This window comes from Ptychodera flava, chromosome 5 (assembly GCF_041260155.1).
Source record: "Ptychodera flava strain L36383 chromosome 5, AS_Pfla_20210202, whole genome shotgun sequence".
Classification (NCBI taxonomy): Eukaryota; Metazoa; Hemichordata; class Enteropneusta; family Ptychoderidae; genus Ptychodera; species Ptychodera flava.
Window position 1 is genome coordinate 17479526 of NC_091932.1, and position 130810 is coordinate 17610335.

The following is a 130810-nucleotide window of genomic DNA, read 5'->3' on the forward strand; positions in this document are numbered from 1 at the left end:
AAAGCTATGTACCTCTTGTATATTACTAACATTGGATTTACTTATGAGTTATGTAACCTACGTACTGCACTAAACAATAATGTTACATTAACTTTATATCATAGCGCTCATTAGAGAATAATGTTCAGAAACTATCGTTAATTCCCGTCAGATCAAAAATATTCTTTTGTGTTCTGCTTAGCATCGTTCAGTCATCTCCACATCTCTCCCCCACTATGTATAAACATGTTAGGATTTCCATGCACTGAACTATGTATTTTGCAGTTTCTGTATTTCTGAAACATGAACTGTAAGGAGTAGTAGCAAAACGTAGCAAAATACGAAATCGGATTACTGATGAGATTACTTTTAAAGATACAATATCTTCCTCATCTTTGTGGAGAAATAATTTGCCGTCTTTCTCGTAACAGCATTCTTCCCTCATGAGTGCCATGAAGTCACTAAGTACTCTCTCAGAAACGCTTTTCGAAAATCAAGAGTTTGCGTCAGAAAATCCAGCAACATATTTCCTTCTTGAGATTCTTCTTTGAAACATTCGTCGGCTAATAAGGCGATCTTTTTATAGGTGGTGTTAATTTCGATGTCAGGAAGTCTGCGTTGTATCATTCTTCGAAGCCAGGCTGATCCTACACACTGGCGTGATTCTGGATGTCTCTCTTTTATCTTGGCATACAGCTTTTCAAGGGGACCTTAATTGACAAGAAACATGACTTTTGATAATTTTTACGTTCCTAATTACAAATGTAAGCTTGATTTTCTAAGCCGTCCATAGGTAACTGTTATAATCGGATTATATTACCATGCCCTGTCCATCGCGTTTTGATTGGTCGAGCTGAACCACGTGACTGCCCACAAATACACAGTAATGGTTTGTTTTCATGCCCGTGAATATGAATAATATCGTAAACACGGTAACTTTACAGCCAAAACGAAAATTGTGATTTGTACAAAATTCATAATCAACCACAAAATAAAATGGAGCATTTGTGGACCAAGTTTAGACGCTTTTTTCAAAAAAATCTCCGGCTTTACAAAATATTTATAGCACTACTCTCTGTCAGGTTGTGGGGCTCCGCTGTCGTTCGCACGGGAAATTTTCGTAAATTTTGACGGTTTTTCGGTGTTCGTTGATAATATAATGGAAATAACAGACTCCGCGCTGACCATTAACGTTTATTTGTGGGCGCGGGCGAGAGGAAAGCCAAATTAACGGGCTCGGCAAGCCTCGCCCATTAATTTTTGACTTTCCTCTCGCCGGCCTTGCCCACAAATAAACGTTAATGGTCAGCGCGTCGCCCGTTATTTCTATAGTATAATGATAGTCAATGAGCAATGCCCACGGCTATCTCGTGATGTCGTTTGTAAAATTGATACTGCATCTGTACGAAAGATCACACAGTCTACAGATCGATCGATTTAATGTGATTTCAATCACGACCTAATAAAATATGCCCTGTGCCATCCGCGAGGCTTTTATCTTACAACCTATAGGCATGCGTATTTCAGCAACTATTTAGCCAGGGTAGATTTGGCTCAACATTAAACCGAAAACATTTCGTTCAGTAGTCTACAAAATGTATGGCTACTTGATCATTTTTCCAAAGACAGTAATTGTGAATCGGCCGTAGAAAGACCACATTCAGCATTTTAAACAGTTACATACCAGCAGTGATGGTGTTAAGCAGCAGCCCTCCTTTTTGAAGGCGCTCATAAAGACCAGCGAAAACACCTTCTGGGTCTGACATGTTGTACGCAGAGTGTATAGCCAGTATGATGTCGAAGTTGTCCTCAGCTACCCTCGTCTGTGATTCTTCGAGATAACTTTCGATGGTAGTTTGATGGAACTCAAACCTGACTCTTGCCCATTGCCCTTGCTCCTGTTTCGATGCAACCAACGATTTGAATTTCTCCACTTCGGCCATGATAGGTTCTACTACGATGTAGTTGATATGGCATTGCTTACTGTGCAAAATGTCAATAATTGGTACATCAGAGCTGCCTGAGTGTATGGATATAAACATAAGAGAAACTGAATAAGTAAAGTTTTCACAGTATGATCATTATGACCAGTAAACAAGAAACAAACGCCACGTCCTCGTGCATTGTAGTACGCATGCATGGAAATATGTAAATGTAGGAAGGTGGGTGGGTAGGTCGCTCTGTCTGTCGGGCTATATATCTGTTTGTTGGCTTGTCTGTTTATGTATGTATATATGTATGTATGTATGTATGTATGTATGTATGTATGTATGTATGTATGTATGTATGAATGCGTGTGAGTACGTATGTACGTATATATGTGTGTGTATGCATGAAAGCATGCATGCATGCAGGCAGGCAGGCAAGCAGATAGGTAGGTATGTACGTATGCGCTTTTTGCCTATTACTTTTGGTTTTCATCTGTAACCACTCTAATCTGTTGGTATATGTACATTGAATGAGTCATTGCGTCTTTGTGTTGTTAATTTGTGGCTAGTAATACAGAATAAATTACCAATACACATGCAGAATACAGTTGAAACAGACGAAAATACCGCGTTTAAGTATAAAATAAACGCCACGGTAGTAGTATTCCAGGGCTTATTATTTACTTACGATATCGGTTAACAAAATATTCATTCGGATGTAGGTTTATTTCTTTTTGTCCTTCTTTATACTTCTGGTTCATTTGTGTGTCTAAGTTTATGGTTGGGTGTTGTTACATTTTTGGTTGACTGTTTTATTACGTTTGTGGTTGATGTTATTACAATTACAGTTTTATTACATTCATAGAGATTATTATATTTATGAAACTTACAAGTGTCAACATATGATGCAATACTGCGGACACACACTAAAAAATGCAGTTCACTGTACATACCATCGCCTGCTCCGACAGCCAGTACCCTGAGCGAATCTCTTTTTAACTTTAAATTTTCAAACGTTTCGTACACGCTTGTCTGCTGGTCTTCCTTTGGACAATAGCTCATGTACTTCTTGAAGATACGTAATCTATTGAAATATTCTTCCGTATTGTGGTACAAGTTTTTCATCTCTTTCGACATTTTACACATATACATGCAGTGTTGACTGAACCAATTTTGGAGCATATCCTCATGCGCCCAGAAGGAAACAAACAGCTCCTCAAAATGTAACCAACAAAAATGCTCTGAAAGCACAGAAATAAATTGCAGTGCAGAAGTATATATTTGGTGTAATTAAAAGAAAAACCAACAGCTAAAGTAGAAGAAGCGATTCCGAGAAATAATTTAATTATTCTTACTGGTCTCATCATCAATTTGCTGACGATTTATGATAGACTCGGAACTGTATTACTCCTCCCACGATCGCAAATGCATCGGAACCGAGTAAACCTTTCGCAATTTCAAAACTGCAGTTTGAGTGAAAACGGATTAGTCTTGTCAACACTTTTAGTCCTTCAGGAATAAGCTGTCCAAACGTTCAATTAAGGTAGAAGCGCCTCGGTTACCGGTATTCGGGCTTTCAAATTTTATCATTTCTATTCCGATCAGTCAGAAGAAAACTTTTCAAAGTCTTTTCGAAAATGGAAAATTTTATTTTTCTCCATAAAAGTTAACGCAGGGACGGCGGCCATTTTGAATTTCAAATATTGGTAAACTGTTGGTAATTTGTTACTCTAGTCATCGTACCATGCAATAACTCAGCTTTGTTCAATTAGGTAAATAAAGTCGACACTTTAACTGTATGGTCTTCAGAAAAGCGACGAAGAAAGCACAAAACGTGACGTCATTGGACGAAGGACACTACATTAAAACCTGAACGCTGTGAACTATGTTGACAATGGAAAACATCTCTCTTTTTCCGTCAAGAGACTGAAGTTTGCAGACAACATGTTGGGGTATGTGGCACAGCAAAATGTGAATAATATTCCAGGTTTTCAAGATGCAAACATTGACGAGTTGGCACTGGTGAACATAAACAGCGATTGCGGAAGCCGTATTCCTGACAAACAATGAGCTCGGCTGCGTGCAATCGAATGGGCCTCTTCTGGTTCCCCAATTAAGATAGAAAGTTCGGGATCATTTTGAAAGCCATGATACCTCTAGTATAACAACAAACACTCGGCCTTAATTTTGTGTTTGCATCTTCTTGGCGAATGTTTTCTAAAGTGTTCTTTATACATTAGATACATGCAATAACTAGTACGATCCTCTGCATGTCGTGCTTTCCGATGCCCTACTTGCTTTGGCGTCGGGACAGCGTGAGAAAATGATTAAGAAGTTCACGTTTCTGAATCTGTAGGTCTGATTGGTAAAGGTGGCAAACGGTGTATCAAAATTTTTGAACTTGATCGGACTTCAGAATGAAGTTCTCTGTTTTACTTTATTTGCATATCTCCTGAGTTTTGCTCAATAAATAAAGTAATCCCTGTAAACAAAAACACAGATCGCGACATGTTTTGCAATATGAACACGATTTGAACTAATTTGGGATAATTGGATAATGAATTAATGCCGGTTTAATCTGTAGATGTAAGCTCATCTACTTTTCTTTTTAAGTCACGCACTTGCTTTTTTTATGAGTATATTGTAATATTGCAACATTATCTATGACGCACCAAACAATTTTGAGAAATTTGAACAATGTGAAGATCAAATTCTCTAAAATCAGTTCCAATCGTGTTTATGCTTAAGTGTTTTATGTCACCACGCCAAACAACAAGTATAAAGGTTATTCATGTTATAATTGCACAATCTAAATGTATTCTTCTTTGTTTGACGTCACCATACACTGGTAATTTTCGAGGAATCGTATAACTTTGAACCAATGCCATCCAGACGTTATACACGAAAACACTCGTATAAAATGATATCGGATAATAAAAGCAACGGTTTTTATAAGATGAAAAGTTTTAATGAATGTTCGGTAAAAATATCATATGAAGTCAAAAATCTCAAAATCTAAAATTTTGTCAAAACTGAATTTGTCATCAAACCAGGGACATCCCTAAGTAGCTTCCACAACTTTTAGGGTTTAATGTTACAGTATTACCATGATCTCAGTAATATTTGTAATATATTAATATTTCTTATTGACCTCATCGCTGAGCTATCCGAGGCAATTATTGCCAGTATTTGGCCCCGTTATTTTCAAAAAGATTATTCTAGCACCTGATTGAGAACGGCAAGATGACAGACTCCTGCGTATACTTATTATTTGACAAGCGTCAGTAAGTTGAAAATGAAGCCGACAGGTTTGATGCAGTTCGAAGTACTTGACATAAAACTTTAAGGTACTTTGCACCTCGATAGTGAAAGACTTAAACTTTCGCCCTATTTTTTTGTCTCTCAACGAAACTCTTAACCATTCTCTCATCAGATCATGCATAAAAATCAGGGGTCACCGTGCAAAGTTTTGTACAAGAGAAACAATTACCTAACATACAACGATATTTGTAATTCAAAATTGCAGTCAGCCCAACGTTAACTCTATATTGGGAGAAAGTAACTTTTGGATTTCGAAAACACTAAGACGGTGAAAGTTTTCTTACTGTGAAAACAGCGAAAGAGGCTCCACAAGTTGCTGATCAGAAAGATCCAGAATTGTAAAAAATTGAGATTCCGAATATTTTTCTTTGCTCGAGGCGCATGCATTCTACCTTAATAAATTCCTGGAAGACATCGAATAAAACATTTCTACTTTTGCACCTTTCTTCTATGTCTCCAAAATATCAAACATTTCTCCTTTTTTAACATAATGTGTAACATTGGTATGCACTGATGATTGCTTATAATCGAGCCAATTTTTGCCGTAGGTCGATGAAATATTAAGTTATAGGCGCCTCGAAAGCGAAAGACTTCAACTTTTGTTCAAACTTTTCTCCAGGCATGTTTCAACCATTCTCTTTTAAAATGAAGAATGAAAAGCGAGGGTCACCATGCAAATTTTGATCTAAGACCTTAGGGAGACTTCAGTAATTACAGTAGGAGGTGGGCCGGGGGAATTCCACGCGCTCCTATACTGTGAAATGTGACCCTATGTGACCCTTTCCCATGTCTGACATTCTAAAACTTGACAATCCCTCAACCACTGCAGTATTCTCTCCAGGAATAACTGAAACGGTATTAATTAATTTACATAACAATTTGTTTGATTACAGGGAGCAGGGCGGCTGGCTTTTGGGAGGGAAGGTCGCAATTCATCAAGCAAGCATTTTTGAAGGGACATGATATTTCATACATCTGCAGGATGGTCATTTTATGTTGTTCAATTATAAGAAGGCAAGACGTGGCTGATATAATGCTTCATTCAACAATATATCACTATATACACGGAGTCTATCAGGCAAACTATCGATAATTTTCTCCCACAAAACGATCTATATCTGTATAATATGTCTCATAATATAAAATTATTTAAATGTACTTTGCTTGAAGTGGGAAGAAAAAGGTGCGTTTGTGTAGAAGTAATTGGATTTTTGTATTTCATCGAAAATGTTAACTCACTGCACATAGTAGTCTATGACAGAACTATGAACAATTTTTTTTAAATACGAAACTAGGTAAACTATGTATTTAAGCTTATGTATGCTTGATGTTTCTTGATTAGACTAGGGTGGTTACAAGTCCATGTGTGTGCAAAAAATTGATTTTGGAATTTCACCGAAATGTGATTCACTATACATAGTAGTCTATGAGAGAGAACTATGAACACTTTTTTAAAATATAAAAACAACAGTTCTGTGCATTTATAGACATTTGATTCTTGGTTATTGATATACACTTTGCTATCCGTCCCATCAGTTTTAACTCTTCAAGGTGTTTGATGTAGGATACCTCTGCACCTTGTGAAACTTGTTGACTGAATGTTTTTAAAAGAGTTTCGTCGGCGGTTTCCTATTCAGGAAATACCACATGGACAATAGAAGGTTTGGTCGTAAAATTAGCTTCTGTTGAAGGTGACTCTCCCACCAAGATAGGTTTGTAAAACGTCACCCTCCCCCTTGGACAGTTTTTAAAAAGTGACGCTTCCCCAGTTACCCCGGCCCACCCCCTGTAATTACTACAGGCTCCCTTACTCAACTCAGCGGTCACGGAACCCATCTACATTGTGAATCGTCGAGGCTAATGTTATTCAGCGACATTGCGAAATGGTGAAATGGCGAAATAGCGAAATGAAGAAATAAAGAACCTGAAAAATAGATAAATTAATTACCACCTAATATATGTTTGATACATTGTCAATAACAAATATCGTCACTGAGAATAATAGTAGATCGATTTGAACGCCATCTTAAATATAAAGCACCTTGACATCCTCCGCTAAACCTTAGCTGTCACATTGCTATCTGTTACCCAAAGATAGCTGTTTCACAGTTTCGCCGTTGGTGGTGTGAAGGCTTATAAACCGTGATAACATGTCGATATAAAGCTAAAGTGAATCATGAACGTTCATGAAGTTTTGTTTCCAGTTGTTGCCAAGTCAAAAGTCCAATTTAACCTTGACCCGACCTTCAGCCCGTGAATTTGACCTTCGAGTAACAAAATGGCATCAGAAATGATTTCTATAGCTTTGAATACCCCAATACTATGGAAATCCGGTCACGACATGCGACATGCGACCTGCGACTTCAAAACTGCGACCTGCGTCCTGCGTGTTTGTCAAACTGCAACCTGCGACTTCAGGGTGCTCTGGCCTAGCTGCCACCTGCAAAGTTTGAAACTGCGACCTGCTAGATCACGACCTGATCCATGATTTTAGGCCTATTTGGTATTTATTGAGAGTATGAAAAGCACTCACAAGTAATATCAGTGAAAGTGGTGGCATTTAGGAGAGAGATGAGCTTCGATGACACAGCTGTGTTGGCCTACGTGTTGTTCGGTTGCTTTCAAAGTCCGGTTTCAAAGGGACAATGCTCAACTGATCACCGATTTTCATGAATAAAATTTGTTTGATAGGCCTAGGCCTACTTCAACAAGCATGTTGTTATATATGTTGTTTCCTAAAGTGGTGGCTATTTCACAGATCGAAATGACTTAGTTTAGGCCTAAAGAAGTATTCTGTAGTTGTTTTACTTCAATTCGGTGACCATGCACCCCACCCAGCCTTAATGCAAGATTAATCGAACGTGGCTAAACAACAGGAAATTTCCAGTCACATCGCAAGCACAGTTCGCCGCACGAATTACGCAACTAGAAAACAAGCGAACAAACGAAGAAACAACAAACACTAGTGTTCACCACGAAAAGTATAGCAACAATATATATAAGAACACAAGCTATAAAATAGTCAGGTGGCTTAGCAACAAAAAACAGCAAGATCGTTACAAGAATGACAAAAGTGCCAAATTTGCTACAGAGGTTCACATATGTGTGTAGATCAAAATTAGCTATTGCTCCAAAAATTTGGGCCAGCGGACAGGCCCGATGACGTCATAAATTCAAAATGGCCGCCATTATATTGCTTAAAAAGGTAAAATACGGTTTATTCCGCCAGTTTTCAATATTCTATTGAATAAACTCACACAAACATTCTCAATCATAAATAAAACATTGAATTGATGCAAATTAATTATTATGATGACGTCATTAAGCCAAAATGGCCGACCAAATTTCAAATGTCCGCCGTAACATTGCCCATAAAATGTTAAAACACTGTTAATTAAGTCTGTTTCAGCATGTTATCACCTGAACTGAAATTAACACCCCAAATTACAGCAAAACATATAATTGATGCAAAATAATTATTAAGATGACGTCATAAAACCAAAATGGCAACCGAAAGTTACAAAATGGACGATTATGAAGTTCACTGTGCTTGGTAAAATAGCCCATTTACGTGACAAAATGATAGTTTAAAGGTAATGTACAATTTGTATTAATTTTCCATAACTCAAAAAGATAAATGTATCAAAACTCAGCCAATAAGTTCAACATAGATAAAAAACTTTTATGAAATTATTGATTAACAAACAATGGTCTGTGTTTGAAAAATCGATTCGATATAAAGGAAATGAAGGCAACTTCACACAGTGGTTCTACCTTTGCTTGTGATACGGTATAGTGAGTAGATCAATGTGGTTTCGTGATAAGCGAAACATTGTGAGAAACCAGCGAATCGATAGTGCTTTGACCCTCGTAATGTGACCTTGGTCCCAGAAAAAAGGTTTTATGTTGGTGATTCCTCCTAGCGGCGTTTCGGGCCAAAGTGAGTCCCTTCTTCATTCACTTCAATGGTTTTGCATTCCCACATGCTCAGTTTAATGGTAGCCATTGTTCATCAAAGAGAGATGCTAAGATCATTATGTTGTGGTCTAATTGTTGCGTGAAGTTTTGTTCAGACCGTTCATTTGTACTCTCCTTGTGTTTGAATTTTGCTTATAGGAGGATATCTTGTATGATTTTCTTCCTTTTATACGTTATTATAGGTTTTCTGGAAAAACAATGGCCAGCTTTTACACTAACTTCTTTTTGATACAAGCGATGTCTTTCTTTTTGTTATCTCGTTGAAGGTTTTGCGCTGAGAAATTGACATTTTTTATGAAGTCCATATTGTTGTTGCATGTACGAACATATCTGTCAGGAGTAATTCACCTTCAATGAAGCATTTGAAGGTTGGTGGCAGATAAATATCGTCAGATGTTTTGTGTGGGTTTTAAAATCGAGCCATCTTTCTCGATTGCGTCTCTGACATTCGAAGACCACAAGGTCAAGGTATTAGATGTTGTCGATAGAATGTTATGAATTCCCAAGTTGCATGTTAGAAGTTGATGTTCTATTCCTTTGTAAATCATGAAAATGTCACCTTTTAAATTTCCATATAAATATTTGACTGGATTGGGATTCAATATAACTTCCCCGTTTCATGGTATGTGATATCAGCTATTTATGTTGAGCCCATGCTGCATCCGTAGATTTATTTGTATTTTTCTCAGTTGAATTAAAATATGGTGCGTTTCAGAATAATCGACAGTAAGGCTTTCATGTACGTTGTTGGTGGGTGTTTGTGTCATATCAGTTGGCTGGTATTGTTTCAGAATCCAACACTATGATCGCTGCATTTATGGCTTCATTTTTGGCATGTATTTCTACATTGATACCACGTCTAATGTTACCAGAATAGAGTTTGCTTGTTTTTTTATTGATTTTAAGTAGTTAATGAAGTTATTTGTGTCCCTGACATATGTAAGTCGTCTTTGGACGGTTGGTTTTATGACAGAGTCTAGAAATTCCGGCATTTGGTTTATTAGGCTCGAGCAGCCATTTCTATTGAGACGTTGGGTGATGATTGTCCCTTCTGCTTTGGTTTTGTGTATTTTTGGCAGGAGATACAATCATGGTGTACAAATTATTCTACATATGGGAATAGGGAAACTGTAAATCACCTCGTCAATGATCTTCTTGTCGCAGATAAATGATTTCATATACAACATCCACTGTATAGTCAATGTCGCCAAGTGAAATAGAGTACATTTCGCAGCTGTCTATAACTTTCTTCAATGTCATTTGTCTTATTCACAATTGATATGCGTCTTCCTTTATCGATGAGTTTTATTGAGATGTGCTTGTTTTTAGACAGATTGTTCGGGGCAGTCTTTTCTGCTAGAGTCATGTTCTTTCTGATGTGGGTTGCGAATGGAATTTCCTCTATCGATCCTTGCTCAATGCTTTGATTGCAACATTTGTTAAGGTTTGATTTGTAAGATTGTTGATGAATCTGAGAATCTTTCTCAGGCCTTGTCCTTGTTTAACCTTCCATTTCTGTTTATGTTCTTCCTGACGTTCTTTTTTATGTTTTTGGTTCCCAAACAGCAAACGAGACTAAAAACGAAAGGCAAAGGAAGACACTTTTCGTAAAATTCACGAAAGCTGCAAAACAGTAAGCTAAGCTAGCTTCAAAAGCAAAAAGTCTTCTCTTTGTTCATAAAACCCTGACCAAACGGTCTTTTTTAGGCCAGCACATCCTCCAAAAAGGGAACTACTGTAGCACAAAACTATGTGTCTGTCATCACACATTAAGACAAAAAACCCCCAGAAAATTCAACAAACGAAAAAGGCTTCTGAAACAAAGGAAGCAAAAGACCAAAATCACAAACATAGAACCTTTTTTTTCAGGGACCAAGGTCAACATATGACGTCATCATAATAATTGCTTTGCATCAATTGTATGTTGTATTTGTAATGTGGATGTTTGTGTCAGTTTATTCAAGAAAACCTTGAAAACTGCCTGAATTAGACGTATTTTACCATTTTTAAGGGTTGTAATGGCGGCCATTTTGAATTTATGACGTCATCGAGCCTTTCCAGTAGCCCAAATTTTTGGAGCAATAGCTAATTTTGATCCACATATATATGCGAACGTCTGTAGCAAATTTGGCACTTTTGTCATCCGTGTAACGATATTTTTGTTAAGCCACCTGACAAAAAGCAGCAATGTGCGAAAACTGGGAACACATACACAAGGTCACAACACTATACCCTGAATGAAATATTTCCACAACAACCGATCATCGCATTGTCAAAAAATCCAAACATTAGCGATATACTGATACTGGCGAAAGTCCACGGCATTTGGAACAGGGCAAGAAACAAATATACACAAAACGATCCAAACATAATATTCTATTTACCCTGCTAGAAAAAAAATATCAACATCATAGACACAATATATAAAAATGAGAAAGAGATATACATAGGCGACTGAGGAAGAGACCGTACTGGTTTCGAAACGTGGGGTCAAAGGGTCACGGTTGTCTAAGACACACTCGACTACGCCCACAGGTCGATTAGGCATTATATTTGTGATGATTTTTCCTATTATTATCATAAAAAATAATTATGAATATTAATAAATTATTAATATGAATGTTACAGAATATTAAAACTTTTTTTACAAACCATGTCGTCTACTTTGTGTAAATGCTGTCTGGAAACTCCATTGTTGTGATAATTATGATTATTAATAAATTATGATTATGATTAATAAATCATATTTTACACATTGTAATGTGCTTATGTGAACAACCCTCTGGAAACCCTTATATAGTTTCACAATGTATGCCAAATTATACAAGTGACACAATTGCCCAGGTTCAGTCTACGGCGAGAGTTACCATTGCCCAGGTTCAGTCTACGGCGAGAGTTACTATACACAGTGTATATAAAGAGAAGGTAGCCAGCTCCACTCGACAGTAACTGACATACCCATGAATTACAGCAGTGGAATTTGATCGAGTGTCGGTTTGCCTTGCAGAGCTCGACGAGTCTACTAGTCTCGGTTACCCAGACTCCTCTGCGCTACCGGCGAGAAGCTCGCCGGTAGCGCAGAGGAGTCTGGGTAACCGAGACTACGAGTCTACATGTTGCTTCTCATTAGAAAAGTACATATTTGCAACAAATTGAGTCTTTGTCTTTGGTTGGTGTTAGATTACAGCGTGCGGCTAACGTTTCCCATACACTGTCTCGTCACAATCACTGCAGTCGTTTCAGCATATATCACACTCCACTACATACACATCACCAAGGTTTTCTTTTAGGTGTTTACTTTAAATTGGGAACTTTACGAAGAAAAAAGTAAATTCTTTTCAAAAAAAAACTTTTCTTCTCCTCTCGATGTGAGCAATCACAATTACAGTCCCTTCAGCATACAGTATAGTCCAGTACAGTCTACTGTATCAACAAGTTTGACACAACAAAATGATGAATATTGTCAACCAGAAAATTCTTAACACTCCAGCATGAAAGTTATTCTTGCTTTCTCATTTGTCTCAGTTAAATGAAACTTTCTTCATCGACACTTCTCTGAGCTTCACGTGAAGTGCAATCCTCAATCAACACAGGACATTTTGTGCCATTAAATAACACACCCAGTGTTTCTGAAATAATTCACTGCATTTTTGCATATAATTTCCCGGACGGCATCATACACGGCAACGGGTAAGTTAGCATGGAGGAGACGGCGATATCTCTTTGCCTTCAAAATTTTCTTCACCTTGCTGAAGCAAGAGTCAGTCCGCGGTGTTGATGTTGAGGACTTTCCTCGAGATATAGATCCGACACTCGAAATATGCCAGTGTGTTTCGTCGGAATTGTATTTCCCAAATCAAAGTAGACAAATAGCTGAAAGAAAACTTTGATGATGTGCTATAGCTATAGTGCAGTGTCAAGCTTGTTGTGCATGAGTGGCATGTTGAAACGACTGCCGTGATTGTAGTCTAGACAGTGTATGGGAAACGCGCTGTAATCTAACACCAAAGACTCAATTTGTTGCAAATGTTTACTTTTCTTATGATAAGCAACATGTAGACTCGTCGAGCTCTGCAAGGCAAACCGGACACTCAATCAAATTCCACTGTAAAACTATTGATAATATTATTAAAATGTAACTTTTTCTCAGTATTTTTTGCAAGACATGGATATATTTGTCTAACATATTCCTTAAAAAAGTAACAGGTCCTCGTAACGCCAGCACGCGTACGCCTTTTCAATAAAAAAGATATCGATTTCAAGGTACATTGTCTGTGCTTTTGTCTATAAAACACGTCCGTGACTGCGTTTTTAATATTTTGTTGGGCAGCAAAATAGACGACAGTCAACGCTGTCTGTATTTTCATTGTAAATCTCTGAAAATCACACTTCAATTGGAAGGTGACTGCGTGTTTGTACGTACGTACGCTGTTTTGAGGTCTCCTCGCCAAGTCTCTGAACTTGACATATTTTCACAAGGTCAACCGGGTATCTATCATAAACGAACGCATCTGCAACCCGTCATCCGTTTGTAATCACACATACATAGCTTGGACCGTTGAGGCACCTCCATCCTTGGACAGACTATGAAGTAATCGTACAGTGTAAGTGTAATTTTCATGTGTTAAAAAGGTCACGAGCGTTCATTGGCCGAAGCATATCTAATAACGTTAAATCATGGCTCCGCCCTCGGCCCCGCTTGGCGGCTACATTCAAATTTCGCAAACGGCCCTAAAAGATCCCGGATGCTGTCGATTCTGCTAAGACAGCATCATTTCGTTGGCGATATACACCTTCTCGCAGCCTTAAACTTCACAAATTTTCCGTCTAAGTGGTCAAAACTGGGTAGATTTGATGGCTGATTTATGGACTTGCCAACACCGGGAGAAATTTTGAGAATCAACATGCAGAAGTGAAGAAAACGGAGGTAATTCATGGGTATGTCAGTTTACTGTCGAGTGGAGCTGGCTACCTTCTCTTTATATACACTGTGTAGTAACTCTCGCCGTAGACTGAACCTGGGCAATGGTAACTCTCGCCGTAGACTGAACCTGGGCAATTGTGTCACTTGTATAATTTGGCATACATTGTGAAACTATATAAGGGTTTCCAGAGGGTTGTTCACATAAGCACATTACAATGTGTAAAATATGATTTTATTAATCATAATCATAATTTATTAATAATCATAATTATCACAACAATGGAGTTTCCAGACAGCATTTACACAAAGTAGACGACATGGTTTGTAAAAAAAGTTTTAATATTCTGTAACATTCATATTAATAATTTATTAATATTCATAATTATTTTTTATGATAATAATAGGAAAAATCATCACAAATATAATGCCTAATCGACCTGTGCTACGCCTGGCGACGTCGCGTCTCGCCATGGCTTATTTTAAAATTAACGACTCGTTTGTTAATTTTCACACTAACAGCCAAAACACAACTCAGACACTAAACACACCAAAGCACATACAAGACGAGATGGCTGATGTGTGAAGCCACTTTCCCTTTATCATGTTTATTACATCGCAGTTGTGAAGTCGCAGGTCGCAGTTTGACAAACACGCAGGACGCAGGTCGCTGTTGTGAAGTCACAGGTTACATCTAGGTCTAAATGCCGAAGTCGCAGGTCGCATGTTTCAAACTCGCAGGACGCAGGTCGCAGTTTTGAAGTCGCAGGTCGCATGTCGTGACCGGATTTCCATACAATAGAGAGGTATTACACGTCATACAAAGACATATGGGTCAAAAGTTCGGCGGCCATCTGGGATTATGCAAATTACGATAGTTACCAAGCATTCATTTTGGCAACCAAGCTAAAATCGTTTCAGGTATCCATATGAATGCAAATAGACTAAAATTTTCATAAGAAAGAACATTTAAATTTAAGAGATTATTTGGTGGCCATCTGGGATTACGCAAATTGCGTTGGCCAACATTATTTTCTTGGCAACCAAGCTAAAATTGTTTCAGGTACTCATATTATCACAAACCAATCATCACAAACCTTACTTTAATAGGAAAGAAAATTTCTAGCTTCATGAAATTTGAAATAGACTATGATGATGTTTCGGGACTAAAGTGGAGTTCTTTAATTAGTCACCCTACTCTTATGTACCCCCTTCCCCCTTTGATAATTGTCATCTTCCCTCTAAGAGGAGAAGGAAGCCAGATTCATTATTGAGAGAGTCAGTTATTGTTGAGAAACTCTGAATGTGTGAGATCGATGTATGGTGTCATAACTGACCCATCATCGACAGAGTTCCCGACGCTTTGTGTTTTCGTACAGGGGCATATTTCAGGCTCCATCTTCCGAAATCGGAGGTACCACCAGACATGAGTAAAGCCATGGAGGGCAAATTAGCCACAGGGGGGGGGGGGCGCAGTAACAAGATTATCAGGGGACAATGGTGAGAACGAGTGGTGTGAGTTATTTACTTCTTTTAATAGTGGCAATACAATTTGCTGCTAGTCTGATTTATTTCTCTTTTTATTTTTCAGTTTCTTTATTTTTTTCATCTTCATTTCGCTATTTCATCATTTCGCCAAAAAACCCCATCAGGATAAGGTCGGCCGGGCCTGGGAACCCCTATAGCTTTTGCAACTCGAAATTTTGTTTGACATGCCTTCATTTATTTAAATTTATCGCAGCATATGTTGTGACAATTACTGAGCTTCCAAGGCCATGAGGTGCCACGGGGATTGACTACAACGCCGGTGCCCATTCTTGCTATATGCACACAAAGGATCGAAGTTTCTAATGCACACTGCCTACACATTACGTTTTCAAGGCACTCAAAATTCACCTGAATTGTATGCCAAGCTTGACAGTAACGTAACTTATCAACTTTGGGTTTGATTTTACCTACCTTCGAGCAAATGTACGGAGAAGCGGAAACCTTGACTACGTACTACGGTAACTTCAATCCAATATCAAGTTGAATCTTACAGTCAAGAAAGTCGGCCAGCGTCACCCTTACGATGTAAAGGCCTATGGATCAATCACACGGTCTGTAAAGATTTCTTTGACCAGCTACGGCATATGGGCGTTACATGCCCGGCACTCTACGATAGGTTATCAGGCAAGTTATCAAAACAATATTTTATTTTTTCTTTATCTCACTAATATCAGAGCTTTTGTGGATAAAGCTGCCTTGCCCTTTGGTATTTCAATGGCATGTGTTTCCCAAGTGAACGAACTTTGAAGTGCATCATTGTTCACAGGCTGAGTACCTTGTTTTCATACAATTGTGTTATATACTGAAAGGAGCCACCGGCCATGCAAAAGAATTGCTGATGAGTGATTCTCTTCCAACTTGAAGGGATGAAAATTGTTACAGTTTACCGTCTCCCTTCGGCTAACACCACTATCTAGTTCCCTGTCCCTTGTGAACAACGAATGTTATTTAATTCGTGATTGTTTGCCACTCTCTGTAGCACTATACACGATGATACCAGTTAGAGTGGGTCAAAGGTATCGCCATTTTGCAAACAGTGAAAAGTACAGGTCTATTTGCACTATGTTCACTCGCAAAGAAGTCTTTCAAAACTGTCCCCCGGAATCGCCGCTCCTACCTTTCAGATTTAGAAGTTTTTTGGGGGGCGGGGAGGGGGAATCTTTCAAATGGCTGCAAATACCCCTTGCTTCCTGGTTTTTCGATGAAATGTATTCCTTGTCGATGAAACAATCATGGCATCAATGAAAGTGTTGTCGTGAAATTAGCTGTGACGAGTCGAATGGAGACAACTTCCTACGCAACAACAATTGTATCATTTTAAGCAGGCGGTTTCTATTTTAGTGTACCTTTAGTCTCTTTCGTCATTACCATAATTATTATGTAATTATTCAAATCAGACCACAGCATTGACAGAGATAGAGTAACAATATGTGCTATTGATAAAGAGGTCAAACTACGGAGTCAGCTTTATGAAGCTAAATAAAAAAGTATTGGACCCGACTTTCAGGGAGGCTGAGGAAAAACAGCCCCATTCTTATACTTTCCGTTAATTTTATTATCTATATTTGTTCCATATTAACTTACTATGCATTCTGTTTGTCAACACTACTGCTAGAGTATGAATCTTTATAATACGTGCTGTGTCTGCAATGCCATTTTTCTGTAGTTAAGTGAGTGCAGATATGAACCCATACTTTATGATTATAGTTTCACTGTAACCGGAGTTACCTGTAACACGGCGTTGGGATGCTGCCTAATGACATAAACAGAAAATTTTCAAAACGTGGAGTTGAGACATAACTGTTGTTTATTTTCAGTTTTCGCGATAGCATTTCAGTACAAACGACGTGTTACCACAGATAGACAAATGTCGAACATTTTCGAGTATGTATTACGAACTGTGCCTATTGTGACAGAGTGTTTTGCATGTTGTGGGTTTGTATAATGTGTCAAGCTTAATTACGCATCGTGTGTGAAGATCTAAAAGATGTCCCTGACTCCAAGAGTGTTCCCATGTTTTAAGTTGAACTTGCTAGACACATTGTCAGAATGGGTCAAATCTGCGAGGAAAATAGTCCGTGGCCGTATTGGCCGACTTAAATCACATATTTGCAGAAGACACTATTTTGTATTTAAAGATCCGGATGCTATTAAGTGTTTGAATGATATCCATGACAAATATATTGTAGTCCCTGCTGATAAAGCTGCCAATAACATTGTATTTGTCTGTAAGAAGTATTATTTTCAATGTCTTATATCCGAACTTGGTGTAATTAAGACCTCTACCAACTCCACTTGCAGGCAATCAATGTTCAACAAAACTGAAATTTTGGCAAACCATAATTCGTTCTATGTAATTTTAGTATTACAACGAATTAAGGATGACCACATAAGTTGCCTAGCTTATAATGGATACCAAAACTCAACAAAACACCATAGAAAGCTAAGTTCATCGCAGGGTCTTCAAAATGTTAAACAACAGAGTTATCGAAGATACTGACTTCTGTTCTTTGTACCGTTAAACGGGGACTTGAAGCATACTCTGATGTTGTCTTTTCTCCCAGAGGTATAAATCAAATGTGGATAGTAACAAATTCGAAGGAATTCTTGGATAATTTGAAATCAAGATCTATTTCAAAAATAAGATCAATTAAATAAAGCTTTCGGTTTTTCCACATTGTATACCACAATAGGCCTACCACATGATAAATTGAAAGAACGCTTTAAAAACATTATCAACCAAGCATTTTTCTACACAAACGGTTCACGCCGTTACAAATATGTAGCTGTGTTAGGATATAATTATAGATATTTTGTTAAAATACAACTAATGCTTAAGTGTTTTATACCGAGCAAGACATTATCGGTATGCTTGATTTCATCATCGACAACACATTTGTGGAATTTGGAGGACACATTTTCCAACAGTGTATAGGAATTCCTATGGGTACTAACTTTGCTCCCATGCTTTCCGATTTATTTCTGTTCTCATACGAGACAGAATTTATCCAGAACCTAATCAAGCAGAAAAAGGTCTCTGTGGCTAGAACTTTCAACCTAACATTTAGACACATATATTCGATGTTATTTCAATGAATAACTTCAAATTCAGTGATCATCTCGCTATGATTTATCCTTTAGAATTAGAGATTAAAGAAACTACAGAAACGGCCTCTTCTGCTTTATATCTGCTTTCCTTGAAGTTGACTGCAATGGTCACCTTTCTACTAGGCTATATGAGAAGAGAGATGGTTTCAACTTTAGTATCATCAATTTGCCACACCTCATCAGTAATATTCCACTCTCACCAGCTCATGGGTTATACATTTCCCAGCTTATTTGATATGCAAGAGCATGCAGTTCATATGGTGATTTGTAGAGCGACATAGCCATCTCTCTTATAACTGTTAAATCAAGGTTACGCCAGAGAAACACTTGTCTCTACATTCAAACACTTTTTGGCAGGTATCACATGCTGGTAGATAAATACAATATCTCTCTTCGAAAAATGACCGCTGGAGGCGTCAGTTACATTGGGCCTTAGTTGGTGATCACTACATATTTGACTTACAAACTGATATAAGGCAGGTGCCACATGTTGGGCAGGATGCACTTACTATTTTCGAAACACCTAACATCACTTCTTGGTCTTTTGGCCAGAGGTCCATATATCTTTCTTTCATGAATTCTTTTCCACTGATGCTATATATAAATTAAGCTCGGGTTCGGCTGCTTCAGCATGGAATGGTATAAAATATATGGTTGCTTTACAAAACAATGGAAACGGGGCTATTAAGATGTGCAATTGTCATTATACTGATCATGAATTCGCCGATAAACTAAATTCATTTGATGTACGGTTGATGTCCATGATTTTTCGGTGATGCAGAGTAATATCAAAGAAAGTGTAATCACCGATGAACGGGTGCTGATTGACAAAGATAGCGTATTCAAGTCACTTAGAAGCAATAAAACCTGAAAAACCTCAGGTCAAGATAATATCAGCGGTCATGCGTGAAAGTTTTGTGCCGAGCAGCTACGAGACATATTTCATTTCATTTTCCAGCTATCGCTTGACCTTCAAAACGTTCCGAATGTGTGGAAGCGAGCTACTGTTGTACCCGTTGCAAAGAAAAACAATTCCATGGTTTTCAACAATTTTAGGCCAGTTGCGCTCACCTCTCTTGCACTGAAATCAAACGGAAAATCAAACGGAAAATTTTAGATAAAGTTCAGCTCTTGTTAGACCCTTTACAGTTTGCTTATAGGACGGGACGGCGTGTGGAGGACGACGCAGCGTTAACTCTACTGAATCTGGTGTGTAAACATCTTGAAGGTAACAAACACATGCACGTGTTTTATTTGTTGACTTTTCCTTGGCATTTAACACCATATAACCGAACCTGTTTGCCGAAAAACTGTTATCTCGCTCCAATTTTGATCTCATACTGGCAACGATAACTCTACTGAATCTGATGTATAAACATCTTGAAGGTAACAAACACATGCACGTGTTTTATTTGTTGACTTTTCCTCGCATTTAAGACATACAACCGCACCTGCTTGCCGAAAAACTGTTATCTTGGATTTTATATTTTTTTAACAAACAGGTCAATGTGTGGGGGTTAACAGCTGCGTATCAAACAAATGCTTTACATCAGTAGGCTCGCCTCAGGGTTGCGTTCTCTCCCCTCCTGTATGTACTATATACTGACGACAGTAGAAGTCAATACCAGGACAGACACATTGTGAAGTTTGCTGATGACTACGCCATAGTAAGCTTGCTTAGAGATGGGGCAAAGATCAAGGTTCTATTGTAGATCATTTACTAAGTGTTGTGACAGTTAGTTTCTATCGTTGAATGTCAGTAAAACCAAAGAGATGTCTATCGACTTCAGAAAGGGTCAATCTCCCCTGAGGCCAACAACGACAGAGGGTGCAGAAATTGAAATCGTCAGAAAATACAATTATCTTGGTTCTACTTTGGTTGATAAATTAAAGTGGGAAGAAGATACAGATGTAATATGTGGTAAAGGGCAACTACGTATATTTGTCCTGAGGAAACTGAACCAATTCAATGTACATACATCTCTAGTAGCATTGTTTTACAGATCATTCATTTTTCTATGGTTTGCTGGTATGGTAACTTAAATGAGAAGGACAAAAAACTAATAGGTAAGATAGTTAATATTTGCAGCTAACTTTAATACTGGAAAACAACAGACAAGCCTTTCCGAATTGTTTGAGAAACATATTACACGTAAAGCTAACTCTAGCTTGCAATTGAATGCTAAATTTCAACGCCCATCATGAGTTAGATCCGCTTCCATTTGGTCGTCGTTTTTAGAGTTCCGATTTTAAAAACCAACAGATGAAAACACTTTTATATAAACAGAGCAGTTGGATCTTTGAATAGAGTTAATAGTTCTGTTTTTATTCATGCATCGCTGTTTTCAGTACATGCACTTTTTAACAATATTTTGGGAAATTTATTCTTGCGCCTATTTTTTATTTGCTTTGTCTCAAATTTTTAAAGTGTTTTGAATATGTCACATTCCTTAGGTCGTATCTTGTTCTGTAGTCTCATTTATTGTTTTTTGTCACAGTCGCAATTCTAGTTGCCCAAATTGGTACAATAAAGATTGTATTGTATTGTATTGTATTGTATTGTATTGTATTGTATTGTATTGTATTGTATTGTATTGTATTGTATTGTATTGTATTGTATTGTATTGTATTGTATTGTATTGTATTGTATTGTATTGTATTGTATTGTATTGTATTGTATTGTATCTATGCACCGGTAGTGGTTAGTGTTACCATTCAAAATTGGATCAATACTAATTCAAGCAATTGGGGCCATGGAATATTTGTTACGAGGAGGTCATCAATTTTTTGGGGAATGAATTAGGGAGTATTTTTAGTGATGCGCAGGAAGCATTTGTAAGCCAGCCCCCGGCCATAAAAAGTAAATGTTTCCTAAATATGGAACGAATATTAGGATGAAACTGATAAAAGTATAAGAATAAAGCTTTTTTCCCTTGACAATTGCTGAAGGTTTGGTTAAATGCTTTTTTATTCATGGCAGATTTTCACTACACAGATTAAGAGATGGAGGGTATGGCCTATTTGGGCCAAATATAGGCCATACCCACCACGTCTATTAAAATTCATGAATTCACTTTTCTTGTTTACGCACAAATTTATATCGATTGGAAATCAGAGAATGGCTGTTACATCAGGCTGACAACCCCCTCATGTAGGCAGTGAATTGAAATTACTCTTTGTCACCCTCGACTCTTTGTTAGACAGTTACGATGCCGAAAAAAGCAAAAAAATTGTTGCTTTTACAAATGCCCTACAAATACGACACTGACGTTCATCTAACAGGGAAAACTATGCAGACCTACCAAAGCCGTTTGTAACGACATTCGAAACACAGTGAGCATGTAACGACCAATATATTCCCAAATGCTTGTCTTATAGCATGGTGGTACTAGCTCCGCTCCAGCAGGCACCATGAACGTAGTAGCGCGCGACTAACCATGGTGGCAGAAGAGACGTTTTTAACTGCATGGACTAACGTACGCGTGACCGAAAAATAAATGCACGAAGGTTACTACTAGTATTTACTTAAATAATTCTTGTCACGGTACCAACCGATGTGCGATGGTTAGCTATTAGCCCTACAGCTAGTGTGAGTCAAGAGTGCTCAGCTATGACAAGCATTGACTACGCAGTAGCCGTACATAGCCCTGCCACGCAGAGTGGACTATAGTGCGTGTAGACGCCGGAGTAGTAGCCGAGCCCTTAGTTTATCGTAAATGTAGTCTTTGATCCTAGCAAAATAAAGTTGCAGACACCTAGGTTTCTGTAAGGCATTTTGATTCCCTCCATTGTGGTGAAGGGCAAAGTAGTCAGGGGAACATGTACACAGAGGTCCACACAGCAGCTACGTTGACAGTAGCCACAGCAGCCTAACCTGAACTTTCCTACGTATACGTATACGTCTTTCTGAAGTACATGACAATGTTGCTTTCCAGGTCATGACACATCTAAGTGATTCAACTATAAGGGTGCTCGAGATGGTCAGAACAGCCCAGTTTGACCATCCAGGTTCTAGAACCTGGGAAAAGATGCCAAAAGCGTGCGATAGAATTATTGTTGAGATAAACATTGAAAACGGTAGGATTAGAGACGTGTGACTGGTCCAACCTGTTCAGTTTCTGTGTGCGGAAAAGTTGGAAAGTATTTAACTTTTACTCCGTAGTTAAACCTCTTTACCAATGTCACATTTGGAGACTACACTAAAATAGAATTCGCCTGCTTTAAATAATACCGTTGATGTTGCGTAGGAAGTTGTCTCTCTTCGACTCGTCACAATTAATATCATAACACCACTTTTATTAAACCTAAAGTAATACATTTCTTCGGAAAAAAAAACCAAAAAACAAATAAAAAAACTAGGAAACAATCACGCAGTATTTGCAGCTATTTCAAAGACTTGCATCCGCCTCCCCAAAAAGACACCTTAAAATCTGCACAAGGGTTTGGGATCTTGGTGGGTACATAAGCCTTGATTTATTAGGGAAATCACGTACTTTCCACAAAAGATATTGTATTAAACCCAACTATCAAAAAACTGAATGATGGATATTAAACGTCTGGAAAAGGTAACTACAACAAATAGCACTTGTCGATCTGAATCTGAATCTGAATCTGAAAGAATACGTTGAAGGACCAGATAACTGGTATGCATGACAGCGGTTGATTAACCTGAAAAGATATATGTATTAAATGCCTGTGAAAAATCGGGTTAACATTCCTTGTATCATATCTTGATCAGTTTCTACTTTTGGTACACGAAGGATGTGATTGCGTCGTGGACCGTGTTTAAATGTTGTACACGCGATAAAGGTCCGGACTTAAGTAGATACAATTTATCAAGTAGCCCGGCGACCGATGTTTTGACTATTTCTTGCAATAAGGAGAAGTAAAATCTTTATAAAATTTAATACGGTTTTAAACATTTCTTTCTGAATATGCTGATTAACCTCGAATCTAAAAGCACTGTAAATTTGTCAGCAGTGCCTTCCAAAACTAAATATTCAACAAAAGTTGCCTTGCTTTAAAAAACTCTCGACGCAATCAAAATTATTTATAGCTCATTTCTCCTGTTACTTGCTTATCATTTGTTTCGTCATTAATGTTCTGTAAGTTTAAATTTTCAGTAAAAGTTATGTACTTCTTGTGTATTTTTTACAATGGATTTACTTGTGAATGGTAATCTTATCTATACTGCGCAAAGGGTACTGCGCCTTAAAATTACTGTTACATTAACATTATACCATGGTGCTCATTGAAAAAGAAAGTGAAGAAACTCGTACGTAAACTTTCGTCCGATCAGCAAGATGCATTAGCGTACTGTAGTGATAGTTTGCATCGTTCAGTCATCTCCGCATCCTCCCACCATGTATAAACACGTGGTGATGTTCCATGCACTGAACTAATTTTGCTCTTTGTATATTTCTGAGACATGTTCGAAAAGAGTACCAAAATAAGATACCTGATTACTGATGAGACTACTTTTTAAAGATAACAATATCTTCCTCATCTTTGTGGAGAAATAATTTTCCATCTTTCTCGTAACAACATTCTTCCCGCATGAGTGCCATGAAGTCACTAAGTACTCTCTTAGAAACGCTTTTTCGAAAATCAAGAGTTTGCGTCAGAAAATCCAGCAGCATATTTCCTTCTCGAGATTCTTCTTTGAAAATTTCATCGGCTAATAAGGCGTTCTTTTTATAGATGGTGGTTATTTCGACGTCAGGAAGTCTGCGTTGTATCATTCTTCGAAGCGAGGCTGATCCTACACACTGGCGTGATTCTGGGTTTATCATCTTTATCTTGGCAAGCAGCTTTTCCAGGGGACCTTAATTAACAAGACACATGACTTTGATAATTGTTACGTTCCTAATTACAGATGTAAGCTTGATTTTCTAAGCCGTCCATAGGTAGCTGTTATAATCGGAGTATAATGATAGTCAATGAGCAATGCCCACGGCTATCTCGTGATGTCGTTTGTAAAATTGACACTGCATCTGTAGTAAAAGATCACACAGTCTACAGATCGACCGATTTAATGTGATTTCAATCACCACTAAATATGCCCTGTGCCACCCGCGAGGCCTATAGGCATGCGTATTTCAACAACTATTTAGCCAGGGTAGATTTGGCTCAACATTAAACCGAAAAAATTTCGTTCAGTAGTCCACAAAAATGTATGGCTATACTTGGTCATTTTTCCAAAGACAGTAATTGTTAATCGGCCGTAGAAAGACTACATTCAGCATTTTAAACAGTTACATACCAGCAGTGATAGTGTTAAGCAGCAGCCCTCCTTTTTGAAGGCGCTCATAAAGACCAGCTAAAACACCTTGTGGGTCTGACATGTTGTACGCACAGTGTATAGTGTGTATGATGTCGAAGTCGTCCTCAGCTACCCTCGTCTGTGATTCTTCGAGATAATTTTCGATGGTACTTTGATGGAATCAAACCTGACTCTTGACCACTGTCCTTGCTCCTGTTTCGATGCAGCCAGTGATTTGAATTTCTCCACTTCGGCCACGATAGGTTCTACTACACTGTAGTTGATATGGCATTGCTTACTTTGCAAAATGTCAATGATTGGTATATCAGCGTTGCCTGAGTGTATGGATATAAACATAAGATAAACTGAATAAGTAAAATTTTAACAGTATGATCATTATGACCAGTATGTTCGTTAAATAATGTCACAGTGCTAAACAAGAAACAAACGCCACGTCCTCGTGCATTGTAGTACGCATGCATGGAAGTATGTAAATGTAGGAACGTGGGTGGGTAGGTCGTTCTGTCTGTCGGGCTGTCTGTCTGTCGGCCTGTCTGTTTTTGTGTGTATGTATGTATGTATGTATGTATGTATGTATGTGTATATGTGTGTGTGTGTGTATGCATACATGCATGCAAGCGTGCAGGCGGGTAGGCAGATAGGTAGGTAGGTAGGTATATACGTATGCGCTTTTTGCCTATTACTTTTGGTTTTTATTTGTAATTACTTTAATCTGTTGGTGTATGTACGTTGAATTATTGGGTCTTTGTGTTTGTTAATTTGCTAGTAATACAGAATGAATTACCGATACACAGCAGAATACAGTCGAAACAGACAAAAATACAGTACGCATAAAACAAACGCAACTGTAGTATAGTATTCCAGGGTTTATTATTTACTTAGGGTATCGGCCAACAAATTATTCATTCGGATGTAAGTTTATTTCTTTTTGTCTTTCTTTACATTTGGGTTCATTTGTGTGTCTACCTTTATGGTTGGGTGCTGTTACATTTATAGATGACTGCACATGTTTATTACGTGTGTGGTTGATGTTATTACAATTACAGTTTTACTAGCTCACATTTGGTTATACCAATGTGAGTTTATCGCATAAGCTGAAGTCGATGGCGTCTGTATGTATGTATGTATGTATGTATGTATGTATGTATGTATGTATGTATGTATGTATGTATGTATGTATGTATGTATGTATGTATGTATGTATGTATGTACGTACAGTATGTCCGTCAACATCAAAAACATGCAAACCGCTGCACGTTTCAGCTTGGTATTTGGTGTGTTGATGCATCCTGGGCTATAGATGGGATTTTGTTCAAATGAAGTCTGCATTGCCAAAATTATGCAAATGAGCTTACAAAATGTGAAAATGGTCAAGAATTAATAACTCGAGAACCGCTGTTTTGATTGCTTTGAAAATTTGTGTGCAAGTACCTTAGGTAAACCTTATACAGTTTTATAAATATTGTGAAGATATCCTTAATTTTGTATTTTTGCTGAATTTTTTGGTGATGTTTCTCATTTTCAATTAAAATTCTTCTTCTCTGAAAGCGCCGGCCCAATCGCTCTCAAATTTGGGTTGGATCTTTGCGAGGGTGTTACTCTTCTTATTTGTTAAAATTTGACAAAATTGGGAAAATTACTATTTTGGAGCAATTTTGTCATTTTTGGTCAAAAAATCTTAAACAGTATTTTCTTTTTAAAAACCCTGGACAGACAGTTTTTATATTTGGTACACAGACGTACAGAGATGGCAATAGTTAGATATGTGGAAATTGTCCTGAAATATGCAAATTTGTATTTTTAAGACAATTTTGTCATTTTTGGTCAAGAAAACTTGTTCTCAAAATTACTTGTCTGATAGCTTTGTAATTTGGTATAAAAGTCCCGAGGGATGTTATTAGATAAATTTTCTGCTCAAAGTGTTGGGAAACTGCCAAATTTGTATATTTTAGGTAATTTTCTCAGTTTGTGACCTTAAATGACCTACACCAACCCAGGATATGTTGTGAGACAGTTTCAAAGGCTGTGAACATAATTTTGTCATATTTAATATCAATTTGTAGGAAAATTTGATCCAGAAAACAAAGCTGAGGTGAATTTTTTCATTGCGGACCAATTTTTGCAACTTTTCTATGTAAGACACACAAGAACTGATGAGAAATTTGGATCCAGAATAATTCCAGATATTGTAATCACCGCCCACAGTGGAAGGCATTTCACTATCTGTAACTAACTTAAGTGCTGTTTACATTAGAATGATAACACTCATCGCATTAATTAAAAAATCCCCAAAGTTGTAAATTTATTTCCTGTCATCTGGTCTTATGTAATACTGGGTGGAACATTTGATATTTAAGAGGGGGTAGGGTCTAGAAGATTGATGAGGTAGCATTACTTTTTTACCAGATCCCTTGTACATTTTTTTACCCACTCCCACCTTTTCTTCTTATCAAGCCTTCTCTGTCTATTTTTTGTTGTTGACATTTGCGTATGTATCTAGGATCTGCTTGTCCCATTGCTATAGAAGTTGATATGCATGTTCCTAAAGATGACCTCCAGTACCTAAGTTGGAGACCTTATTTGCTTTTGTCATTCTTGTTTTTCCTGGTTTAAATATTTCTCGAATGGACCAATTCAAACCGAATGTGAGCACACTGTCCTTGACGGTATTTTTACATTTATAGAGATTATTATATTTATGAAACTTACAAGTGTCAACATATGATGCAAAACAGCGGACACACACTAAAAAAATGCAGTTTACTGTACATACCATCGCCTGCTCCGACAGCTAATACCCTGAGCGAATCTCTTTTTAACTTGAAATTTTCAAACGTTTCGTACACGCTTGTCTGCTGGTCTTCCTTTGGACAATAGCTCATGTACTTCTTGAAGATACGTAATCTATTGAAATATTCTTCCGTATTGTGGTACAAGTTTTTCATCTCTTTCGACATTTTACACTGAAAAAAAAGAAATTTTCTTTAATCGAGAAAAAATTGTGGCCTAACACCAGAGGAAAAATTCGTCTTCGATTTTCTTTGGCAAAGACGCAGACGCGGTGAGGGATGGTTTATAAGGAAGCAATATATACCATAAGTGACATTGTTACTGATGTAGTGTAGAAACTTTCGCCTTAATAGACGCAAAACATATAAATGCAGTGATGACAGAACCAATTTTGGAGCATATCCTCATGCGCGCAGAAGGAAACAAACAGCTCCTAAAAACGTGAACAACAAAAATGCTCTGAAAGCACAGAAATAAATTGCAGTGCAGAAGTATATATTGTCGTAATTAAAAGAAAAACCAACATTGGCTGAAGTAGTAGCGGCAATTCCGAGAAATAATTTAATTATTCTTCCAGGTCTCATGGAAATTCTGCAGTTTCAGTAAGATCATCAATTTGCTGGCGATTTATGATAGACTCGGAACTGTATTACTCCTCCCACGATCGCAAATGCATCGGAACCGAGTAAACATTTCGCAATTTCAAATTGCAGTTTCAGTGAAAACAGATTAGTCGTGTCAACACTTTAGTCCATCAGGAACAAGCTATCCAAACGTTCAATTAAGGTAGAAGCGCCTCGGTTACCGGTATTCGGGCTTTCAAATTTTATCATTTCTATTCCGATCAGTCAGAAGAAAACTTTTCAAAGTCTTTTCGAAAATGGAAAATTTTATTTTTCTCCATAAAAGTTAACGCAGGGACGGCGGCCATTTTGAATTTCAAATATTGGTAAACTGTTGGTAATTTGTTACTCTAGTCATCGTACCATGCAATAATTCAGCTTTGTTCAATTAGGTAAATAAAGTCGACACTTTAACTGTATGGTCTTCAGAAAAGCGACGAAGAAAGCACAAAACGTGACGTCATTGGACGAAGGACACTACATTACCCTTTTCATATACGCAGCTACTTCCGAGTCGGTGTTGCAGTGAAACCTGAACGCTGTGAACTGTGTTGACAATGGAAAACACCTCTCTTTTTCCGTCAAGAGACTGAAGTTTGCAAACATGTTTGGGTATGTGGCACTGCAATATGTGGATGATCTTCCAGGTTTTCAAGATGCAAACATTGACGAGTTGGCACTGGTGACGTAAACAGTACGGGAAAGGAAGGAGCGATTGCGGAAGCCGTATTCCTGACAAACAATGAGCTCGCCCGCGTGCAATCGAATGGCCTCTTCGGGTTCCCCCAATTGAGATAGAAAGTTCGGGATCATTTTGAAAGCCATGATACCCCTAGTATAACAAACACTCGGCCTCAATTTTGTCTTTGCATTTTCTTAGCGAATGTTTTCTAAAGTGTTCTAAATACATTAGATAACATGCAATAACTTTGATTACAGTACGATCCTCTGCATGTCGTGCCTTTCGATGCCCTACTTGCTTTGGCGTCGGGACAGCGTGAGAAAATGATTAAGAAGTTCACGTTTCTGAATCTGTAGGTCTGATTGGTAAAGATGGCAAACGGTGTATCAAAATTTTTCAACTTGATCGGACTTCAGAATGAAGTACTCTGTTTTTACTTTATTTGCATATTTCCTTAGTTTTGCTCAATAAATAAAGTAATCCCGGTAAACAAAAACACAGATCGCGACATGTTTTGCAATATGAACACGATTGGAACTAATTTTGGATAATTGGATAATGAATTAATGCCGGTTTAATCTGTAGATGTAAGATCATCTACTTTTCTTTTTAAGTCACGCACTTGCTTTTTTATGAGTATATTGTAATATTGCAACCTTATCTTTAACGCACCAAACAATTTTGAGAAATTTGAACAATATGAAGATCAAATTCTCTAAAATTAGTTCCAATCGTGTTTATGCTTAAGTGTTTTATGTCACCATGCCAAACAACAAGTATAAAGGTTATTCATGCTATATGTTATATTGTTATGTTATATTTATTTATTAAAGTGTCATGTGTGGTCTTAAACAGCTTGGTTGCCACACCAAGCCCCAAGGGCTTACAAGACACTGAAACAGTAAATAAAGTACATAGATATGAATAGCTCGAAATGTAATTTAAGTATAAGAAGCTTCTTGTCTCATTGAAAATGCATGATAGACATAGGATGCCAATTGGGATGGCATGTCGCTCATTAGAAATTTGAGTTTCTGTTGTACATCAAATGAATCAAATACAGAGCACAAGTTTCTGGCTTTAGAGAACAATTGTTTCCTAATAACATTGTAAAGTGTGCAATCAAAAATAAAATGGAGCTCATCTTCTACTACATTTGGACAAAAATCACATAGTCTTTCCTCTTTAGGCACATTCGTGTAACGCCCAGTTTCAATTTTCAGAGGTAAGATACCAACTCTCAATTGTGCCAAAAGTGATCTTTCTGATCTAGAAATGGGAAATTGTAAATATTTCTCCATTCCATATTCCGTCTTAAACATCAAATATGTACGCAATTTGGGCTTTTCACTCAGTTGGGATGTCCAGTTACTAATATACAACGTTTTAATGCATCTTTAATGACAGGAATACTACAAACCTCTAAATTACCAAATTTTTCCTGCAAACCAATTTCTGAAAATAAATCAAACATATCTTTAGCCCAGTTTTTATATTTTAAACTGATATCCCAAGTAAAAACTTGCTTAATCATTCTGTTATCAGGCATAACTACTAATCTATTCCAGAGTCTTACCATGTTCAATTTATTCCTCAATAGACAAGGGTCCCAACCCATATCTCCATTTATAGCAAGTATAGGGGCAAATTTGTGGACGCCAAGAAAATATCTAATCGCTCTGTTTTGAATTGACTCACATTTTGAAGAGAAACGGTAGCCCCAAATTGCAGAACAGTAGTCTAAAATTGGAGTAATACAAGAATGAAATAGAGTTGTAAAAGTGTTATATCTAAAATCCTTAACATGTGTATCTTAGAAATAACTGATCCCAAAGTTCTACCTGCAGCACTTGCTAGGGTTTCAGCAGTCACTTCAAATTTAAGAACTGATCCAAAACTAAACCCAAATATTTATACTGAGAAACTACGTCAAGATTTGTACCACCAAATTGAAATATAAAGTCTGTTTTCATTTGTCCCATATTTCGAAAATGAACAATTTGTGTTTTGGACTTGTTCATCATCATACGCCACCTTTTGCACCAATCTTGTAGATGGTCAATCATCTTTTGTAAATTTGTCTCATTTTAAGCAAGCAAACAAAATCATCGGCATACAACATAATATTAATTAATGAGTTACCAACTGGGATACCTAAAGCTAAATCATTATCTCAATTGCTAAATCATTGATAAAAATAGAAAAAAGTGTTGGGGAAAGTACATCACCTTGTCTGACTCCATAAGTTGTTGCAAACCAAGACGTAAGGTTTCCGTTTACATTAATACATGATAAAGAGTTACAATACATACTTTTAATAGACTCATAGAACCTCCCATTAATATAATTGCACAATCTAAATGTATTCTTCTTTGTTTGACGTCACCATACACTGGTATTTTTCGAGGAACCGTATAACTTTGAACCAATGCAAGACGTTATACACGAAAACACTCGTATAACATGATATCGGATAATTAAAGCAACGGTTTTTATAAGATGAAAAGTTTTAATGAATGTTCGGTAAAAATACCATATGAAATCAAAAATCTCAAAATTTAAAATTTTGTCAAAACTCATGAATTTGTCATCAAACGAGGGACATCCCTAAGCAGCTTCCACAACTGTATTACCATGATATGATCTCAGTAATATTTGTACTCTCACTTTCTTATTGACCTCATCGATGAGCTATCCGAGGCAATTATTGTCAGTATTTGGCCCCGTTATTTTCAAAATGATTATTCTATCACCTGATTGAGAACGGGAAGAAGACAGACTCCTGCGTATACTTATTATTTGACAAGCGCCAGTACGTCGAAAGTGTAGCCGACAGGTTTGATGCAGTTCGAAGTACTTGACATAAATCTTTAAGGTATTATGCACCTCAATAGTGAAAGACTTAAACTTTCGCCCTATTTTTTTTTCTCAACGAAACTCTTAACCATTCTCTCATCAGATCATGCATAAAAATCAGGGGTCACCGTGCAAAGTTTTGTACAAGAGAAACAATTACCTAACATACAACGATATTTGTAATTCAAAATTGCAGTCAGCCCAACGTTAACTCTATATTGGGAAAAAGTAACTTTTGGATTTCGAAAACACTAAGACGGTGAAAGTTTTCTTACTGTGAGAACAGCGAAAGAGCCTCCACGAGTTGCTGATCAGAAAAGAATTGTAAAAAATTGAGATTCCGAATATTTTTCTTTGCTCGAGGCGCATGCATTCTACCTTAATAAATTCCTGGAAGACATCGAATAAAACATTTCTACTTTTGCACCTTTCTTCTATGTCTCCAAAATATCAAACATTTCTCCTTTTTTAACATAATGTGTAACATTGGTATGCACTGATGATTGCTTATAATCGAGCCAATTTTTGCCGTATGTCGATGAAATATTAAGTTATAGGCGCCTCGAAAGCGAAAGACTTCAACTTTTGTTCAAACTTTTCTCCAGGCATGTTTCAACCACTCTCTTTTAAAATGAAGAATGAAAAGCGAGGGTCACCATGCAAATTTTGATGTAAGACCTTGGGGAGACTTCAATAATTACAGTAGGAGGTGGGCCGGGGGGAATTCCACGCGCTCCTATACTGTAAAATGTGACCCTCCCCTATCCTCCTGTCTAAAATGTGAACCTTCCCCATGCCTCACATTCTAAAACTTGACCCTTTCCAAACCACTACAGTATTCTCTCCAGGAATAACTGAAACGGTATTAGTTAATTTACATAACAATTTGTTTGATTACAGGGAGCAGGACGGCTGGCTTTTTGGAGGGAAGGTCGCAATTCATCAAGCAAGCATTTTTGAAGGGACATGATATTTCATACATCTGCAGGAGGGTCATTTTATGTTGTTCAATTATAAGGCGGCAAGACGTGGCTGATATAGAGCTTCATTCAGCAATATATCACAATATACATGGAGTCCATCAGGCAAACTATTGACAATTTTCCCCCACAAAACGAGCTATATCTGTATAATATGTCTAATAATATAAAATTATTTAAATGTACTTTGCTTGAAGTGGGAAGAAAAAGGTGCGTTTGTGTAGAAGTAATTGGATTTTTGTATTTCATCGAAAATGTTAACTCACTGCACATAGTAGTCTATGACAGAACTATGAACATTTTTTTTTAAATACAAAACTAGGTAAACTATGTATTTAAGCTTATGTATGCTTGATTATTGATATTAATGTTCTTGATTAGACTAGGGTGGTTACAAGTCCATGTGCGTGCAAAAAATTGATTGTGGAATGTCACCGAAATGTTGATTCACTATACATAGTAGTCTATGAGAGAGAAATATGAACATTTATTTAAAATATAAAACTAACAGTTCTGTGCATATATAGACATTTGATTATTGATTATTGATATACACTTTGCTGTCCTTCCCATATGTTTTTGTTCCGTGTCTTTAATCAGTTTTAACTCTTCGAGGTGTTTAATGTAGGATACCACTGCACCTTGTGAAAACTGTTGACTTTATGTTTTTAAAAGAGTTTCTACGGCGGTTCCCTATTCAGGAAATACCACATGGACAATAGAAGGTTTGGTCGTAAAATTAGCTTCTGTTGAAGGTGACTCTCCCACCAAGATAGGTTTGTAAAACGTCACCCTCCCCCTTGGACAGTTTTTAAAAAGTGACGCTCCCCAGTTACCCCGGCCCACCCCTGTAATTACTACAGGCTCCCTTACTCAACTCAGCGGTCACGGAACCCATCTACATTGTGAATCGTCGAGGCTAATGTTATTCAGCGACATTGCGAAATGGTGAAATGGCGAAATAGCGAAATGAAGAAATAAAGAACCTGAAAAATAGATAAATTAATTACCACCTAATATATGTTTGATACATTGTCAATAACAAATATCGTCACTGAGAATAATAGTAGATCGATTTGAACGCCATCTTAAATATAAAGCACCTTGACATCCTCCGCTAAACCTTAGCTGTCACAGTGCTATCTGTTACCCAAAGATAGCTGTTTCACAGTTTCGCCGTTGGTGGTGTGAAGGCTTATAAACCGTGATAACATGTCGATATAAAGCTAAAGTGAATCATGAACGTTCATGAAGTTTTGTTTCCAGTTGTTGCCAAGTCAAAAGTCAAATTTAACCTTGACCCGACCTTCAGCCCGTGAATTTGACTCTTCGACTAACAAAATAGCATCAGAAATGATTTCTACAGCTTTGAATACCCCAATAGTATGGAAATCTATGGAAGACCGGTCACGACATGCGACATGCGAGTTTTTTAAACTGCGATCTGCGGTTAGGGTTAGTGTTAGGGTTAGGGTTAGGGGTAGGGTTACCTGCGTCTTTAAACTGTGATCTGCGACCTAACCCTAACCCTAACCGTACCCCTAACGCACATGCGCTCCTTAGCCGGTTAGTCTGCTAAGGAGATCAATTTTCGGATCGATCTATTGATCCCGTAGTCGATATGCCCGCCACTGCAACCTAAATACGAACTTCATATTTAGGTTGCAGTATTTAGGTTTGTATTAGGTTGCAGTGGCGGGCATATCGACTACGGGATCAATAGATCGATCCGAAAATTGATCTCCTTAGCAGACTACCCAGCTAAGGAGCGCCTGTGCCCTAACACTAACCCTAACACTAACCCTAACTGCAGATCGCAGTTTAAAAAACTCGCATGTCGCATGTCGTGACCGGTCTTCCATAGAAATCCGGTCACGACATGCGGCATGCGACCTGCGACTTCAAAACTGCGACCTGCGTTCGCCAAAACACAACTCAGACACTAAAACACCAAAGCACATACAAGACGAGATGGCTGATGTGTGAAGCCACTTTCCCTTTATCATGTTTATTACATCGCAGTTGTGAAGTCGCAGGTCGCAGTTTGACAAACACGCAGGACGCAGGTCGCTGTTGTGAAGTCGCAGGTTACACCTAGGTCTAAATGCCGAAGTCGCAGGTCGCATGTTTCAAACTCGCAGGACGCAGGTCGCAGTTTTGAAGTCGCAGGTCGCATGTCGCATGTCGTGACCGGATTTCCATACAATAGAAAGGTATTACACGTCATACAAAGACATATGGGTCAAAGGTTCCGTCGGCGGCCATCTTGGATTATGCAAATTACGATAGTTACCAAGCATTCATTTTTGGCAACCAAGCTAAAATTGTTTCAGGTACCCATATGAATGCAAATAGGCTAAAATCTTCATAAGAAAGAACTTTGTTGGTCAAAAGTTAAATTTAAGAGATTATTTGGCGGCCATCTGGATTACGCAAATTGCGAGAGTTGACCAACATTATTTTCTGGGCAACCAAGCTAAAATTGTTTTAGGTACCTATATTATCACAAACCAATTATCACAAACCCTTCTTTAATAGGAAAGAAAATTTCTAGCTTCATGAAATTTGACATAGACTATGATGATGTTTCGGGACCAAAGTGGAGTTCTTTAATTAGTCACCCTACTATTATGTACCCCCTTCCCCCTTGATAATTGTCATCTGCCCTATAAGAGGAGAAGGACGTCAGAATCATTATTGAGAGAGTCAGTCATTGTTGAGAGACTCTGAATGTGTGAGATCGATGTATGGTGTCATAACTGACCCATCATCGATAGAGGTCCCGACGCTTTGTGTTTTCGTACAGGGGCATATTTCAGGCTCCATCTTCCGAGATCGGAGGTACCACAAGACATGAGTAAAGCCATATGAGGGCAAATTAGCCAAGGGGGGGGGGGGGCGCAGTGACAAAATTATCAGGGGAGAATGGTGACATCGAGTGGTGTGAGTCATTTACTTCTTTTAATAGTGGCAATACAATTTGCTGCTAGTCTGATTTATTTCTCTTTCTATTTTTCAGTTATTTTATTTTTTTCATCTTCATTACGCTATTTCATCATTTCGCCAAAAAAACATCAGGATAAGGTCGGCCGGGCCTGGGAACCCCTATAGCTTTTGTAACAATTACAGAGCTTCCAAGGCCATGAGGTGCCAAGGGGATTGACTACAACGCCGGTGCCCATTCTTGCTATATGCACACAAAGGATCGAAGTTTCTAATGCACACTGCCTACACATTACGTTTTCAAGGCACTCAAAATGCATCTGATTTGCAAGCGATCAATTTCAAAAGTGTATGCCGAGACTTGACAGTAACGTAACTGATCAACTTTGGGTTTGATTTTACCTACCTTCGAGCAATGAGGGGAGGATCGGAAACCTTTACGATGTACTACGGTAACTTCAATCCAATATCATGTTGAATCTTACTGTCACGAAAGTCGGCCAACGTCACCCTTACGATGTGAAGGCCTCTGGATCAATCACACGGTCTGTAAAGATTTCTTTGACCAGCTACGGCATATGGGCGTTACATGCCCAGTACTCTACGATAGGTTATCAGGCAAGTTATCAAAACAATATTTTATTCTTTATTTATTTCACTGATAGCAGAGCTTTTGTAGGTCAAGCTGCCTTGCCCTCTGATATCGATATTTCAATGGCACGTGTTTCACTGAAGGTTCCAAGACAAGAAAGCAACCTTTTTATGCCAACAATTTTCTAGTGGTTAATATGCTCAGAACCCCAGTAAATTATATATTTTCATAAAGCCTAGATATAGGGAAACATTTTAGTTACCATAGGGTCACCATACCGTTTACATAACTATCACGTGACAAGTAATTTGCATAACCTTTCAAAAATCGGTTTTCCCCATGTTTTGTTTCAATTCTTTTAGATATGTGGCTGAAATTTGTGTGATTGCAAGCTGTTCTTAGGATCTTCAAAAGCATGCTCTTAGAATTTTTTAAAACCTTCTTAAACAGTTTTTATGCCAGAAAAACTTCCAGAGCGGTGAATTTAATCCTTGTTGATTTCTTTAAAATTGTGCTCAAAAAAACTAGGCAAGATATAAAAAATCTGAGAGCTACTTTTGAAGAGCGTTGTGACAGCTTGCATTCCAGCAAGTTTGAGTCAGATATTTTGAAGTATTGAGACAACACATAGGGAAAATCGATTTTTGAAAGGTTATGCAAATTACCTGTCACGTGACAGTTATATAGACAATGGTGACACTGTCATTACCAAAATCTTCCCCTATATCTAGGCTTTTAGAAAATTTATAATGTACGAGAGTTCTGAGCTTATTAAACATGAGAGAATTGTCAGATTAAAGAGGTCAATTTTTTGTCTTGGAACCTTAACGCACCCGAGTGAACGAACTCTGAAGTGCATCATTGTTCACAGGCTGAGTACCTTGTTTTCATACAATCGTGTTATAATTGTATATACTGAAAGGAGCCATCGGCCGTGCAAAAGAATTGCTGGTGAGCTGATTCTCTTCCAACTTGAAGGAATGAAAGTTGTTACAGTTCACCGTCTCCCTTCGGCTAACACCACTATCTAGTTCCCTGTCTCTTGTGAACAACGAATGTTATTTATTTCGTGATTGTTTGCCACTCTCTGTAGCACTGTATACGATATTACCAGTTAGAGTGGGTCAAAGTATCGCCATTTTGCAAACAGTGAAAAGTACAGGTCTTTTTGCACTATGTTCACTCGCAAAGAAGTCTTCCAAAACTGTCCCCGGAATCGCCGCTCCTACCTTTCAGATTTAGAAGGTTTTTTTTGGAGGGGGAGGGGGAATCTTTCAAATGGCTGCAAATACTCCTTGCTTCCTGGTTTTTTTTCGATGAAATGTATTCCTTTGTCGCTGAAACAATGGGATCAATGAAAGTGTTGTTGTGAAATTAGCTGTGACGAGTCGAATGGAGACAACTTCCTACGCAACAACAACGGTATCATTTTAAGCAGGCGGTTTCTATTTTAGTGTACCTTTAGTCTCTTTCGTCATTACCATAATTATTATATAATCATTCAAATCAGACCACAGCATTGACAGAGATAGAGTAACAATATGTGCTATTGGTAAAGAGGTCAAACTACGGAGTCAGCTTTATGAAGCTAAATAAAAAAGTATTGGACCCCACTTTCAGGGAGGTTAAGGAAAAACAGCTCCATTCTTATACTTTCCGTTAATTTTATTCTTTATGTTTGTTCCATATTAACTTACTATGCATTCTGTTTGTTAACACTACTGCTAGAGTATGAATCTTTATAATACGTGCTGTGTCTGCAATGCCATTTTCCTGTAGTTAAGTGAGTACAGATATGAACCCATACTTTATGATTATAGTTTCACTGTAACCGGAGTTACCTGTAACACGGCGTTGGGATGCAGCCTAAGGACATAAACAGAAAATTTTCAAAACGTGGAGTTAAGACATAACTGTTGTTTATTTTCAGTTTTCGCCATAGCATTTCAGTACAAACGACGTCTTACCACAGATAGACAAATGTCGAACTGTGCCTATCGTGACAGAGTGTCTTGCATGTTGTGGGTTTGTATAATGTGTAAAGCTTAAGTATGCATCGTGTGTGAAGATCTAAAAGATGTCCCTGACTCCAAAAGTGCCCCCATGTTTTAAGTTGAACTTGCCAGACACATTGTAAGAATGGGTCAAATATGTGAGGAAAATAGTCCGTGGCCGTATTGGCCGACTTAAATCACATATTTGCAGAAGACACTATTATGTACTTAAAGATCCGGATGCTATTAAGTGTTTGAATGATATCCATGACAAATATATTGTAGTTCCTGCTGATAAAGCTGCCAATAACATTGTATTTGTCTGTAAGAAATAATTTTTTTTACTATAACCCAAACGGGATTCGAACCCCCACACTATTATTATTTTGAATGTCTTATAGCCGAACTTGGTGTAATTAAGACCTCTACCAACTCCACTTGCAGGCAATCAATGTTAAACAAAACTGAAATTTTGGAAAACCATAATTGGTTAATATATAATTTTAGTATTACAACGAATTAAGGATGACCACATAAGTTGCCTAGGTTATAATGGATACCAAAACTCAACAAAACACCATAGAAAGCTAAGTTCATCGCAGGGTCTTCAAAATGTTAAACAACAGAGTTATCGAAGATACTGACTTCTGTTCTTTGTACCGTTAAACGGGGACTTGAAGCATACTCTGATGTTGTCTTTTCTCCCAGAGGTATAAATCAAATGTGGATAGTAACAAATTCGAAGGAATTCTTGGATAATTTGAAATCAAGATCTATTTCAAAAATAAGATCAATTAAATAAAGCTTTCGGTTTTTCCACATTGTATACACAATAGGCCTACCACATGATAAATTGAAAGAACGCTTTAAAAACATTATCAACCAAGCATTTTTCTACACAAACGGTTCACGCCGTTACAAATATGTAGCTGTGTTAGGATATAATTATAGATATTTTGTTAAAATACAACTAATGCTTAAGTGTTTTATACCGAGAAAGACATTATCGGTATGCTTGATTTCCCCATCGACAACACGTTGAATTTGGAGGACACATTTTGCAACAGTGTATAGGAATTCCTATGGGTACTAACTTTGCTCTCATGCTTTCCGATTTATTTCTGTTCTCATACGAGGCAGAATTTATCCAGAACCTAATCAAGCAGAAAAAGGTCCCTGTGGCTAGAACTTTCAACCTAACATTTAGACACATATATTCGATGTTATTTCAATGAATAACTTCAAATTCAGTGATCATCTCGCTATGATTTATCCTCGAGAATTAGAGATTAAAGAAACTACAGAAACGACCTCTTCTAATTTACATCTGCTTTCCTTGAAGTTGACTGCAATGGCCACCTTTCTACTAGGCTATATGACAAGAAAGATGGTTTCAACTTTAGTATCACCGATTTGCCACACCACATCAGTAATATTCCACTCTCACCAGCTCATGGGGTATACATTTCCCAGCTTATTCGATATGCAAGAGCATGCAATTCATATGGTGATTTTGTAGAGCGACATGGTCATCTCTCTTATAACTGCTAAATCAAGGTTACACCAGAGAAAGACTTGTCTCTACATTCAAACACTTTTTGGCAGGTATCACAAGCTGGTAGATAAATACAATATCTCTGTTCGAAAAACATTACATTGGGCCTTAGTTGGTGATCACTACCTATTTGACTTACAAACTGATATAAGGCAGGTGCCACATGTTGGGCAGGATGCACTTACTATTTTCGAAACATCTGACATCACTTCTTGGTCTTTTGGCTAGAGGTCCATATATCTTTCTTTCATGAATTCTTTTCCACTGATGTTATATATAAATTAAGCTCGGGTTCGGCTGCTTCAGCATGGAATGGTATAAAATATATGGTTGCTTTACAAAACAAATGGAAACGGGGCTATTAAGATGGGCAATTGTCATTATACTGATCATGAATTCGCCGATAAACTAAATTCATTTGATGTACGGTTTGATGTCCATGATTTTTCGGTGATGCAGAGTAATATCAAAGAAAGTGTAATCACCGATGAACGGGTGCTGATTGACAAAGATAGCGTATTCAAGTCACTTAGAAGCAATAAAACCTGAAAAACCTCAGGTCAAGATAATATCAGCGGTCATGCGTGAAAGTTTTGTGCCGAGCAGCTACGAGACATATTTCATTTCATTTTCCAGCTATCGCTTGACCTTCAAAACGTTCCGAATGTGTGGAAGCGAGCTACTGTTGTACCCGTTGCAAAGAAAAACAATTCCATGGTTTTCAACAATTTTAGGCCAGTTGCGCTCACCTCTCTTGCACTGAAATCAAACGGAAAATCAAACGGAAAATTTTAGATAAAGTTCAGCTCTTGTTAGACCCTTTACAGTTTGCTTATAGGACGGGACGGCGTGTGGAGGACGACGCAGCGTTAACTCTACTGAATCTGGTGTATAAACATCTTGAAGGTAACAAAACACATGCACGTGTTTTATTTGTTGACTTTTCCTGGCATTTAACACTATTTAACCGAACCTGTTTGCCGAAAAACTGTTATCTCGCTCCAATTTGGATCTCACACTGGCAACGTTAACTCTACTGAATCTGGTGTATAAATATCTTGAAGGTAACAAGCACATGCACGTGTTTTATTTGTTGACTTTTCCTCGGCATTTAAGACCATAGAACCGCACCTGCTTGCCGAAAAACTGTTATCTTGGATTTTAGATTTTTTTAACAAACAGGTCAATGTGTGGTGGTTAACAGCTGCTTATCAAACGAATGCTTTACATCAGTAGGCTCGCCTCAGGGTTGCGTTCTCTCCCCTCCTGTATGTACTATATACTGACGACAGTAGAAGTCAATACCAGGACAGACACATTGTGAAGTTTGCTGATGACTACGCCATAGTAAGCTTGCTTAGAGATGGGGCAAAGATCAAGGTTCTATTGTAGATCATTTACTAAGTGTTGTGACAGTTAGTTTCTATCGTTGAATGTCAGTAAAACCAAAGAGATGTCTATCGACTTCAGAAAGGGTCAATCTCCCCTGAGGCCAACAACGACAGAGGGTGCAGAAATTGAAATCGTCAGAAAATACAATTATCTTGGTTCTACTTTGGTTGATAAATTAAAGTGGGAAGAAGATACAGATGTAATATGTGGTAAAGGGCAACTACGTATATTTGTCCTGAGGAAACTGAACCAATTCAATGTACATACATCTCTAGTAGCATTGTTTTACAGATCATTCATTTTTCTATGGTTTGCTGGTACGGCAACTTAAATGAGAAGGGCAAAAAAACTAATAGGTAAGATAGTTAATATTTGCAGCTAACTTTAATACTGGAAAACAACAGACAAGCCTTTCCGAATTGTTTGAGAAACATATTACACGTAAAGCTAACTCTAGCTTGCAATTGAATGCTAAATTTCACACCCATCATGAGTTAGATCCGCTTCCATTTGGTCGTCGTTTCTAGAGTTCCGATTTTAAAAACCAACAGATGAAAACACTTTTTTAAAACAGACCAGTTGGATCTTTGAATAGAGTTAAAAGTTCTGTTTTTATTCATGCATCGCTGTTTTCAGTACATGCACTTTTTAACAATATTTTGGGAAATTTATTCTTGCGCCTATTTGTTATTTGCTTTGGCTCAAATTTTTAAAGTGTTTTGAATATGTCACATTCCTTAGGTCGTATCTTGTTCTGTAGTCTCTTTTATTGTTTTTTGTCACAGTCGCAATTCTAGTTGCCCAAATTGGTACAATAAAGATTGTATTGTATTGTATTGTATTGTATTGTATTGCATTGCATTGCATTGCATTGCATTGCATTGCATTGCATTGCATTGCATTGCATTGCATTGCATTGTATTGTATTGTATTGTATTGTATTGTATTGTATTGTATTGTATTGTATTGTATTGTATTGTATCTATGCACGGTAGTGGTAATAGTGTTACCATTCAAAATTGGATCAATACTTATTCAAGCAATTGGGACCATGGAATATTTGTCATCTTACAAGGAGGTCATCAATTTTTTTGGAATGAATTAGTGAGTATTTTTAGTGATGTGCAGGAAGCATTTGCAAGCCAACCCCCGGCCATAAAAACTAAATGTTTCCTAAATATGGAACGAATATTAGGATGAAACTGATAAAAGTATAAGAATAAAGCTTTTTTCCCTTGAAAATTGCTGAAAGTTTGGTTAAATGCTTTTTTATTCATGGCAGCTTTTCACTACACAGATTAAGAGATGGAGGGTATGGCCTATTTGGGCCAAATATAGGCCATAACCCACCACGTCTATTAAAATTCATGAATTCACTTTTCTTGTTTACGCACAAATTTATATCGATTGGAAATCAGAGAATGGCTGTTACATCAGGCTGACAACCCCCTCATGTAGGCAGTGAATTGAAATTACTCTTTGTCACCCTCGACTCTTTGTTAGACAGTTACGATGCCGAAAAAAGCAAAAAAATTGTTGCTTTTACAAATGCCCTACAAATACGACACTGACGTTCATCTAACAGGGAAAACTATGCAGACCTACCAAAGCCGTTTGTAACGACATTCGAAACACAGTGAGCATGTAACGACCAATATATTCCCAAATGCTTGTCTTATAGCATGGTGGTACTAGCTCCGCTCCAGCAGGCACCATGAACGTAGTAGCGCGCGACTAACCATGGTGGCAGAAGAGACGTTTTTAACTGCATGGACTAACGTACGCGTGACCGAAAATAAATGCACGAAGGTTACTACTAGTATTTACTTAAATTAATTCTTGTCACGGTACCAACCGATGTGCGATGGTTAGCTATTAGCCCTACAGCTAGTGTGAGTCAAGAGTGCTCAGCTATGACAAGCATTGACTACGCAGTAGCCGTACATAGCCCTGCCACGCAGAGTGGACTATAGTGCGTGTAGACGCCGGAGTAGTAGCCGAGCCCTTAGTTTATTGTAAATGTAGTCTTTGATCCTAGCAAAATAAAGTTGCAGACACCTAGGTTTCTGTAAGGCAATTTGATTCCCTCCATTGTGGTGAAGGGCAAAGTAGTCAGGGGAACATGTACACAGAGGTCCACACAGCAGCTACGTTGACAGTAGCCACAGCAGCCTAACCTGAACTTTCCTACGTATACGTATACGTCTTTCTGAAGTACATGACAATGTTGCTTTCCAGGTCACCTAAGTGACTCAACCATAAGGGTGATCAAGATGGCCAGGACAGCCCAGTTTGACCATCCAGGTTCAAGAACCTGGGAAAAGATGCCAAAAGCGTGCGATAGAATTATTGTCGAGATAAACATTGAAAACAGTAGGATTAAGAGACGTGTGACTGGTCCAACCTGTTCAGTTTCTGTGTGCGGAAAAGTTGGAAAGTATTTAACTTTGACTCCGTAGTTTAAGCTCTTTACCAATGTCACATTTTGGAGACTGTACACTAAAATAGAATTCGCCTGCTTTAAATAATACTGTTGTTGTTGCGTAGGAAGTTTTCTCTCTTCGACTCGTCACAAGTAATATCATAACAACACTTTTATTGATCCTAAAGTAATACATTTCTCCGGAAAAAAAAACCAAAAAACAAATAAAAAAACTAGGAAACAATCACGCAGTATTTGCAGCTATTTCAAAGACTTGCATCCGCCTCCCCAAAAAGACACCTTAAAATCTGCACAGGGTTTGGGATCTTGGTGGGTACATAAGCCTTGATTTATTAGGGAAATCACGTACTTTCCACAAAAGATATTGTATTAAACCCAACTATCAAAAAACTGAATGATGGATATTAAACGTCTGGAAAAGGTAACTACAACAAATAGCACTTGTCGATCTGAATCTGAATCTGAATCTGAAAGAATACGTTGAAGGACCAGATAACTGGTATGCATGACAGCGGTTGATTAACCTGAAAAGATATATGTATTAAATGCCTGTGAAAAATGGGGTTAACATTCCTTGTATCATATCTTGACCAGTTTCTACTATTGGTACACGAAGGATGTGATGCGTTGTGGACCGTGTTTAAATGTTGTACACGCGATAAAGGGTCCGGACTTAAGTAGATAAAATTTATCAAGTAGCCCGGGCCCGGGAACCGATGTTTTGACTATTCTTGCAATAAGGAGAAGTAAACCTATATAAAATTTAATACGGTTTTAAACATTTCTTTCTGAATATGCTGATTAACCTCGAATCTAAAAGCACTGTAAATTTGTCAGCAGTGCCTTCCAAAACTAAATATTCAACAAAAGTTGCCTTGCTTTAAAAAACTCTCGACGCAATCAAAATTATTTAATAGCTCATTTCTCCTGTTACTTGCTTATCATTTGTTTCGTCATTAATGTTCTGTAAGTTTAAATTTTCAGTAAAAGTTATGTACTTCTTGTGTATTTTTTACAATGGATTTACTTGTGAATGGTAATCTTATCTATACTGCGCAAAGGGTACTGCGCCTTAAAATTACTGTTACATTAACATTATACCATGGTGCTCATTGAAAAAAGAAAGTGAAGAAACTCGTACGTAAACTTTCGTCCGATCACCAAGATGCATTAGCGTACTGAAGTGATAGTTTGCATTGTTCGGTCATCTCTGCATCATCCCACCATGTATAAACACGTGGTGATGTTCCATGCACTGAACTAATTTTGCTCTTTGTATATTTCTGAGACATGTTCGAAAAGAGTACCAAAATAAGATACCTGATTACTGATGAGACTACTTTTTAAAGATAACAATATCTTCCTCATCTTTGTGGAGAAATAATTTTCCATCTTTCTCGTAACAACATTCTTCCCGCATGAGTGCCATGAAGTCACTAAGTACTCTCTTAGAAACGCTTTTTCGAAAATCAAGAGTTTGCGTCAGAAAATCCAGCAGCATATTTCCTTCTCGAGATTCTTCTTTGAAAATTTCATCGGCTAATAAGGCGTTCTTTTTATAGATGGTGGTTATTTCGACGTCAGGAAGTCTGCGTTGTATCATTCTTCGAAGCGAGGCTGATCCTACACACTGGCGTGATTCTGGGTTTATCATCTTTATCTTGGCAAGCAGCTTTTCCAGGGGACCTTAATTAACAAGACACATGACTTTTGATAATTGTTACGTTCCTAATTACAGATGTAAGCTTGATTTTCTAAGCCGTCCATAGGTAGCTGTTATAATCGGAGTATAATGATAGTCAATGAGCAATGCCCACGGCTATCTCGTGATGTCGTTTGTAAAATTGACACTGCATCTGTAGTAAAAGATCACACAGTCTACAGATCGACCGATTTAATGTGATTTCAATCACCACTAAATATGCCCTGTGCCACCCGCGAGGCCTATAGGCATGCGTATTTCAACAACTATTTAGCCAGGGTAGATTGGCTCAACATTAAACCGAAAAAATTTCGTTCAGTAGTCCACAAAAATGTATGGCTATACTTGGTCATTTTTCCAAAGACAGTAATTGTTAATCGGCCGTAGAAAGACTACATTCAGCATTTTAAACAGTTACATACCAGCAGTGATAGTGTTAAGCAGCAGCCCTCCTTTTTGAAGGCGCTCATAAAGACCAGCTAAAACACCTTGTGGGTCTGACATGTTGTACGCACAGTGTATAGTGTGTATGATGTCGAAGTTGTCCTCAGCTACCCTCGTCTGTGATTCTTCGAGATAATTTTCGATGGTAGTTTGATGGAACTCAAACCTGACTCTTGACCACTGTCCTTGCTCCTGTTTCGATGCAGCCAGTGATTTGAATTTCTCCAGTTCGGCCATGATAGGTTCTACTACAATGTAGTTGATATGGCATTGCTTACTGTGCAAAATGTCAATGATTGGTACATCAGCGTTGCCTGAGTGTATGGATATAAACATAAGATAAACTGAATAAGTAAAATTTAACAGTATGATCATTATGACCAGTATGTTCGTTAAATAATGTCACAGTGCTAAACAAGAAACAAACGCCACGTCCTCGTGCATTGTAGTACGCATGCATGGAAGTATGTAAATGTAGGAACGTGGGTGGGTAGGTCGTTCTGTCTGTCGGGCTGTCTGTCTGTCGGCCTGTCTGTTTTTGTGTGTATGTATGTATGTATGTATGTATGTATGTATGTGTATATGTGTGTGTGTGTGTATGCATACATGCATGCAAGCGTGCAGGCGGGTAGGCAGATAGGTAGGTAGGTAGGTATATACGTATGCGCTTTTGCCTATTACTTTTGGTTTTTATTTGTAATTACTTTAATCTGTTGGTGTATGTACGTTGAATTATTGGGTCTTTGTGTTTGTTAATTTGCTAGTAATACAGAATGAATTACCGATACACATGCAGAATACAGTCGAAACAGACAAAAATACAGTACGCATAAAACAAACGCAACTGTAGTATAGTATTCCAGGGTTTATTATTTACTTAGGGTATCGGCCAACAAATTATTCATTCGGATGTAAGTTTATTTCTTTTTGTCTTTCTTTACATTTGGGTTCATTTGTGTGTCTACCTTTATGGTTGGGTGCTGTTACATTTATAGATGACTGCACATGTTTTATTACGTGTGTGGTTGATGTTATTACAATTACAGTTTTACTAGCTCACATTTGGTTATACCAATGTGAGTTTATCGCATAAGCTGAAGTTGATGGCGTCTGTATGTATGTATGTATGTATGTATGTATGTATGTATGTATGTATGTATGTATGTATGTATGTATGTATGTATGTATGTATGTATGTATGTACGTACAGTATGTCCGTCAACATCAAAAACATGCAAACCGCTGCACGTTTCAGCTTGGTATTTGGTGTGTGGATGCATCCTGGGCTATAGATGGGATTTTGTTCAAATGAAGTCTGCATTGCCAAAATTATGCAAATGAGCTTACAAAATGTGAAAATGGTCAAGAATTAATAACTCGAGAACCGCTGTTTTGATTGCTTTGAAAATTTGTGTGCAAGTACCTTAGGTAAACCTTATACAGTTTTATAAATATTGTGAAGATATCCTTAATTTTGTATTTTTGCTGAATTTTTTGGTGATTTTTCTCATTTTCAGTTAAAATTCTTCTTCTCTGAAACCGCCGGCCCAATCGCTCTCAAATTTGGGTTGGATCTTTGCGAGGGTGTTACTCTTCTTATTTGTTGAAATTATGACAAAATTGGGAAAATTACTATTTTGGAGCAATTTTGTCATTTTTGGTCAAAAAATCTTAAACAGTATTTTCTTTTTAAAAACCCTGGACAGACAGTTTTTATATTTGGTACACAGACGTACAGAGATGGCAATAGTTAGATATGTGGAAATTGTCCTGAAATGTGCAAATTTGTATTTTTAAGACAATATTGTCATTTTTGGTCAAGAAAACTTGTTCTCAAAATTACTTGTTTGATAGCTTTTTAATTTGGTATAAAGTCCCGAGGGATGTTATTAGATAAATTTTCTTCTCAAAGTGTTGGGAAACTGCCAAATTTGTATATTTAGGTAATTTTCTCAGTTTGGTGACCTTAAATGACCTACACCAACCCAGGATATGTTGTGAGACAGTTTCAAACGCTGTGAACATAATTTTGTCATATTTAATATCAATTTGTAGGAAAATTTGATCCAGAAAACAAAGCTGAGGTGATTTTTCATTGCGGACCAATTTTTTCAACTTTTCTATGTAAGACATACAGGAACTGATGAGAAATTTGGATCCAGAATAATTCCAGATATTGTAATCACCGCCCACAGTGGAAGGCATTTCACTATCTGTAACTAACTTAAGTTCTGTTTACATAAGAATGATAACACTCATCGCATTATTAAAAAATCCCCAAAGTTGTAAATTTATTTCCTGTCATCTGGTCTTATGTAATACTGGGTGGAACATTTGATATTTAAGAGGGGGTAGGGTCTAGAAGATTGATGAGGTAGCATTACTTTTTTACCAGATCCTTTGTACATTTTTTTGCCCACTCCCGCATTTTCTTTTTATCAAACCTTCTCTGTCTACTTTTTGTTGTTGACATTTGCTTATGTATTTAGGATCTGCTTGTCCCATTGCTATAGAAGTTGATATGCATGTTCCGAAAGATGACCTCCAGTACCTACCTAAGTTGGAGACCTTATTTGCTTCTGTCATTCTTGTTTTTCCTGGTTTAAATATTTCTCGAATGGACCAATTCAAATCGAATGTGAGCACACTGTCCTTGACGGTATTTTTACATTTATAGAGATTATTATATTTATGAAACTTACAAGTGTCAACATATGATGCAATACTGCGGACACACACTAAAAAATGCAGTTCACTGTACATACCATCGCCTGCTCCGACAGCCAGTACCCTGAGCGAATCTCTTTTTAACTTTAAATTTTCAAACGTTTCGTACACGCTTGTCTGCTGGTCTTCCTTTGGACAATAGCTCATGTACTTCTTGAAGATACGTAATCTATTGAAATATTCTTCCGTATTGTTGTACAAGTTTTTCATCTCTTTCGACATTTTACACTGAAAAAAAGAAATTTTCTTTAATCGAGAAAAAATTGTGGCCTAACACCAGAGGAAAAATTCGTCTTCGATTTTCTTTGGCAAAGACGCAGACGCGGTGAGGGATGCTTTACGAGGCAGCAATATAACCATAGGTGACATCGTTAGATGTAGTGTAGAAACTTTCGCCTTAATAGACGCATAACATATACATGCAGTGTTGACAGAACCAATTTTGGAGCATATCCTCATGCGCCCAGAAGGAAACAAACAGCTCCTAAAAACGTGAACAACAAAAATGCTCTGAAAGCACAGAAATAAATTGCAATGCAGAAGAAGTATATATTTGGCGTAATTAAAAGAAAAACCAACATTGGCTGAAGTAGTAGCGGCAATTCCGAGAAATAATTTAATTATTCTTCCAGGTCTCATGGAAATTCTGCAGTTTCAGTAAGATCATCAATTTGCTGGCGATTTATGATAGACTCGGAACTGTATTACTCCTCCCACGATCGCAAATGCATCGGAACCGAGTAAACCTTTCGCAATTTCAAAACTGCAGTTTGAGTGAAAACGGATTAGTCTTGTCAACACTTTTAGTCCTTCAGGAATAAGCTGTCCAAACGTTCAATTAAGGTAGAAGCGCCTCGGTTACCGGTATTCGGGCTTTCAAATTTTATCATTTCTATTCCGATCAGTCAGAAGAAAACTTTTCAAAGTCTTTTCGAAAATGGAAAATTTTATTTTTCTCCATAAAAGTTAACGCAGGGACGGCGGCCATTTTGAATTTCAAATAACGGTAAACTGTTGGTAATTTTTTACTCTAGTCATCGTATCATGCAATAACTCAGCTTTGTTCAATTAGGTAAATAAAGTCGACACTTTAACTGTATGGTCTTCAGAAAAGCGACGAAGAAAGCACAAAACGTGACGTCATTGGACGAAGGACACTACATTACCCTTTTCATATACGCAGCTACCTCCGAGTCGGTGTTGCAGTGAAACCTGAACGCTGTGAACTGTGTTGACAATGGAAAACACTTCTCTTTTTCCGTCAAGAGACTAAAGTTTGCAGACATTGACATGTTGGGGTATGTGGCACAGCAAAATGTGGATAATCTTCCAGGTTTTCAAGATGCAAACATTGACGAGTTGGCACTGGTGACGTAAACAGTACGGGAAAGGAAGGAGCGATTGCGGAAGCCGTATTCCTGACAAACAATGAGCAATCAAATGGGCGTGCAATCGAATGGGCCTCTTCGGGTTCCCCCAATTGAGATAGAAAGTTCGAGATCATTTTGAAAGCCATGATACCTCTAGTAAAACAAACACTCGGCCTTAATTTTGTGTTTGCATTTTCTTGGCGAATGTTTTCTAAAGTGTTCTAGATACATTAGATACATGCAATAACTTTGATTACAGTACGATCCTCTGCATGTCGTGCTTTCCGATGCCCTACTTGTTTTGGCGTCGGGACAGCGTGAGAAAATGATTAGGAAGTTAACGTTTCTGAATCTGTAGGTCTGATTGGTAAAGATGGCAAACGGTGTATCAAAATTTTTCAACTTGATCGGACTTCAGAATGAAGTACTCTTGTTTTTACTTTATTTGCATATTTCCTTAGTTTTGCTCAATAAATAAAGTAATCCCGGTAAACAAAAACACAGATCGCGACATGTTTTGCAATATGAACACGATTGGAACTAATTTTGGATAATTGGATAATGAATTAATGCCGGTTTAATCTGTAGATGTAAGATCATCTACTTTTCTTTTTAAGTCACGCACTTGCTTTTTTATGAGTATATTGTAATATTGCAACCTTATCTTTAACGCACCAAACAATTTTGAGAAATTTGAACAATATGAAGATCAAATTCTCTAAAATTAGTTCCAATCGTGTTTATGCTTAAGTGTTTTATGTCACCATGCCAAACAACAAGTATAAAGGTTATTCATGCTATATGTTATATTGTTATGTTATATTTATTTATTAAAGTGTCATGTGTGGTCTTAAACAGCTTGGTTGCCACACCCAGCCCCAAGGGCTTACAAGACACTGAACAATAAATAAAGTACATAGATATGAATAGCTCGAAATGTAATTTAAGTATAAGAAGCTTTTTGTCTCATTGAAAATGCATGATAGACATAGGATGCCAATTGGGATGGCATGTCGCTCATTAGAAATTTGAGTTTCTGTTGTACATCAAATGAATCAAATACAGAGCACAAGTTTCTGGCTTTAGAGAACAATTGTTTCCTAATAACATTGTAAAGTGTGCAATCAAAAATAAAATGGAGCTCATCTTCTACTACATTTGGACAAAAATCACATAGTCTTTCCTCTTTAGGCACATTCGTGTAACGCCCAGTTTCAATTTTCAGAGGTAAGATACCAACTCTCAATTGTGCCAAAAGTGATCTTTTTGATCTAGAAATGGGAAATTGTAAATATTTCTCCATTCCATATTCCGTCTTAAACATCAAATATGTACGCAATTTGGGCTTTTCACTCAGTTGGGATGTCCAGTTACTAATATACAACGTTTTTAATGCATCTTTCATGACAGGAATACTACAAACCTCTAAATTACCAAATTTCTCCTGCAAACCAATTTCTGAAAATAAATCAAACATATCTTTAGCCCAGTTTTTATATTTTAAACTGATATCCCAAGTAAAAACTTGCTTAATCATTCTGTTATCAGGCATAACTACTAATCTATTCCAGAGTCTTACCATGTTCAATTTATTCCTCAATAGACAAGGGTCCAAACCCATATCTCCATTTATAGCAAGTATAGGGGCAAATTTGTGGACGCCAAGAAAATATCTTATCGCTCTGTTTTGAATTGACTCACATTTTGAAGAGAAACGGTAGCCCCAAATTGCAGAACAGTAGTCTAAAATTGGAGTAATACAAGAATGAAATAGAGTTGTAAAAGTGTTATATCTAAAATCCTTAAACATGTGTATCTTAGAAATAACTGATCCCAAAGCTCTACCTGCAGCACTTGCTAGGGTTTCAGCAGTCACTTCAAAATTTAAGAACTGATCCAAAACTAAACCCAAATATTTATACTGAGAAACTACGTCAAGATTTGTACCACCAAATTGAAATATAAAGTCTGTTTTCATTTGTCCCATATTTCGAAAATGAACAATTTGTGTTTTGGACTTGTTCATCATCATACGCCACCTTTTGCACCAATCTTGTAGATGGTCAATCATCTTTTGTAAATTTGTCTCATTTTAAGCAAGCAAACAAAATCATCGGCATACAACATAATATTAATTAATGAGTTACCAACTGGGATACCTAAAGCTAAATCATTAATCTCAATTGCTAAATCATTGATAAAATAGAAAAAAGTGTTGGGGAAAGTACATCACCTTGTCTGACTCCATAAGTTGTTGCAAACCAAGACGTAAGGTTTCCGTTTACATTAATACATGATAAAGAGTTACAATACATACTTTTAATAGACTCATAGAACCTCCCATTAATATAATTGCACAATCTAAATGTATTCTTCTTTGTTTGACGTCACCATACACTGGTATTTTTCGAGGAACCGTATAACTTTGAACCAATGCAAGACGTTATACACGAAAACACTCGTATAACATGATATCGGATAATTAAAGCAACGGTTTTTATAAGATGAAAAGTTTTAATGAATGTTCGGTAAAAATACCATATGAAATCAAAAATCTCAAAATTTAAAATTTTGTCAAAACTCATGAATTTGTCATCAAACGAGGGACATCCCTAAGCAGCTTCCACAACTGTATTACCATGATATGATCTCAGTAATATTTGTACTCTCACTTTCTTATTGACCTCATCGATGAGCTATCCGAGGCAATTATTGTCAGTATTTGGCCCCGTTATTTTCAAAATGATTATTCTATCACCTGATTGAGAACGGGAAGAAGACAGACTCCTGCGTATACTTATTATTTGACAAGCGCCAGTACGTCGAAAGTGTAGCCGACAGTTTGATGCAGTTCGAAGTACTTGACATAAATCTTTAAGGTATTATGCACCTCAATAGTGAAAGACTTAAACTTTCGCCCTAGTTTTTTTCTCAACGAAACTCTTAACCATTCTCTCATCAGATCACGCATAAAAATCAGGGGTCACCGTGCAAAGTTTTGTACAAGAGAAACAATTACCAAACATTTACCGATATTTGTAATTCAAAATTGCAGTCAGCCCTATGTTAACTCTATATTGGGGAAAAAGTAACTTTTGGATTTCGAAAACACTAAGACGGTGAAAGTTTTCTCACTGTGAGAACAGCGAAAGAGCCTCCACGAGTTGCTGATCAGAAAAGAATTGTAAAAAATTGAGATTCCGAATATTTTTCTTTGCTCGAGGCGCATGCATTCTACCTTAATAAATTCCTGGAAGACATCGAATAAAACATTTCTACTTTTGCACCTTTCTTCTATGTCTCCAAATATCAAACATTTCTCCTTTTTTTTACAATAATGTGTAACATCGGTATGCAATGATGATTGCTTATAATCGCGCCAATTTTTGCCGTAGGTCGATGAAATATTAAGTTAGTAGGCGCCTCGAAAGCGAAAGACTTCAACTTTTGTTCAAACTTTTCTCCAGGCATGTTTCAACCACTCTCTTTTAAAATGAATAATGAAAAGCGAGGGTCACCATGCAAATTTTGATGTAAGACCTTAGGGAGACTTCAGTAATTACAGTAGGAGGTGGGCCGGGGAATTCCACGTGCTCCTATAATGTAAAATGTGACCCTCCCCTATCCTCCTGTCTAAAATATGACCCTTCCCCATGTCTGACATTCCAAAACTTGACAATCCTCAACCACTGCAGTATTCTCTCCAGGAATAACTGAAACGGTATTAGTTAATTTACATAACTATTTGTTTGATTACAGGGAGCAGGGCGGCTGGCTTTTTGGAGGGAAGGTCGCAATTCATCAAGCAAGCATTTTTGAAGGGACATGATATTTCATACATCTGCAGGAGGGTCATTTTATGTTGTTCAATTATAAGGCGGCAAGACGTGGCTGATATAGAGCTTCATTCAGCAATATATCACAATATACATGGAGTCCATCAGGCAAACTATTGACAATTTTCCACCACAAAACGAGTTATATCTGTATAATATGTCTCATAATATATTTAAATGTACTTTGCTTGAAGTGGGAAGAAAAGGGTACATTTGTGTACAAGTAATTAGATTTTTGTATTTCATCGAAAATGTTAACTCACTGTACATAGTAGTCTATGACAGAACTATGAACAATTTTTTTTCAAATACGAAACTAGGTAAACTATGTATTTAAACTTATGTATGCTTGATTATTGATATTAATGTTCTTGGTTAGACTAGGGTGGTTACAAGTCCATGTGTGTGCAAAAAATTGATTTTGGAATTTCACCGAAATGTGATTCACTATACATAGTAGTCTATGAGAGAGAACTATGAACACTTTTTTAAAATATAAAAACAACAGTTCTGTGCATTTATAGACATTTGATTATTGATTATTGATATACACTTTGCTGTCCGTCCCATATGTTTTTGTTCCGTGTCTTTCATCAGTTTTAAAACTCTTCGAGGTGTTTAATGTAGGATACCACTGCACCTTGTGAAAATTGTTGACTTTATGTTTCGTCGGTGGTTTCCTATTCAGGAAATACCACATGGACAATAGAAGGTTTGGTCGTAAAATAGCTTCTGTTGAAGGTAACTTTCCCACCAAGATAGGTTTGTAAAACGTAACCCTCCCCTTGGACAGTTTTTAAAAAGTGACGCTCCCCCAGTCACCCCGGCCGACCCCCTGTAATTACTACAGGCTCCCTTACTCAACTCAGCGGTTACGGAACCCATCTACATTGTGAATCGTCGAGGCTAATGTTATTGAGCGACATTGCGAAATGGTGAAATGGCGAAATAGCGAAATGAAGAAATAAAGAACCTGAAAAATAGATAAATTAATTACCACCTAATATATGTTTGATACATTGTCAATAACAAATATCGTCACTGAGAATAATAGTAGATCGATTTGAACGCCATCTTAAATATAAAGCACCTTGACATCCTCCGCTAAACCTTAGCTGTCACAGTGCTATCTGTTACCCAAAGATAGCTGTTTCACAGTTTCGCCGTTGGTGGTGTGAAGGCTTATAAACCGTGATAACATGTCGATATAAAGCTAAAGTGAATCATGAACGTTCATGAAGTATTGTTTCCAATTGTTGCCAAGTCAAAAGTCAAATTTAATCTTGACCCGACCTTCAGCCCGTGAATTTGACTCTTCGACTAACAAAATAGCATCAGAAATGATTTCTACAGCTTTGAATACCCCAATAGTATGGAAATCTATGGAAGACCGGTCACGACATGCGACATGCGAGTTTTTTAAACTGCGATCTGCGGTTAGGGTTAGTGTTAGGGTTAGGGTTAGGGGTAGGGTTACCTGCGTCTTTAAACTGTGATCTGCGACCTAACCCTAACCCTAACCCTAACCCTAACACACATGCGCTCCTTAGCCGGGTAGTCTGCTAAGGAGATCAATTTTCGGATCGATCTATCGATCCCGTAGTCGATATGCCCGCCACTGCAACTTTAATACGAACTTCGTATTTAGGTTGCAGTATTTAGGTTTGTATAAGGTTGCAGTCACTGTGGCGGGCATATCGACTACGGGATCAATGGATCGATCCGAAAATTGATCTCCTTAGCAGACTACCCAGCTAAGGAGCGCCTGTGCCCTAACACTAACCCTAACACTAACCCTAACTGCAGATCGCAGTTAAAAAACTCGCATGTAGCATGTCGTGACCGGTCTTCCATAGAAATCCGGTCACGACATGCGGCATGCGACCTGCGACTTCAAAACTGCGACCTGCGTTCGCCAAAACACAACTCAGACACTAAAACACCGAAGCACATACAAGACGAGATGGCTGATGTGTGAAGCCACTTTCCCTTTATCATGTTTATTACATCGCAGTTGTGAAGTCGCAGGTCGCAGTTTGACAAACACGCAGGACGCAGGTCGCTGTTGTGAAGTCGTAGGTTACACCTAGGTCTACATGCCGAAGTCGCAGGTCGCATGTTTCAAACTCGCAGGACGCAGGTTGCAGTTTTGAAGTCGCAGGTCGCATGTCGCATGTCGTGACCGGATTTCCATACAATAGAGAGGTATTACACGTCATACAAAGACATATGGGTCAAAAGTTCGGCGGCCATCTTGGATTATGCAAATTACGATAGTTACCAAGCATTCATTTTTGGCAACCAAGCTAAAATTGTTTCACTACAGGTACCCATATGAATGCAAATAGACTAAAATCTTCATAAGAAAGAACATTTGTTGGTCAAAAGTTAAATTTAAGAGATTATTTGGCGGCCATCTGGGATTACGCAAATTGCGAGAGTTGGCCAACATTATTTTCTAGGCAACCAAGCTAAAATTGTTTCAGGTACCCATATTATCACAAACCAATTATCACAAACCTTACTTTAATAGGAAAGAAAATTTCTAGCTTCATGAAATTTGAAATAGACTATGATGATGTTTCGGGACTAAAGTGGAGTTCTTTAATTAGTCATCTGCACCCTACTATTATGTACCCCTTCTCCCCTTTGATAATTGTCATCTGCCCTCTAAGAGGAGAAGGACGCCAGATCCATTATTGAGAGAGTCAGTCATTGTTGAGAGACTCTGAATGTGTGAGATCGATGTATGGTGTCATAACTGACCCATCATCGATAGAGGTCCCGACGCTTTGTGTTTTCGTACAGGGCATATTTCAGGCTCCATCTTCCGAGATCGGAGGTACCACAAGACATGAGTAAAGCCATATGAGGGCAAATTAGCCAAGGGGGGGGGGGGGGCGCAGTGACAAAATTATCCGGGGAGAATGGTGACATCGAGTGGTGTGAGTCATTTACTTCTTTTAATAGTGGCAATACAATTTGCTGCTAGTCTGATTTATTTCTCTTTCTATTTTTTCAGTTATTTTATTTTTTTCATCTTCATTACGCTATTTCATCATTTCGCCAAAAAAACATCAGGATAAGGTCGGCCGGGCCTGGGAACCCCTATAGCTTTTGTAACAATTACAGAGCTTCCAAGGCCATGAGGTGCCACGGGGATTGACTACAACGCCGGTGCCCATTCTTGCTATATGCACACAAAGGATCGAAGTTTCTAATGCACACTGCCTACACATTACGTTTTCAAGGCACTCAAAATGCACCTGATTTGCAAGCGATCAATTTCAAAATTGTATGCCAAGCTTGACAGTAACGTAACTTATCAACTTTGGGTTTGATTTTACCTACCTTCGAGCAAATGTGCGGAGGAGCGGAAACCTTGACGACGTACTACGGTAACTTCAATCCAATATCAAATTGAATCTTACAGTCACGAAAGTCGGCCAACGTCACCCTTACGATGTGAAGGCCTATGGATCAATCACACGGTCTGTAGAGATTTCTTTGACCAACTACGGCATCATGGGCGTTACATGCCCAGTACTCTACGATAGTTATCAGGCAAGTTATCAAAACAATATTTTATTCTTTATTTATTTCACTGATAGCAGAGCTTTTGTAGGTCAAGCTGCCTTGCCCTCTGATATCGATATTTCAATGGCACGTGTTTCACTGAAGGTTCCAAGACAAGAAAGCAACCTTTTTATGCCAACAATTTTCTAGTGGTTAATATGCTCAGAACCCCAGTAAATTATATATTTTCATAAAGCCTAGATATAGGGAAACATTTTAGTTACCATAGGGTCACCATACCGTTTACATAACTATCACGTGACAAGTAATTTGCATAACCTTTCAAAAATCGGTTTTCCCCATGTTTTGTTTCAATGCTTTTAGATATGTGGCTGAAATTTGTGTGATTGCAAGCTGTCCTTAGGATCTTCAAAAGCATGTCTCAGAATTTTTTAAAACCTTCTTAAACAGTTTTTTATGCCAGAAAAACTTCCAGAGCGGTGAATTTAACCCTTGTTGATTTCTTTAAAATTGTGCTCAAATAAAAACTAAGCAAGATATAAAAAATCTGAGACATACTTTTGAAGAGCGTTGTGACAGCTTGCATTCCAGCAAGTTTGAGTCAGATATTTTGAAGTATTGAGACAAAACATAGGGAAAACCGATTTTTGAAAGGTTATGCAAATTACCTGTCACGTGATAGTTATGTAAACAATGGTGACACTGTGATTACCAAAATCTTCCCCTATATCTAGGCTTTTAGAAAATTTATAATGTACGAGAGTTCTGAGCTTATTAAACATGAGAGAATTGTCAGATTAAAGAGGTCAATTTTTTGTCTTGGAACCTTAACGCACCCGAGTGAACGAACTCTGAAGTGCATCATTGTTCACAGGCTGAGTACCTTGTTTTCATACAATCGTGTTATAATTGTATATACTGAAAGGAGCCATCGGCCGTGCAAAAGAATTGCTGGTGAGCTGATTCTCTTCCAACTTGAAGGAATGAAAGTTGTTACAGTTCACCGTCTCCCTTCGGCTAACACCACTATCTAGTTCCCTGTCTCTTGTGAACAACGAATGTTATTTAATTCGTGATTGTTTGCCACTGTCTGTAGCACTATATACGATAATACCAGTTAGAGTGGGTCAAAGTATCGCCATTTTGCAAACAGTGAAAAGTACAGGTCTTTTTGCACTATGTTCACTCGCAAAGAAGTCTTCCAAAACTGTCCCCCGGAATCGCCGCTCCTACCTTTCAGATTTAGAAGGGTTTTTTTTTGGAGGGGGAGGGGGAATCTTTCAAATGGCTGCAAATACCCTTGCTTCCTGTTTTTTTTCGATGAAATGTATTCCTCTGTCGCTGAAACAATGGGATCAATGAAAGTGTTGTCGTGAAATTAGCTGTGACGAGTCGAATGGAGACAACTTCCTACGCAACAACAACGGTATCATTTAAGCAGGCGGTTTCTATTTCAGTGTACCTTTAGTCTCTTTCGTCATTACCATAATTATTATATAATCATTCAAATCAGACCACAGCATTGACAGAGATATAGTACAATATGTGCTATTGGTAAAGAGGTCAAACTACGGAGTCAGCTTTATGAAGCTAAATAAAAAAGTATTGGACCCCACTTTCAGGGAGGTTAAGGAAAAACAGCTCCATTCTTATACTTTCCATTAATTTATTCTTTATGTTTGTTCCATATTAATTACTATGCATTCTGTTTGTTAACACTACTGCTAGAGTATGAATCATTATAATACGTGCTGTGTCTGCAATGCCATTTTCTGTAGTTAAGTGAGTACAGATATGAACCCATACTTTATGATTATAGTTTCACTGAAACCGGAGTTACCTGTAACACGGCGTTGGGATGCAGCCTAATGACATAAACAGAAAATTTTCAAAACGTGGAGTTAAGACATAACTGTTGTTTATTTTCAGTTTTCGCCATAGCATTTCAGTACAAACGACGTGTTACCACAGATAGACAAATGTCGAACTGTGCCTACCGTGACAGAGTGTCTTGCATGTTGTGGGTTTGTATAATGTGTAAAGCTTAAGTATGCATCGTGTGTGAAGATCTAAAAGATGTCCTTGACTCCAAAAGTGCCCTAATATTTTAAGTTGAACTTGCCAGACACATTGTCAGAATGGGTCAAATCTGTGAGGAAAATAGTCTGTGGCCGTATTGGCCGACTTAAATCACATATTTGCAGAAGACACAATTCTGTATTTAAAAATCCGGATGCTATTAAGTGTTTGAATGATATCCATGACAAATATATTGTAGTCCCTGCTGATAAAGCTGCCAATTACATTGTATTTGTCTGTAAGAAATAATTTTTTTTACTATAACCCAACGGGATTCGAACCCCCACACTATTATTATTTTGAATGTCTTATAGCCGAACTTGGTGTAATTAAGACCTCTACCAACTCCACTTGCAGGCAATCAATGTTAAACAAAACTGAAATTTTGGCAAACCATAATTCGTTCTATGTAATTTTAGTATTACAACGAATTAAGGATGACCACATAAGTTGCCTAGCTTATAATGGATACCAAAACTCAACAAAACACCATACAAAGCTAAGTTCATCGCAAGGTCTTCAAAATGTTAAACAACAGAGTTATCGAAGATACTGACGTCTGTTCTTTGTACTGTTAAACGCGGACTTCAAGCATACTCTGATGTTGTCTTTTTACCGAGTGGTATAAATTAAATGTGGATAGTAACAAATTCGAAGGAACTCTTGGATAATTTGAAATCAAGATCTATTTCAGAAATAAGATCTATTAAATAAAACTTTCGGTTTTTCCACATTGTATACCACAATAGGCCTACCACATGATAAATAGAAAGAACGCTTTAAAAATATTATCAAGCAAGCTTTTTTCAACAAAAAGGGTTCACGCCGTTACAAATATGTAGCTGTATTAGGATATAATTATAGATATCTTGTTAAAATACAACTAATGCTAAAGTTTTTTATACCGAGAAAGACATTATCGGTATGCTTGATTTCCCCATCGACAACACGTTGAATTTGGAGGACACATTTTGCAACAGTGTATAGGAATTCCTATGGGTACTAACTTTGCTCTCATGCTTTCCGATTTATTTCTGTTCTCATACGAGGCAGAATTTATCCAGAACCTAATCAAGCAGAAAAAGGTCCCTGTGGCTAGAACTTTCAACCTAACATTTATACACATATATTCGATGTTATTTCAATGAATAACTTCAAATTCAGTGATCATCTCGCTATGATTTATCCTCGAGAATTAGAGATTAAAGAAACTACAGAAACAGCCTCTTCTGGTTTACATCTGCTTTCCTTGAAGTTGACTGAAATGGTCACTTAATACTAGGCTATATAAGAAGAGAGATGGTTTCAACTTTAGTATCATCAATTTGCCACACCTCATCAGTAATATTCCACTCTCACCAGCTCATGGGGTATACATTTCCCAGCTTATTCGATATGCAAGAGCATGCAGTTCATATGGTGATTTTGTAGAGCGACAGAGTCATCTCTCTTATAACTGTTAAATCAAGGTTACACCAGAGAAAGACTTGTCTCTACATTCAAACACTTTTTGGCAGGTATCACAAGCTGGTAGATAAATACAATATCTCTGTTCGAAAAACATTACATTGGGCCTTAGTTGGTGATCACTACCTATTTGACTTACAAACTGATATAGGGCGGGTGCCACATGTTGGGCAGGATGCGCTTACTATTTTCGAAACACCTGACATCACTTCTTGGTCTTTTGGCCAGAGATCCATATATTTTCTTTCATGAATTCTTTTCCACTGATGCTATATATAAATTAAGCTCGGGTTCGGCTGCTTCAGCATGGAATGGTATAAAATCTATGGTTGGTTTACAAAACAAAACAAATGGGAACGGGGCAATTAAGATGGGCAATTGTCATTATACTGATCATGAATTCGCCGATAAACTAAATTAATTTTATTTACGGTTTGATGTCCATGATTTTTCAGTGATGCAGGGTAATGTCAAAGAAAGTGTTATCACCGATGAACGGGTGCTGATTGACAAAGATAGCGTATTCAAGTCACTTAGAAGCAATAAAACCAGAAAAAGCCAAGGTCAAGATAATATCAGCGGTCATGCGTCAAAGTTTTGTGCCGAGCAGCTATGAGACATATTTCATTTCATTTTCCAGCTGTCGCTTGACCTTCAAAAAGTTCTGAATGTGTGGAAGCGAGCTACTGTTGTACCCGTTGCAAAGAAACACAATCCCATGGTTTTCAACAATTTTAGGCCAGTTGCGCTCACCTCTCTTGCACTGAAATCAAACGGAAAATCAAACGGAAAATTTTAGATAAAGTTCAGCTCTTGTAAGACCCTTTACAGTTTGCTTATAGGGCGGGACAGCGTGTGGAGGACGCAACGTTAACTCTACTGAATCTGGTAACAAAACACACGCACGTGTTTTTTTGTTGACTTTTCCTCGGCATTTAACACCATATAACCGAACCTGTTTGCCGAAAAGCTGTTATCTCGCTCCAATTTGGATCTCATACTGGCAACGTCAACTCTACTGAATCTGGTATATAAATATCTTGAAGGTAACATACACATGCACGTGTTTTATTTGTTGACTTTTCCTCGGCATTTAAGACCATACAACCGCACCTGCTTGCAGAAAACCTGTTATCTTGGATTTTAGATTTTTAAACAACAGGTGTCAGTGTGTGAGAGTTAACAGCTGCGTATCAAACGACTGTTTTACATCAGTAGGCTTGCCTCAGGGTTGCGTTCTCTCTCCCCTCCTGTATGTACTGTATACTGACGACTGCAAAAGTCAATATCAGGACAGACACATTGTGAAGTTTGCTGATGACTCCGCCATAGTAAGCTTGCTTAGAGATGGGGAAAAGATCACGGCTCTATTGCAGATCATTTACTAAGAGTTGGTGACAGTTCGTTTCTACCGTTGAATGTCTGTAAAGCCAAAGATATGTGTATCGACTTCAGAAAGGATAAATCTCCCCAAAGCCAACAACTATAGGGGTGCAGAAATTGAAATCGTCAGAAAATACAATTATCTGGTTCTACTTTGGTTGATAAATTAAAGTGGGAAGAAGATACAGATGTAAACTGTGGAAAAAAGGGCAACTACGTATATTTTTCCTGAGGAAACAGAACCAATTCAATGCACGTAAATCGTAAAAAACTAATACGTAAGATAGTCAATATTTGCAGCAAAATTACCGGAGAACAACAGACAAGACTTTCCGAATTGTTTGGGAAACATATTACACGTAAGGCTATCTCTATCTTGAATGCTAATTTTCAACACCAATCATGAGTTAGATCCGCTTCCGTCCGGTCGTCGTTTTAGAGTTCCAATTTTAAAAACCAACAGATCGAAACACTTTTTATAAACAGAGCAATTGGATCTTTGAATAGAGTTAATAGTTATGTTTTTTTTATTCATGCATCGCTGTTTTCAGTACATGTCCTTTTAACAATACTTTGGAAATTTATTCTTGTACCTATTTTTAAAGTGCTTTTAATATGTTACGTTCCTGTTGTATCTTGTTGTTTAGTCTTATTTATTGTTTTTTGTCACTGTCGCAATTCTAATTGCCTAAATTGGGACAATATAGATTGTATTGTATTGTCTTGTCTTGTCTTGTCTTGTATTGTATTGTATTGTATTGTCTTTAATTGTATTGTATTGTATTGTATTGTATTGTATTGTATTGTGTTGTATTGTATTGTATTGTATTGTATTGTATTGTATTGTATTGTATTGTATTGTATTGTATTGTATTGTATTGTATTGTATTGTATTGTATTGTATTGTATTGTATTGTATTGTATTGTATCTATGCACCGGTATTGGCTAGTGTTACCATTTCAAGTTGGATCAATACTTATTTAAGCATTTTGGGCCATGGAATATTTGTCATCTTACAAGGAGGTCATTAATTTTTTTGGGAATGGATTAGGGAGTAATTTTACTGATATACTGAAGGAAGCTTTTGCAAGCCAACCGGCCATAATAACTAAATGTTCCCTATATATGGAACGAATATTAGGATAAAACTGATAAAAGTATAAGAATAAAGCTGTTTTCCTTGAAAATTGCTGAAAGTTGGGTTCAGTGCTTTTTTATTTATGGCAGCTTTTCACGTCTATTAAAATTCATGAGTTTACTTTTCTTGTTTACGCACACATTTATATCGATTGGAAATCTGGGGAATGGCTGTTACATCAGGCTGACAACCCCAACGTGTGGGTAGTGAATTAAGATTACTCTTTGTCATGCATGACTCTTTGTAAGACAGTTACGATTCCGAATAAAGCAAAAGAAAGTTGTTGGTTTCACAAATGCCCTACAAATACAACACTAACGTTCATCTAACAGGGGAAACTATGCAGACCTAGCAAAGCCGTTTGTAACGACATTCGAAACACAGTGAGCATGTAATGACCAAGATATTCCCAAATGCTTGTTTTATAGCATGGTGGTACTAGCTCCGCTCCAGGCACCATAGTAACGAGCGACTAACCATGGCGGCAGAAGAGAGGTTTTAACTGCATGGACTAACGTACGCGTGACCGAAATAATAAATCCACGAAGGTTACTACTATATTTACTTAAAGTAATTCTTTTCACGATATCAATCGATGTGCGATGGCTAGCTATTAGCCCTACAGCCAGTATGAGTCAAGAGTGCTCGGCTATGATTAGCATTGACTACGCAGTAACCGTAATATTGCCCTGCCACGCAGAGTGGACTAAAGTACGTGTAGACACCGGAGTAGTAGCCGAGCCCTTAGTCTTTGATCCTAGCAAGATAAATTTGCAGACACCTAGGTTTCTGTAAGGCAATTTGTGTTCGTCCACCATGTTCACCTCCATAGTGGTGAAGGGCAAAGTAGTGAAGGGAACATGTAAACAGAGGTCCACACAGCAGCTACGTTGACAGTAGCGCAGCAGCCTAACCTGAACATTCCTACGTATACGTCTTTCTTTTTCTGAAGTACATCACAATGTTGCTTTCCAGGTCACCTAAGTGGCCCAACCATTGCAAAAGGGGTGATGAAGATGGCCAGAACAGCCTAGTTTGACCATCCAGGTTCAAGAACCTGGGTAAAGATTCCAAAAGCGTGCGATAGAATTATTGTCGAGATAAACATTGAAAACAGTAGGATTAAGAGACGTGTGACGGGTCCAACCTGTTCAGTTTCTGTGTGGGGAAAAGTTGGAAAGTATTTAACTTTGACTCCGTAGTTTAACCTCTTTACCAATGTCACATTTTGGAGACTAAAATAGAATTCGCCTGCTTTAAATAATACTGTTGTTGTTGCGTAGGAAGTTTTCTCTCTTCGACTCGTCACAAGTAATATCATAACAACACTTTTATTTATCCTAAAGTAATACAGTAATACATTTCTCCGGAAAAAAATAAAAAAACTAGGGAACAATCAAGCAGTATTTGCACCCCCTCCCAAAAAGACACCTCAAAATCTGCACAAGGGTTCGGGATCTAGGTTGGTACATTAGCCTCGATTTATTAGGGAAATCACGTACTTTCCACAAAAGCTATGGTCTTATGGTATTAAACTTAACTGTCAAACAATGAATGATGGATGTTAAATGTCTGGAGAAGGTTACTACAACAAATAGCACTTGTCGATCTGAATCTGAATCTGAATCTAAAAGAATATGTTGAAGGATCCGATAACTGGTATGTATGACAGCGGTTGATTAACCTGAAAAGATATATGTATTAAAGGCCTGTGAAAAATCGGGTTAACATTCCTTGTATCATATCTTGATCAGTTTCTACTTTTGGTACACGAAGGATGTGATTGCGTCGTGGACCATGTTTAAATGTTGTACTCGCAATAAAGGGTTCGGACTTAAGTAGATACAATTTATCAAGTAGCCCGGCGACCGATGTTTTGACTATTTCTTGCAATAAGGAGAAGTAAAATCTTTATAAAATTTAATACGGTTTATAACATTTCTTTCTGAATATGCCGATTAACCTCGAATCTGAAAGCACTGTAAATTTGCTAGTAGTGCCTTCTAAAACTAAACATTCAACAAAAGTTGCCTTGCTTTAAAAAATCTCGACGCTATGAAAATTATTTAATAGCTCATTTCCCCTGCTACTTGCTTATCATTTGTTTCGTCACTAATGTTCTGTGATTTTAAATTTCCAGTAAAAGTTCCGTACTTCTTGTGTATTTTTTACAATGGATTTACTTATGAATGGTAATCTTATCTATACTACGCAAAGGGTACTGCGCCTTAAAATTACTGTTACATTAACATTATACCATAGTGCTCATTGAAAAAGAAAGTGAAGCAACTCGTACGTAAACTTTCGTCCTATCAGCAAGATGCATTAGCGTCCTGAAGTAATAGTTAGCATCTTTCGGTCATCACTATGTATAAACATGTAATGATGTTCCATGCACTGAACTAGGTGCTCTTTCTATATTTCTGAGACATGTTCGAAAAGAGTACCAAAATAAGAAACCTGATTACTGATGAAACTATTTTTTAAAGATAACAATATCTTCCTCATCTTTGTGAAGAAATAATTTCCCGTCTCTCTTGTAACAACATTCTTCCCTCATGAATTCCATGAAGTCACTGAGTACTCTCTCAGAAACGCTTTTCCGAAAATCCAGAGTGTACGTCAGAAAATCCAGCATCATATTTCCTTCTCGAGATTCTTCTTTGAAACATTCATCGGCTAATAAAGCGATCTTTTTATAGATGGTGTTAATTTCGACGTCGGGAAGTCTGTCCTGTATCATTCTTCGAAGCGAGGCTGATCCTACACACTGGCGTGATACAGGGTGTATCTCCTTTGCCTTGGCAAGCAGCTTTTCCAGAGGACCTTAGTTGACAAGAAACATGACTTAGATGACTGTTAGGTTCCTACCTATAATGTAAGGATGATTTCAAACCCGTCTATAGGCAGTTGTCATAAGAGGAGTACATTTAGAGTAAGTGACATATGCAAACGGCAATGTTTTCACAAATCTTCAGTTTTACACTATATCATCATGATATTTGTAAAATTGTTGCTGATTATGTAAAAAAGATCACAGTCTACAGATCGACCAAGTTAATGAGGTTTCATTCACCACTGAATATGTCCCATTCCGTCCAAAGTAGTGGCATCATCAACTATTTAGCCAGGCTAGAATCTGATGTGATTTTTTACTATCACAAAGTGGCTTAACATTAAACTGAAAACCTTTTGGCCAGTAGTCGGTAAAAATTGAACGGCTAGTACTCGGTTATGTTTCCACAGACAGTAATTGTGAATCGACTGTATAAAGACGACATTCAGCATTTTAAACAGTTACGTACCAGCAGCTATGGTGTTACGCAGCATCCCTCCTCTTTCAAGACGACCAAAAAGACCGGCGAATATACCTCCCGGGTCTGACATGGTGTACGCACAGTGTATAGTGTGTATGATGTCGAAGTTGTCCTCAGCTACCCTCGTCTGTGATTCTTCGAGATAATTTTCGATGGTAGTTTGGTAAAACTCAAACCTGACTCTTGTCCATTGTCCTTGCTCCTGCTTCGATGCAGCCAACGATTTGAATTTCTCCACTTCGGCCACCATAGGTTCTACTACACTGTAGGTGATATTGCATTGCTTACTTTGCAAAATGTCGATTACCGGTACATCAGCGCTGCCTGAGTGTAAGGATATAAACATAAGAAGACTATTGAAGTCACACTTTGTTCAAGAAGGTGGAGCTGCACGTTGCCAAAATAGTTTTTTCAAAAGAAATTTTCTCATCTAAGATGACAAGGAAACCCCCTTACACTATATTTTCTTCAAAAAGCAGAGACTCTTAACTTTACAATAATTCTCTCGAAGGATGAAGGGGATGTATTTTTTTGGTAAAAACTTCGATTTTGGTATTAATGAGAAAACATTAATTTAAATCATAAACTTGATACTATTGACTGAAATAAAATATTTCATTTGTAACAAGAGTATATGTAGAAAAAAAGAATATTTTATTTTTCATTATCTATCTTCATTCTAAAATGGCATGCGTTGAAAGACTAGCACTCGAAAAAAGTGACTAAAATGATTAGCAAAATTAAAGTACCTATTATTCAAAATGTCAGTATTTTATGGCCAAACAAAACAGTCTGTTTGTCATATAGTATCTAAAGGATACAGTGTAAAAATGTCAGAAAATTTGACCCTGCCAGAGTTGAATTACATTCTTTGGAAATCTTGAAATTGGGAGAAAAGGGAAGCCAGGAAATCGGGCGATTTGCATATATTTGCATAAATTAACACTTCTTTATCACTCAACTGATGACTGCTTGACAAGCTAAAAGGTAAAAACACGATTGGAACTAATTTGGTATAATTGGATGGTGAAATAATTTCAATTTAATCTGCATATGTAAGCCCATCTGCCTTCCTTTTTTAAGTTACACTCTTGTTCTTATGAGTAATTTGTATTATTACATATGTACCACAGTTTACTTGCATCGAAGCGCGCGCGTACTACCGGTATTTGCACTGCAGTGCAATGCCAAAAACATTATGCCATTCCTTTATGTTAATGTGTATTTACCAATTTTGACCCGGAACTATTTTTGTTTGTAAACACAAAAAATGTCGTCTACAAGATTTCGTTCCACTTTGGTTCGATGCTCGTTATAGTAAAATGCACGACATTACCGATTAAAAACTACGACAAAGACAATTGATGTACTTATTATAGTGTGAGGATGGAGCAGTTTGTTTGTCAGCGAAGCCAAAACATTGACAACGGGCGACGTCCGTTTCTAGCTCAATGGTTGAATGGTGGATACATGGTGGCCGTCGTACCACGGCGGCCATCATACCCGGCCATTATACATCGAAACACACGTAACTGCGGGCGCAGCGGAGCCGATTAAACAGTTAACATTTTCAGAGGCGTTTTTGCCAGTAGTTTTCTCACCGGACATTCCCTGTTTACAATAAAAAGTCACTTTTACATGCAGTTTATTCTACGGTGCTTGTGTGTCCTACACCTATTGATAACAGAGACTGAGTGAGCGCTTGTGTGCCACGGTGAACACTGAAATTTGATCGTTCGACAAGTTACGTTTGCCGCATCGCACTCTTAAATTTCCCGTAAAAATCTTCGAACTGTTATTTGTATCGATCATTTAGAAGAATTTCAAGCTCAAAATGTGAAAAAATCAAAAGCGTTCCACGTTCAAAGTTCTCTTCGTTTGGTTATCTATGGCTACGTATGTGTGAGCGATCGCAAGCAAAGTTCGAGCCCTCCGACGTTCCTCTTACGTCATCCTTGATAAACAAGTAAACAATAGTTTAGCCAATCAAAATGGAGGGTGTGGCGGCGTTGACCAATGAAAAGTGAAATCTGATTCGATGCCTCATTACAGTGATGTCAATGTTATATAACTCCGCAAGGTCGCCCTGAAACTTTGACAGATAAATAAATAAATTTTTACTATAACCCAAACGGGATTCGAACCCCCACACACTCACGGCAACATCGCCTAGCTGCTAGGCCTCACACAAAAACAGTCGGCTTCCGATAAGTAGTACACACGACTAATCGTCGATTCTCTCGATAAATGATGCAAATAACAGACAGAACATATATAATAATAACAGAATCCCATGGCCTGTGAGTGCATGCGCGCCGTACTAGCGGTATTTGCACGAGTGCTGCGGAATAGACCGCCGAATACACCGCAGCACTCGTGCAAATACCGCTAGTATGGCGCGCTTGCACTCACAGGCCATGGGGTTCTGTCATAATATTGCAACATTCAGCCATAGGGCACCGAACACTTTTGCGAAATTTGAAAAAATATGAAGATCCAATCATCCAAAATTAGTTCCAATCGTGTTTTAATTCAAACATATTTTAATCTTGACTTAACAAATTAATAAAACTTGAATGAATATTTGCAAAGAAAGTGATTTTGAGCACAATACGCCACCCCTTAAATAATATACGAAACAAGAAAGAAATGCTATGAGCTAACGACCTAATGTTTTGGTGCATTTGAGTATGCATGCATGAAAGTATGTATGTTGGTAGGTAGATAGGTAGCTACGAAGGAAGGTTGCTCTTTCTGTTTGTTTGTTTGTCTGTCTGTCTGTCTGTCTGTCTGTCTAGAAGACATTCTCGTTTTCTTCCAACTGTAGTTGTTTGCGATAGCCCTAAAGAAAACTTTCTGGTTGGTTTAAACAGATGGGAAAATTTTGTTTCTTCGTCATCCAAAATACCCACTGTGCTTGTGTGTTTGACTACTTCATAAACTTTTGTCGATTTTTCGTTTTTTAATTTTGGTTTTCATCCTTAATGGCTCCGATCTGTTTGTATATATCAGATTGTACGAACTGTTGCATCATTGTGTTGTTCATATGTGCGCTAGTAATACAGACTGAATTACAGATATACAGAATGTGGTAGAAAGGGAACCTAATTGGGTAGGTATACAATATGCCACGGTAGTCGCATTACAGTGCTTTTTATTAACCCAGGACATTGGCAAACAACGTCTGATGTGAGGTTTGTACATTTATTGTGGACCTTCATCACATTTATGGTTAATTTGTTTATTGCATTTCATGGTTTGATGCTATTACATTCATGGTTGACACTTTTATTACATTTATTGTTGATTTTTCTTGCATTTGTATTTTTATGACATTCATGGACACTGTGACATTAGCGGAGATAACACATGTCAACATCAGATGCAAAAGCGTAGTTCACGTTACATACCATCGCCTGTCCCGACAGCCAGTACCCTGAGTGAATCTCCCTTCTGCTTGAAATTTCCAAACGTTTCGTTTAAGCTTCTCTGCTGGTCTTCCTCTGAGTAATAGCTCACATACTTCATAAGGATACTGTATCTATTGAAAAATTCTTCCGGATGATGGTACAATATTTTCACCCTTTTCGACATTTTACTCTGAAAAAAAAGATACTCACTTGAACAAATATTATAGGCAAGAGCTCCTTTAGTCCCCCACCCTAAGAAATCACTTTAATCGCGGACTTTCCATGGAAGAAGCACATCAGGACACAATTTTGGAGGGGTAGAATTTGGTAAGGGTTAGTTAAAGGGTTAGCATACTTAAAAGAGTTATATATCCAACCTAAGAAAAAAATGGGGTGAGGGGCCTTCAGGAACTCTTTCGAAATTGTGGCCCTAGGCCAGAGGTCTTTAATTTTTTTTAGCAAAGCTACACGGGTGGCGATCGATTGTTTTTGCAAAGCAGTGATATCTGCCGTAAGTTATCTATTACGGTCTCAAAATTTAGATCGTCTCTTTTTTCATTCTTGGGGTATCATGGCTTTCAAAAAGATCCCAAAATTTCTATCTGTTTGATTAAGCCCGATGAGGATCATTTGAGCTCATTGTTTATCATGTTTAGGGATCTTCAGACTAGTTTGCAAAATAAAAAAAAATAATCAGAACGCAAGAAAATGACAAATCTGACAGTTTACTCAGGTACCTGTGTATATGATAAAGGTAATGCATTTTCGTTCGTCCAATGACGAGACGTTTTGTGAGTTCTTTGTCGCTTTCTTCAGATAATATAATTTAAAAGTGTCGACTTTATTTACCTAATCGAACAATGTAGAGTTATCGCGCGGTACGACGATTGCTATGAGCTGATGTCGCCACGACTCGGGCGTAGGATCTTAATTAGCTCAGCTCGCATACACCATGTGAAGCGTTGGGGTTAATGTTAATCAGCAAAATGGCGAAACAGCTATAGGGCGAAATGAAGAAATTTAAAAATCTGAGAATTAGAGAAATTAATTGCCACATGAAATATGCTTGCTATGATGTCAATAATATGCTTGCTATGATGTCACTTAGACTATAAGTAGACTGATCTGAACGGCGTTTTGAATATAGAGCACTTTGACACTCATGACCTTCCGCTCAACCTTGGCTATGCTATCCGTTTTCTCAAGACAGATGTTTCACAGTGTCGTCGATGGCGACGTGTGCACTTATAAACCGTGGCAACATGTAAATATTAGCTATATTCTCGATTATTAACAACCCAAAATAGAGAAAGTTACGTACATAAAATATAAAGATATAATTAAATAAAGGAAATAAGGTAACTTCACTCATCGGATCTGCCGTTTTTAATGCAACGATATGGCGAAGCTTGTTATTTTAGTAAAGAGAGCCGGGGGTGATCCGACGAATCAGAGGGGTTGCTCAAAATGTGGAAAGGAAGAAGGGGGTTCATTTCTAGAAATGTACTGATGTATTTAGTGCAGTAACGAAGTGGTACTAAAATAATATAGGGTTATTCACAAAATACGGCCCTGTATGTACGAGGGCTCAGTGAGTGACGTATTGGACTCGCCTTCGGCTCGTCAAATACCTCACTCACTGACCCTCGTCCATACAGGGCCGTATTTTGTGAATAACCCTATTATTATACACCTCCCTCCATATATCGTCCGTATAAACTAATTCAATGGTAAATTTTGAGGATGCGGCACGCGCGATATGAGTGGAACGCGCGCGATCTACGTACAAGTCCCTTGGGTTGGCACGATGAAAATTAATTTTTAGTGCAGTACAAGCAAACTTCGCTGCATGTTTTCAATTTAATTAGTTTTTAAAAATAAAAAATCAATTGCATTTAGACTCAGTTTTGTGTTTAGCGTGTTTTAAACCTTATACTACGAATACATTTTGGTGGAAGTTGTTATTATGTCTATAACTCATATCACCGTAAAATAGTTTGTTTACATCCGATAATCGCTAGGTCAAAGGTCAAACAGGCTCGTGGCGCGTCTCCCGTATTCGGGACTCCGCGTACTATACAAAATACGGAAAGTTATTGGACGGTCAAACTCCCATAGGTTACGGCAGTAGGTGTATAATAATAGAAAATAATGAAAAACTCTATATATTAAAACATATGGCCAATGTCCCTGAAGCTACTATAGACATAGACACAAAATTAAGTGATTCCTGACTGTATGAAATTGTCTCACGAAGGTCATCCTAGGGACCTGTACACTAAATATTAAAGCTGTCTGTATACTAAATATTAAAGCTGTCTGCGGTTTAAACCAGCGGTTTTGAAACACCAAGTGACCGAACAGTCGACAGAGCTCCGCTGTGTATGAAGAGAATAATTTTTTGTGACACATGTGTTGATGATGGCGGTGGATATCTTTGACAGCTAATTTCAGGATGGCCTAACCAAAAATAGCAAAATTAGCTGCAAAAATACAAAATTGAAGATTTCATCATAATTTCAATATATTACATTAAGATAAACCTTGGGAACCTGTATACCAAATATCAAAGGTATCAGATGAGTAACATTTGAGAAACTAAGATTTTGACCAAAAAATGGCAAAACTTGACCAAAAAAAAATGGAAGATTTTATCCAATTTCGATATATCACACTAAGACACCCCTAGGAACCTGTATACCAAATATAAAAGGTATCAAACAAGTAGTTTTTTAGAAACAAATTTTGATCAAAAATGGCAAAAATTGAGCCAAAAATAAAAATGGCATATTTCATCATAATTTCAATATATCATACTTTGATCAATTCAATAAACCTGTATACCAAGTATCAAAGCTGTCAGACAAGCTTTTGATGAAATAAATTTTTGACCAAAAATGACAAAAAATTCTTTAAAAATAGAGCAGTTCTCTAGATATTTGAGTGACGGACATACACACATACATACATACATACATACATACATACATACATACATACATACATACATACATACATACATACATACATACATACATACATACATAAAGAACATACGTACAATGTACCTACCTACCTACCTACATACATACATACATACATACATACATACATACATACATACATACATACATACATACATACATACATACATACATACATACATACATAAATACATACTGACTGACATACTGACATACAATACTGACTGACATACTGACTGACATACTGACTGACAAATCATTATACTGACATACATACTGACGACGGATATCCATTCCAATTGCTTCTATAGACTATAGTCTATACTAGCTAAAAACAGTACGATTTAAAAAAAACATGGAACAATCGGTATATATGTATACCAAGCGTTGTGACCAGGGGTGGAAGGAAAACTGGGTCATAGAGGAATGCTTTCAGCAGATACCATTATCAGTGCACTGGATCTGGGACAATACTGAACAATGGGGAGAGCGAGTGGCATGAGCAATTTATATGGAATCGACCGTCTGTTTATAGTGGCAATACAATTTGATGTTTGTCTGATTTATTTCTCTTCCTGTTATTCAATGTCTTCATTTCTCTGTAAGTCCATCTGTTTTCATATAGTTCCATGTACTGAACTTTGTGCTGCTTTACTTTTCTTATAATTCAGTTTTGTCATGCCATATGAAGAAAAGCATCTTAACAATAAAAACAGTAAATATTTTCATTTCAGGGCGTGACAAAATAATGCTCCAAAATTAATCTTTCAAGTCCCCTGCCCCACCCCACATCAGAATATCAAAAGGTCTACTCCATATTATTGACTTATCGGTCACCAGTTGAGAAGTAACAATTCAGTAAATCTTGGACCCGACACAAACTCTCAACCTATGTCATCAAGTCACCTGGCGAAGAAATCACAGTCTTCGTATTTTCTACCCTGGGTTGATAGCTCCGCTGGTGGACAGAATTGTCCCCTAGGCTTATCGTTCGCCCAGTTAAAGCGATGTATTCATTGCTGCGCTTCGATAAAGTTTGTGTGTGCGTTGTGTGATAGTGAGCGTACGTGCGTGACTGCTTCACGAACTCTACAACGTGTGGAGCGGTCGCAGTCAGAAAAATGTAACAACTTAGCCGGCTATTGAACCACTCTTTTTTGAGAGTGGAGATTTAGCTGAGCGGTTCTCTCTGTTGCCTCTCCGCTAGGCGACTGATGCCGTATGTTGTGGGTTCGAACCCGATTGAAAACTAGCCGTATTTTCTACCCTGGGTTGATAGCTCTGCTGGTGGACAGAATTTCTCCTAGGCTTATCGTTCGCCCAGTTAAAGCGATGTATTCATTGCTGCGCTTCGATAAAGTTTGTGTGTGCGTTGTGTGATAGTGAGCGTACGTGCGTGACTGCTTCACGAACTCTACAACGTGTGGAGCGGTCGCAGTCAGAAAAATGTAACAACTTAGCCGGCTATTGAACCACTCTTTTTTGAGAGTGGAGATTTAGCTGAGCGGTTCTCTCTGTTGCCTCTCCGCTAGGCGATTGATGCCATATGTTGTGGGTTCGAAAACAATTGAAAACTAGCCGGACCCTTAAAAACAGTGGATCACTAACCGAGCTTAGTTGTTACAATTATTCAGACCGTGACCCTTTCACAGGCTGTAAGATTCATAAAGCAATCGCACTGACATACGTACATACCATACATCGCACACAAACTTTATCAATCCCGGTGTAGAAAATATAGTAAACTTTCGATCGGATTTCAACTCACAAGGTATGGCACCCAATCAGCTAGATCAGCTAGCAAAGACACGGAAAGACATCACAGTCAAAACCGCTCATCCCAATCCCAACCCGTCAAAAGGGTGGTTCAATAACCGAGGTAAGATGGTTACAAGTGTAGTGAGCGAAAATTACCTCTCTAACATAGTGATGATTCCTCTCTCTTGAATGATTATTGCTCCCAAAATGTTGACCATGTCCTTCAAAAATACAATTCTGACCCTCATTTGCGACACTCGTCTGTGTTCTTGTGATAGAGATTTATAGAATTGTTATTCGGCACTGCCATGTAGGGTGTAACCTGGTGTTCCTATTTACAATGACAACACAAACACTGCAACGCATGTATTCCTGCTACCAGCTACACATTTTTCATCTCAGATAGAACAGTTTGTAAAGTATACAATAGATGCGGGACTCTATCAACATTCTGTATTGTACATACCTGAAAATGGCTTGATCTTGAAAGATTAAATTAGGTTTTTACAGAACTAACACTCTCCAAGCCGTGCAGTAGAATTTCAAGCGCTTCCGGGAGTTACACTGTGTAGATTTCCCGGCATGCTTTCGACCAGACATGCTCTTCGAACTTCGCGGCCCTATCACAGACGAGGAATCATATACTCAAAGTCCTATCACACCGCTCGTGAGTATAGCATGCTTATATCAAGGAACGTTGAGCCAGCCACCTTTATTGCTGAAGCTCCCTCATGCCACTCCCACCCTACAATACACTCCCTTTCCTAAATATTATTCTTTATGAAACATATAAGCATACTGAATCTATGCTATACAAGCATCAAACTGTAATGCAGGGTATATTCAAGTCGTCTCCATGGGGAGACAAATTTAATGAGTAACAATTTTGAAATTCATAATTTCATGCACCCTTTGATATCATGAGGCAGTGGACTTAATTACTTTTTACATTTCATTTGCATAGATTGACGATAATCCAGGTTCTTGTTTGTTACAGGGTATCCCAGACTTGGACCTGCCAAAAACTTTGAATGTCCATCATGTTTTCAGAGTCTCCTTAGCATTGTACTCAAAGAAACTCCTAACTTTTTATCGCAACAATGGCAACAATACCCACAGTTCCATTCCTTGATAACAGTATGCTACTTTCATGAGCGGAGTGATAGGGCTTTGAATATTTTTATTATTCCATGTCTTCGGCAGAGTTATGAAGTTTGGAGAGCATGTCGGGTTGAAGAGCACGCCTGATAATCGACATAGTGCAACTTCTGCTGCACGGCTTTAGAAGGTGTTAGTTCTCTGAAAACATTTAAATTTAATCTTTCATGATCAAGACCATTTCAAGTAGGTACAACCACAGACAGTTGAATAGAGTCTCGCTGCTATTGTACATGGTACAGGTTGTTCTATCTGAGATAAAAATGTAAAGCTGGTAGCAGGGATACATGCGTTGCAATGTTTGGGCTGTCATCGTGAATGGGGACACAAGGTGACACCCTCGATAACAGTGCCGAATAAGAGTCATGTAAATTGCTATTACTACAACATAGACCAGTGTAGCTTATAAATTAGGGTCAGCATTGCATAATTGGTGAAGGACATGGTCAACATTTTATGAGCAATCATCACAAGAAAGAGGAATCACTTTGTTATAGAAGTCATTTCGCTCTCTACACTTGAACCACTCTTTTAGGGACTGGACATAAATTACAGGGGGAGGGTTGGCCGGTGTTTTGCGAAACACCGCTGCATCAAAAATAGTGACCCTTCAAAAGTTCATGCACAAAAATTAGTGACCCTCCCCCTTATCCGTGAATGAAAATAAATGACCCTCCCCTGTTACTCAATACCCCCCCAACAAACCCGCAATGTGTTCAAAACCCTTCTTCTGACTTGCTATACTTAAAGTCCTCTCCCAAAAGAAAGGCAAAATGTGGCCGATATAACGCTTTGTCTAAAAAATATCAAATCATATGTGTGTGATAATTCATGCAAATGTACTTTGCTTGAAGTGGCAGGTAAAAAGTGCATGCGTGCACAAAAAATGTAATTTCTAGATTTCATCGAAGTTGATTAACTATACATGGTAGGCGACAATTAGAAAACTATGAACGTGTATTTTCCAATATAAAACTAGCAATATCTGTTCATCTTTAGATGTTTAATAACTGATATAAATATACTTGATTTGAATGGGTTGTTTACAAGTGCTCACGTGAACAAGATATTTGATTTTGGAATTTCGCTCAAAATGTTGATCAACTATACATGGGAGTCTATGACAAAACTGTAAAAAAATTTCACAATTAAAAATATGCACTATTTGTGCATATATGGACCCTGGATAATTGATATAAGAGTGTGGTAACACATGCATCTTTGTACAAGAAATTTGTTCTTGGAATTTCGCATAAAATGTTGATCCATTATGAATTGTTGTCTATGACGAAACTATATTTAAAAAAAAACAAAAACAAAACTTGGCAAATCTGTGTATTTATATATTTATGTTCTTGATTAGACTAGAGTGGTTACAAGTCCATGTATGTGCAAGAAATTTGATTTTGGAATTTCACCGAAATGTTGATTCATTATTCATGGCAGTCTATGATGAAACCCTATGAATAATTTTTTATCCAATACAAAACTAGGTAAATCTGTACAATTATTACATATGTACTGCAGATTATTCTATTGTGCCCCACCACATAAAGTTGGTATTGAATCTCAGTAATGTGCATATGAGAAAAATAGTTCCTTTTCAAATTCGGTTTTTTGCAGGATAAATTGCATACATATTGACCACACAGTTGCTTCCTACACTTTATTAATTTTATCATAATATTACAAAATGTTAACAATAAACTCCTTGTCAAACAGCTAAAAACGTACTTACAGATTGAAGGAGAATGTCACAAGCCATCAAATAACTATGCAAATTAGTCACGTGGCCATTCAATAATTTTTCGGTATTTTCACGCTAAATTATGCAAATGAGTATCAAATTTGGCGGACTACTTTATACTTTGGTAAAAACTGTCGTCTACTGTATATTGAAACCAGCTCGATTGAGGACCAGCATTACGACTGGCAAAATTGCGAATACGTTGATCATTTTGAAATTGAATTTTATTACGGAGACACAATGGAAACACCTTGTGACACGAAGAAACAATTCCACCACCTGAGTTAGATCAATTGCTAGCCCGTTTTTTTCTGAGCGACGGGACTCACTGACAAATTGAGTAATCACAGCGCTCGTAGAGCCTGCGTACAACGACTGCTCGATGCCGGCGTTACACCAACTGTGGCTTCACAACTAAGCTAAGCGGGCACAAAAACTCAACCGTTGTTCTGTGGCCAGTGCAAACCAGCAGCGTCAGATGAGCGACATACTCGCCGGTACACAACCTGCATCCACGACCGACCGCGACCGGAAGTACAAGCCTGATGCCGGCCGAACATACACCGCGACCGGTGGCCGGTCCTTCGTATGCTAATATTCGAGGTCCCTTGTCGTCAATGCATCAAAATGCCCTCCATCAGTTGCCGCAACTACCAGGGATGTTCTCAAATGCACACATCAGTGGTGGATCGTTCAACTTTACCTTCAACATCACCGGAAATAATTCCCTATCTAAACAGTCTTCACCTGTATACCACGTTGCATCGCCTCCAAACGTCGCCGACCTGCAGTGATCTACTCCGATTCCGACTCAGATTGAATTATTCAACCGATAACATAATTAGACTTTCTCGTTTTGAAGTTTTACTCATTGTTCTTGTTCCAGTGTACATGAATTTCGATTATAATGATATAAAATACGAACGGTTTCGCTTGAAAACATTTTGTAGTGTCATACGTGTGAGTGACGTTGTTTGAGTGTACCAGCTGAGGGGTGAATAACTCTATTGGTTAAGTAATATCAATCCGCCGACCCGAAGAATTTACTTGCTCGACGAAGTTACCAACGTGTGTAATTTGGGAACATATGTAATAATAACAGAACTCCATGACCTTGCCTTGACGTTTGTGTGTTACGAAAGTTATTTTCACTCGTGATGCGGTGTATCCTTGCTGTATTTTCACTCGCTTCGCTCGTGAAAATACGGCCGCAGGATACACCGCATCACTCGTGAAAATAACTTCCGTACCACACAAACGTCAAGGCAAGGTCATGGAGTTCTGTCATATTATGTACACATAATTTTTAGTATTAATGTTAATGATTAGACTAGAGTGGTTCAAGTCAATGGTTGTGCAAGAAATTTGATTTTGGAATTTCACTGAAATGTCGATTCACTATGCATGGCAGCCTATGATGAAACTATGAATATTTTTTCCAATACAAACCTAGGTTAATCTGTATATTTATTTACACCTAATTATTAGTATTAATGTAAATGATTAGACTAGAGTGGTTTCAAGTCCATGGTTGTGCAAGGAATTTGACTTTGGCATTTCACCGAAATGTTGATTCACTATACATTGTACAATAAACAATAAATACCTCATAGGTTATCTGATCCTAAATTGTTATTCAAAAGTTGTTCGACCTGAAGCTTCCAGTTGTTATTGATGACATTTTGCACTATTCTGAATAGTCAGTGTCCTCAAAAAATAAAAAATGTACATAAAGCTTCATGAACATTTGACACCGACCTATACCGAATGTATTGTCAATGGGAGAATGGTATCAAATTAGTGATCTCCCAAATTGTTATTGAAAGTGTCATTATAGGGGACAGTTTATATGCACAATAGACGAGTTGGATAAGTAGAAATCATGACAACTTAAATCAATGTGGCTGCTTGGATCATCAATACATTGTTTATTATACCCTTAAACTTGCGCCCGAAGGGAGTGGAAACGACAGAAAATGAAAGTGCCAGGAGTCATTTTTTCTTTTTTCAGTATTCCATATTCTTTAATACGTGCACATGCAATTTCAGCTTTGATGCATAAAAAGGTGACCCTCCCCCATAGGCTTGCACAAAATTGTATGACCCTTCAAAAATGCTTGCGCGAAAAATGGCGACCCACCCCCAAAAAACACCGGCCCATCCCCCTGTAATTTGTGTCCAGTCCCTTATGGGTTGGGATTTTGCTGAGCTGTTTTGACTGTGATGTCTTCGCAAGGTGCCGTACGTTGTGAGTTCAAATAAAATCGGAAACTTAATTTCTACCCTGGGTTGATAGCTCTGCTGGTGGACAAATTATCCACGGAGCTGTGTTTCGCCAGTTTGAGCGACGTATTTATTGCTTTGATAAAGGTTGTGTGTGATGTGTGATATGTAAGTATGTCAGTGCGAGTTCTCCTTGAACTCTACAGCGTGTAAGGGTCACGGTCAGACTAATTTTAACAGCTGGGAGAACAAGTGGCGTGAGTAGTATAAATTACACCAATAGACCGTCTCGGTCGGTCATTGAACAACCCCTTTAAGGGAGGGGTTTGCTCGAACGGTTTTGACTCTGTAATTTCTTCGCCAGAAGACTGGGTGCCGTATGTTGTGAGTTTGAATCCGATCGAAAATTAAGTGAATGGTTACCTTTCCGCTACGCGAAGCCGGCCTGTATATACCGAAGGAGAATACAGGCCGGCTTCGCGTAGCGACGGTTTAAGCGCCTGTGCAACCGTCCATGGTGTAGCGGTATGTCGAGGACGATGGCGAATAGTTGTGACAAGGAAATTATATATATATATCTATATTTGGATATGACCTGAGGATCAGACCAGTTAATTTCCTTCAAGGCCAGTGATTTTTTGAGTTGCTGGCCCGCTTGGCTAGTAGAGATTTTGCGTGAGTTTCGCACACTGTTCAAAGCACTCAAAATGCACCAAATCTGCAAGAGACCGATTTTAAATTAGTATGCCCAGACCTAACATTAACTTCCCTAATCAAATTTGGGCTTCATTTTACTTACCTTTCAGCAAATGAGGGGGAGAGCAGTAATCTTCACGACGTACTACGGTAACGTCAATCAAATTTGTATCTTTCAGACACGAAAAGTGGGCCAACGTCACTCTTACGATGTGTATGGATCAATCATACAGTCTGTAGGGACTTCTTTGACCTGCTACGACATCATGGGCGTTACATGCCCGGTACTCTACGATAGGTTATCAGGTAAGTTATCAAAACAATAATTTATTCTTTATTTATCTCCCTAATACCAGTATTTTTGTAGGCCAAGCTGCCTTAACCTTCGCTATTTCAATGGCATGTGTTTCACTTAACGCACCCGAGTGAATAAACACTGAAGTGCATTGTTTTTCACAGGCTACGTACCTTGTTTTTAGCTCCCATGTTGACACACGTGAGTGTAGCGTCATAGCGATGTGTGTGTGTCCGTCTGTCTGTTTACACGATACCCAGGAACGCCTGAACGGATTCAAGTAAGATTTGGTAGATAGGTACCATACGCTATTGGCAAGAACTTATTAGATTTTAGTTAGTGTGGCTTGAATATTAATGAATTTATGAAATATTATTTTTTTTATATGGTGGTTTCCTAAGGAGAGTCTGACAGTAATGACAGTGTCGACATATATCAAGAAATACTGCAAAAACGTTATGAAACTTTTCACAAATGACAATCTCAGAACGTTATGATAATAGGGTTAGAGTCATGTCAATTATCTGCTCATTTGCATATTTAATGAACTGTTGTAATTAATGATATAACTCCTAAAATCCTAAACCACATTTGGTGAAACCTGCTACAGATATTGATCAGATAAATATCTGAATGGCGCTTGAAGCACTGACCTGTGTCAAGTTAATGAAGGGTTCATTTGCATATCTAATGAACTTTAATTGGTTTTGTTAATCCGAAATTACAGCATTAATTTGTTGAAACTTGCTACAAACGTCTGATAATTCTAACTGTCCCAGTAAGCATTGAACAGTTTAAAGTTGATAAACAGCTCATTTGCATATAAAATGATGTTTTGTAATTTGTGATTTAACTCCGAGTGTACTGTGCGAAAGTTGATGAAACCTGCTACATATAACGATCTGACAGATATCTGATTGTTCTAAGGAGCGTGCTACAATGTAATGAACCTGTTTAAACCACGTGAGCACATTCAGATATATCTGGTTATACAATCTTGTAATAATTAGTACTTAAAAACTATCTACTGTTGATTGACCAATCAGAGCGCTCAATTCAGGGTGTTTTATCTACTCGTAAAGCCTTGGTCACCAAATTCCAGAAACGAATGACAGCGCTGTAGTAAAGTACTGTCCAATCAAAAGTGAACACGTCATATTCTGTAGACATCTGGTACGTTTTAATATTCAAATTTGGTAACACAGCGGAAACCAGCTGCAACACAAAATCTGCTGTGGTACAAACATAAACTAATGTGCCCTAGGGCATTTATAGGATGTTCCATTACATTGGAAGGCTATTTCACCATATCTGCTGTGGTACAAACATAAACTTATGTGCCCTAGAACATTTATAGGGATGTTCCATTACATTGGAAGGCTATTTCACAAATAAAAGTTTTAATTCATATCCTAAACATGTTACATTGACAAAGGGGACGGTTGACGTAAACACATTGAAAACGAAAATATATCAGTTAGGGGCGATAGTTTTTAAGTCGGATGAAACCCTCGTACTCGTGCTCTTCTGGTATATAAAGTCCGACCCTACGATAAAATGTCCCGGCCTGCGGCCTTGACATTTTATCGTTGGGTTGGACTTTATATACCAGAAGAGCCCTCGTACTCGGGCTTTGTCCTATACTAAACGGAGCCACCGGCCATGCAAAAGACTTGCTTATGAGCTGATTCTCTTCAAACTTGAAGAGTAGTTACTACAGTTCACCATCTTCCTTCAGGGTCTATCCAGCGAGAGGACGTTGAGATGCAGAAACAGAGTAGCGGCTAAAGGTTTCCAAAGATACCATCATTTATATTTTATCCGTGGCCGTTACATATCGCCAGGTTTTCATACGTTTTCAGAAGTTACGCTGTATCGATTACCCGCATGCTCTTCGAACTTTATGATACTGCAGCTGCAAACAAGGATTCATATAGTATTTAAGGTAGAACGCACCTCGGGGACAGAAATTCAGGCCTTGTACTGCGGCATTTTGTAATATGACGCATTTTGTAACAACTTACGCAAAATGTAATAAGGGTATCAGCATTTTGTAGTAAAATTGTCAACGCATTTTGTAATATGGGTATGAGCATTTTGTTATAAAATATTGTTTACGCGATTTGTAATAAGGGTATTAGCGTTTTGTAATAAAACGCGTTTTGTAACATTAGTTAACGCATTTTGTAATAATTATAAACATCCGCTGATAGGTATTTCAAAATGCTTTGTGGTTTCTGAATACGTAAAATGTAATAGCATATAATGATGTCGAGATTATATCTCACTACCAGTGCTAGGTTATCATAATAACGCCCGATAAGGGGGTCTGAGTTCAACTGTTTCCCAGTATTAGTCTAACAATTATGAGTGTAATTGTTTGTAAAATAATCGTCCACTGGCGTTGGTTTCCTTATTTTATTTTTTCTCACAGAGTTAACACAGGGATGGTGGCCATTTTGGATTTCAAATATCGAGAAATCACAAGTTATTTGTCTCTCTAGTACCGAAGTTTGCACGGTGACCCATGATGTTTATTCTTGCTTAGGTAAGAGAATGGTTGAAAACTTCACTGAGGAATGTTTGAGCACAAGTTTAAGTCTTTCACTTTCGAGGTGCATATTACCTTAAAGCCATATCATTCCTCTCATGAATGTAGCATACTGGAACGGAATTGTGGGTATTGTTGAGGTAGCCTCCTTGCTTACTCCCTCACACCACTCCCCTTCCTACAATACACTCCATTTCCTCACTTCAATCCTTTACGTCGCACACTGAATTTATGCTATAAAAGTATTAAACTCTATCAATTGCAGGTTACATTCCAATAATCTACATGGGGAGAAAAATCTTATGAGTACTAATTTCGAACTGCACGCCACGGCATAACGAGGAACTTGACTTAATTTCTTTGATGTGTTTGCCACGCTTAGTTGGGACAATTGGGGTTTCTTCTGATATCTAGGTAATTGTGAATTTCTTATACGAAGTACAATGCTGAGGAGACTCAATGTTTTCTCTGAAAACATGATTGGCATCCAAAGTTTTTGGCAGGTCCAAGTCTGGGGTATCAAAATTCACACAGACAAGATTTGTCTCCCCAAGTAGACTACTTGAATGTACCCTGCGTTCGATTGATACTTGGATAGCATAGACTCAGTGTGTTTCATAAATAATAGGAGTAAGGAAAGGGAGTGCATTGAAGGCATGGGAGTGGTCTGAGGGAGCTTTAGTAAAAAATGGAGGCTGCCTCAACGTTCCTTAATGACAATATGCTATATTCATGAGCGAAGCGATAGGGCTTTGAATATTTTTATTATATTCCTTGTTTGCGGTAGTGTCATGAAGTTCGAAGAGCGTGTCAGGTCAAAGAGCACGCCGAGTAATCGACTCAGTGCAACTTCTGAAAACGCATGAAAATCTGCTGCACGGCTTAGGTGTTATTTCTCTGAAAACGTTTATTTAATCTTCCAAGATCAAGACCATTTTCAGGTAGGTACAGCCACAGACAGTTGAATAGTCTCGCTGCTATTGTACATGGTGCAAGTTTTTCTCTCTGAGATGAAAAAAGTAAAGTTGGCAGGTGAAGCTGAAATACATGCGTTGCAATGTTTTGGGTCATCGTGAATGGGGACACCATGTCACACACTCTCGAAGATGGCGCCGAATAACAATCATACAAATTGCTAATATTATATAGGGCTCAGCCCTTGGTGTCGCGCCAGGGGTTAAGATTGGCAATGTTATTTGTATTGATTCATGATAACATATAATTAATTGATACTTCATATACGTTTATATGACAACTATGCCCATTTTCCCTCTGATGAAAACAGTTCACGTACGTACACTGACGTACACGATGTCAAACCCTGCAGCAGTGCAGGAATAGATTTTCTGTAATGTGTAAAAATGTTGGACAAAAATTGGCAATTTTTACCATGATAACAGCCTATTGTATTAAACAAGGGACGTATTATGCCATCATTACCATTGCAATGGTAACCGCACTGCCAACCTTCCACTTGCAAGCTGAAAACTATAGCGTTCCGTCTAAAAACTGGCAATTTTTGAATCTAGTTATTGACACAGGGGCGCTTTTCTAAAATTAAATCCCAGCATTCTTTGCGTATGCCCCGTTCATATGCACGACAGTTTTCTCCCATTTTCTATTTTTATGCGTGAAATTAACGATATTTTGTATCAGCGACAAGGTGGATAATAACACTAACTGGCTAACAAAAGATGACATGTTATAAAATAATAATTTGCACGTTTAGTATTTGTTTATTTACGAGTACTCAGAAAAACATGGCGGCGCCTATGAAGGTAGGGTGCACTTCCGGTTAGTCGCATAGTATATTATGAATATGCGCATGCGTAGTCAGTAAGCCGCTGGCGCGACTATTACTACGACATCGACCAGTGTCGCTTATAAATGAGGGTCAGAGTTGCAATTGTTGAAAGGCACGGTCAACATTTTGTGAGCGTTTGTCATCCAAGAAAGGAATCACTTTCTTACAGAGGTCATTTTCGCTGTCTACACTTGTAACAACTTAACTCTTTTAAGGGTAGGGATTTGGCTGAGCGGATTTGACTCTGATGTCTTCGCTAAATGCCGTACGTTGTGAGTTCAAATTTTCTAACCTGGGTTGATAGCTCTGCTGGTGAACAAATTGTCCCCCGAGCCGTCTTTCGCACAATTTAAGCGATGTAGTCATTGCTTTGATACAGTACTAGTGTGTGCGATGTTTAATATGTAAGGATGTCAGCGCGAGTGCTTAATGAACCTTACAGCGTTTGAAAGGGTCACGGTCACAGTCTGAATGATTGTAACAATGGAGAGAGCGAATAGAATAGAATAGACCGTCTCGGTAGGTCATTGAACAACTCTTTTTAAAGTCGGGGATTTGCTCGAGAGGTTTTGACTGTGATATCTTCGCTAGGTGACTGGGTGCCGTACGTTGTGAGTTCGAATCCCATAGAAAATTAACTGAATTGTTACCTTTCCATTGGTGACCGATCAGTCAATAAGAAGGAGTGGACCTTTCGTTGCGATGCCTTTTTTATATGGTATGACAAATCTGAATAAATAATAATGAATGTTTCTTCTCCTGTAAGAGGGCACATGACTGTCACAAGCCCCGAAGAAGGGGGATACATACCTGAGGGCGACTGATGAACAGACACCCAGTTTGGTCCCGAAACACCTTTAGGACGAATCACAAAATATAAAACTGTTTTTCGGGGACCCACAGTCACAGGACAAAAGTCAAAGCACTATCGATTCTCCGGTGTCTCGCCGTGTATTCCACACGAAATAAGGGAGCCATCACTATTTACGGGCTGGGTGAAGGAATTACATTAGAAAATCCCAAATTGCGAGTACCCCTGACCAACATCATAAATTTAAGTAACCCCCCTCTCTAACACATAAATTTTGACTAACCCTCCTCCAACGTGGAAAAGTTAAATATCAATATATGTATTTGTATAATCTATGTATACAGCATTAGTGAATATCTTCAACAAAGTCTGGTTTACCCTGCTAGATTATCATTATTTGCCTTGTGACGGTTAAAAAAGGTGAACCCAACAATATGAAAGGTTACAAAGTCATTACAAAATATTGATATAAAAACTCAATCTATAACTAGAATCCAACCATATGGTACTGTTTAATTTGCATTTGTATGGTAAAATATCGAAATAGTTATTCAACTTATAATGTCAATGAAATATACCATGTGACAATGAAGGGTAAATTCACAACAGTTCAGTTTTGTCCTAGATCCTGTGCACTAATAATGGTATCTTCTGAGAGCATTCCTGCACAACCCAGCTCTCCTTTTAATCCTGGACACAATACTCGGTATACATGTTCATCAATAAGAGATTGAACCATGTTTCTTTTATAAAGATAGGGTTTTTCATTCTTTTCTCTTATATTAGTATCACTTCACAACTGCACTAAATGCGCCACTAACATTTCCAAAAAAGGAGCTACCTTCTTCTCCACATTTCGAGCAATCGTCCTTGTAGTTTTCAATTTTTTGAGTGACCATCCTCTGATTCCTCCAATTCCCCTAACTAAAATGATACACTCATATCTTAGCATTAACAACGGCAAATCCAATGTGTGAAGTTACCTTCATTTCCTTTATTTTATTATATTTTTATGCATGTAACTTTTTACCTAGGAGGAGGGATCATAATAGCGAGGATGATAGTTAATGTCGACATATTGCCACGGTTTATGCGCGTATACGCCGCCAACGACGTAACTGTCAAACAGCTATTTTGAAATAATGGACAGCACAGCCAAGGTTAAGCGGAAGTTCATGGGTGTCAATGTACTCTACATTCAAAATGGCGTTCAGAGTTTACTAAAATTCTAAGTATTATAAAGGTTTTCCATAGACCACCATGTAGTGAATCAATATTATCAACAGCTGATTATCAATTAAATCCAAATATCAAAATTTTGTACACACATACTTGCGCAAAAATATTGCGGTCCACATGTTATTTCTGTCCAATCCCTTTTTAAGGGGTAATTTCAAAATTATAGCAAGTCAGAAGGGGAATTTGAATATAAACACCTTGTGAGTTTGTAAGGGGGGGGGGGAGTCATTTGAAAAAATCTGAGAATCTTTTTTCGGATTCTATCGCCCACCCCCTCCAGAGATGTTTTGTTTGCAACTTTACTCTAGGAATGTGGGGGTGGTCATGAATTTTTTGTCATCTTAAAAGGGGAGGGGTTATCAATGATTTTTTGGTACAATGGGTAGGGAGGGTTCACTTATTTTGACTGATGCGCAGGAAGAATTCGCCGGCCCACCCCGGCCATAATAACTGAACGCTCCCAAACTCTTAAATTAGGTAAATAACGTCTATACTTTTAAACTGTATGATCTTCAGGAAAGTGACCAAGAACGAACAAAACGTCACGTCATTTGACGAACGACAATACATTACCCGCGTCATATATGCAGGTACCTTGGGGCTGCAGTGAACCTGAACCCTTTGAACTGTGTCAACAATGGACAACACCTCTGGGTTTCTGTCGAGAGATTGAAGTTAGGAGACATTGATATGTTTGGATATGTGGCACTGCAACATGCGAATTATATTCCAGGTTCTCGAGATGCGAGTTAGCTCTGGTGACGTAAACAGTAGGGGAAAGAAAGCAGCAATTGTGGTAGCCGTAATCATGACAAACAATGAGCTCGAATGTTGCTCTCCGTGCTCAACCAAATGAGATAGAAAGTTTGGAATCTGTTTGAAAGACATGGTACCTCCAGAATGAAAAAGACGGTAATAAAAGCAACGGTTCTTTAAGCTCAGTTGCATGAGATGAACAGTTTCAATGAATGCTCGATACAAAATGATATGCAAAGTCCAAAAAATTGTCAAAGTCGGATTTGTCATCTAACAATAAAACATCTCTGAGTAACTTATAGGGTAAGCCTAACATTGGCATAGGAAATAATGTCACCAAACGGCAACGTAGAATTCTCTCTGAATATAAAAAACAGGGCAAAATGCTTTCTACATAAATAGGAAACAGGTACCGGAGCAAAATGAAGAAATTGTAGGGTAAACCACCACTTTTATCGTTTACTGTTACAGTACGTTGAACCCAGTTATATCTGTATTCTCAATTTATTATTGATCTCATCGATAAACTACCCTAGAAAATTATTGACAGTATTTCGTCCAGCCATTTTCAAAAAAAAAAATATTCTAGCACCTGATGGAGAACGGTATAATGAGAGCTTCCTGCGTACACTTATTATTTGATAAGCTCCAGTACGTCAAAAGTGAAGCCCACATGTTTGATGCACTTTACAGTACTTGACATCAAACTACCCCTATAAGGTAGTATGCGCCTCGAAAGCGATAGACGCAAATTTTCGCTCAAACTTTCGTCAGTGAAACTTTCAACCATGCTCTTACGAAATCAAGAAAAAAATCAGGGGTCACCGTGCAAACCTTTCTACCAAATAAACAATCACCTAAAACTTACCGATATTTGTAATTCAAAACGTGAGCAAGCCCTGTGTTAACTCTATATTGCAAAACATAACCAGATATGAACTGAAAATGCTCACGTGTTTCATTATATATTGCAGTTATGTGCAAATTTGAATCTTTGCCACATGTTTGCAACTTCATTTAAAGTGACATAATGAACAATATTCACCACAGATTAATTCTGAAGGTCATTAAGTATACAAATATGTAATTAGCTGAGACTGCTGTGATTGTATCACCACTTTATATAGCAAGTGTAATTCCATCTGGTCAAGTCCTTCAAGCTATATATGCCAAACTGTGAAAGCTCATCAGATATGCTAATTATAAATTAGCTGACATGAAGATGCGTAATGACTTTCAATAATCGTTTTACATGGTATCATCAATGTACATAGCAAGTTTTGCCAACTATGATCAAGTAAATCCCAGTATATATCCCGAATTAGGAAAGTTCATTTAAAGCGCAGTGGTCGTCGCGCTGCGCATCCTCCTGAGGGGGTCCCCCTCTGTTGTAAACAAATCAAGAACGCCGCACATGTTACGGGTTGATTGTAATGTTTGCGATATTGCCGCTTGTTAAAATGGCGGCTGATCTGTCACAAGTATACCAACTAACCAAATGTAACACACGATAAAAGGTCAATTAATCTAAGTTAAATATCTGCTGAATATTGAACAATAATTGCACGCTGGATTGAGATCACATTTGCTCATGATTTTCTTGAATCAGTTGAATGGGGCTCGGCTACTGTTATCGCTCGAGCCATAGAGCTAGACGTACGCATGTACGCATGTATACGCCAACAGACTATCAACGACGGGCTCTAGTTTTCGACATCGCTAGCAAGGACGAGAGCTTTCATTTCAAGAGGCCCGACAGGAGTACAAAGACAACAACCCAAACTACAGAAATCTACAGCTTGCAGAGCAATGCCCGCTGCAGCAAGAAGCATCTCTTCATCTGTTCCGTTCTGTGGTCTGTATGAACGTCCGTGTCAAACCGGGTATATGGCGCGCTTCACTCGGCTGTGAGCTGTGGAGAATCCAACTCAACTACAAAGTTTACCCCGTTTGGGGATGCAAACGAGAATTCCGAGTACAGGTATCAAGTCAAGCGAAGGACCTTCCATAGGTCTTCTTGTTATGTGGGGGTTATCTCACTTGAAAGAGGAATAGACCTACCCGGCAATCGGAGGTACAACAACGACGTTTGCCCATCACCGCGCACCGGTAGGCCTACACCAGCTAGCGGTTGGATCACTGCCATGACCTTGCACAGGACCGGGCACAGGATCTCTCGATACGTCTATGCACGGTGTAGCCGTGCAATTTTCCTGCCAAATGCCGCGAAAACCCGCTCGTTTTGTCTATTGTTTCCTGTCATTTTACTATTTCTTACCACGTTATACTAGGAGAAGTATAAGACATGGTGATCAACAGTTGGTTGTGGGCCAAGTCGTCGCGGGCCGGTACGTTGTGGGACCGGATTCTCTATATCCGTGTACGTCAACGCGGTGACCGTCTCCCAACAACATCTCTCGTGCCCTGCTCTGGCTTGCCGATCATGGTCTTGAGTGTAATTTTTGTGTTAGGCATTGTGCTTGTTGCTGGTCTACATATATAGGCAACGTTGATCATTTTAGTTATGTATTTTCACTGTACCGTACATAGCATTGTGTACAACCAACGTGATCGCGCGCGATCAAACCTTTTTGTTCACTGTGTCTGCGTGCAGTAAACTCAGCGACATAATGTACTGAGCGTAGTGTCCCAATGTTCGTAGCTCTACACGAGTTTATAGATAGAAATACACCACTGAAGTTCGTTTCCGATCTTAATATTTTACTATTGCATGATGTTGAGTCTTACAAAGGCCTTAACAGAGTGGAGGACTGCTCCCATCTCACTCCTATTGAAGTTGAGAAGACTTATGTTTACAAAAATTTATGTTTATCAACAAACAAATCACGCACGCGCAGCGCGACGACCACTGCGCTTTAATATGCAAGTTATTAATTGGCTGTAGTAAAAATGCTTAATGACTTTCAATCATGTTGCATCATAGTATCTTTAATGTTCATAGCAAGTTTTGTCAACTTCAGATATCTATCCCTAATTAGGAAAGTTCATTAAATATGCAAATTAGGAACTGGCTGAAGCAAATATGGTTAATTACTTTCAAGAATGTTGTATCGCAGTATCTTCAATATATGTAGCAAGTTTCGTAAACTTTATTACAGTCAATTCAGATATATATCTCTAATTAGAAAAGTTGATTTAATTATTATGTGGCGGGTGCCACATGTGGGGCAGGATGCGCTTACTATTTTCGAAACACCTGACATCACTTCTTGGCCTTTTGCCCAGAGGTCCATATATCTTTCTTTCATGAATTTGACTTTGTTGTGTGTACCGGTGCTTTACTGTCTGTTCTGTGCTGTTTTGTGTCTATGTTTATAACTAGTGTATTACGAATTTTGACCTAGTGTTATGAATTACGGATAGGTATGATTGCGATTATTTTAATATGCAAATTCGGAATTGGCCAAAGTAAAAATGCTTAATGACCTTCCATAATGTTAAATCAAATTGTGTCCAGTCGTTCTCAATGTATGTCATTTTTTTCTAAAATCATTAACTATGCAAATGAGCAAAATGTTAGCAAGCCACACCCACCAAAATCTAATCAGTTCTTGCCATTTGCAAACTGAATCATATGTACCAGATTTGATTCTCTTCTAATGAGCCGTTTTTGAGATATCGAGCAGACAGACAGACAGACGGACAGACACAGACAGATAGACATCGCTGCGACATAAGCTCACGTGTGTAAACACGTGAGCTAAAAAAGGTGGCAATTTTCTTAATAAAAAAGAGCTTTAAACTGAGCCCCCACAAATGGTAAATGAAGAAAAAATCGTAAAAATTTGAAAGTCAGAATATTTTTCTCCTGGGCGTATTCAACCTTAATACAAATCCTTAAAGAGATCGCATAACATATTTCCAGTAGATGGCACTTTTCTTCTATTTTCCCAAGATGTCAAATGTTTCTCCTCTCATCACAAAACGTGTAGCATTGGTATGTAGCGATGATTGCCTACTTAAGTCAACACATTTTTATGCCACGCGTTGGCGAAATATACGAGCTATGTCAAGTAAACGTTTGAATGCCTCATTCCTAAGAGCTAAAGTGTTGACAAGACTGATCAGTTTTTACTCAAACTGCAGTTTTGCAATTGCTAAAGGGTTGCCCAGTTCCAATGCATTTGTGGCCGAGGGAGGTGTGATACAGCAATGAATCTATCATAGATTGTCAGAAAATGATGATGTCAATGAAATTGCGGAAGATCCATGAGGCCTGGAAGAATAATTAAATGGTTCCTTGAAATTGCCGCTTCTACCAATTTTGGATATTTCTTTGAAATCGCACCAAATTAATACTTCGGTATGCAATCTATTCAAGTGCTTTTAAGGCATTTCAGTTATTCACATTTTTAAAGAGCTTTTTGTTTTCTTCTGGACGCAGGTTGAATTCGAAATTTTTTCTGCTAATACTGTTTTAATATTGTTATGTAGGTCATTTCCCCCACACTCATCATGACCTGAGTTCAATTAGTCTAGAACATTCTCAAGGTCACTGCCCTTGATGACCTCACAACCTTGAATTCAATTAGTCATGTTTGGAATGTTCTGGAAAGTTGATTAGTTGTGTAAGGGAGATAATTTTAGAACAGTAATTAGCATGTCAATAAAAGTTCTAGATTGTTCTTATATGCCTTTACAAAAGGGACGTGCACAGCTTCCAGTCAGACTTTTGGGATCGTGTCTCTTGTGTGTTACTAAACTCCAGCAGTAGTCATTCTCAAGACTTTTCAAGACCTTCACTGTCAACGCTGGATTTATACTGTGGACTTTATGCAGCTTCAAGCCTGCAAGCCAAAGGACTGTTCATTCATCCGACTGACTGTTACAACTCTGAGACTGGAGCTTTGCCGTCCCAGCTGAGATAAGTAATCTGTACACTTTTAAAGCTTGTACTCTATCCCTGACTTAGCAATTAGTTTTATTTTTGTAATAAATTTTGTTTAAACGTTAACTGCTGAGTTCACCCTTTTGTTCGTTTTCTCTGCACGTAACAAATTGGGGGCTTGTCCGGGAGACGAATATTTTGAGCCGTTTGACAACATTTTGACAGCCTTTTCAAAACTACTGTATACTGTGAACTCAGCGAAATTCAATCATGGCGGAATTTAAACCAGACGAATTTATGGATGACCTTGATCAGGACGCATTTGATTCCCTCAAAAAAGACAACCTCATTGCACTGGCAAATTTCCTTAAAGTAGATGTCAAAAGATCTATGCGCAAGCGAGAAATACAGTTCAAGATTGCAAAACATTTAGTTAATGCAGGCCATTTTGAGGAGTCTGCCTTAAAAGATTATGAACCTGAGTCTTCCTTTGAACTCAGAAAATTAGAGCTAGAAATACAGGCAGATTTGGCACGTGAAAAGTTAGCAATGGAAGAAAGACAGAAAGAAAAAGAATTACAAATGAAAGAAAAAGAATTACAAATGGAAAAGAGAGACAGGCATTAGAAAAGGAAAAAATACAAATGCAGTTAGAAATGGAAGAAAGACAGAAAGAAAAAGAATTGCGATTAGAAGAACAGCGATTGCAGGTAGAAATAAAACGTTTAGAGCTTGGACAGTCAGGAAAATTCTTCCCTTCAGACAAGTTTGACATCACTAAGCATTTCAGGTTAGTTCCCCCTTTCCAAGAAAAGGATGTTGATAAATATTTCCTCCATTTTGAGAAAATTGCTCAGAGCCTGAATTGGCCTAAGGAGTCCTGGTCTATGCTTTTGCAGAGTGCTTTGGTGGGTAAAGCCAGAGAAATTTACATTCAGTTGTCAGTAGAGCAGGCTTCAGATTATGATTCTGTGAAGGAATTAATTCTCAAGGGCTATGAGTTGGTGCCTGAAGCTTACCGTCAGAAATTTAGGGATTGTGAGAAGGTGAAGGATCAAACTTATGTTGAATTTGCTCGAACAAAAGAACAACTGTTTGATCGTTGGTGCTCTTCTGAAAAGGTCAGTCAGAATTATGACAAATTACGACAGCTTGTTTTGATTGAAGAATTTAAGAGGTGCATTCGGAGTGACATCAAGACGTTTATCAATGAACAAAAGGCAGATACATTGGAGGTTGCTGCACGTTTGGCCGATGATTATTCATTGACCCACAAATCTTCCTTTCTCAGCAAACCATCCCAGTCCTTTCATACAGAAACAATGCAGGTAAATTTAACTCCCCTTTTCATCCAAGAATTTCTCAAAGGACAGTAGAAAATCAAATGACAACAGTTCACAAAATTCAAGTAACACTCCCACATCATCAGATCCCAAGTCTCAATCTCCTTCTGACAAACAGTTCGGTACACTTTCTTGTAATTATTGTAAGAAAGACGGCCATTTAATGTCAGATTGTTTCAAATTGAAAAGAAAACGTGAAGGTCAAAGTGGTCAAAGTGGATCTAAGCCCACCGGCTTTATTTCTTCATCAACTCAATTAGAGTCTAATAATGTGTGCAACACATTTTCTGAGGTTAAACCCCTCTTATCCCCAATTAATGAGGTCAAGGTCAATCTTCTCAAGATAGCATTATGGGTATTTTCGAACCATTTATTCACGATGGTTTTATATCACTTTCTAGTGATTTTTCTTCCGCTACCCCTGTCAAAATTTTAAGAGATACCGGGGCTTCCCAGTCTCTTTTGTTGGCAGATACCCTGCCGTTTCTGAAAAGTCATTTTCAGGTTCTAAAGTTCTTATTAAGGGGGTAGATTGTAATGACTACATTCCTGTTCCTCTCCATAATGTCTATTTGTCTTCGGATTTTGTTTCTGGACCTGTGGCTTTAGGTATTAGGCCTTTTTTGCCTTTCGAAGGGATTCACCTTCTTCTTGGAAACGACCTTGCTGGGGACAAGGTCATTACTAATCCACTTGTGACTGATAATCCTACTTTAGATCAGGATCCAGAGCAATTGAACAAGAGATACCCGATTTATTTCCTTCATGTGCCATTACTCGAGCCATGTCAAAGAAAACTTCCGAGAATCAAAATACTCTCAAAAATAATGTCACAGATGTTGACTTAAATGACACCTTTCTCAGTCAGGTGTTTGACACGGATCATTCCGTTATCCCTCGTGGATTGCAACTTCCAGTAAAACTGCTGACCAAAGTCAGACATTTTCTAGATCAAATCTCATTGCAGAACAACACAAAGACCCAGATATTTTGTCTTTGTTTGACAGGGTAGATGATGAAGGTAAAACTTCAGATAGCTCTGTTTCCTATTATACAAAATCTGGTATTCTCATGCGTAAATGGAGACCTCCAGATGTTTTGGTTGATGACGATGTGGCTATAAAACATCAAATTGTGGTTCCAAAGCCCTACCATGCTGAAATATTGTGCCTGGCCCATGATACCCCCTGGGCTGGTCACTTAGGAGTCAGGAAAACTTATCTAAATTCTCAGTCACTTTTATTGGCCTAATCTCAGGCAGGATGTAGCACATTTCTGTAAAACTTGTCACACATGTCAAATGGTAGGAAAGCCAAATCAGACCATTCCAAAGGCCCCTTTACAGCCAATTCCTGCATTTCAAGAACCATTTAGTAGGATACTAATAGACTGTGTTGGGCCCCTACCAAAAACAAGATCAGGAAATGAGTACATGCTGACAATAATGTGTACATCAACTCGGTTCCCAGAAGCCATACCACTGAGAAATATAAAGACAAAGACTATAGTGAAAGCTTTAGTCAAATTTTTCACTTTATTTGGCCTCCCTAAATGTGTCCAGTCCGATCAAGGCTCCAACTTTATGTCTGGAATTTTTCAACAAGTAATGGATCAGCTAGGCATTAAACAGTATAGGTCATCCGCCTATCATCCAGAAAGTCAGGGTGCTCTTGAGCGATTTCATCAAACTTTGAAAAACATGATTAGGACCTACTGTTTTGACACAGAGAAGCAGTGGGATGAAGGAATTCATTTTCTGCTCTTTGCTGTTAGAGAGTCAATTCAGGAGTCTCTTGGTTTTAGCCCATTTGAGCTTGTATTTGGACATACAGTCCGTGGCCCACTTAAGCTCGTTAAAGAGAAATTCCTGTCTGACGACGATGATTGTCTGAATATTTTGCAATATGTGTCAGATTTTCGTACAAAACTCTCTAAAGCATGTGAATTAGCCAGAGAAAATCTTGAGTCATCTCAGCAGTCAATGAAAACCAAATATGATAAAAGCACCTCAAAACGGAAGTTTGAACCGGGTCAAAAGGTTCTTGTTCTACTTCCGATTCCTGGCAAACCACTCCATGCTCGCTACTTTGGGCCATATCTAATTGATAAGAAATTGAGTGATTTAAATTACATCATAATAACACCTGACAGGCGAAAACAAAAACAGCTATGTCACATAAATATGCTTAAGGATAGGGATAATCCTACTATAACTCAGCCTGTCAGTACCGTCAGTTCTGGCCATTATGAAGATAGTGATACTGAAACTGACTTGAGTGAAAATACTCTAAACTCAAAGCTGGGCTCGGTCAAGCTTCAGAACTCAGAAATCCTGGAGAAGCTGGAGTCTACAAAGTTGGCACACCTCCAGCCAGAACAACAACAACAGGTGAAAGAACTGCTCCACGAATATAAACACCTGTTTCAAGATGTTCCAACGAGGACAAACGTCATCTATCACGACGTTGATGTTGGGGACAGTAAGCCTGTAAAACAACATCCATACAGACTGAATCCAACAAAAGCAAATATCTCCAGGAAGAAGTCAAATACCTGCTGGACAATGACTTTATTGAACCCAGTAAAAGTAACTGGAGTTCGCCGTGCATACTTGTTCCCAAATCAGATCACAGTTATCGTATGTGCACGGACTTTAGGAAGGTCAACACTTTAACAAAGACAGACACTTTCCCAATCCCGAGGATTGATGACTGCATCGACCGAGTGGGAAAAGCCAAGTATGTGACGAAATTTGACCTACTGAAGGGATTTTGGCAAGTCCCTCTGGACGGATCGTGCTCGTGAAATATCCGCCTTTGTTACACCAGACGGATTGTTCCAGTACAAGGTGATGCCATTCGGAATGAAGAACTCTCCGGCAACGTTCCAACGGATGATCAACGACGTCATATCCGGGCTAGACGGGTGTGCAGCTTACGTTGACGACGTCATCCTGTATAGTGACACCTGGGAGGAACACATCAAGCTCAGCGGAAGTTCTTTGAGAGACTGAGTAAAGCGATGTTGACTGTCAACCTTCGCCAAATCTGAGTTTGGTTGGGCGAGGGTAACTTACCTCGGACATACTGTAGGACAGGGTGAGGTAAAACCTGTTGATGCCAAAATCAGTGCCATTTCAAGTTTTCCCATACCAAACTGTAAACGACAACTGATGCGCTTTCTCGGTATGGCTGGATACTACAGAAAATTCTGTCCAAATTTCTCCACAATTACTGAGCCTTTGACTAACTTACTTAAAAAGAAAGTAAAGTTTGTTTGGTCAGAGCAATGCCAACAGGCATTTGATACACTTAAAGCCATACTGCAAAGTGCTCCAGTGTTGTCTGCACCAGATTTCACTTTGCCATTCAAATTAGCTGTGGATGCTAGTGATACGGCTGCTGGTGCTGTTTTATTGCAAGAGGATAGTCATGGTATAGATCATCCTGTTTGCTATTTTTCACGCAAATTTAACAAATCCCAGAGAAACTACTCTACAATTGAAAAAGAGTGTTTATCTTTGATATTAGCTTTACAGCATTTTGAAGTTTATGTTACTTCTTCAAATCAGCCAATAGTGGTTATATTGATCACAACCCTCTTGTATTTCTACAGAAATTTAAAGGCAAAAATCAGAGATTGCTAAGATGGAGTTAATGTTACAGGAGTTTAATCTTGATATTAGACATATCAAAGGCAGAGACAATTTAATTGCAGACTGTCTCTCTCGTATTTAGAACTTATTGTTGTTCACACTTTTAAGATTACATTCGTAAAAGAAAGATTTTTCATTGAAAAATTTTCTTTTTGAAGAGGGGGTGTGTTATGTAGGTCATTTCCCCCACACTCATCATGACCTGAGTTCAATTAGTCTAGAACATTCTCAAGGTCACTGCCCTTGATGACCTCACAACCTTGAATTCAATTAGTCATGTTTGGAATGTTCTGGAAAGTTGATTAGTTGTGTAAGGGAGAATAATTTTAGAACAGTAATTAGCATGTCAATAAAAGTTCTAGATTGTTCTTATATGCCTTTACAAAAGGGACGTGCACAGCTTCCAGTCAGACTTTTGGGATCGTGTCTCTTGTGTGTTACTAAACTCCAGCAGTAGTCATTCTCAAGACTTTTCAAGACCTTCACTGTCAACGCTGGATTTATACTGTGGACTTTATGCAGCTTCAAGCCTGCAAGCCAAAGGACTGTTCATTCATCCGACTGACTGTTACAACTCTGAGACTGGAGCTTTGCCGTCCCAGCTGAGATAAGTAATCTGTACATTTTAAAGCTTGTACTCTATCCCTGACTTAGCAATTAGTTTTATTTTGTAATAAATTTTGTTTAAACGTTAACTGCTGAGTTCACCCTTTTGTTCGTTTTCTCTGCACGTAACAATATGCAATGTGTTTATTATTGCGGACATTTGTAAGATCTAGACTCCATTAGTAACAATGTAACTTATGGCAAATACTATACTGCTTCACAAAATAATCGCTCGCGGTCTGTATAGCTTTGCTATAACAAATTAATGAATGTTTTTGGTACTCTGGTCCAAGGCTACAAGTTTTCCTCAAGTAAAGAACGTTTCTTTTTTCAGCGTAAAATGTGGAAAGGGATGAAAATATTATACCACTATCCAGAAGAATATTTCAATAGACGCAGTATCTTCATGAAGTACTCGAGCTATTCCCAGGAAGACCAGCAGAGAAGCTTATATGAAACGTTTGGAAATTTCAAGTTAAAAAGAGATTCGCTCAGGATACTAGCTGTCGGGGCTGGCAATGGTATGTACAGTGTACTGCATTTTGTTTTTCAGTGTGTGTCCGCTGTTTTGCATCTTATGTTGATATTTGTAATCATCATAAATGGAATACTCTCCATGAATGTAATAAAACTGTGATAAAATCAACCACAAACGTAATAAAGCAGTCAACCATAAATGTAACAGCACCTAACCATAAAGGTGGATACACAAATTAACCATAAATGTAATGAAGGTCAACAATAAATGTACTGAAAGTACATCCGTATTAATAATTTGTTTGCCAATGTCCTGAGTAAGTCATATACGCTGTAACGCGACTACCGTGGCATTATTGTATACTTACTGTATTCGATTCAGTTTCTACTACTTTCTAAATATCTGTATATTAGTTTGTATTACTAGCGCGCAAATGAATAACGCAAGGATGCAATCAATCTGTTATATACCAACAGGTCAGAGCCTTACAGAGAAAAAACAACATTAAAGGCAAAAATCGCAAAATTTAATAAGCAGCCAAAAGTCCAAACACATTGGATATTTTGGGTACCAAAGGAACGAAATTGTTCCCATCTATTTCAACCAATCATAAGGACTACAGTTGACACAAAACGTTGAAGAGGGTCAAAAAATGATAAAATGACAGGTGCTTGTACTTATATGCCAAGTGCAATACACAGTGCAATTCAGTAGAGTATGGGTGCGTGGCCCACCATAAGATCCACGACACCGAATCAAGAACAAAAATAGCGGATCCCTGAAGTTGCATTCATTTCATTCATACGTCATCATAATACTAAAGAACAAAGCTTGAATAATTGAAGAAGGCTATGCAGATGAAAAATGTGCATCTGTACATGTGTATATTGTCATAAGGTACTAAATTAAAAAGCTTTACATTGGTCAACATGCATACTGTGTTTGTGTAATGCTGACCACATGACAAAAGCTGAATTTAACGACATATTGAAAGTACCGACCGACCGACCGACCTACCTACCCGCCCACCCGCCCATCCATCCACCCACATATCTACCTATACCTACCTACCTACCTACCTACCTACCTACTCACTCTATGCACTGGGACATATTAGCACTCTCGTTGCGTTCCTTTATTGTTTCGCAGATTATTTAATAAACTGAAAAGATTATTTATGTTGTTTTATCTCATGTTTATGTCTATATTCTCAGGCAGCGCTGATGTTCCAATCATTGACATTTTGCACAGTAAGCAATGCCATATCAACTACAGTGTAGTAGAACCTCTCGTGGCCGAAGTGGAGAAATTCAAATCATTGGTTGCATCGAAGCAGGAGCAAGGACAATGGACAAGAGTCAGGTTTGAGTTCCATCAAACTACCATTGAAAATTATCTCGAAGAATCACAGACGAGGGTAGCTGAGGACAACTTCGACATCATACACACTATACATTGTGCGTACAACTATGCCAGACCCAGGAGGCGTTTTTGCCGGTCTTTATGGGCGTCTTGAAAGAGGAGGGATGCTGTTTAACACAATGGCTGCTGGTAGGTATGTAACTCTTTAAAAAGCTGAATGTTGTCTTTATACAGCCGATTCACAACTACTGTCAGTAGAAACACAACCGAGTGGCTATTCAATTTTTGCAGACTGCCGAACAAAAGGCTTTCGGTTCAATGTTAAGCCATTTCAAGATAGAAAAAGTTACATGCTAGCTATAATAGTCGCTGAAATGCCTTCAGGTTAATTGTAAGATGAAGACCTCGCGGAATGCCCGGGACGTATTTTAGTCTTGATGCAAAGCACACTATAGACTGTAAACTGTAATCTTTATTTACAGAGATAGGAACTTAACAACTTTACAAATGACACCATTAGATAGCGTAAAACTGAAAGATGCATATGGACGGCTAAGAAAATCATTCTACATTTGTAGTGAGGAAGTTAAAAATTATCAAAGTCAAACGATATCAAATGTTTCCTATCAACTAAGGTCCCCTGGAAAAGCTGCTTGCCAAGGCAAATGAGATACACCCAGAATCACGTCAGTGTGTAGGATCAGCCTCGCTTCGAAGAATGATACAACGCAGACTTCCTGACGTCGAAATTAACACCATCTATAAAAAGAACGCCTTCTTAGCCGATGAATGTTTCAAAGAAGAATCTCGAGACGGAAATACGCTGCTGGACTTTCTGACGTACACTCTTCATTTTAGAAAAAGCGTTTCTGATATAGTACTTAGTGACTTCATGGCATTCATGAGGCAAGAATGTTGTTACGAAAAAGACGGGAAAGTATTTCTTCATATAGATGAGGAAGATATTGTTATCTTTAAATGTAATCTCATCCGTAATCCGATTTCTTATTTTGCTACTCTTTATGAACATGTTTCAGAAATAGACTCAATGCTCTCATCAGTTAAACGATTTCTTATTTTGCTACTCTTTATGAACATGTATCAGAAATAGACACACTGCAGAATACATAGTTCAGTGCATGGAACATCATCACTTATGACGGAACGTTGCTCACTATCATTACAGTACGCTAATGCATCTTGCTGATCAGACGAGAGTTTACGTCTGAGTTTCTGTACATTCTTTATGAATGAGCGCTATGGTAAAATGTTGATGTAACAATAATTTTCTGGTGCACTACCCTTTGTGCTGTGTAGGTTAGACTAAAATGTAATAAGGAAATCCACTGTAAATTATAAACAAGAAGTACATAGTTTTCACTGGAAATTTACTCGCTGGGAATTTTAATGTCGGAAAAAAATTATACACTCAGTCTGGTAGGAGGGAAAATTTTGGATTAGATAATTGTAATGAATAGATATTATAAGAAACAACGCAACTTCCATATTTGTATGAATCAATTTTGTCCACAATAAATCAGGTGTAATGCAATTTAACAACTACGGTACATCATAGGATATCAATGGCTAGTAAATTTGAATTTGGTCGTGTGTAACGTGGGACTGTCAAAAGTAAACATTTCCCGCCATTTGAAATGTTGGTTACAATTCATATGGAGATACGTTGATAACAGAAATGTATTTTTCCCACTCGTATTTACTTCACTTGTGATTGTAATCTTTGAAAAATATATGTACCACTCACTTTTACAAAACAGAAGTCAAGAGATATTCCTATAGGATTTTGTCGGGCAGTACCAAAGACTCAATCTATGATATGATTAATGCCCGACTTTGGTCAAACGATGTCGGCATGGGCAGGTAGCTTACGCGTAATACCACTGAAATGGCGTACGTCTATTTCATCATTTGTTTACGACTGAAAACAACTGTGTGCCCACGGAAAGAAGGGAAACTTTGTCAAACCTTATTGGCTGATACCTCCGCGCGCTATATTTGCTTAGACCAGCAAGGGTAAAATCACGTGGTCTGACGATAGATTTGAATAATCGGATTAAATATCACTTTCGTGACATTACAAATATGGATCAAATGATCGTTCTCGGAACAGAGACATAAATTATACGTTCTCTGACAAACAAACACAACATTTTTCAGTTTCTTTTCGGCTCAACTTTAGTCGATGTTCACAGACATAATATGCAAGATTAAATGACATTGGACGCCTGAAACATGACAAATGTAATGGATTCTGGGACCAAACACGACGCTTTCGATCAGCAGCCTGATTTTTAACAGTTTTGCAATGATTTATGATAATGCGGCGTTTACATGGGAGGTTCCTGTTTGTTACAGGATACTCCCGACAAGAATCTGTCGAAAACTTTAGCTATCCATCATCTTCTCGGAGAAAACATTGAGTCTGCAGCATTGTACTTACAGAAACCCCTTTTATCGCTTGGCAAATTCACAATTACCTCGATGTCTGAAGAAACCTCCATGGTCCCAACTTAGCTAGGCAAACACATCGAACAAATTACGTCCACTCCCTCATAATGCCATTGCCAGACTTGGTTCAAGTCGATGATTATTTGAAAATTAAAATTATTTGTACAAGTTTATTTTGGCTCTCCTGTTTCATACCAACCTATTTGAAATTTGTCAGCCCAGGTCAGGTTTTCCAAGCGATGGCACACGTCAGCTTTGAGTTTGCACAGTAAAAAGTAGTCTCATCAGTATTCCGATGTTGTATTTTGCTACTTTTTTATGAAATGTCTTAGAAATTGTCAAACGAAATTGTACATGTGAGTTTCTGTATATTATTCTGTAATATGCAATACTGTAAGTACAATGTCAATGTCACAGTAATTTTAAAGTGCCACTACCCTTTGTGCAGTGTAGGTTAGATTACCATTTCATTGGTAAATCCATTGTAAACAATAAACAAGAACTACATAGCTTTCACTGGAATATTACTCGCGCGGAACGTTAATGTCGCATGATAGCAGGTAAGAGGGAAAATTAGATAAGTGTGAATGAATAAATCTTTTTAAATATGTAACGCGTGTTTTTAGACTTGCACTGTCGGAATATTTTGCCTACAATTCATCATAACAAAATTGTTTTAAAATTTTTACCATCTGCTCTGAAAAATAATTTAAATCGGTTTTTTCCATTTCGGATTCTCCAAAAATGAGAAACCACTTTGAAATGCCAGGAACACACGTGGACAGAATGCAATAATCATAAACCTCTCCACAGGAATGATTTGAAGAAGTACTCGATAAAGCACTCTCCTATCTTGATAGCTACCTTTAGACAGCTTTGAAAATCATTCTTACATTTGTTTTTAGGAACGTAACCTAATAATTGTTAAAAGTCATGTTTCTTGTCAACTCAGGTCCCTTGGAAAAGCTGTATGCCAAGGTAAAAAAGATAAACCCAGAATCATACCCTTGTGCAGGATCAGCCTCGCTTCGGAAAAGCATACAGCGCAGACTCCCTGACGTCAAAATTACCACCATCTATAAAAAGAACGCTTTATTAGCCGATGAATGTTTCAAAGAAGAATCTCGAGAAGGAAATATGCTGCTGGATTTTCTGACGCAAACTCTTGATTTTCGAAAAAGCGTTTCTGAGAGAGTACTCAGTGACTTCATGGCATTCATGAGGGAAGAATGTTGTTACGAGAAAGACGGCAAATTATTTCTTCACAAAGATGCGGAAGATATTGTTATCTTCAAAAAGTAGTCTCATAAGTGATTCTATTTCGTATTTTGCTGTGTTTTATAAGATGTCCCAGAAATATTCAGAGTGCAAAATGCATAGTTCTGTGCACAGACTTCATGTGTTTATATATTGTGAGGGATTCGGAGCGAAATATGCTAATTATTGCTGCGGTACACCTATGTCTCTTGCTGATCGGACGATATTTTACGAGTTTCTGAACATTCTTCTCTTATGAGCGCTATGGTATAATGTCAATATAACAATAATGTTAAGGTGCACTACCCTTTGTGCATATAGGTTATATTGCCGTTTTGTGAATCCATTGTAAATAACGTACGAGAAGTATATAGCGTTCACTGGAAATTTAATAGCATGGAACGTTATTGTCGAAAGAATAATAAGCAGGCAGGGGGAATGAGGAATTAGATACTTTTGAATGTGTAGAGATTATTAAACACAACGCGAATTTTATTGAATGCGTGTTTGAGACTGACACTATTGGCACACTATTACCAAAGAAAAAAAATGAAAACATGGATGGATATATGCATTCTAACACTCTAAGTGTTTATTATTAACATTATTATTATTATTATTATTACAAGTTTAGGGGCTATAAGTATTATATAGAAATCTATAACAGTTCATTGAAGCTGTGGGAATTCTGAAAAAGAGGTGTTTGAATGCAGGCCCATCGTGGCAGTCGTGGGCGCGCACAAAACAAGGCACAGAGACTGTGGAGAGTCTATGCCAGTGTATTTGCTGCAAATATACCTTCACGCATGCGCACTCGTTTGCCAGTGAAGTCTGCTAATACGGGCATGCGCAATAGAGTTTACCTGCGCGTGAATGTGTAGTCTGTACACTACGTCTCGTGCTATAATCTTGTCGTTGAGCTTTGCATGTTGAAACTGGAATTACTGCTGAGAATACTTTTCAGGACATCACAAGTGAGTCACTAAGGTAACAAGTAGGACGTTTAGGAAATCCTTTCAGAAAGTTCACGCCGCCTGTGGCCATTTTGTGGAGTATAAGCTTATACGTACCTGGAGCGATGGTATACAGTATTTCTACTGTACATATTGCCAGATAATATGCGATGGAATTTTGCGTTTCACGTCGTTCAATCATTCAGATGGAAATGCCGGCCTTCTCCAAACTTTGAAAAAATCAGGGTGACAGACTTTGGAATGCTAACTCTTGTATAACAATGACGTAATTTAATGAGAAGACATTTGTATTCGAGCTCGGCAACATTTTTTGATTTGAGAACTCTCATCATGGCGGATTCACTGAAACAGTGAGTATTCAACAACTTTTTCCTATGTCCATGTAGTACTTGTGCAAAAATAAGCGAGTCCACAGGCCTTTGGCGAATCAATAAATGCGTTTTTTTTTTTCACCAAGTTGAAAGGTTGAAAGATGCGTCCGTCACTTTGAGACGAGCTAGATAAATGCAGTCAAACCCAGCTGGGCATAGAAATTTGCCATAGTATGACTTTTTTCTGGAGACGACCGGCCGTGCGGTGGAACTTTGCAACAAAGTTTCCATATCTGAACTGATGTACTTGAATGACAGGCACAGGAAACGATGGCCAATAAAAATGCATTCTCGTTGCATTTTGATAATAATGTATCAATCACAATGACACGGAAATTATGCCTCCTTCCAACAGAAGGGCCATGGTCTATTTTTAGCCCTGCTACAGTATGTCTCAGTGCTGAAAAGGCCATATTGTTGTCATGTTGTCATGGCGACTTTTAAAATTTGCATACAACTGTGAGAGTGAAACGGGTTGTTTATAGGTCACAAAACTTTTGAGTCCCACTGTCGTTCATTACACCTGTTTCCTTGGGCATTAAAGGTGTGCAAGTATACACATCAAAAGACTAGAAAATTCACTTCATGGACAGAACCTTGTAAAATAGCCCTTTCTTGTCTGGTTAACGAAAAAAGATACCCCTGATTTAAAATATGCATGGGCTACCAGCCAGTGTCACCGGGCTACCAACTTCAGAATATGGTTGCCCAAGTGGACTACCAGGGAAAAAAAGTTAATTTCGAGCCCTGGGCAATATTAAACATGAAACATTTAACTTGTAATATTCCCCTTGTCTTGGCCTGCTGGTTTTAAAAAAATGTTTAAAGGTATACAGGGACCATGTTCAAATTTAGCCATTGCTACCATGGAAAGGGGAGATCTAGCTAATCATCAGAATCATAGAGTTTATGGGGTCACGCCAGGTCACACAAAAAATAATGCACCACTACATGGCAATAATTTTACTTTAGTTAAACAATCAGAAATAATTTGTCTTCATTATTCTTCCTGAAATGAGGCAAAGAAATCAAAATAAATTATTATAAAATGAACATTAATACGTCGTTAATTATAAATCCATAAAATAAATAAGTACCAGTGAATTATGTTTTAAATAAAACAAAAAAAAACTGTGTGTTACTGTTACTGCTTGTGATAAATAATGGTACATTGGGTGATAAGGGAATTGGGTTCATAAAATTAATTTGAGATACAAGTAGAATTAATTTTAGCACATAGAATAAATTTGAAGGCATAAAATTAATTCGATGAATGCATAATAAGTTGGTACTATACTCTATAACACTTATTTTGGATGACTGCATTAAACAAAATTATAAATGCTTGAAAAATTATTTCTGATCTATATAATTCAAACACACTAAAATAAACGGAAAACAATTTTGACAAGAATGGCCCCAATGTACATTATCTTTATTATTCTTCCTAGAATGAAGGCAAAGAAATTACTGTTATTATTATTATTATAGAACAAACGTTAAAAGTAGTTACTTAGAAATCCATAAAATGAATAAAAAACAGTGAATTATGTTTTAACATAGACCCTCTCAGGGGTCTATTGTTTTAAATAAAAAAGCTGTGGTTCCCAAATAGGTTACCATAGCAACATAAAACAAAAATGAACATGGAGTTCATGCTGTGATAAATACACTTAGGAGAGCATTTGCATAGTTACTGGGATTACTTTTAATGGAATTTTGAAAAAAAAATGAAATTTAAAATGCAAATAGGTTACTATGGAAACACAGGGCAGTAAAAATGGATATCATATTTTGTCTTTCTAACCTAAAATAACCCTTTGGTATAATATTTCTGTTGATTAGTGGATTTTTACATTGGATATTTGGTCTTTCTAACCCAAATATCCCTTTTATATAACACATTCTGTTGATTACTGGATTTTAGGTGGAATCTTCGAAAACTGGTAATTTTTACTCCTGGATGGTTGCCAGGGAAACATCTCACATTAAAATGAGTGTGATTTTTTTTGGTGTGCTAACCAGAAAAACCCTTATTATCAATTTTTTACATCAATCAATAGTTCTTTAATAGGAATTAGGGCAAAAGTAACATTTTGAATTCCAAACTGATTACCATTGCAACTGGAAACATTAAAATAAATCTGGTTTTTGTGTTGTCTGACCCGAAATCCCCCACCAGATAATTTTCATAACAATCAAAGTAACTTTTCATGGGATATTAGAAAAACTGGAATTTTCAACCCCTAAAATTGTTACCATGGAAACATGTGGCAGTATAATCGATATCATATTTTGTTTTTTCGACCCAAAATACCCTTATGGTGAAATTTCCATGGAAATTGAAGCTATTATTATTCACGTCATTATTTCTATATAATACTTATATTAATTATTATTATTATTTTTTAATTTATTAATTTATGCATATCGTCAACAAACGTTTATGAAAATTCGAACATTATCAGCATTTGGCAGCAAACTCAGAAAGGAATGTTGTAATTTGTATTACATTTTGTGCAGTTTATATCTCTCCTTAATAATTATAAGAAATGTCAAAACGATGGTTCCTGGGTTTTTTGACAAATTTCTTGTATTTAAGTACTAACACTTTTCAGGGAGTACAGCATTTTAACATGGTCCACAACGCCATCCCCTCTTTCGTGTATCAATAGTGGCAACTTGTCAAGATATGATGCAACGCACGGTAACTTAATGGTTTACAGACCTTTATAAGATATACCGGTTCAGATTACCCAATTACTGTCATGCCTTTGTTATCATCGAAAAGTGCAATTTATTTGAATTAACCTTCTCCGTAAGTTTAACATCCGCAGTAAGGTTTAATGCCTTAAGGCAAAAGTTTCTGTGAAAAAAAGTGATTTCACCAATAAATCGGGGTTAGCACTACCATCTAGTTCCCCGTCCCTTGTGAACGACGAATGTTATTTAATTCGTGACCGGTTTGCCACTCTCTGTAGCACTGTTTACGATAATACCAGTTGGAGTGGCTCAAAGGTGTCGCCATTTTGCAAACAGTTAGAAAAGTGCAGGCCTAGTTGCACTATGTTTACTCGCAAAGTTTGAGGTCTTTCAAAATCGCCGCTCCTGCTTTGCAGATTCCGCCTCGGTTTTTCAATAAAAGTGATGTTGTGAAATTAGCTGTGTCGACTCAAATGGAGACAACTTCCTGCACACACGGTATCATTTATAGCAGGCGGTCTCTATTTTAGTATACATGACCCTTGATGGATATGATTACCGGATAAAATTTCTCAAATCACATCACAGCATTGCCATACATTGAGTAAAATCTGACACTGTCACTGGTAAAGAGGTCAAACTACAGCATCTAATCCCACTTTCAGGAAGGTTAAGGGAAAACAGCTCCATTCTTATTCTTTTTAATTTTTACTTTATATATTTGTTCCATATTAACCAACTCTGCATTCAATATGTTAACACTTCACCGCTATAGTGTAATCTTTATAATATATGCTGTGTCTGTATTACCATTCTTTTGAGTTAGATAGGTGAACGCATAAATCATGGTTTCAGTGTAACCGGATCTAAACGTGGGGTTTAGTCATAACTGTTGTTTATTTTCAGTTTTTGGTCATTTCATTTCATTTCAGAGCAAATAAAGTTTTACCAAAAATAAACACAAATATCGAAAATTTACAGGCGTATTTAGAGCTATACCTGTCGTGGCAGAGTCTTTGCATATAGTGGGCGCAGTAGTGTTATACGGTGTAAAGGTAATACGGGGTAAGGGGCATCATGGTTGCAAGTCTGTAATCCGATTTTTTCCATAACTAAACTACTTAATGTCCGATAGAACTCCATACGTTTCAGACACAAGCTTATGAACTGCAGATGATTATTAGGGGTGTATGAATTGGGGGGTCATTTAGTCGATATCGAGTCGTACCCGAGTGATATGTATTTTGACTAGCTGCTTGTCTCTCTACAGCTGACAAAGGAAGCAAGACAGTGAATGCACGGTACCATATACGGTTTCCTATAGCATGAACGCGAAGTGCGGTTCACGTTGTTTGCAATACTACAACTGTTTTATGATTTGCACAGTATTAAGAATACCAGTGCTGTTAGGCATTTAACAGTATACTAAGATTATAGAACTATTCTTTTTAATAAAAAATTCATATATATATATATATATATATATATATATATATATATATATATATATATATATATGAATCTATTATACCATGTTAATCTAATTATGGTTTATAATACCTTATGACAGTGTGATAAATCCTCGTATTTTATGAATAGCCTGACATTATTATTGCCAATTAATTTAAGCCATGATGGTGATGATGATGATGATGATGATGATGATTAATACTTTATTTCAAGAGGGTAATCCGATTACAAGAGATAAATTTTAATTTACATCAGGGCCCTCAAGGCTCAAGGAGAGGTGAGAAAAGTACAGTTAGTATAAACAATAAGCGCAAATGTAAATGGTTACAATAATGAGGATATAAGTAAACAAATAAACATTAAATAAAAAAAATATATCGCTGAAAGCAAATAATTATAATCCAGATCAGAACTTTCGTTAAGAAATTTCACGAACAGTAACTGTGAAAAGCAGATTTAAATGACAACAAAATTTCACAATGACGATAGACACAGGAATTGAATTCGAAATTTTCTTTGAAAAGCAAAAACCTTTGACCCGTCGTAGTCAGTTATCAGTATTAATGTGGCTGTATGTATAGGCAATGTTAGCAAGCTAAATACTGATTTCTGTATTTTAAAATGTTTCAAATGCAGTGTTTCTACCATTCGTTGATGGTGGTATAGTGAAAATGCAGTTTTTCTGGGATACCATATTTTTGAAAATGCAAACCTTTGCATGAAAGTGAGCCCCAGTGGCAATTCAGTCTCAGAGTCACATACATGTAAGCTTGCTGACGGAGGGAATGTAGAAATATAACGTTTTATGTAAAGAGTTTGGAATCAGCAACTGGGAAGATTCCAGATTCAAGGAAGGACCCAACAAGCTTAAGGGTTTCAGTTATACATGAACAACCGGTTTCAGTGACAACAACGTGAAATGGTGGTGACTTTGCAATGGTCCTCTCTGAAAACGATAAGTGGTGTGGGAACAGCCTCTTAATAAGAGCTAGGATAAATCTCACGAAAAACGATAGTACAAAGGGGCGTTGTTATAAGAAAGGGGCTACCGGTAGACTTTCAAAGAGGAGATCGGTACTGACCCTAAGAATAATTTAGTTCTCACTACTGACATACAAAAGGTTAACATGTCATATATAGCTTACATGTGTGGACCGACGGTTGCCCTTTTAAGAGTTTGTCTAATTTCTGCCAAACATGTGAAAGTGGAGGGAATACGTAGCTCCAAACAATTTAGGGTCGGCAGGCAAAAAATAGGGTAGGTCGGGTTATCGGAACAGCGCAATTTTTTTCTTTGGCCTTAGAGACTATGAGAGTGGACCCTACAGTCGCAGTTTCTCTCTTAAAACAAACAAATAAGAACAGATGTTCTCGGTACCACGTCCCGTGTGTCAAAATCAGAACAATAATGCCAGCAAAATCTACATCATAATCATAAGTGACAAATCCGATGCGATAAACAGAAACAGCACAGCACAGCTAGACAACAAACAAGTACTGGAACATACAATAAAGTCAATGCAAGAAAACTACATAGATCTCCCGGTAAAGACAACCGAGAAGTAATGTCAGGTGTTCAATCTGTATATCATATAGTAAGAGGTAGTCTTAAAGGACAAAGTCGGCCATTTTTATGAATTTTATTTGATACGAGATACTACTTATATTGTTTGACATGTTGAAAGATACTGAATGAATGGGTGACCATGTATATATTCGACCCCGGTTTTAGACACGGTACATGAAACCATGGCGAAAATGAATTAATGGTCATGACCATTAATTCATTTTCGCCATGGTTCATTAATTTGTCTACACTGGGGTTGAATTTATGCATGGTCACCCATTCATTCAGTATCTTTCAACATGTCAAACAATATAAGTAGTATCTCGTATCAAACAAAATTCATGAAAAATGGCCGATTTTGTCTCTTTAATCTAAAACAGCAAAGACAAAAGCGCTAGTTGTTTGAGTTTGAAACATCAACAATACCATGTGAGACAGCGCAGGTTTTAAGGAAATTCCGGTTTTGTGCAACATATTTCATGGGTTGGTGGCCCTTGAAGAAAAGTATAAGGCAAAATGTAAAAAGCATTAGTAGTAAGATTATATTGACCTCTAGGACAAAATAAGAATTTTACACCCATTTTATTCATTTATCTAAATGGAGCGAAGGAAAATTTAACCATCCATGTAACTAAAGTGTGACCTGACCTATATACGAACTCACGCGCAGCAGTGCATTGTCCTGAACTAAGCGGGGAAATTCCCTGCTGAGTCAGGTCCTGGACTTGCGCAATACAGTAGCTATGACTCACTGGGTATTAGAACGGACCACTAGTGGACATGTAGAAACTTGTTCTGTCTGACCTAAATACACAACATGTATAAACATGTACGGGAAATTCCGTGTGAGTCATCACCATCAAACTAGCCTATATAAAGGGACTTTTACCCCCGTTGTCAGTCAGTCGCGGAGTCTAGCTGATGTGAATTTTTTCTACTGCATGACTGAGGTCTGAATTTCCGGTAGGTTTTTTTTGAACTCGGAGTTCCTATCGGTGCGAACTTGTTCACCTGATAGATAAAATTTTAGTAATTTCCTCTGAACTTAAAATGTGACGGAAGACCATTACTTCAAATAATATGGAGACGTTTCAGATGAATGGTACTGATATCTAAAGTGTTCACTCTTTTATCTCTACGTACAAATGTAGTTCCTAAGTCGTTCTCTATTCTATTCCCACAAACAAACATTCAATACTCATTTCATTGCGATCTTTATCAATACTTATGATAATATCACAAGTTGTTCTGTTATCTGTTTTCATAGCATAATATCCAACCAAATCGTCAAATTCATCTCCAGTAGCTAACTTTACACATCTAATGAGAACTGTACCATGTTGAAGTATTTTCATATTATCAGTCATCTGTTGATTTACTGTCTGTAAAGTGAGAATCAGCTGCCTCATCACCACACTTTTAAGACCCAGTTTCTTTAAAGTTGTGTCCCAAAATAATCTAACTGGAACTCCGCTAGCTGTATACGAGCAATAATTCTCCCCCTCGTTTATCCACCTTCTTAGTGTATTATCTGCCTTCATTATTGTATTAAGAGGACTAATTTTAAGTGAATCGGTATACCAAGAAGTGCAATGTATGGATTCGTAGGAGTAAGCCAACTACGAAAATCTAGCAACTTGTATTGTTAACATTGCTATCGAAATAAATAACATTGGAGTTCCTGGTGGTTCAGCAACACCACCCCCAATTTCACTATCCAATATATCTAAGATGTTACGCGGCACATTATAAGGCATGAATTTCTGACTAGCCGAATCCCATGTCAGAGCAAAAGGAGTAGGATCATTCGAAGCCTTTGTGGCGTCAATTACAGTTTCATCAATGTCTTTAAGTTCGGAAAATTCTACAGCATGTTCGTGGGGTGGCGCCGCGGCATTGGCTAAAACGAAATATTTTTCGCGGTCTTTATAACGAAGGACGTAATCCTTATTATGATTAGCAGCCATCTTAGTATTATTGTTAACTTTAACATCACTCAGATCTTCAAGCTCAAGATTTTGCATACGAATTGTACCTAGACCGAAGCCACTTGGATCAGACATAATTATGCTATATACAGTGAAAAATAAATAATACCTTGTAATATACATACACAATCATGGCTTCAGCTATAGGAATGACAGTTCTCGGTGCGGTATTAAATGCAACGGCATTCACAGGAGGAAATATTATCGGACAAAAGCTTTCTGGTAATGGTGATGCTCTTATTGAAGAGAAAGTCCGACATGATAAAGCATTAGAAAAATTTGAACATGATCGCAACGTCTGGTCAGAAAAAAGATTACTACAGGCTGACTGGGAAAGAGAAAATCAGGCAAAGGACGTGCATGCTGCGGCAGAATTAAGAGATACAGATGCAGAAATCCTGGAAGAAGCAGAAGCGGTGCAAAGCCGTTCCGAAGGGGCAGTTCAATTCTCAGATTATTATCAACCCAGTCCTGAGCAAAAGAAATATGAGATGATCTATATTGCTGGAGGATTGGTCGTTGGATGGTTTATGTTACACGGTGGGGGCCCTTCGGAACGCTTCGGAACGACTACAGCAATTCAATACAAAAGCTAATTGGCCAGTTATTGAAATCGATCATGTTCCCATCCTGATCTGTTATCCAGATACGCATTGAATTCATGTAATCTCCCCCTTTTCTCAATGGCATAGAAATTGCTCTCGTTTTTAAAATCGTAAGTAACCTTTTCACTTATTTCTCTCGTATCCCGGATGGGAAGTATTTGTAAACAGTTCGATACTTTCCCCTGTATGTATTCACCCGAACCAAATGAAACATAATTTCCAGTAACATCGACTACATCTGAATGAACTATATATTTAGTGACTGTTAAGAAATCCACTTTCTTCGGACTCATAGTACTTTTTATAACTGGGTTGTCCTCAGGTTTATCTGAAAACCAACTACGTTGGCAAAGCTACCTGTAGCATTGAAATAAACTTTAACATCTTTAGCCAAAGTTAGAAGAACGTGGTTTGTCGGCAGATGTTTTTCAAAATTAATTTTTTGCTTCAACCCGATTGCTTTGTTTAACGTATCGATATTGTAGTTACCTGGACGTATTGATTTAGTCTTCTTTGGTTGGTCACCTTCTTGATATTTTAGTACATTTTTGTCGATGTTATGTTATGCCATGAATTATATAGTCCGCACTCTAGCAGTCTTATCTTCGTAAACTGTGTCGTGTCAATGCAAGGGTAAAAATTAACAGTGACAGGTTCACCTGTTTGGCTTTCAATCCAAATGATCATTGTTGTACGTCGTATGTATATATTACTAAGTATAATTTTTTGATGAATAATATTCCGAAGGTGCCCATTACGAAGTATAAGGTTCTGCAGGAATAATATTTTTCTGTTCAAGGAGATCTTTGGTTGCTACCGCGGCAGCAGTCGCACCGCCTAATTTTGCCAATCGAGTCAAATTTGGTCGACTTGGATCGCCCATATCCATTTTCAGAAATTTGCTGGAGATCATAAGATATCCCATCGCAAGTCCTGCGATTACAATACCATCGTACATTGTGTTTACAACTGTTTTAATATCCATGATTGCTGACTAGTATATAAAATAAAAAATAAAATAAAAAATATGGGGGAGTTAATCCATCTCATACAATGTCGAGGAGCTGGGTCCTCCCTCCCCCTCCCCTCCCCTGTCGGAACTGTTCCGGAGGGAGCTGCTACGTGCTCTGTTTTTTTCGCTTTCTGGGGAGGATCTTCCGAACGGGACAAATATGCGAGCACGCCCCCAATATAGTCCTAATGCAGTCAATGAAACTCCCACAATTCCTAAAACAAGATAACATTTATTATACCATTTATTATCGCGTGAGCTATCACACTGTTCTTTCATTGTAGGCGGTAGGCTTATACAGTTTGTCGCTACCGCATCGCTATCCCCTCCCTCCCCCTTCATTGCTTTTAGTTTCTTCTCCTTGTTTTTCCTGTTCCATTCCGCTAATTTCTTGCCCGCAGCAACTCTCCCTGGATGCTTCGTCGGTAACGTAATTTTCTCTATGTTGCGCTGTGTCGGTGGTAGAGTCGTTGTTTCCGTTTGCGGTGTGGGCCCCGTCGTCGGCGGGGCTTCTGACGGAGTCGTTTGCTGAGTCGTCGAAGTTGAATCCATTTATTTCAGGTACTATATTAAACCCAATTTTTTAAAATTTAAATGTTTACCCGTAATTAAACCGGTGGAAATTAGAGCAATCAGGGCCCCCAGTGTACGCTATCCGTCCTGATAATCGTTTTATTTCACTGTTTAGAATAAAATCCTTTTTAAGATCAGTGGCATAGTTATCTCGGTCATCGATTGGAACTACCTGACTTATTGCACGGGCTCCTAGATCTATGAAACTTTGAGTGATGGTATCACTTATAAGAGAACTGTATTTCGCTTCATAGACTTTAAAGGCTCGTGTTATGAATTTATCGTTCCACGTTTCCACTTCTCTAACTGTAAACTCCTTACCAAAAAATAACTTACTTTGACCACTTGCGATGACACAGAGTATTTTTTCACGTTTTGTCTCTATTATGGATTGAGCGTCCGAAGGCGCCGAAGGTGCCGAAGCCACTTCGAATGCGCTGTCGTATTTGCCGCTGCCGATGACTTTATTAAATTCTCCATTGTTTGCAGTATGTTATCTATTCTTAGTAAAAAATAAAAAATTCGTTTAAACCTGAATCCGAAATAAAGTATTAACATAGTCTGGAATGTTAGTATCGTTCCGATAGGGATTCCGGGAAAATTCTCCTCCATTTAAATCTATCTGTATATAGAAACACGAATAATGAGTACAGACCTATTCCCAGTTGCTTTTCAATTGAATAAGACGAGCATACCAACAGTACAGCATGCTGATATTCCTACCAAACCGAATGGAGGAATAAAACCTATTCTCATGGACTTAGAAATATATGTAACGCCGACAGATAAATTTACTTTTCATCCTCGGGATGTGTTCAAAGATAACGTAATCACTCATCGATCAGCTAAAGAAAGTAATGTCTGGCTGGGCAGCCCGCATATGAAATATTGGGACCAGCAACTGAATTTCGCTGTATGGTGTAGCACTACTGGTTGTGGTATATCATTCGCCCATCTCTTCGGTTCCGAAGGGAAATTTCCTCCGCAAATACGATCATTCTGCCGTTTCCATGTATATTTTACAATACGTAGGATCCTTCATGAAATGGGCGTTGCACTTCCAGACGATACCCCTACCTTCAAAGCGGGCGACAATCCGTACAATCTCGTCCAATATGAACTTCTATGTACAGAATTTGGAAATATAAGTCCAACGAAGTCCGACTTTCGATATCGAAAAGGTCAAAACTCAGGTCTTGGTTATGGTTATGAATATTACACTAATCGTGGCCCTGTTCGACAGCCAAAGCGATATACAACGGTCGGACTTTTTCCTCTCCGCCGACGGAGGCGTTTTCTATACACATACCATTTTTGGAAAGAAAAAACATGTACTGTCCGACAAAGACCGACCACACTACTATTTCTTCCGAAATGATGGATCGGAGGGACAATACAATAGTTTCATTCCTCTGACAGGAGACTCGGGACTAACAAAGGCCGGTCTCGCTCGCCTCAATGAAAGCCTTGAAGCCTACGTATATTGCATACTCGGCGCACAAGCAAATATTCGCAGTACCATTGTGGGCGATACTGGCAGTGCAGAGCAAGTAAGAAAAGAATTCGGCGTTCTCCTCGAAGATGAAATTCGTAATACCGACAAAGTAATCAGTTATAGGCGATATCAAGACACAATAATGAATACTGGTGTCAAACTTGATATGGCCGTTTCGCCCAATTTACTTCTCTTACCGTCTGAGATGGTCATTCTTTCGGGCCCTTTAATCTCGGGTTATAATAATGAATTGCAATACGCAACTGAATCTATGTCCTTCGGGGTGAATGGTGATATAAACACGGAAGTTCGAGAAAGTGCTGTACACGAGATGGAAGGAGGAGGGGAGGGGGGAGATCCTGTGAAGTGGCAGGACGAGCCCGGAGAGTCACCACCACCTCACAATGACACGACTCTGGGGGGCCTCCCCTCCCCAGAACGGGCAGCATCTACGACCGACGCAGACCCTATTCACGAATATGGTAAAATTGGTTTGTTATCTTTAGCAATATTCATTACTATTGTAGGTACTGGAATAAAGTCACTAAATATATAGATCCAGAGGAAATGTCAATATACGTAACCCCACCATTCAACATGATTATAACTGGACCGACATATTCTGGCAAAACAGAATTTATGTTGGACCTCCTCACCGGTCCGTACTTAAGGAAATTCGAATATGTGATATTCATTTGCCCAACATTCATGAATAATAAAGCGTATAATAGAAGATTCATTTTCACCGATGATAATGTGTTATATTTCCAGTCGGACTCGATGCAGTGGATGATACATTAACCTACGTGCATAAAGAATGGGCCGGAACGAACACTTTAATAATCCTCGATGACTGCGCCTCGTCCAAAGATATGAAGAAGCGCAGTACGTTTTAGTCCAACTTGGTTTCAGCGCAAGACATGACGGATTATCTGTCTGGGTTCTGACTCAACAATATACTAGTATTAGTAAACCATTTAGGGAAAACATACAGATGTTAGTACTATTTTACACACCGAACAAGATAGACAACAAAACTATTATAAAAGAATATGGAATGGAGGTGTCAGAACGGAAGCGTGGGCCTAATCAAGCAATTGAAAAGTAGGCCATTCAGTAAACTAGTATTTCGTTTACGGAATCCGTACGACATAAAATTATTCGTATAATATAGCAATTATGGAAGCTGAAGGTTCTACCGAAGGTACTCTTAGAGAATTATATTACAACCCGAAAACTGGTTTTGGAGGTGTACAAAATTGTATGACGCAGCACGGGCCAGCGGACTGAAAGTGACAAGAAAGAGGTGCAGGAGTGGTTAAAAACTCAGCTAACTTATAATCTACATAAAACGGTACCTCGTTCTCATGCTACGGGCGGCCGGCGCGTTTTTGTAACATCGATAGACTCCCAGTGGGAAGCGGATCTCGTGGAATTCCCTCCCCCATTCGCAAAAGAGAACCGTAACATTCGATACATGCTAACAGTAATCGATGTGCTCAGTAAATACGCATGGGCCAGGCCGATACAGTCAAAAACGGCTGATGATACGTTACAGGCGCTACAAGACGTGATTAAGAAATCCGGGAGAAGGCCCGACAAACTTCAGACAGATGAGGGGCGGGAATTTACTAACCGAAAAATGCAGGGGTGGCTCCAGGAGGTCGGGAATTCACTGGTTTCACACCTACAGTGACAAAAAAGCTAGCGTGTTGAACGTTTTAATCGGACCCTCAAGACGATGATGTGGAAATACTTTACATATAAACAGACACGAGAATGGCTTTCTATTCTACCACAACTTCTTGAGAATTACAATAACACCGTTCACGGAAGTATCAAAATGAAACCCATGGACGTAACAGAGGAGAACGATTGGCAGGCATTTTATACACTATTCGGTCCTGAGTTGGCAGCCGGGGAGTTAACCCTGAATTCAAGCCGGGAGAACGAGTCCGAATTACAAAATACAAGACCACTTTCAAGAAAGGATATTTACCAAATTGGACAGAGGAGATTTTCGTGATTTCAAAAGTTGTGTATCGCAGCTGGCTTGGGAACGCCACAGTTTACAAAATAAAAGACCTGAATGGAGAGGAAATACTCGGCACTTTCTATTCCGATGAACTTCAGAGTGCACCTTCAGAACGTGGTGCTGACGAGCTGTACAGAGTAGAACGAATTTGAAGACGAAAAAAATTAGAGGAAAGAAATATTATCTGATAAAATGGAAAGGTTATCCAGAAAGTTTCAATAGTTGGGGAGCCGGAGGAAAATGTTATTAGAACTTCGTAAGTTCCTGTGCTGGTACTACGTAAGTACTTCGTAAGTTCCTGTGCTGGTACTTGTCAAGTACGTAAGTACTAACGTAAGTATTTACGAAAGTTATTCAATAAGTACCATGGAAAAAGTCTTAATTTCTTGAAAGCGCGAAAGTGTCAGTTTACCACCCCACTTCCACCCCCCACCTGGCCAAGTATTTATCATGTACTGTCGTAAGTAATGTTCACTTATTGCATCTTTTTCGGCAGTATGTGGATGAGGTGGTACCCCTCAGTTCCTGAACATATTAAGTTTGCAAGATCTTCAAAACGACTTCTCATGTTACCACAGTCCGTTCTTTCGAGTCCCCCTTGTTCAGCTTTATCGATAAGTTCTGGTTGAAGTATAATGTACACAACTGACATGAGCCATAGACAAGTAACTTCAAAGTCCCCCTTTTCATAATGTCAAGTGCTCGTAGGTCAAACGAAGCATTATAAGCACACACAGATTCACAAGCGTTAAGAAGTTTGTGTAGGTTCTTTAGTGAGACTCGAGGTTGTTCTAGTTGTTCTTGACCAGGTGGGAAGTACGCTTTTTCAAGTTCCTCCTCCTTGAAACCGTCTATTAAAAATCCTTGGCTGCCGCCGCTCCATGCAATTCCAAAGTCAAAAGCTGTGGATATTCTACTGCTCCGACTGTCTCGGTATCAATTGTTGGATTAAGTATATTCTTGAGAACGAGGGGGGTAAGAGCGTTCGAATTACCAAACATGGAAGCCTATAGTCGTGGCAAATTTCTAAGAAAGTCTGTTTGAACTTGTTGTGAATCTCTTCTAGTTCTTCTAAGGCGCCTATTTCGTACGACCTGGCTCGAGTCAACACATTCCGCCTGCAATAATCCCAAGGCATATCTTTGAATATGATAATGAAACTATGTAAATGGTCAAATGCTCTAGAAACAATCTTTTTTCTTCCGTTGCCACGGAAACGCCCCGGATTCGAGAAAAAGTCAGATGTTGAATTATGGAAGAGTCACAAATAATGTAGTGTTCTGAAGGGGGCCCCCCTCCCACTCCTCCCTCACCCAAGCCTGATATTGTAAATTAAGAGTATGTTCTATAAACTGTTTCTGAAAATCAGCAATCGAAACAACGACACGCCCATTATAAAAGTCGGCAATGTTGCTGGAAAAACTAGTGTCAAATTCTGGTACGTGAGTCATCGTAGCAACTCCCTCTTCTTTCAAATTTATTGCATCGTAACTCTTACCACTTCCAGTTGGTCCATTTATGAATATGTATGACATTTTGGGGATACTATATCATAGAAAAAATTTTTTTAAATTATTTTTATTAAGATATATACGATAATACAATGACAATCCTTTCTATTTCAGATGCAATAAAAATACTTGAAACCGGAGAAAACATCAAAATTGATGATGGAGGCAAATTAGTATTTGGTGAATATGTAGATCCTTTCATATACGTAGACAGTGAGCTAGAAGTAGTTTTCAACATCGGACCTAAGTACGGCTCTAGAGATCCTGCTACATGCGATGGGGTGTGTGTCCGTTGGCAACCGAGTCTTCAAAAGTTTACCGATTTAATAATATTCCGTACCCTAGGTGAAAGTTTCGATGCATCTACTGCTAAAAGTTATGCTGCAAGCCTGGCCGCTCACTCCAAGAATACTATCGGAACCGTCACCGAAGGGAATCCTATCGGAACGACCTGCAGATTTTACAATCCATCTAAAGTGTATCAGAAACGAGGGAGCGGGGCGCAGCCAGTTGCGTATTTTAAATTTCAGTTTAAAAGAGGGAGAGGGGCTCACGATTTCGCTACATGTATTGATATGGTTCAAGAAATTGACTGTGCTTTTAAAACAGTGAGCCCATTGCCAGTCCGAGAAAATCCTGCTATTGTACCTCGTAATATCAGGAAAGGTAGTAAGATAGAATTCTTAGCATTTAAACCGCGATTAAATAAACGTGCTCTTTCTTTCACTGTTGAGAGGTTATTTTGTGCTTCGCCTAATAAACCAGAAATTCAAGATGCGGAAGAACTAGTCGACTTAGAAAGATTAGGCGAGATATATAAACAAATAAATGCTGACAAAAATATTATAGTGGATTTTGATGAATTAGAATAGATATTTCTTTTAAGAAAATTTTTTATGATATATATAGGACAGTACAATGGATCCAATCGTGAATGAATATAAGATAAACCAATTGGCCGATATACTTGACCTCGATTTAAATAGAGGGCTAGACACTCAGAATTATCTGTATACCATGACTCACACAGATTTAACAGATTCTTCAGGTAAAGGTTTTACTCTAGAAAATCCCTTCGGTAAAAAACCATGGATAGATTTCAATGATCTTAGAGAAGAATTGGTGAAGAAATGGAGAAGGTGCCGCCGCAGTTTATTCCAAGGAGACTTACTGTGCATTACAGCATAAAAAAACGTCGCTTACGGAGAGCATTCAAAGATGTAGTTATAGAAAAGATTTTTCCTACGAAGTCAAGCGAGTCGAGGATATCGCGCAGATTGATATCGAAGGTATGGCCAAAGAAAGAAAGATGTACCGTGTTTTTACAGAAATGGAAGTCAAATTCAAAAATCCAAAAGATCAAAGTGTGCAAAATCGTACACACTATGTTAACTATAATGGGGGTATATACACAAAAGATAAGGGAGGGGCGGCAGTGAAAGAACAATTAGTAAAAGACTACAAAGAATGGCTTGATAAAACTGAAGCTGTTGAGGGCTCTGGTCTAGTTCTCGAGGAGATACTTATTTTAAAGTAAGACTGGTAGAATTACTACTGGGGCTGGCCCGGCCCCCAACTGCCGGAATGGTTGAAAAATAAGAAATGTGTGAGCGATCTGGTCCTACTCAGAGGCGCCGAGGACTGCTTCCAGTATGCCGTCGTAGCAAGTTTAAAGTTAGCCGACCCCGAGTTTCGTAAAAAGAAGGCTGGTAATACCAGAAAAAATTGGAATACGTACTCTCCATTTATAGCCGATTACTGTTGGGACGGCATTCCATTTCCAACACCCGCCGATGATACTATTTTCGAGCGTTTTGAGCGACAAAATCCGAGCATCAGACTCAAAGTATTTCAGATCTACGAGAATGATCCCGATCCGTCCGGCATAACTGTGTTTTACGGAGCCCCTAACAGAACCCCTCACGGAACGGTTCCGATAGGGGAAGGTGGAACGGTGCAGACAGCGAAGATTTTACTTATAGTCGGCGCCGATGGCAACCCTTCGAGTCACTATGTGCCAATTACTGCGGAAAATCGCCTTCTTAATTCTAATAAAAATCGTAAGAATGTGCACAGACGGAAGTGTATTTGCTGGTTTGTGGAAAAGGATTTGCGTCAACAGGAGAGTTGGAAGAACATGAGAATTATTGTGGAACAGACACTGCCCAGCCAGGTTTTCCTAAGGAAGTATGTCAATTCGAAGGACATCGGAAGAAGGTCCCCGCCCCCTACGTCGTCTATGCAGATACTGAGGCAATTATTGAGAAGGGGACCGGTCGACATATTCCAATTTGTCTTTCGTATGTTATGGTGGAACGGTGGGGCGCCTTCGGAACGAGGCCAAAAGTTTATGGTAAAAGAACATTCACGGGGCTCTCCTGTGTTACAGACTTTCTGAAGGATATGAAAGAACGGGCTGAGAATTATTCGAAATCGTATTATTTGAAAATAAAACCAATGAAAGATCCTTCTAATTACGGCAATCCAGTCTGTATTGCATGTGGAGAGCCGGCAGGATACCGAGACGGTGATGATACTTTTTATTGTGAAAAGTGCCGCCCGTTGAGAACCATTCCTATCTACTTTCACAACCTCAAGGGATACGATGGTTCTTTTATTTTGAAAGAATACATGAAATCGACGCCGGAGGGGGACCAGAGCCTAAAATCATAGCTAAGACGGGCAATGGTGGAATTATGGGTCTCTCGAAAACATTTATTTTTCACGCCTCAATTGTTGTCGATGGGGAGATGGAGATAAAGAGACGCCACTTTTCTATAAAGTTTATGGACAGTGCTCAGCTGATGATGGGGTCATTGGCGAAGTTGGCAAAAACTGTGCCGGAGGATGGGTGGACGGCGGCGCCACTTTCGTACCCGGACATTCAAAGAGCGAAAGGTTTCTTCCCCTACGAATATTTAGATTCTCCAGAGCGATTGGAAGAAGAGGAGCTACCAACGAGACACAAATTTTATAGCGAATTGACGGAAGAGGGGATTTCAGAATCTGATTATGAGCATGCATTGAAGGTGTGGGATGAAGTGGGATGTAAGACGATTAAAGATTATATGGAATTCTATTGTGAGACTGACGTTCTACTTCTTGCAAATATATTCGAAAATTTCCGTGACACATGTTTAGAAGCGTACAAGTTAGATCCGGCCCATTACATGTCGGCGCCCGGCTTGACATGGGATGCTATGTTACTTTATACAGGTAATAAGTTTGAGCTCATTCAAGATGCTGAGCAGATGAATTTCGTACAGAGGGGAATTAGAGGCGGTATCAGCCAGTGTAATATTCATTACTTACAGACAAATCATCCTGCTTACGTCGCCGGAGGGCGGGAACTGGGATCCGGAAAAACCGTTAACCGAAATAAAATATCTCGATGCTAATAATCTTTACGGATGGGCAATGAGTCAGGATATGCCCACGGGCGGACTTCATTGGATGACGAAGGAAGAATTGTTAGAATGGTCTGCTCAGAATGACGGAGCAGGATTTGATTGGGGACCCGGCGCCACCACCTGGCGCCACCTTTCCACCAAGTTTTCTAGAAGTAGACTTAGAATATCCAGTCGAATTACATGAAGAACACAGCGATTTGCCATTAGCACCGCATCACTATGAATTTCCGAGGCAGGGCACTCGACTGATTACAAGTGTGTTGGATAGAGAGAGATACGTCTTACACTACAAGTTGCTGGAATTCTATCTTCGGATGGGAATGCGACTGAAAAAGATTTATCGGGTGCTTGCCTTCGAAGAGAGGGCGTGTCTCAAACAATATATTGCCTTTAATACTGAAATGAGGACAAAGGGAAAGACAGATTTGAAAAGAATTTCTATAAGTTGATGAATAACGCGATGTTCGGCAAGACAATAGAAGACGTTCGAAAGTACAGAGATTTTAGATTTGTTTCGGGTAGGAACGGTTCCGGTCATAAAAAGATTCAGAAGTATAATCCAAAGTTGAAACATATAACTACCATAACTTCCGAAGAGGATGGAGACTCCTGCGACAGTGCTCTCCTGGAACTAAAAAGGGATAAATATGATATAAAAAACCAGTTTTCATTGGCGCGGCAGTGCTTGAACTTTCTAAGCTGCTAATGTATGAGACGCATTACAATTACTTTCGGACCCAGTTCCCTGGAATACGATTAGCCTACATGGATACTGACAGTTTTGTTTACAGTGTACCGATCCCGGACCCGGACATAACTTTCAATGATATAGTTCGGGAAGATGTGGAAAAGAATGGTGAGAAGTCTATATATGATACTAGTGGGATGAGCTCCGCAATAGCCCCCAACTTTCCGAAGATTAATAAAAAAGTGATAGGTAAATTTAAAGATGAGTTGAATGGTGAACCTATTCTTGATTTTGTCGGCATACGCTCGAAAGTGTATGCTTTTCGAACTCCAACTTCGGAGACGAAAAAAAATAAAGGGGTGAAAGATGTTTGTGTTAGAAAACATTTGAACTTTGAAGATTATAAAGATCTGTTTGAAACTGGGAAGAAGCCGGAGCCGGCACAATTTGTACAGTTTGTACGGAAAAAGGCTGGAGAAATCCGTAGTGAAAAGCGTAGTAAAATCATGATGGCGCCAAATGATATCAAAACGTGTGCAGTTATACATATCAGAACACGGGCGAATGGCTGGCAGAAACATGGCCGATAGGAATGACGGGTCATGGTTTAAAATTGTAAAGACTTTAATCTACTATTTTTCAATAGAGACCAGGGCATCACTGATAACATAAATGTGGGCAAATATATTATCATTGTGAGCGTCATCGCCACCCCACGAGGCATCTTTCTTCAGGATCTCAAGTTGAATTCCATCCTTTGTGTTCATTACTTTAAGACCATTTCCATGAAACTCAATATCTTTAAACTACGCAGATCGATAAACAGACAGAATTTATTCTTCAAATAATCGGCCTCATCTATATCAATTTCACACCAATCTTTATCTTCAGCAAAATACCGTCGTGTTTCTTTCCAAAATTGTCTTGGTATCATCTTCTGAGCGTACACTTTATTTGCAATGCTCTTCGATTGATACAGACACAGATTCAATGGATGGGTTAAAGAAAAGTTCACTGTTCAGTTCTGTCTGATTCTGATTTTTAGTGAAGAGTATAGCGATACCTCTAATGCTACGTCGTGGTACATTTATATTTTCATTGATAACCGTGTCCGATTCTTTGAATGGGATTGTTCTAAAATAATGTATATGCTCGTAAAGGTAACTTTTCCCACTGTTGTAATAACCAGCAGTTGACCTCGCGAGATCTAGGTCAGAAATTGTCTCGTATTCCATTTGAATGTTTTTTAATTTATAATTGGTTGTAACAACCTGATTACTGACAAGTAATTGGGGGGCAGGTGCTAACGTAATTTCCCATTCAATATGACTCCCTAACGCTTTTGGATATGCAACTCCATGACCTGTCACGAGGGTGAGTGAGACGAATAGCATATTTTGTTTTATATGTGTCGAAAAGTAACTTATCGCCCACGACGTTTTGATCTGCATCGGTCGAACCGCTTCTTAATTTTCTTAGATTTTCGTTCTGAATTCTGAATCCGTACAGTGTCATGTTCGTTCTCTCCTTTTTATGTTTGAAGAGATCACGATAGCATTCAATAAAGTTATATTTACTCAAATCGGAAAGTGTCTGACCCTCAAATGTGAGTTTCATACGCTCCACCAAATTTTTTGCAACATTTTGTACTACTCGGTTATATTCATCTCCCGTTACTTCGAGATCAAAAAACCAGGTCGAAAGTATCTGGAACTAAGAGTACTCCGCTTTCTAACTTCGGACATCGTATGATAAGTGTCTGGCCTGGATCTGCCTCACTTGGATTATGAGCAATCACGTGATGAGTTCTTTCTGACTTTGTTCCATTCGGTATTCGGTTGGTGAAAGTCGGTGATAATGTTCTATCGTACCCCATTTTTCGTGTAATGTATATAGTAGAAGAAAAAAAAGAAAATTAATCACATCTTTACGTAAATATTTCCGTCTGCCTGAAAGATAAATCGATTGCCTGTGTCGCGAATCAATCGAAGAACCCAATATTCTTGGAGATGATGAGCCTCTTGGTCATCCTCAGTATCCTGGAATACAGCTATGAATTCTAGTCGCTTAAAGAAGTTAGTCTTTTGACATTCCTTCACGAAAGCTAATATGTTATGATATAGATTATCATCTTTGAGTCGGACACCTGGATTTGCTCGAAGGATATGGCGATTTACCCGCCGAAGTTTGCACCATTCCAATTCGACAGAGAAACCAAACAGGTCTTTATTTTTAGAAAGAAACTTTGCAATATTCTTTTCACCAACATGTTGATGCCGTAGGGAGTGTCATATATTAATACATAATTTTATTTATAATGACTAATGTTAAACCAGTTAAAAATATCCATAGCTGTTCTCCGACAAATCCAACCACCGATCCTGCTGTTTTTAATAGAAAACTGACGAGGGAACCGATTAAACCTGGTATTGCAGCAGCACTTTTTGCGGCCAATGTTTTTAACCATTCGCCAAATTGCTTTACAATTTCTTTCGCTTTTGTATATACTTTGGGCGGACCTGAACCTCCTGCGTTTGCTCCTCCTCCCCCTGCTCCCGCTCCTCCTCCTCCTCCTCTAGTCACAGCCAGGGCAATTGTTGATATTGTCATTCCAAGGGCAGTCAGTATTGCAGCGATTGTTATACCATTTCGTTTAAATAACTCTGTCAGCTTCAGCCTGAGTGACAATTCTGGATCGGAAATTACATCACGAAGAGACCTAGTCGTAGCCAGACTTTCACGTGCCCCGCTAATCTTGCCATTTTCGTATTCAATTCGATTATCAATTTTAGCTTCTCTTGTTATGAGTTCAGCTAGTAGTTTCTTGGCTTTTTCTTTTCCTTGGGTGTGATCTTCAGGAATTTCCTTTAACTGTTTTTCAACTTCTCTTTTCTCTAGCCTTATTTTAACTTTTTCATTGTTAAGGTCGCTAATACGCATATTCGCAATCTTTAATTCATCATTAATAGCTCTATATTCAGGTTTTCATTATTCCATTTTTCGATTTTATTTTCGATAGTACGTATTTCATCGGCATTATCGCTAAAATTTTCTCGTAAATCTGTTATTCTATCTCTGAGTCGTCCAATGTCGTATGGTTTCAGTCTATCGGCCGGCCTTTTCAATAACATTTTTGCTTCATTATCAGTCAATTCTGATACAAAATCTGGATCTATTCCTAATATATCTTTTTTAAATTCTGCAGCTCCCTTACCTTTTATTGAGGAGGGCATTAAAGACTTCTTGCCTTTATTTGATGTCAGCCTGGCGTCTCGATAATACAGCTCTCCATCCCTAATACTAGTATTCGTATGCATTAATTCTCGTTTATGCGCATCAGTAATCCTATTACTATCTAAGTATTGGTTAGCCGTTATATCTGTAATTTCTCCTCTCTGTCTAAACAACGACTCACCTGCGGGTCTGTCGCTTGAGCCGGCCTGGAAAGGATCGGCTTCTGCAAGGACATTATCGCCGATAAAAGATGTTTCGCAGAGTAGCATCATCGTCATTCAAATTTGCATTATCGAAATCCTGGAATGGTATATCTTCTCCTCCTTCTGCCATATTGTCTTTCTATATTACTACAATTATTTTTTATCATCCCTTACATATACAGTAAAAATGCACATCTCAGTTGTTGAAAGCGTTGAACAGTTGGCTGATTACATAGAAAGAACAAGTGCTGCATATCGGCGAAGTTATAAATTAATGGGTCGAATTGATATGGCTCTCAATATTACTAAGGGAATTCTTGTAAGCTCTGCTGTAATAGCAGCAATTCCACAGTTTCAGGTTTTTAGCTTTAACTCCTATACCAGGTGTTATTATTGATGTAATACAGGGAAAAACGGTGTAGCAAAGAGACGAGAGAAGTATAAACATTATTATGTGCAATATAAGCAGCTGCTTACACAAATACAAGAAAAAGGTGCAACAACAGAGGCTCCGGGGTCAGAACTTATTCAGGACATATTTCATCAGGCGCTAGAAATTCAAAAACAAGAAGGATTTAGTCCGCCGCTGGAGCGATACCTACGATATTATGGATTGAATGGATATGAAATTTAGTTCGTACCGATAGGAACTCTCGTGTTCAACATCAGCTAGACTCCGCGACTGACTGACAACGGGGGGTAAAAAAAGCTCCTTTATATAGGCTAGTTTGATGGTGATGACTCACACGGAATTTCCCGTACATGTATAAACATGTTGTGTGTGACTCAGCAGGGAATTTCCCCGCTTAGTTCAGGACAATGCACTGCTGCGCGTGAGTGAGTTTATATATAGGTCAGGGTCACACTTTAGTTACATGGATGGTTAATTTTTCCTTCGCTTCATGTAGATAAATGAATAAAATGGGTGTAAAATTCTTATTTTGTCCTGGAGGTCAATAATATCTTACTACGTAGCATTATTCTCAAAATTAGAAGCTCACTCATGTGGTTATGATGTGACAACACAAGGAGAATTTTCAAACCACTTTTCACAGCAACCTCACCGGCTGTTCGTAACAAGAATAGTTTTCTATGAATGAGAGTATGGAAGAAGTAATTTCTACATGTATAAATGAAACAAAAAAATTCTGCAATACTTCTGCCTGATGTTCTTTAAATCCACGCCATAATCAGATAGTTTATATCGACTTGAGGTTGACCAAGCTTCGGGACAGATATTCGGACATTCAAATTTCTACAATTCTTTTCAGATCTACCACTTCTATAGGGGTTCGTTTTAAAGCTGTGGGAACAATAAAAACTTTCACCGGCTTAGTTTTTCGAAAATCAAAAATTTAATTTTTCCCCACGGAATTAACACAGGGAATGCGGCCATTTTGTTTTTCAAATATCGCAAAATGTTTATTAATTTGTTTTAGTCATTCCAAATTTCGCACGTTGACCACCGATTTTCATTGTTGATTTGGTAAGAGAATGGTTGACAGTTTCATTTAGGAAAGTTTGAACAAAAGTTTAAGTCTTTCACTTTCGTACTACCTTAATCGTTCGGCCGGGCATCGGCATTCAAATTTACATAATAATATTTCGGCCAACTCCCATGGTGTATTCCTTGAATGAATGCTTGCATCGTCCCCTTTCCGGGACCCAAACTCCCAAGCCTTGGCCGCTATTGTTATCGCGCAGCTTATAAAAATGTATCAGTACAAAAAAATGTTGATAGGTAAGTTTGATATACTGATCTTCGGTTTCTTTTTATGGACAAAGTGACAAATATGTGGCCATATAGTAATAGTAGTAAACTGTACAAACGTACAACAGACGCACTCTTTTCTGTGTGTAAGTCGACACTATTTTGTGAACACTGATATGACTATTGTTATTGTTACTATTATTTATTTAAATTCCAGTGGCATATACAGAGACAGAAGCTGTATTAACTTCGATAATTTTGGCAGCATTTTTATCCCGTGTATGATTTTTTTTCTGTCTATAGCATGATGAACTGTCCAACATTCAGCTTAGGCCAAAAAAAATTGTGTTGTTTCGATAACCCAACCTACTCTATTTTTGCCTGCACACCCTAAGCTTTTTAGAGCTACGTAAACACAGGAGTAAAAGAAAAAAACCCCGCAAAATCACGTGTTCCTTACCTGACATTTGATTTTCGCTTGAACGAGGACGTCTTTATGTTTTTATTCATTTCCATATGATGATACATTTGTTTCTGGAAATTGTTGTGGTCAGTGTTTGATCGCCCTGAAACCCTGAAAACTGCATATTTAACAATGAAAAATATTTCGGAAAAAAATCCCTGCCGACCTACCTACACAGGGTCATCAAAAATATATATATATATATATTATATATTATATATATATATATATATATATATATATATATATATATATATATATACATATTCGGGTATTGCTGACAAATTAAATTTTGTGTATAACAACATGCTGTAGGGAGATAGCAAGAATATATATACATCGATTTATAGTAATATTGAAATAAATTATTAACAGTTCCACCTTCTGTCCCAAATTTGTACAAGAAGTTTATACGAGGTCTACTTGTTG

The 130810-nt window shown here is 38.1% G+C and overlaps 3 protein-coding genes and 1 long non-coding RNA gene across 4 annotated transcripts; all 4 read right to left on the reverse strand.

The window, feature by feature from the left end:
• Window positions 1–420: 420 nt before the first annotated feature.
• On the reverse strand, window positions 421–3078 carry LOC139132735 (histamine N-methyltransferase-like). The gene is made up of 3 exons (XM_070699003.1): window positions 2861–3078; window positions 1664–1999; window positions 421–689 (listed from the first exon to the last, which is right to left on the reverse strand). The coding sequence occupies exons 1-3, from the start codon at window positions 3057–3059 to the stop codon at window positions 421–423; spliced, it is 804 nt and encodes a 267-aa protein (XP_070555104.1). The 5' UTR covers window positions 3060–3078.
• Window positions 3079–24158: 21080 nt separating this feature from the next.
• Window positions 24159–28026, reverse strand: LOC139133159 (uncharacterized). Its single transcript, XR_011552537.1, has 3 exons — window positions 27840–28026; window positions 25046–25380; window positions 24159–24607 (listed from the first exon to the last, which is right to left on the reverse strand). It is a non-coding gene; the product is annotated as an uncharacterized lncRNA (long non-coding RNA).
• A 16627-nt stretch (window positions 28027–44653) lies between these two features.
• Window positions 44654–57498, reverse strand: LOC139133160 (histamine N-methyltransferase-like). Its single transcript, XM_070699589.1, has 4 exons — window positions 57347–57498; window positions 48828–49017; window positions 46041–46376; window positions 44654–45602 (listed from the first exon to the last, which is right to left on the reverse strand). The coding sequence occupies exons 2-4, from the start codon at window positions 49009–49011 to the stop codon at window positions 45253–45255; spliced, it is 870 nt and encodes a 289-aa protein (XP_070555690.1). The 5' UTR covers window positions 49012–49017; window positions 57347–57498; the 3' UTR covers window positions 44654–45252.
• Window positions 57499–64912: 7414 nt separating this feature from the next.
• On the reverse strand, window positions 64913–75654 carry LOC139132511 (histamine N-methyltransferase-like). The gene is made up of 4 exons (XM_070698831.1): window positions 75536–75654; window positions 70328–70517; window positions 66906–67241; window positions 64913–66426 (listed from the first exon to the last, which is right to left on the reverse strand). Exons 2-4 carry the CDS (start codon window positions 70509–70511, stop codon window positions 66077–66079), a joined length of 870 nt encoding a protein of 289 aa, XP_070554932.1. The 5' UTR covers window positions 70512–70517; window positions 75536–75654; the 3' UTR covers window positions 64913–66076.
• Window positions 75655–130810: the final 55156 nt, after the last annotated feature.

What these genes read in the sequence shown, in the direction of transcription:
- LOC139132511 (XM_070698831.1), bottom strand. Translation starts at nt 70,511, where the DNA reads ATGTCGAAAAGGGTGAAAATATTGTACCATCATCCGGAAGAATTTTTC. An exon ending in GGCTGTCGGGACAGGCGATG is followed by an intron (nt 67,242 to 70,327) that starts GTATGTAACGTG and finishes CCTTACACTCAG; the next exon opens with GCAGCGCTGATGTACCGGTA. An exon ending in GCGTAACACCATAGCTGCTG is followed by an intron (nt 66,427 to 66,905) that starts GTACGTAACTGT and finishes TTGTCAACTAAG; the next exon opens with GTCCTCTGGAAAAGCTGCTT.
- LOC139133160 (XM_070699589.1), bottom strand. Translation starts at nt 49,011, where the DNA reads ATGTCGAAAGAGATGAAAAACTTGTACAACAATACGGAAGAATATTTC. An exon ending in GGCTGTCGGAGCAGGCGATG is followed by an intron (nt 46,377 to 48,827) that starts GTATGTACAGTG and finishes CCATACACTCAG; the next exon opens with GCAACGCTGATGTACCAATC. An exon ending in GCTTAACACTATCACTGCTG is followed by an intron (nt 45,603 to 46,040) that starts GTATGTAACTGT and finishes TTGTTAATTAAG; the next exon opens with GTCCCCTGGAAAAGCTGCTT.
- LOC139132735 (XM_070699003.1), bottom strand. Translation starts at nt 3,059, where the DNA reads ATGTATATGTGTAAAATGTCGAAAGAGATGAAAAACTTGTACCACAAT. An exon ending in GGCTGTCGGAGCAGGCGATG is followed by an intron (nt 2,000 to 2,860) that starts GTATGTACAGTG and finishes CCATACACTCAG; the next exon opens with GCAGCTCTGATGTACCAATT. An exon ending in GCTTAACACCATCACTGCTG is followed by an intron (nt 690 to 1,663) that starts GTATGTAACTGT and finishes TTGTCAATTAAG; the next exon opens with GTCCCCTTGAAAAGCTGTAT.